Genomic DNA, 144179 nt, shown 5'->3' on the forward strand with positions numbered 1-144179 from the left:
TTTTATCTACACTCATTGAAATTTTAATCGTTTAATTAAAGATTGTAAAATTGTACCATACTGTATTTTATGCACAATTTATATAATCAGCTTACAATTTTGTTTCTCAAGATATATTTATGATATATTTTTTGCATTTGCCAAAAAACATCTGCTCAACTATTGGGCTTTTCAGTAAAAATGCATTATATAGTGGAAGAACGTAAATTTCTCTGCCAGCTTCTAATGACTACCTCTGTATAAAGGCATTTAGTAGAAATATAGTAAGCAGAACACAATCAACGATGTGTTGAAAGTACCATTAAAAACCAACCAACCAACCACTGTCCTTGCAATAATGTAATTGATAGAATAAGCTGATTAGGCTAGACTTTTCTGAAAATTCAACCCCCAAATGTGTAGATACTGATGGACTATTTGTAGATCTGATATCTCCTAAAAATTCAAAGGCACAGGAAACTATTTTATAACAGTTACATACAACCCTATTTGGACTACTGTAGTACAGTATGGGGTAATTCAAATGATAAAAACATAGCAAAGCTGGCACATCTTCAAAAAAGAGCATTTGGGCTAATATCAATCCAGAAAGAAAGCAAGGAAAGTTTAGCTGGTAGGTTAAAAATATTACCTATTAAAGACCGAATCTGTTTGAGAAAAGCCAAATTAATGTACAGGATATCTCAGAATAGTGCTCCTGAATATTTACAATCACTATTCCAGTATAGGCTACCTGGTAATACTCCCCACCTGCGATCCATGTCAACCAAACAGTATAAAATTCCCAAACCAAATAAGGAGTTATTTAAAAAAAGTTTCCAATACTCTGGAACTCTGCTCTGGAATAGTATTCCAGCTGAGATTAGAAATGCCCACTCTATTTCCTTCTTCCAAACCCAATATATACAGTGGCTTCAGAGATGCAGCTTAAATAAATGAATTCCTTTGTATGAGGGCCTCAAGGTAGATTAGTTTTTAGCTAATTGTGTTACCCTCTTTAAATAAGGAATAGTGATTGTAAATATTCTGGAGCACTATTATGAGATATCCTGTACATTAATTTGGCTTTTCTCAAACAGAGTCAGTCTTTAATAGGTAATATTTTTAACCTACCAGCTAAACTTTCCTTGCTTTCTTTCTGGATTGATATTAGCCCAAATGCTCTTTTTTCCAGATGTGCCAGCTTTGCTATGTTTTTATCATTTGAATTACCCCATACTGTACTACAGTAGTCCAAATAGGGTTGTATGTAACTGTTATAAAATAGTTTTTTGTGCCTTTCAGGGAGAAAATGTCTTATCCTACTGAGAAGCCATAAACTTGAATTAACTTTTTTACTGATATGTTTGATATGTTCAGTCCATGACAGGTTATTATCTACCAGAACACCAAGTAGTCTATCACGACAGACGATTTGCAGATTTGTATCCTTCCATGTCAGACATAGTTCATCACTATCAAGATTTGTCCTTCTTTGCCGTGTTGAGATAAGTAATATTTTAGTTTTACCAGTATTTACCACATTGCCATTACATGTGCACCAGTTTTCCAGTCTGTTTAGTGCATTCTGTAAAGAAATTTCAAGCTCATGCTTTGTGTTTTGGATGTCTGACAATGTTGTGTCATCTGCATAGAGATCTGAAGATGATATTGAGTCTCTTAGTAAAAGTGGATAGTCATTAATAAATAAAATGAATAGTAATGGACCTAGAATTGAGCCTTGTGGTACTCCATATCTAATTGTTTCAGGTTCAGACAGAGCATTATTTATGTAAACATGTTGTGTTCTCTCATTTAAGTAAGAAGTAAACCATCTACCATATATACTCGCGTATAAGCCGAAACATTTAGGAAAAAAATAAGGCCTGGAAGAATGGGGGTCAGCTTATCTGTGGGTCAAGGTCCAAGTCTGAAATTTTTAATGCTTTTTTCCCTCGATTTTTAGTATTTATTGTTTCTGTCGATCGCCAAAGATGAGATCACATGCCTAATGATGCCACATGGCTCATAAGATTTGTGCTGTCGTGAAGTGAAACAAATATTTTATTTCTAACTTAAGTGGTAGGATAATGAATGAAAAACATGTTTTAACGTATTGACGTCTATTTAACAGATGTCCATCCACCAGAAAATGCAGCCATATGTGTTATTTGAGCCACAGTGGTACCTGTATTTTCCAAAAGAACCGCCATATTAGTAATCTCCAGTCAAGTATTTAACCCTCACCTAATCAGTAATCATTGAACTCTACGGTATCGTACAAATGCACGCTAGCTTATTTCAGTGTAAATATGAAAAGAATCTACGTAAAAAAATAAAAGAATTACGACACTGAAGGTATATACGGCAAACATTTTGATCGAGAGTAGAAATACATGTATGATAGTCTTAAAGGAACAATATCGAGAGGCTCCATAGGGGATTGTTGCGCACGCGCTTAGGAAGGGTAAATAACAGGGCAATATACGAATCAGCGTGAATAATTGTAAAACAATATAATTTGTGGAATTTCTTTGACAGGTGTTTTAGAAGTAACCGGCAGCCACAGTTTATATACTACTGTTGTTTGGTTATTAGTAAAGCAAAGTGGTTTGTTAGCGGTTGAGTGTTGTATAATAGCTATCATATGCTTAATCTGTGGTAAATTCCTCGGGGATAATATGCAGAGATCTCGCTAGGATTTTAAAACTTGGAGTCCATGACTCCCATTTTGGTAAAAATAGGAATCCCACCATCAAAAGTTGCAGTCCCTTCTTTCCTACAGAATCAACATAAACGTACGTGCATCTATTTTTAGAAGGAGAGGTTTTCGTAATGTAATCACTCACTATAATATAGCTTCATTACAAATTGTCCATTGACATGATCACAATTTTTTTGGTTTATTTATTTGTCTACGTCCTTGGGGTAATTTTAGGCAATTATTAAATAGTATCTTATTTGCTGTTTTTTTCCCCCGTATTTTCGCAAATACGTGTCAGGTCGGAAAACAGATTAGACCTTAAAGCACATCTCGCGAATTCCACAACATAGCATTGTCCCATACGTTTTCTGACCTACATAATTTTCAATTTAAAGTTAAATCTTTAATAAAATAATACCTTGGCTTTGCTTTCAATCATCTGTATATTTTTCTGAAAATAGTTGCCCGATGGTTTAGAAAACAGACAATCTAATAAACTGGTACATCCCAGACTTAGCGAAGTCCGCCATTATTTCCCGTTAGGCCTAATGGTTCACTTAGAGTTTCAAACTAATTTTATGACGAAATAGTGTACACGAGGCAGTTAATAATCACCGATTCTGATCTTAAAACACAAGTTTGTATGTTTTATCATTAAAGGGTATCAGGCAGGAAATTGATAGTTGCTACTTTGCTCGGAAAAGGGTTAATGGTCGATCAGCTATCAAAACATATGCTTGTGAATGGGTAAGAATTTGATTGTCAACATAACTGATATCAAAACTAGGCCTAGCTACTGATGGTACTGATGAATACATTTTGCTACAACACTAGAACTAACCCGGCTAAGGCGAGCTGCATTTTTAAAAAAAAGTATGGCCAGTCAGTGTACCTCTTAAATAGCTCTTGTTCGTCCATCAGTGATACTGAATTTTGTCAATCCAAGTCAGGACTTATTCCAAACACTAAGCTAGGCATCACACACTTTCTTACAATTGGCTACTGTCCTATCCAAACTATCAATGCTAGCAGCTTTAGCACTCTTCTGAATCTCGTTATAATCTTCGTAAGTTTGCCGTTTAACCCCAAAATACTTATCCAAATTATGAATGGCATTTTGTCAAGGTCTCAACATGTCTTGATTCTCGTGCACTTCTTATTCCGATACATTCGGAAATGGACACAGTAACGAAAGCTAAAGTTGTTTATTTGATGCACTTTTATAAATAACCACATGTACATCTCTGGGTCTTTCTGATTCTGAATTCAATGACTGTAAATATCAGTACATTTTCGCATCCGGCCGCCAGTCAAACAAAGCCTTTGATCTTGCCGCACAGCTATTGCATCATGTTCTTTTTGATGTACACTTATAATGGCAACATGTATGTACATCAAGGGGTCTTTCAGTCACGGAATTCTGTCATTGTAAATATCAGTATAGCTAATTAATCATCACATTTTCCCACAAAGCAGGTGGCTGAAGCAGGACTGGCAAGTCTTTGAAATTTGCCGCACACCTATAACATGCGTACGAAGGACTCCCGCCTCAGGGATTTTCTGCATCCCAGATCAAAAATTGGCATCCAAATACGCGTAATTAAGCGTTTCCGAGATCTCTGATATGTTCGTTTTGTTGCGCAATGCCAATGACTTTACTAATCAGATGTATTGTTTAATGAGATATGGTTGTGGACATGGTTTCTGCTCAAAGGTATAAACTGTCACAATGCTTGAATAATGTCCACGCTGAAACCAATCATATTTTGATCAATTGAATCACACTATCGGATGATCATGATGACAATGACGACGTATATGATGAAAGCACACCCGTAACAGAAGCCGAGTTTCGTGGACTGTTTGGTGAGTCTGATACAGAGTCAGATTTTGAAGGATTCTAAAAGTGATAGAACTTTTATAATTCATGATTTTAGAATGAGGATTAATTAAATTTCCATTAAGACTTAACACTTTAGAATTGTTTTTATTTCAACATATAAATTAGCTTTCTTACTTTCATTTTATTAATAATGTGATTTGCTGAAATAAACGTATTCAGAACTCACTTTGTGCATCTTGTGATGTACCGGTAGTCTAGAAATTATGGGTCGGCATATACGCGGGGCATGCACTTTATAACAGTTTTACCACTTCAGTTTGGGGGGTCGGCTTATACACGAACGGGCTTATACGCGAGTATATACGGTAGTTGTTCTTTCATCACACTGGTAGATTTTCAGTTTCTTCAAAAGCATTTCATGATCCACCATGTCAAAAGCTTTCCTGAAATCTACAAATACAGTTCCTATTATTCTACCTTGGTCAAGTGCTTGAAACCATTTATCAGTTAGGGAGATCAATGCAGTCTCACAGGAATGGTTCTGTCTAAAGCCTGATTGATTAGGGTGTAACAGCAAGTGTTTGGTTAAATATGACATTAATGAGTCATGGACATGTTTTTCAATCAATTTTGACAAGTTTGGTAGTAATGAGATTGGTTGGTAGTTATCAGCATCATCCTTAGAACCAGATTTGTGAATAGGAATTACTTTTGCGGTTTTCCATATTTTGAGGACAGATGAGGTTGAAATACTTAAATTAATTATGAATGTTATGCTATTTACAATAGCAAAGGCAGAAGATTTAATGAGTCATGGACCAATCTGATCAAGTCCTGTAGATTTCTTTGTATCAAGTTCACTGAGACATTTTTTAACAAAGTTTTTTGACACTGGTGGGATAGAGAAACATACCTCCTTAGAGATTTTGCTGCTGTAGAACTTTTTCAGTTCATTAAAGTTGTTTTCTATCACTGGTTCTTTTAACTTTGTGGTAATGTTGGTGAAAAAATCATTGAAAACATTTGCAATGTCAGTTTCATCAGTAACTATGGTGTCATTTACATTGGCAACTTACTTTTTCCCATGCTTTTCCCAAATTATTAACACAAAAGTAGCCAAGAAATATTCATTTAATTAATACAAAATATGAATATGCTGCAATGATTCAATATCAGTAACCTTAAACCAGATGCTTCTGCATCTTTTTCCATATTAATTGTAAAGAACCTGTAAGATTTTCAAAAAGAACCTGATATGCATTATCAATATGAAATTATGAAGTAAATTTTCAAGCAATGTACAAATTTCTCTATCAAGGAGGGGCAGTCAAATTTCAGTAGAAAAAATCTATTTCAGTTTCTGGAGAACATTGTTGCCATACCTCTACCAACATCAGGTATATTTCCCCACCAACCATTCCCTGGTACTAAATTTCTTACTGAAAGTCTTGCATTATTTATATCAAAACCTACCTGTCATCATAATATCACAATCTGCCACAATGGAGGACACCATCAAACTGGTTTCTTGGTTTTTCTTTCTTCTGGCAGCTCAAATAAAAATGTAGAACCCCCATTAGGGACAGTAGGCCTTTCAAGACTTATAACCATGACTGAAAATGCTGTTGAGAAAAAATTAAAGAAATGAATAAATAGCAATAAAAGTCTAATCAAGGTTCAGGACAATTTCAGAATAATGAAACTACAATCCAAGTTTTTGTTAAATTATCAAAATGTTATATTAACAGTTTTCCAGACTGCAAGATTTAATTTCTACAAACTGCACATTAACAATCAGTCTACATGACATCACATCAGTAAGGAAACAAATATACTTTAGAATTTTATGTAAGCATTTGACTGATGTTTCTTATGAAAGGTAATGAACTAAAAACACATCAATTTTTAAAATATATTAAAAGTAAACAAACCAATTTAATTTAGAAAAGTTAACCTAAAGTGATGACATATTTCTCCTGCCAATGACTTTTGATGGTACATCTAGTCAATATAAACTTTGCAGCTGGGACAGCAGAGGCGTAGCTGGGGGGGGGGGGCAGGGGGGTACATATGTCCCCGGGCGCCAAGGTACAGGGGCGCCAAAATGAGGCTTACAACGTTACATTATAAGTAAACAACGGTAATATTCAAAAATGTGATTAAACGGGGAGGAGGCTGGGGCGCCAATTTTATAGTTTGTCCCTGGGCGCAAAATATCATAGCTACGCCTCTGTGGACAGGTCATTCATGTTCAGAGCATGTTTGAAATTAAAACTCATGTGGACCAAGCCACTGAAATTGCAACCATATAACCAATCTGATTAAAATCAAATCTCCACTGTTATGCATGAAGATCTGACAGTGACCACTTAGGGGTCATGTTCTGGTAACCTGTGTTATTACCATAACTGCCATTTTTATCAACCTATCAGATGAAGTATTACCGGGTATATCTTCACATTTGGAGACTGAGCTATGTGGATGAGAAGCATGAATGTGTACCAAACGATTTGATTTACTTTCAGATTTTTTAAAGCTACATTCCGATTGGCTAATTCCAAGGTCAAAAGAACATGACTCTTATGCAGTTGTCATCAGATCTTCACAAAGGACAGTGGAGATATGATTTTAATCAGACTGACCATATAACAATCAAATGAGTAAAACTAAGCATTTTCATGCCTATTCAAATTTTAGAAAACCTCAATTAGTTTCAAACTAGTGAGAACTAGAAAACCGATGATGGCATTTGTCTTTTAGAATAAGAGTAATTTTATTTAGGTTAATTCAAGAACAGATATTGTAAGGTCTCATTTCATATTTATTACATGTTTATTAGGTACTCCACTAGAAGCACAACGAGATTTTAGTTTACAGTAATAATCAAATGACAAACACATTGCAGCTGATTCTATCCTATCAAATAATTACAAGCTGATGATACATTCACTTCAACAACAGATGTATGTGTGGATGAAAAGACAAAAAAAGTAATATACTTGTATCAGCTTTTGTTCTATCAAGCAGGATCAGATATTTGTGAGATTTTATTATTACACTGAGGTTCAGTGATTCATGAGTAAAAGCCATTAAATAATTTACTTTCATTAATCTAGAATATGATGCCCAGCACAAAATGATTTTCTGACATCCAACTTTTCTTTTACCTTTGACCCCTGACCTAGTGAATCCAAAATCAGAGGAGAGAAATCAAGTCTGTGCTAAAGTGTTATATAAAAAAAATTTTGATTTGACACCCAATATAGTTTTGATCTGGAGGTCTTATTTTGTTTCAACTTGGTCAGCTCATGCCCTATTTAGTCTTTAAACTGCTGAGCATAAAAATTGAACCCAGACTCAAAACTCAAAACTGAAAACTTGTATATTTAGTCCCTTGATATATAAATCACTGCCAACATCAATAAAGATTACTGCATATTTTAGTCTTAATTACATACCCATTTAACCTTACGTGGCAGATCTGGTGTTTGATATAGATGTTCATTCTCTGATACCATATCATGCACCTAAAATGTCTGCATCACACACCCAACCTAGAGCTACTTTACAACTTGATAATAGTCCACTTTAGGTACATATTAAGATTTACTGCTAAAAATATTAAATTACTGAAAATGTCAACATGTTTGTAATTTGAGGAAATGCTATTATATTGGAAGAAAACAAAATGTCTGCTTTTGCTGCTGGCGATAATGAGGGAGTACAGTCTAAGATTAACATATCTGAACTTTAAAAATGAGGTCATTCTAGAGAATGAGTGTATCTGTAAATTAGAAATGTAAGGACCAAAAAGGAGGACATGTCTGGAAAAAAGTGTGTGTGTGTGTGTGATTTGGATTTTTAATATAGCTTTAACAATTTTTCAGTCATATCGCTACAATGTCTGCAGTGTGGCTAAAAGAAAGCAAAAATAAAAAGGTTGTTCATATATTCCATCTCTATTCATATCTCCCAATACAATGCACTTGGCACAGTATCTTTATTCACTTTATCCTGAATCCAATGGATCACTTCATTCCACACCTTGACTTTCACACTACATTCCCAAAATAAATGCAGTATCATTTCCAGGGCATTTTTACAAAAAAGTACATTTATCAGCACTGGACATTTTTATTTTATACAAACAAGATTTCATTGGTAAAATTCTTTGAGTAATGCAAACTTGAAACCACTTTAATTTTGAGTTGCTTGTTATTTTAAAAACTTTAGTATAAATATCTGGTTTTATATCCATATTCAGATTGAAAATTTCATTCCATTTATTTTCACTACATGGTTTAACACCTTTTTGAAAGTAAATCATAATAGTCTTTACATCCTTTATTGTTATGAAATACAATTTCTAAATGGAAAGGGATAAATGGTCTGACCAGTGTTGATTTACCTAACTGTAATGTTTTACACAAGGACTTTACACATTGAATGATGTCTTGAATTCGCATTGAGACCATATCTAGCTTTAAAGCTATCAAAGTCAATCATAGTTCCCTGATCTGTAAGTATATCACCAATATAGATTTCATTATGTTCAATCATTTTCTATAGAAAATGGGTACCTTGTTCACCCTTATATGGGAGTTCATCCATAAACTAATTTTCATAACATTTTCTCCTGTTTGCAATATATTTTTCTCTATTAACAGCTTTCATGTTAGTAAAACATCATGCCAAAAAGCATTGGTTCTATTTCTGGATAAAGTAATCAAATTTTCATCTCCTAGTAGGAACAGGTTTCTAATATCATATTTCATATTCAAATCAATTGACAAATTTTCTATGAGGCAGAAGAATTCTATGAATCCATGTTATTTTCAAAACCAATATAAATTTATCAATGTCTGTCATCGCCATGCCACCTTTAGAAAATCATATCCTCTCTTAACTTTTGATTTCCATATAGAGGTAAAATTAATTCATTTAATTCTGACAAAATTTTGTGGAGGATTTAGTAATGAGATGAACAAAAGATTAACCTTTGGAATAATTAAGGTTTTCAGAACTGTTATTTTAGCAATTGGTGTTAAGGATCGCTTATCCTAATGTTTTAAACAACTTTTAATCATTTGTTTTATTTTCAAAATTTATTTTTACCATTTTATTCAAATCCACCGAAAACTTTATGCCCAGTGATGTCAATTCAGTCACTCACTGTAACTTTAACCTGTGATGAAATGTTTCTGCACTGTACTTCCTGCTTCCTATCCGAACTGCTTTTGTTTTGGCAATGTTAAGTTTCAGTCCAGAAATCCTTGTAAAGAAGCTCAATACTTCAACAGAGGATTCCAAGGATTCTAAAGAGTGATGTGATGTGATTTGGATTTTTAAAGTAGCTTTAACAATTTTTCAGTCATATAGCTAAGATGTCTGCAATGTGGCAGTTTATAGTGATGTCTAGCACTGGGGCATCATGCCGCAGACATGTAACATGATGTCCCTCCCAGTCACATTATCCTGACACCAGGCCGACCAGTCCTAACAATAACCTCTAAATGCTGAGCACCAAGTGAGGCAGCTGTTAGTACCATTTTTGTAAGTCTTTGGTATGACTCGGCCAGGGATCGAACCCATGACCTCCCGCATCCAAGGCGGATGTTCTAACCAATTGGCCACCGGAGCTATCAATTCTAAATAGCCATCAAGAATTAAAGTAATGTCCTCTGCAAACTGTGATAGTTAATATTTGATACCTTTAATTCATTTATTATTATTTAATAGCATTGACAATATTTCTGCACATAAGAAGAGATATGGGGATATTGGATCACCCTGCCAACCCTTTAAATTTTAAAAAATTCTGAAAGAAAATCATTTTGTGAAACTGCAGATGAGATATTGCAATACTGCCTTATACTTGGTCCAAAATTTTAAAACTATTAAGAACATAATGAATAAATTTCCATGAAATAGAATCAAATGCTTTTTCAAAAGCGATTAATAATCATACACGCAGTATTTGTAACTCTTCTGTAATGTGCATAATATTATATACAATCTTTGTATTTTCACCAATGTATCTTTCTTTTACAAAACCAGTTTGATCATCAGATATTATTTCATTCAGTACCGATTTAATTCTTTTGCAATACATCCTGATGCTAGTTTGTATACAACATTAAATACATAAATTGGTTGCCAGTTCATCAGGTACTGCTTAGGTTTATCCTCTTTGGGAATGCAAGTACCTTGTCTCAAGCCAGTTCAAAATGAACCAGTTTCATACGCAACATTGATTATTTATTCTAAGTACAAATTACCCAATGTCAAACCAAAATTCTTTTAAACCATCTGATTTGCTATTTCTCACACTTTTAAACAACCCAATATTTCTGTTGGGTAACTTTGCTTTCTAATCTTAGAGATTGCTCTTTGTTAAGCCTAGGAATTTTTAGTTTTTGAGAAGGTCCTCTGTCTATATTCTAAGATCCTCTCTTTTTCCTCATCATACAGGGTATTATAATACTCTTTTACTGACCCTAGAATATGAAATTGACCACTAATAATTTCATTTTCATCTGTAATTAATTTTGTGATTGTTCTATTCACGATTTTTCGCCCTAATGCCAATCCATGTATATATTCTATGGATGGCAATTATGTCACTCTGATCTGTCTTTACCTGTAGCTTCCTTAACTAACTAAACCATTTTGGTCTTCAAATTTTCACTTTGTGCTTCCAGCATGTTACGAATTTTCACATTGTTTTTACAGAGTATTGTTCATTTTGATTTGATTTCTGCATTGCCTCGTTTGCCTGATGTGCTGTGGTTTTGAGTTCATCATTCAAATTCACATTCTCCATTTTTGTTTTTTCAAACTTTTCTTTCAATAGTTCATTTTCAAACACTAAAGATTCCATCTATTCTTGCATTTCTGTCTTTCTATCTTTTATTTCTTGCTCCAGTTCTCTTATAAACTCTCATTTCATTTTGGCAAATAGTTGAGACAGTGTCTGACAACACCCCACCTAATTCCTCTCTTGTAACCAATAAATTGGTGTCTTCCATTGTAACAGTCCCCTTCAAGGTTGATTTAATATCTTGCAAATCTCTCTGGATTTAGTAAACATCACTCAGTTCCTCAGTGTCCATAATTAATCCTGAGTATTGTGCTGCACTGGATTTAGTTATTGCTTGACCCGGTTTGGGGTTTTGAACTTTCTTTCCTTTGCTCTTGCAGACTTGAGTTGAGGGCAGTCTGAGCTGTTTTCTTATTACTCATGGTGCTAATATTAGAGCTGCAAGTACTTTAGTTTTTTTGTCATCAAATGTTAGTGGATTAGGCTATTAATAACCCTAATGTATGAATGTCTCTACAGCAAGCACACAATTACAATAAGGGGTCATCTCAAATAGTGTAGATCCTAATACATCATAGAAACAATGCCAAAAACTTTACATAGAATATAAAAAATAAGGTTTTCCTTCTAAATTGCATAGTTCTCTGGAATTCTAACCATCTGTGTCCTATGAGGAAACATTCAAACACTAATATTTCCAATCTAAGATACTCCATCACATTTGTAACTTACAGAAAAACACCAACACTTGAGAGACATTTACACCAGTTGCTAGCTCTGGTAGCCATCTTGAATCCCCACTCCGTAAGTCTAGAAACTTTTAATTTGCCAATTAATATTACTGTGGAATCAAATTTGTTTGCAAAATCTATGGATAAAAACTGACACAAATTAACATTAGCTGCTTTGACTGTGATATAAATTTAAAAGAATTACGTCTTATAACACTGTTGTTGGGACTTTTTCATCACTGTGGTACATGCAGGGAAATGGTTGTTTACATTTTAAATTCTTTTGACTGCTTAAGAAGAAAATAAAAAGAACAAAACAAAACAATATTGTATATAATTTTCTTGTTAAAAATATCCAAAATGAATATTAAATATCTAGTCCGCATCTTAAAAAGATACAGAATCTTTGTTTTCTTAAAAAATATTCCTATCTATCACTTTTAAGCTTGATGCATCAATGATTTCTTGTATTAAATGAAAACATAAAAATATAAAGAGTTTGAAAATATTGTAATCTATGGAGCTTTATATATATATGTGGAGCTATATGTAACAGTTATGAAGCCATTTCCACATTGTTGCATGATTCATGCATGTCATTTTTAGCAATTTTGGAATTTAAAAAAACATTCTGAAGGTTTTCAAGGTTTAAAGGGACTGTTATTACCACCCCATAAACAGCCATATTTGATTATTATGAAGGTCATGTGTAAGGTTTCGTATGCCACCTGCATGCCATTTATGGAAATTAGTCCTTAAATGACTCTTTTAAAGGTAGGAGGTCTTAAAGAGAGTTGTTTCATGAAAAGAATATTTTCAAGGTATTCAGGGTCTATGGGGATCTTTACTATCCCCTGCAGAGATATACTGCATAATTACAAAGGTTATTCCAAGCTGTTGCATGATACTATCATGTAATTTGGGGAAATTCAGTCATTTGAAGATAATTTACATACAGGAAAGGTGATCAAGTGAGTTGTTGCAGAAAAATAATGTTTGGAAGAAGTTAAAGGTCTAATGGGGCCATTACTACTGTGCCATAGAGTCATATTTCACAGTTATGGGAGCTGTTCCAACTTGGTACATGATCTTTTCATGCCATGTTTTAAAATTTTAGTAAATGAAAGACTTTTAAATGTAGGAAAGGTCTTAAAGAGACTTTCTGCATTCAAAGAATATTTGCATGATATCTGAGGTATAAAGGGTTTGGTAGCATTGCCTCTGACAGTCATATTTCACAGTTATGGGGTTATGTGAAATTGTTCCATGCTACCTGCAGTCCATGTTTTCAACAATTTTAGTCACAAAAAGACTATTTTAATGGTAGGAATGGTATTGCAGAGATATTTTGCCATGTAAGGAATGTATTTAGATAATAAATACTACTTTAAATTATTTTATAAAACTTGAAGTGTCCATGTACTTGATGCAATATACATGTATTTCAATATACATGCTAGGATGTACAGTGATTGATCTCTCTCTTCCTCCTCTATCCCCATTCCACAACACACAAAATACGATGCTTTTATAGATAATTTAAAGCACATGCAAATAGGTGAAGATGCTAAGACAATGTGAAAAACAATTATATCTTACACTGTTTTACACAAAGACAACTTTTATTTGGAGTCTGAACTGGATTACATAATAATACACATTGGCACATTGGAGTCGTCACACCAACTGTTTCAAAACAAATTTAAATAATGAGTAATTTTGGGTAGCATCTAGCTAGCAGCAGTCATCAAATAAGGGACTCCAATATATGTATTTAATTTGTATGTGTAATAAAAATAATATAACTTGCTTGCTTTTTTAATGATTTACCTCAGGAAATGCATGAGATGAATTAGTTTTGTGCACAGTGGATTTGGAAGCACTAATGGAACTGATGCAAAACTGGCCTATGTCTATTTATATGTCTCTGTACAGTCCAACAATTTCTCAAAACAGATCAACTCTGGATTCCAAGTTGTTCATTATTCCAAGTTGTTGTCCAAAACTGCCACTTTAGGACTCACCATACTAAAGGTATGACAGAATGGGAAACAGTCAATAAATGGGTCAAGCAGCAGAGGGGCTGTACAGACCGAAACTTTTTGCACAATAAACCCCTCCAGGAAACTATTCCTCGATAGAGGGCTTATTTCGACGAAATAAACCCTTCTATTCAGAATACAGGACAAAAAAAAAATGTCCCCCGAAAACTCAAAGAGTTTCCAGGGACAAACTCGTTGAGTTTGCACTGACAACTTGGGTTACTTCAATAAATCTGAAACAGTTTCCGTGGCGGGGTCGTTATTGAAAAATCCATGGGTCGGGTCCATCCCCTCTGCTGCTCTGGGAAATGAGTTTCCAAGGAAAAACATTTTTATGTTAGCGGAATTAAATCATTGACAAATAAATAATGGCAAATATTGGAGAAGCACATACGACTAGATTAGCTCGAGAACGTCTCGAAGCAATTCAGAAATTTCTTCCTGTCCGTGATAGTGTCAGACAAAAATTACAACTAAGACAGCAAGCACGGGAAGGCTTTGCAGAGACTACGGAGGAATTATTTAAACCCGTGACCAAAGCTACTGAAAAATCCGCAGCTGTTACCAAAGAGGCTTTAATAGAGCAAAGGAAAATTTTACAGGATATTTCAGCTGGACTTAAACCCCCGCCTCCACCCGATGAAGTTGTTGTGTCAGTACCTGCTGGTAAGCGAGTAACAGGGAGAATTACTGACCCCGCCAAAAGATTTACGCCGGATTATATTGAACTTCTTAAAAATGTACCAGAAGAGAAATTACCTGAGACAATACTGTTAGGATTGATTAGAAGAGATGTGTCTTTAAACCCAGAACACGGTTCTATGACAGATGATAATTTTATCAAATATTCGTATCGTATACGTGAAAATAAAAAACAAATCAGCAGGGACGATACAAAATACGATAGACTTGTAGATGCTATACGTAAACTTGAAATTCCACCATCGCAACCTCAAGAAGAAAAATCACCGTTGCAACACACAGAACGACAACAATATCCTTCACGGCGAAGAGCAATAGATCCTGACCTAACTCCGTTAAGTGAATACGAGGCTGCATCTGAAGGAAGTCCGCGGGGCCAAAAATTCAAACAAACTAGGTCGCCGATAATTAGCTTAACAACATCTTCTGAAAGTTTGCCTCAAGACATTTTATCCCCAAGAATTGTACCATCAACAGGGGAGGGTTTAGGATCCGGTTTTATTGCCTGCCCTAATAATATCATCGATGATGTATCACGGTTGGAAGTTCTCATCGGAGGAAGACGTGCCGGAAACAATTCTCCGGAAATTATAAATGAAGCCGCAGATATCTGTCAGAGACTATTTCAGCGTGGCATCATGGATATCAGCATCTACCGGGGGCTCATTGATGAACTCGCAGACGGTTACCACAGCGACTAATAATTAAATTTGCTAGCAAATTCAGTTAGATAAACAATAATTAAATAAAATGATACTACACGATTCTTTTCGCAGACCAAGAAGTGTCAGAGTAGTAAACTCACGATTACCAGTATACGAGGTTGTTTACGGAGATGGAGTCGGTGATGTTGTTAGGGATTTAGTCACAAGAATCGCTCCGAAAGCTGGACCGTTAGCAAAACAATTCGCGATGAAAGCCGCTGATGTTGTCAAGGATAAAGCCATTGGCACTGTTGGTAGTCTTGCCGGGAAAGCATTTCAATCAATCAAGGATCGACTAGCACAGCTGATACGAAAAAAAAACCCAGTCGAGAGGTTGGTGCCAGTAAAACTACCATCCACTGAAGCTATGCCGGCAAATGTTAGTAGCGTAGTAAATAAGGCCGTAAATCAGAAATTAGCTGAGATCGCAACAGCAGGAATTACCTCCAAAGCGTTGCAAGATAGTGTAACTGCTAATTTGATAGCTGGTAGTGGTTTCCGGTGACGATAACATTTTAATTAGATCATCACAAATAATAATAATGTTTGCACGAAAATCCAATGACGCGTTTGATATGTCCAAACCAGTACTTAAAGATGATTCTGTACGTGATTTTCAATATTATTCTTATGAGCCACGTGATCCTAACCAACGCGGAAGAATTGAACTACAGGTCCAGGATACAAGTAGATACTTCTTGCCCGCTGAGGCCTTCATCGAAGTTGAAGGTAGGCTTTTAAAGAATGATAACACTAACTACGGAATCGGCGACCGAGTTGGATTTGTTAACAACGGCATCATGGCGTTATTTAAATCCGCTATTTACATGATAGATGGAAAAGAAATTGAAACAATTCATGATAACGTCGACGTTGCCACAACAATTCTCGGGTTGGCGAGATACTCGGATGATTACACCAGATCAGCCGGACCATCAATGATGTTTGCAAAGGATATAACCGACAGCCCCGAGAACAGGAATGTAACAATGAATAATGCCGGTGACGCAGTTGCATCGATGAACGAAAATTTTAATTTGGGTTTTGCAACACGTAGATCGATGTTAAGTGGAGATGAAGAGTTCTCAGGTGTGATTCCATTGTCTCACATCTTTGGATTCTGCAGAGATGTCCACAAGGTCATATTCGGTGCCAAACACACAGTTGTACTTGTGCGAAAACCTGATGATAATGACGCTATCTGGCGAGATGCTGCTGTTGCCCCTGGTCAGGTAATACTAACTAAACTGTGGTTGTGGATGCCAGTGTTGTCTCCGTCAATCACCGAAGAACAACGACTGTTGTCTTTCATGGACACGGGCGGTAAATCACTGCTATCCTGGAAAACAACAACCACAGACGTTATTCAGGGTGATAATGGTGGGTTGTTTACATGGCATATATCATCGCAACAAGGAGTATCAGCACCACGACATATTTTCATTGCATTTCAATACCGTGCTAGAACAGATAGCCAGGAAAGAAATCCAATGGTATTTGATACACTTGGAGTTTCTGAAGTTTCGTTGAGAATAAATGGGCATCAGGAGCCATCTGAGGATATATTAATAGATTTCGAACATCATCGTGTCGCACGCGCGTATCATCGTCTGATGTCATTTATGGGGCGCGACCTTAATGTAGACACTGGCCTGCAAATATCACAGCGAGACTTTATGAGTTTATATCCGATTTATTACTTTTCGCTGGAACATCTTGATCTGGTTAAACAATCTGTTGTCGACCTACATTTCCGAGCTCGTGTAGGTGTTCCTGCTGGTGGTTACAGAGCGATTGCTGTCATACTCTCCGATAAAGCAATGCTGCTTGAAGGTGTTGGCGGACGAATGAGGGTCATCGACGCTCCAATCGAGAATATGTAACGCAATTAAAATCAAACTTAGGATATAATGTCATACAGTCATGTTAATGTCACCTTGACTTCCGGTCAAACGAAGAAATTGCAATCAAAGAACGCAAGCACGTGCGGGACATCAATAACACTAAAACGAGATCAGATTACTGGTGGTCCAAACAAATTGTCGTTGACTAATACTCAGCTTAAACATTTTAATAAGGCACTAACAGCAAAAACCGGTGTCCGACTTGATTTCTCTGCTGCAGCTATCAAGGACATGACTAAAACCGGTGGAATATTTCCTCTTCTCGCAGCAATACCGGCGTTGATTGCCGCGGCAGCACCAGCCGTAGCAAAAGCCGCAGCACTCGGTGCAGTTGGAACTGCAGCTGGAATGGCACTAAAAAAGGCAACGGGAAAAGGATACAAGAAAAAAAAGGGACGCGGTCTAAGACTACCAGGAACTCCACCATCATGGTATCCAAAAAAATTCTAACGCCGTTGAGCAATTTTGATTTACTCGATGCTGTTAAAAAATTGCGTGTAAAACATTTCAGAGGCGTATTTATGCGAGATCAATTACCGCAACGACCGAATAATCCAGAAACTGGCATTATCAATCTCGACAACAAAGATGGTCCGGGAACTCACTGGGTTGCTTACGCGATCGATCCACGTGGAATTATCTATTTTGATTCGTACGGTTTAGCACCGCCAGTTGAGTTTCTCAAGTATGTCAGCAGATTTTCTAATGTTCCAGTGTGGCAGTCGACGTTACCAACACAAACATTAATTGATCCGCCCATTTGTGGGAGGGAGGTTTTAAATGTTCTTGATGCAATCTCAAGAAATCCAGCAACTCCTCCTCATAAAGTAGTGTATGAATATACCGCATCGAGAAATGCTAGCATTTGAAAAACAGCAATAAGAATAATGGTGGATATTTACGGAAGACCTTTCACACGAGGAGGTAAACCAAGCACAGATGCTGATCTCTCAAAATATGCGACCAAAGATGAAGTCGATAATCTTTTGAATATAGCTGGAGTTGACCCAGATGAAGTTGCTATTTTCCAAGACAGGCAAGGAAAACTAAGAACGAGCAACATTAAGTGGAATGATATAATTCGCAGAGTTCTTGGAGCTACCAAGGATAACTTCGTTGCATTTAGTGATGGCGGCCGGATCAAGGACTCGAATATATCAATCGCAAGCATCAAAGACAGTATTGATAAAGGTGTTGATAAATGTGTGAAAAAAGCCGGTGACACGATGACAGGCGAACTCAGCATGAGCGGCAACAAAATAACCGCGTTAGCGAATCCCGAATCCGACCAGGATGCGTCAAACAAACAATACGTGGACATCGTCAACGGTAAACTAAATACGCTGCGTGCAGAGCATGATGTTCACGTGGGCGCGTTTACAAGATTTCGAAGAAACTTCGTAAAAACTGATGAGGTCGTGGATAAGTTCTTTGGGACTCCTCCAGTCGTCGATGTAAAACTCGCTGATGTAAAGACCGACATTAACACGATCAAACAAACACAGCAGGATATCGTATCGGGTATTCCTGATATCGTTAACAAAACCAGTTTGATTAAAGTTCCCACTGGAGTTACTCCGGGGCATATCACCAACATCGTATTCACGGTATCATCGGGATTCGCAACATGGTCACGACAAAATAACACTATCAAATATACAGCAACAGCCACCGGTGTTTACAGGTTGTCTGTGTTTTCAGCCGCTAAATTTGAAATCTTCACAACATATCCTTGGAGACATTCCACCGATAAGTATTCCGGGGTTTGCACTGTAATACTAAACAGCGGAACCGAGGAAACATTTATGCTTGAAGCCGAGGACGATAGTTTAACAGCAACATCTTACTGGTTTTGTTTGGAATTCGTCGCTGCAACGCCTCAATTGGTTACCGCGTAATTGAATAATGTCAACGACGCCAGATGCTCAACAATATCGATACAATCAAGTCCGTGAGTGGCAATCTGAGTTAAAAACTGTCATCGAAGTAACTAGTCAAAAAGTAAAAAAATACAAGCGCCGCATAACAGTGCTGGATATTATGGTTTATTCAGTATCTGCCGTTGTTGCATCTGCCGGAGCAATACTATCAGCGGTCACTCCGGTAACTGCAGCAGTCGCCGCCACGATCTGTGTTTCCGCGGCCACAACAACAGCTGGAGTTTTCGGCATCATAGCAAAAAAAATATCATCATGTGCTAACACAAAATTACACGATTACACGACAAAATTAAATACAGCCACGACCGCATATCAGAAATTATCATCGCTGATATCATCATCGTTAGACGTGCAAAGTAGCGACGCTAAGATATCAGATTCTGAATTCAAACTAATGTCAGATGCGTACAATGACTATTTGAAAACTAAACAAATAAATAATGTCAATAGAACTGCTTCAACAAATAGTCACAAACACAACACCGGTAAGGACCACAATGATCTCAGTGTCCTCGACGACACCAGAATTCGGTATTAATTTTCGAACTCCAATTCCAGTGAGTGAAATCGCGTTAGCAAAGCTCAGTGTGTATCACAGCTGGCCCAATGTTAGGTCGGCATCATTTGGTGGTCTGCAGCCAAATAATTCATTCGTGTTCGGGAAAAGCAAAGCCGACTCCGGCGAACAGGGTGAACTTGACTGGAATACAATTACACTTCCCACTGGGAGTTATCAGATCGAAGAAATCAATAATGAGATACAACGCCAAATAAAACGAATCACCGGCAAGGAAGCCAAAATATCTATAACAGCTCATGAACCAACGCTGTCTGCGGTCATTGAAATCTCAACGCCAGGATACGCCGTGGATATTTATAACAGCTCAATCCGAACATTATTAGGATGGCCAAAGGCCCCCGAGGTTAAACCTCGTCCACCAAAACCTGAAAAATCGGATTTTATGACCTATAAAGAAGCACTACACGACCTCGAGTACAATTATTATTTACTCCTTGCAGATCAATTACTAGCAAGAAAAAGTACTTTAATGCCCGATACTTGGAGTATAGAAGCTCCACGTGTTAAGGGGGGGCAGGAGCTCCGTGTTTACCGTCTAGATGATATAGAATCTGAATTATTTATTCCGATCAATCTAGTACATAAACAACAGCTACAACTCCTGCGAGTATATTTCCAAGATTATATTTCTGATTTAACAAGTCCGCGTGATAATATTATCACAACCATAGAAAAACTAAACAAACTCGCATCGGCCATGGAAACTATAAATCTAAGAATAATTCAGGCTTTACTGGATCTTAAAGACTATATCGATGATAATTATAGACAGATAGCCAGAGCAGATTTTGCAATTAAATATGGTATTCAAGTGAATGATATTTCAGATTTTAAATTTCCTGGATATAACGTGCCCGAGCTGAGAAAATCAGTCTCTGATCTCATCGATCAATCTTTCGAAGATATTCTTGCCACGTACGAACGAATAAAACCACAACCTGTTATTCTCAAGCACGACAACAGTACAGCATCCGATGGCAGACACATCTCACCCGGGATCGTAAATATCACAGATGTTATTGCGGTCAATCTTGTATGTGACGTCATCGATGGCAGTTACAGCGCATCAGATACTACGACGGCACAACAGGGGTTTATCCTGTATACGTTCACACCAAGAGACCCCCCTGGTTTTCTGATTGTGCAAGAACCAATCAATCCGGTCTATCTACGGTGTCATAACCCGTGGTTGTCAACGATAAATTTCAAACTCACCGACCAGAGGGGGAATTTGTTGGACCTGCGTGACGAGACTGTTAGTATAAACTTACTGGTGAAGTCCTAAGTCAAGGGATCCATAATATTTATAATAGTTTTTTTTTCTGCACTGATCCATTTTCGTCATTTTATCGTGCAAATACCCTATCAAAACCAGCATAAGTTATCGTTGAAAGTGCTAGCACGCATTTAAAAAAAAACGGTTGTGTATAATGTATCAACCCGAGTACATTCATGCACGAGTTCATATTCATGATAAGCAAATTCTTTACGAGGCAATAAAAACCGCATTTCAAATACAGACATTCCCAGAACAGTATTTCCCCGTTAAAATAGTTATTGACGTGTATGGTGACGAAGACTTCTTGTTAACTCCGTCACAATTAACAGAGCTACAGCAAAATCATATGATCATAGTTTGGTGTCAACGAGAACAGATTATGAACTATTCTCATTCCTGTATTGATGTTGAAACGCTTAAGCAAATCCTGAAAATCTGAAAGCGCCCTTCACTTGAGAAACTCTTTGAGTTTCCAAGGGCAAAAAAAATAATACACTTTTTTTTTTACCCGTGGAAATGTGCTTTACACTCCAAGCGGGAGGGGGGGGCGCTAGCGTTCTCAGGTTCTACTTTCACTTTGTGCTGTGAGTCACACGCTATGCGGTTTATACTTCCTTGTCGGCCTCGTAGTCAGAAACACTAGTATTTTTGTCAGAAATGCAAGGCATTTCCGTGTCTAGATTCTTTATATAACCTTTTAACCGTCTCACCCTGGTGCTAATTAATTTTCGAGTCTCATACTCTTGTGACAATCCAAGACGAATCTTCTCAACTGCACGGCACAGTGGAATAAATTCAGATACCTGATTTTCAGTTATCCCGGCAAGTGATCTGTAAACACGATCTTGCAAACCCTTAATGAACCTATAACGAGCAGGGAGATTGTTCTTCCCCAAGCGTGATAGCTCATTCAAGGATTCAAAATCTGACATAATTGTTTCAGTGTCTAGTAAAATATTAAAACCTCGCTGTTGTAATTCTTTAATTTCAACAAGTATGGTATTTATATTTTCGTGATTCATATTATTATATATTTTTATATTTTTAATAGAAACACTTTGCATGAGAAACGCTAGCTTTCCAAAACAAAACGAGACAGTCGGAAACATTTATCCCCTGCAAGGGCCTAGATCGTCAAATAACGTTCTAGAACCCCACGAGGACTGCTTCCGACATGACAATACAACATGTAACACGAAACACTTTATCCCCTGCAAGAGCCTCTAGATCGTCAAATAACGTTCTATAGGCTCAAGAGGACGTGTTTAGTGAATTGACAAGGACAAACATATAACACGTAACTTATCCTAAGGACGGACCCCTCTGACTGCCAAGTGACTCAGAGGCACATTTATTTACAAGACGAGACAGCCCTGGCTTCTAGGATCGAGTTCTCTAGCAGGCCCGGCAAACATTTATTTGACAACACAAACAACCTTTACCTCTGATTCGAGTATCACAGCAAGCAAAGGTACAATGAACATGTAATCTTATCCTAAGAGACGGTACAGAACAGACAACCTTTACCTCTGATTCGAGTATCACAGCAAGCAAAGGTACAATGAACATGTAATCTTATCCTAAGAGACGGTACAGAACAGACAACCTTTAACCTCTGATTCGAGTATGACAGCAAGTAAAGGCACAATGAACATGTAATCTTATCCTAACTTATCCTAAGACCTTATCCTATGACGACACAAACATACACAGGTGGGTCATTTTCTACGGTCAGCAGCAGAGCAAAACCATCCATTGAATCGACCATTGGATGGTGCACAAAAGACACCCGCCATTGGCGGATTAAATTTATGGTTTTGCTTGCGCGTGCTGACTTTCGATCGACCCAAAGGTCTTAGGGAGCGATTTCGTATATAACCCAACTGTTACTTGCGAGTTGGAAATTCGCTCTAGCAGTGGGCGGGACTTGTTTAAAATATTTTAATTGTATGTTTTCTTAAGCGCGGTCATATAACAAGCACAGAAGAGCAAAACAGTCGGATATATTCAGTAAAACGAGGATATTGTTTGTAAAAAAATATATATTCTACGGTAAATAAATGATTACATGTTATGAACTCGATAAAATATTTTATCAAGGTGGCTTTCTTAGGGGGAGCAAATCCTCTGACCAGCAACGACAACTCTGCAAAGCGTTACACACTCTCGGAGGAGTTATCGTCGTTTGTGTCAACGATAAGAGTTATATAACAGAATGAAATCTTCTGTTTGAGCTTCTTTGAAAATGCTGTTTTGTAGATCCCATCTGCGACATGCTGTACAGAAGGTGGACAAATACCGAAATACCTACCGGCTGCGCTCATTGATTGAAATATTATTTCTTCACGAGTCTCAACATTCACAGATTTCACTGCTCTTCTTATAGCTGTTTTACATTTAACTCTTCCTCGTATGGTATTCTTGCTCTGAGTGATCGCTTGAAGGTTTTCAATACTGTTATCAAGTCTGTTCCCGTTAATATGATCAATGACAAGGCCTTTAGGGATCTCTCCGTTAAAAACCTCATAGACGAAACGATGACATAAATACCTCCCTTTCCTAACAGTAAATCTTAAATAACCAGCATTATCAACTGTACCAACTTGTTTCCTCAGCCTGTAGTTTCTCACTATGCCATCTCGGTTTGCCTCATAATTTGGAATAGTTGGATGTCGGACGAATTCTTGATTCATTATACTATAAGCAAATCATTGTCTAATTCATAATTTGTCTGAAAACTTATTTATGTAATCACGCTCGCATTTGAGAGCGTTATCACAGTCTGGATTTTTTTTATCATAATACCGTTTTAGTTCTCGATAGCGTTTTCCACCACACGCTGAACATAATTGCGTTTTTCCTCGTACTCCAATGCCGCATCTGATACACGGTATCGGTCCTAGACTCCCACCGCGGACCTGTTGAGCATGTTGTCCACAGTATTCGCCTCTGCAGGGTTTGCTACACGGCGCTGATGAATTTAGTTTGATCCACTTGCATTGGTTCATCATATAATATATTTGTCTATTTAAATATTTGTCTTAATTATAATAATGGGTTTTGAAAGACTATCCAGAATAAAACCCATATCAGGTTCTAGATTCGATCTTGACCGGTTAACCGCTGATCCACGACGAAGAGAGTTAGCAGAGGTAATTGGTGTTATCAAGAATGCCAAAGAAGAGTTTCGTCGTGATGGTGCCGCACACACGTGGTCTTCGTATAAAATTATCCTCGGAAACGCGAGCGTTTCTCGGGAAATGCAAAGCATTTCTCGTGACCGTATCATTGATGCTACCATGAACGATACAATCGCGCGTAACATAATTGGGTATCTCGACGATAGAAGATATTTCGTACAGATAAAATTTATTGTTGGAGTCGGCGAGGGAACGTGGATTATCAGAGACAAACTAGACCCTGTTCTTGATGCCAGAGGCGTTCGTGGAAAAACCGTTCTGTTAAGTAAAGACTCAAAACCGGGAGTACTTGTTGGGATTGATATACCATATTATGCCAGAGCGTATCCTGTGACCGCAGTTGTTTATGGAATTTATCCGATGAAGAAACCACGCGTTGATAAACTCAAACCGATGAAGGTGTCGGTGTTGAATTGTGTAGCTGAGCGAGTAATGGAACATTTTAAAAATGCAATGCGAGGAAACGGCCTAACACCGCTAAGACAAACTAAAATAACAGCGTGGGCGACACGAGTAGCGGATAAAGGAGCGTCAATAAATGATGTTGCTGAGCTAGAGCGATTACTAAAATTTCCTATAACGGTTTCATCGTTAACCGGTGAGGTATTGTATGAGTGTAAATACAATTCCCGTGGAACACCAATAACTATTATCGATCATAACAGTCACGCCTGGACTGACTCGGTTAGGATATTTCCGCAAGACCGTGTTGTGAAGTATTATCCGGAATTGCAAAGCAATTCTGGGAGCATGTTTGATTTTATTTATCAGATAAGTAAAACCGATCCAGTGTCTGTGTGGTTATTCAGAAGTAGCGAAGATGGAGAATATGATCAGTTTGTGAGACCCAACGGGGAAATATACAGAACAATGGCGTTACAGCAGGAAATGAAAAAACTCGCAGAAAAATATCATGCTGGCAACACTGATACGTTACTGACACACTGTTTTACTGTCCCGGGTGTTGTCGCGCATGTAGCCCGGGAACGAAATTCATGGAGACCAACTCCGAAAAGTTTTCTTGCTGATATCCAGCAGAGCTGTGTCGAATACGGACACGGCGGTTTGTGGAATACTCAGTATGATCACCGCGGTATGATATCCGTGGACATGACGGCGTGTTATCCAGGAAGTTTCCTTGGGCGTGGAGAATGCAGCGAATATTTTAAACGGTTTGGCCACGCTGGCAATACCATGACAAGAGTAGCTGTCAACGGTGTTTTACCCGATTTTGACTTGACCGGATTTGCTTGTGTGTCGTCGTTTAAATTCGCTAAGGATTTACATCCTGTGTGTTATGTTTGGTTTGGCAGACATTTCGTTGAGAAGCGATGGGCACCGATAGTGTTATTGCGATACATGCTTGACAGTCGAATACTGTTGTCGCTGACGGTCAGCGAAGCGATTATATGTTATTGTCGTCAAACCGAAGTTTGGTTGCCAACTCCAACGCCGGTTACGTTAGAAGAAGTCATCGAAGATTGGTCACGAGAATATCCAGAAACTTCTATCGACGCTATCATCAAGAAAGCTCCTGAAGTACTTAAAAGCAAACTCAGAAATGATGAAAGCACAGCAAAAGATCTAGGACGAAGAATAATAGGGAAATTCACTCAAGGTGGAGCGTATGATCATAAACAACATCACAGTCGATTAATCATGGACAAGACTGAATTGGATCTTATTGTCGCTGATGCAGCCACGAACAACATGTTCTGTAACCGCAAAGATGTGTTTCTGTCAAACGGGGAAAAACTAGGGACTGTTTTTAGTTATATTGACGGAGAATCATCTCAGTACATACATTTGAGATCTTCGATGCTGGCTTATGTATCCATAAATTTGTTGTCGATGATCAATAGATTCCCTGTTGCCGCAGTGAGAGTTGCAACGGATTCATTTTATATTGATAAAAAACACTCAGCGCTGTTGGATAATGTTATATCGGATGATCCATCGTGGGGCTCGTGGAGAATAAAGAATGAAATGTTACACGGATATTGTAAATCGGCTGATGTTGAAATCGAGGATGAGTATCGCAGCGCAGAAATATCTTCGATGGTTTCGTCGGGGGCAACTTCGTTGTTGCCGCCGGTGCACGATCCTGTTACAAGACACAAAACAGTTTATCTGAACGGTCCTGGTGGTTCTGGTAAAACAACTCGAGCGATTGAATTATTTAGAAACTCTGACATGATTGTGCTAACACCCACACACAGACTTGCCAGGGAGATGAGACAACGGGATGTTAACGCGTGCACGTATCACAGTTTTTTCAAATACAGCGGCGGCACGTGGACACCTGAACGAATGGGAACGAAATATATTCCCGAGAAAATCATCTGGGATGAGATAGACACTGTGCCGTTGGATACATTAAAACAGTTTCTGGATTGGCTGCTAAAGAAAAATACCGCAGTGGTGATGTGCGGCGATCATGGTCAACCACCCCCATTTACAGGTGAATCTCCACACGAGTGGCTGAAAACTTTTGTAGATTATTATGAGGAAATAACTAACGATGTTAGAGCACTCGATGAAACGCTGAAAGAGTTTAAGGCACTGATCAGGCTACAAACCAATAAAGTCCAGTGTGAGATAATGCGTGAAATAATTCCAGAGACTTCGCTGAGCGACTTTTGGGAAACGTGGAAACCAGGTGATTTAATTGTGGCAAGTAGAAAGATAGTCAGGGACACACTTTAGCAGCAGTTATTTCAGTTACATCAGAAGAAATTTCCCATGTTGCCAGTGCCGTTGTGTTATAGACCAGCTGATACGCGATTGCAGAATATTGATGTTGATATTCCAGGGCGCCTGACTGCGTCGGGTCCGGAGAAACAGAATTTAGTATTAAATGATATTGTCACAGTTGATGTTGATGCTGTTGAACAGGCACTGAAAATGAGCAAATCCCCGTGGACGCTAGGATACGCTATGACCATCCACAGTTCGCAGGGACTAACTATTTCAGATACAACAGTTTGGATTGTTGATGATCGCATCGAGTGGTCAAATTTAGTTTATTTAGCCGTGTCAAGAGTAAGAAGGATAGGTCAGTTACGAAGAATTGTATTAGATGATGTTGTCAACGACAGCTCAATCGCTGACGACACAATAAGAAAGAAATTAGCCGGTTACAAACAGAGCGACAAAAAAAATGGTAGAGAGTTTGATCCCAAACAAAGTTTGGATGTTGAATTTGTAATACAATTACAACAACAGCAGAATAATCACTGTGCGAGTTGTAATTGTTTATTGCTGTGGCAGTATTCGAAAAACGACCCAAGGCAATTCACCGTAGATAGAATAGATAGCAGTCGCGGTCATACACGTGAAAATGTGATGTTGACCTGTCTTGAGTGTAACCGACGCAGAGGTGTTGCTGCAGTTATTTAAATGATTGAATCACTTCAGTGCGGATCACTTTAGTGATCGGGGTGGTAATTGTGTATCCTCGGGAATCACCTGAAGTTGCTCGCGTTTAAATCCGCGTTGAGGAGCAGTCGAATCTAATCTGTAGATTGCGTTTCTCCCAGTTGATCTGGTTATGCTGGATATCTTATGTGTAGTAACACTCCATGTGGGATCGGTTGCTCTTTTTTTTCCTCCTTCTAGTTCGCCTGGTTCGTATAAATACCTAACGGTGACATTACCCAGCAGTGGGGACGCTAGCGTCCCTGGCTGCGTTGAAACATTTTGTTGCTGTTGTCCGCGTTCACTGACGCGGGGTATATATTTTTTTGTGATTGCATTTACAGGTCTCATGTTTGTTGTTCTGGTAATTTCATTATTCAGTGCGGCTATCACGTTTGGCAGTCTTGCAACCCATTCACGAGATCTTGTATCGTAAATGAATTCCCTCGCGTACTGGTATCCGAATAATCTCTCAGCGAGTGTTCTATTAAATCGCTCAACAATTGCCTGATCCCGATGAATTTCAGTATGTCCTCGTCGTATGGTAACGTTATGCTGCTTTGTCAGTGATGACACCGCGCCCTGAAATTCCTTGCCAGGATCAACTTGTAATAATCGTGGCCAGTTTAGAGGTCCTCGTTGATAAATTCGTTTAAACGCAGAGGCGACTTCGGACGCTGTTTTAGTCGCTAACGGTTCTGCTTCTTTGTATCTACTGGCAACATCAACTACTGTTAGCGCGTATTTGTATATTTTTCTACGGACAGTATCATGAGGCAGGAATAGTATGTCAGCCTGATGAACTTCATTGGGCACACTAACATCAAAATGTGCAAAGTTGATTTGTCGAGGTGGTGGTAAGTAGATTTGCCATATTGCTTGTTTTGATAGCCAATTTTTGGCAACCTCGCGTGTTACTGATGCCGCGTTGGCGAGTTTATTAATTGCTGAGTTACCTCTCCAGTATCCGATTGGGGAATAATAAATCGCTTGCATTTTTATTTAATTATCCAGCGCCTAATACTAATTTAGATTTCATCGCTGATCTTACTAACCAATTAGCGAGTGACTCCTTAAATGATTTATTTTTTATGGCGCTTAGTGCATGAATTAATTTCACATCCGCGATATGCCTGTCTTGTAGATCTTTACTTCGATAAGCAACATCATGTATGTGACACGCTGCGTTGATAGCGTTTATCGGATACTCTCCCGGTTTTGGTTTAGATTGTTCATCAAGTCTGATATCTAGTCGGGTCCCTGGACCGCAGTAATTGTATCCTGGGAGATGTTTTTCTCCGGGATACTTTGCCCAGGGAGTTCCGGGGAGCTTTCCAAGTTTGGCTGCAATGTCACCTCCGCTAAATTCTCGCTTTTTTTTTTAAATCTAAATTTTTTTGTGCCACATCGCGTACACTTACCAGAAAGTGCTTGTCTGTTATTTTTTGTTGTAATGGTTGTTAGATCATTCGTAGGGGTTCGTGCCTTACACTTCACACAATATAGATCCATAATTATTATTCTTTATATACAAATGGAAATTACAGATTTTTCTGCGACAAAAAAGAAAGAGCCAGTTAAGCATAATTCAGTGCTACCAAACTCTATCCGCGCGATTATAATTGGGCCATCCGGTTCAGGTAAAACACAGCTGTTGCTGAACTTGATAATGAAGTGGATGAAATGGGATAAACTGTATTTGATAGCTCCATCTGTAGATGATCAACGATGCTATAACGTTATAAAAGATTTTAATGAGAGTGCAAGCGCGCTGAGTAAAGACGGTGAGGATGTTGTTGAATTTATCACTGATATCGAAGAAGCCCCCAGCGTCGAGGATCTTGATGAATCAATTAACAACCTAGTAGTGTATGATGATGTTATGTTGGACAAGCAAAAAAATCCCGCAAGAATATTTTCCCGGGGACGTCACAAAAACACTGATGTGATTTATGTTACTCAGCGTTATACACAAATTCCTAAAGTAATCAGGGATAATTGTAATCTTCTTGCGATATTCAATGGAGTTGATACACATACACTGAGAAATATTCATCAAACCTGGTGTGGTGGTGATATGGATTTAAATAAATTTAAAAATTTCTTCAGTCATGCTCAAAGAAAACCTCACGGATTTGTGACAATAAATTTACACGATCCCAGAACAAGATACCGTATTGGACTTGATACACTATTTGCAACATAAAAATGTTTTTCCTTGGAAACTCATTTCCCAGAGCAGCAGAGGGGATGGACCCGACCCATGGATTTTTCAATAACGACCCCGCCACGGAAACTGTTTCAGATTTATTGAAGTAACCCAAGTTGTCAGTGCAAACTCAACGAGTTTGTCCCTGGAAACTCTTCGAGTTTTCGGGGGACATTTTTTTTTGTCCTGTATTCTGAATAGAAGGGTTTATTTCGTCGAAATAAGCCCTCTATCGAGGAATAGTTTCCTGGAGGGGTTTATTGTGCAAAAAGTTTCGGTCTGTACAGCCCCTCTGCTGCTGGTCAACACACAGATGCAGATGTATGTATCCAGATATATGTATGTATATATATGTATATATATAATGCTGTCAGACATTTATGTGCACCTAAGGTTTCTGTCACCAATATTGAAGCAAAATGCATACCAAATTCATCTGATTGACAAAACTAAAATACTGCAGTCACAGCTTACCATCTGAAAGGAGGCAATTGTCACCAGAATATTCTGTTCAAAATAATATTAATTTTGGACACACTGGATACCACCCTTGTGTTTTCGTGATGTGCGATATGTCGGCCTATTCTGCACATAGCTATCGTAACGATGTAATGTTTATTAATCAGGCTATGGAAATGAAATACATTACTTGAGACTGTTTCTGTCAGCATTTTGGTAAAGTAATTAGGTCAGGTTAATAGCTGGTTTTACAAAATTCAATGCAAAAATGCCAATAAATGGCAAGAGATATTAAGCAAACTAAACCGATGTGTAAAACAGTTAGTAAAGTTCAGCATTTTATTAAAAAAATAAGCTATTATGTTCAAGTGATCCAACAATGAATAGGATGTAATGTGTTTACAACTTCTCGTTTATGGAAAAAAAATTACTAAAGAATTTAGAAACAATCTATACACCGAGGAATTTCTTGAGAATCCTGTTCTAGCAGCAAGCTGACATGTTGTATAGCAGACAATAAAACTTCATGTGGGACAACTTCTTGCAAAATTTGAAACTTGGATTAAAATGCTGTATTGTTTTAAGGTATACATTTCCATCTTTTATATAATGTATCTATTTTATGATTCTAAAAGGTACATAGTAAATTGGATTTTCTGGGTTACAAGTTCAAGACGGTCATGGAGTGGGTTATGTTGACATTTAGAAATCACATTTCCATATGCAATTAGGGTAGAAATGTGGGATATTTTTGCACACTTCATGAATATCACTTCCTTAATAAAAGGACAATCGTTATTTCTTGATACAAATTGGATATTCGACTAAAAAAAACACATGATCCAATGCTTGCAGGAATGTTTATCATTGCACAGAATTACCCGATGTGCAGAATTATCCAACACCATATAATGAAAGTAAGATCTTAGTAAAAAGAATCTTGAGAGTTTATCTTAGTTTCAGCCATAAAAAAAAAACAGACATTGTTTTATTGGTGGAAATGCAGTCCTTTTACAGACCTAAGTTTGGAAAACTCTTTACTGAAATTAGCAGAAAATCCTAGGCTCATACCATTTTCTCTACATGGAACCACCCATCAAAAATGTGTATATACTTATAAAATATTGGTTTAATCATTAGCATTCAGAAATATAAACTTACTGATTTAATATCATGGTGTGGGCATATGTTTACTACAAGAACTCAATCAGTACATGTCCTACAGAAAGCAACTGCACTACAGTTCATGTACAATTGTCAATTAACTCTAACTGCAAAATAATGGTTATATTACAGATAAAAAGCAAAATGAATATTTGTGTACATCTCAAAGTGATGTTGTTGGGTTTAGCGCCATTGTTCAGCACAAGATAGGCTATACATGGCGGCCAGTACAACTGGTAGAGGAAGAACCCGGGAAAAACCACCGACCCACGTGAAGCTACGGTCTGTAAATATGTAACTTATTTTCGAGGTACGGGTTCATTCGGCGAAACCTCCCCATCGTGTTTTTGGGAGTGTATAATACTGTTTTTGCTCACCTTTTACACACATTATGTTGTTACTAACAGTAAATTATGTAAAATACAAAAAAAAACAAAACAAAGTGAAGCATCCTTGCGTTGTCCATGTTAGGCTTACCACGATATCTGCCTTGAGTTTTGATGGGCATGGGAGTTTCGTATTCAGTGCATGCTTGATGCGATAAGTCGTCTGCACCACAGGGGTTCGTTACAGTGAAAATTAGGAGTATCCGTCAATGAATCAAGGGACGGAGGGTCTACCCTGTAACAATTGGATTCCATGTTGGGGATTCAAATTATCATCAATCAGTTTAGCTTCACATAAATTTGAGTTCATATGATGTTCATACTGTTTGTATCGACCAACCCTGCAATATTCCATTACTTATTACTTTTCTTAAAATGTCGTCTGTGTATACTGAATACATTGAAACTTGTTCGCTAGACAAGTGACTAGTACAGTCGGCGCCAAAATTCAAAATTACAAAAAGCAAAGTGTCAGGTTAGAACATTCTGAAAAAAAACTTTAGATATGGCACACTACTGTATCAAATAAACAAAAATGCTAGATTTATTACAAAATAGACTGGAACGGTTGTATCCTACCATACTTTACAGCTTCCCGTATTCACCAATCCAGTAATATACGTTAAGAGTTATAGAAAAGTAGTTAAAGACGATAATTCTAACTCTTATTTATTTATTCATTTGTTTATTTTACATATATTTCAGTCTCATGTTATTTATTTTTTAATATCATGATGTTTGCTTATGTTTACTATGGGAGCTCAGTTCATATCACAAGTCCTTTCAATGTTCAAATTTGCGATCAAAGTAAACACATACCATGTATTTCCAATCATGTTACCTGTATGATTCAAATTTTGGAATGAAAAAATAATAAAAGAAATATGTAACTGCTGAAACGATTTTTTAAAAAAATTTCAGTTAGACGTTAATAACGTGCATTTGTAAAGGATATGAACATGTACTATTCAACTGTGTATGCTAGTTAAAATGAACAATTGAAATAAAGGTGAATTTTTGGGGATTTATTTAATATTTTCCTTATCATTCAATGGCTTACTATTATGCAACCACTTTGCTTCTTTTGGAAACGTAATAAAGGAAAGATACCGATACAAAGTTCTTACAAAGGAATGAAAAACAGTGTAATAATATGACTTTCATAGTGATGCTTTTCACTTTAGCCAATTTTTCCCCCATTTTAAAATGGAGTAACAACTTTGAATTACAGATAATTTTAAAACCATTTAACTTTCATGGTGTAGATTTATGTTCAAACATACAATATTAAAAATATACTATGATTTACAGAATGGATTTAATAAATTTTGAACTATTTTTGCTTGATGTACTGCATTTTTATATCTGTTGTGTTATGAGTCTATGCTCTTAAAATAAGTAATAAAAAAGAGTAAAGACAAATAATTTTTTAGAATGCAAAGTGGAAAATGAAAAGAATTTATTTTACATTATTATGAATTAAATCCAAAAATAATCAAAGAATTAAAGAGACAAGTCCTAGTAATGAAAATTCCTGAATAAAACTCAGTTCAAGTCCTGATGAAATCCAAAACTGAAGGTGATGACGTGTCTGTTATGGTTTACAAAGTACTGATGTGTCAACAGTTTCTTGTTGAATCACAGAAATATTAGTCCAGGTTAGAATTAAGAATACATTTCAATGAATGTCTATATCGAATAATTTTATCAGAGCACTTTTGTATTTCCAGAGAAAATAATCACTTGATTTCAATAATTTGAAGAAAATAAAATTCAGCCCAAACTGGTCACAGAATAAGGCAACTTAAATTGCCAGATGTTAAAGCACAAGTGGTTAAGTCCTCAGTCACAAGATAATACAGTTCACTGCTTGATCTCAGGTCACATTAACATGTTCTAAAACCAACCATTACCTAATGAAAAAGAACTGTATAGAATGATCTAATGAGCTTTGTTTACTTACAGCACAATAGCCTATAAAATTCACATGGGAATCTCCAAAAACCCTGACCATGATCAACATATTTACCACTTCTTGTTTGCCTGAATAAAAATTTGGTTAATAAGCTCTTGCACATGTAGAATAATGAAGCTATTATTAGTTGTTTACATAAATGAAATAAAAAAAAACAAAGTCAATCAGGTCAAGTAGAAATGAATTCAATTTTGGACAAGGTCAAGTCCATTGACAATGCTACATTACAATAGCATACTCTCACCTGTCCGTGTGGGTTCAAGTCTCGGATTCGGTCAATGTGGGTATATGAGAAAACTTGCCAGTAGCTTCTTTGTGAGTCAGTGGTTCTTTCCGGTGTTTTCCTGGGTTCTTCCTCCCCTATTAATACTGGCCGCCATACATAGCCTACCGTGTGCTGAAAAATGGCATTAAACTCCACAACAACAATAGCATATAATGAAATAAATATTTTATAAAAAACTAAAAGACAAACAATTAAATTAAATATATATAACAGATGTCTTTGTTAGATCACCTGGTCATAAGACCAAAAAGTGAATTTGTGTTAATCTCTGTATTGTGCCTACCATGTCTCTCAAAATTTGCTGTTTTCAACTTCTAAAAATAAAAAGCATTTGACCAATTTAACAAAGACAACAACATGGCATAAAGAGGTTTTTCTATTGATATAAATTATGCCAATCTATAATCACATATGACCACCATGACTAACAATGGAAAATCCTTCAAACATATAGTTAAAAAAGAACTTGTAATAATTGTTTTCAAAATTCACAAAAACATTCCGACACTCAGAGCTTTGAATTTTGCACAGGTACTACCAATCTAAATTCAAATATAGACACAGTTACTAAGAGGAAAAAAACAACATGAAATGACTGTTACTCAAAAACTGCTCAGTAGAATCCAACCAAATCTAACAGAATGCATCCTGACATTAAAGGCTCATAGTTTTCTACAAATAATACTAATGTGCTTGAAGGCTTTTCAGATTATACAAATCATTCCCATCTGTTATCAAATATGGCAGCCATTACTAAAAACAGACTGCTCCGGTGGCTTAGTGGTTAGAGTGTCTGCCTCGGATGCGGAATGTCATGGGTTCAATCCCTAGCCGAGTCATACCAAAGACTTTTTGTTGTTGTTGTTGTTGATGTAGGGTTTAATGCCATTTTTCAGCACAAGATAGGTTATACATGGCAGCCAATATTAATGGTGGAGGAAGAACCCAGGAAAACCCCAGAAAGAACCACCGACCCACGAGCAGCTACCGGCAAGCTTTCTCACATACCCACATTTTACGAACCCGAGACTCGAACCCATGCAGACAGAGGTGAGATGGTAGTGATCCATAATGGTGAGTGCTTTAGACCACTCGGCCACTTGGGGCCCCATACCAAAGACTTCAAAAAATGGTACTAACAGCTGCCTCACTTGGCACTCAGCATTAAGAGGTTAGTGTTAGGACTGGTTGACCTGGTGTCAGGATAATGTGACTGGGAGGGACATCATGCTACATGTCTGTGGCATGATGCCCCAGTGCTAGACATCACTATAAACTGTCACACTGCAGACATCTTAGCGATATGACTGCAAAATTGTTAAAGGTATGTTAAAAATCCAAATCACACACACACACACACACACACACACTAAAAAGAGAAACATTGAAACAATTTTATCTCAAAGGTCTGCTGAACAGAATTTGACCCAGTTTGATAGAAATCATTGTGATACACAGGTCTTTTAATATTGAACATGCCATCATATATAGGCAAAGATACTAAAAGCCAAGAAATGCTTGTTTTCATACAGTAAACAGTAGTGTGTGGAATTTGTACAGAAAGCACCCTACTGATTCAGATTTCTTGACAAATTACTCTTGCAATTTGTTTACTGGTATTAGTCAGATATCAGACAGGTGCACGAAAATCATAGGTACACTTGGACCAATTGTTTTCATTGTCTTATATTAGCTTTGAAAGTTTTGAACCTGTTTGATTTGAAGCCATGTAGAAACTATCTGTAAAGTTTAAGAAAACTCCACAAATTATCATAAATATCAGTCCACTGTTGGCAGAGATATTAAAAACATTTTCAATGTGTACCTGACTATTTAATCCAATTGATCTTCTCATTATGCTGTACTGCTACCCACATTGTAAGAACTTCAAGACAGAATAGTAAGAGCAGCAGTTGCCTCCCCTATTTCATGTTCCTACAGATTTTCTCCTATCCTATTTTCATCTAATATTCAGTCAATACTTAACATAGAAAAACGTCAGGATAGTTATATAATTCAAGCCAATCACTTAGTTTAGGGCACATTCAGTGCTACCAAGGTGCTTCAACAGTACCTTATTAAACCCTATGGAGGCCCTTGGACAGTAAAAATCTTGGTGCCCCCTTGCAGATTATCTCATCTCCTAATACGTTTTGTCAATATTATTTTGATCCATTGTTGTGAGGTCCCTAGGCCAGTGCCTACTCTGCCTATTTGGTATCCGGCACTGTGCTTCGACATGGTGCATGTAAGAAATATTGAAAGGGAAGAAACTCCCATTCTTATTTCCCTATGTACACTGACCTAGTTGTGACAGTAGATTTAATTAAATCATTTATGAATATCGTTGGCAGTAGTTGCTATTCAGATGCTGCCATAGGCTTGTAGAATTATTTCCCTTGAAATTTCTATCCACTGTCATCCTCCCATGAATAGTGCATGTGAGAAATTGATTAAATGAAAGATTTTAAAAAGCCAATGCTATCTGCAGAAAAGAAAAGCCATCTTATTAATGTATGACCAATACAATGTGCAAGAAGTTCTGATATTGCTATATTATAAAACATATAACAGTAACAAATTACTATCCCATCAATATTAATACCATGAAATGTTGACCCAAAAAGCAGGTTTGCCCATTTCCATTTCATTATTATCCAAGTACAAGGTACATTGCATTCTAGCTGATTTCTGTAAAGATTCCAAACATCCAAATCTGAGATTACATGTACTTTAAAGCCAGAATATTATATATCTCTTGAAAAGTAACTGGTCAATTTGTTTAAAGTCTATTCTAAAATTAATTAAAGCTTTTATTGAAAAGAGACCATGTTCTGGCCGATTTATCTAATTTTCAGATCAAAAAGAAAATGCTGGAAATGCTTTACAGGTTTGAAACTAATACATTTAACGGACTGTACAAAATATTTTTTTATCTTAATATTTTTTAACACAGCATTTAATTGGCATTAAAACATTGTCTTATATGTAGTAAAGACATGTTCTACATGTTTTCCAAACTTGTGTATTGGATTAAAAAGAAACTCAACTACTTTCATTTTAATTAAGTTGCAAATAATATAAACCATGATGTGCCATCACATTGTACACCAGCAGATCAGGATCTATGTTATTTGTTCTACTGCCATGTTTCTGTCCACTGTCATCTTCCCGTGACAAGGGTATCCGAGAAATGGATTAAATGCAAACCTGATTGATGTTTAGAAGCCAGCATGATTTGCAAAGAGGACAGTCAGTTGTCTTTAATGTATGATGAATACATTATGCAGGAGATTTTGTTATGATTATATCATAAAATATGTAACAATTATTATTGTATCACCAACAATGGCAAGGAAGGTTGACCTAAGATGGGGATACATTTTTCCAAGGGGAGGTAAATTCAATTGGAATTGAATCTTGAGATAAGCAGGACCTTTGTTATGACATTTACTAAATAGAAATATAACACAGACCAGGAATTTCATATATTCATTGAGTAATTTTGCTATATTTAATCTGATCTAACATAGAGAATGAATCTATTTAGTAAATGTCATTTAATTCAGGAAAACAAATCAAAATATAGAAATTTTACCAATGTATAAATTGTATAGAGATTAAGTTAAAAAGATAAAAAAATAAATTTAAATAACTTGGTCATATTTACGGACTTGAAACATGGTCAGTCAAAGACTTGCCAGCTGGGTTTTGAGCCACCTGAAAATACCATGGCTGGCTGAGTTTTTAAGTTAAATTTTTGATCTTGCCAGGTCATGTTCCCCACCACACCACCCCTGTCTTCCTGGGTGCATGAACTTAATTTGTTTGTACAGAAAAAATAAAACCTTTTATGGTTGACAAAAGTGGGGGTGAGCAAGTGGGATGGAGAAACCGGACGAAATGGAAGTGGAGAAACCAAATCCAGTAAAAAAATAACTGGCCTGGTACATGGACTAGATACTCAGCAAAATTCTTATACAGTAGAACCTGTCTTGAATGACCACCCTTCTGCCAAATAATAATGGTCTCTCAAGACAGGTGGTCTCTCATAACAGGTTATAACACTATATAATGAATGAATCCATGCATTGAGAATTGGGTCTCCAAAGACAGGTGGTCTCTCATAGCAGTGGTCTTTCAAGACAGGTTTTACTGTAAGTCCATCCTTACTAAAACTTGCTCTAAACACAAACTTAATAATATTGAATGACTGTATGCAGAGATTGTGCATTATTATTGTACATAGTATCAGCTACATGTGCTTAGTGTATTAACATTGTATTCTTATGACTCTATCATCTTGCCATAAAATAAATAATAGAAAATTGTGAGAAGCAGCAAGGTTTGTAAAATTCAACAAATAATTTTCTTCTTTAGAATACAAGGTGAAAAATGTAAAAAGAACTTATGGCATTGCAAATAAAATCCCAATTTATCCTAGAATTACTGACAAATGTCCAAATGATTAAAGTTCTGAGTTAACTTTAGTGGTAAGCCAAAATATATCCAACGCTGAAAGTGTTGATATACCTGTGGAGGCCCATATTGTGTTGATGTACCAATAGTCATCACAATAATATAATCCAAGAATATATCCTTAATTGAAATTTCACATTGAACTAAAGTCTCTGTTTTCAAGAATGTTTTTTTTAATGAGCCCTTTGTATTTCCTGTGAATAGATAATCTGAATAAATAAATTCCAGCCCAAATGGAAGATTGGACACAACAATGATTCTGCATCTAGATCCTATTGCACAAATGAATAGTTTCTAGATGATTAAGTTTATATAGTCCTCAACTTGACCTCATGTCACTACAGTTGTATTAGCATTTTCTGTTTAAAAAATTACCTAGTGGAAAATTTAATTCTAGAAGGTTCCAAATGTTTACAAGATAAAATCTTAGTTTTAATTATAAAGTCTACTACTACAATTATGATGTAAATTGTGGTAAACATAATGTCCTTGACTCAGGCCAAGATAATAATCCTAATAGTTAACCCATACTCATAGGGAAAATATTTGTTACACGTTGTTTACAGAATTTTAAAAAATCAATGATTAAGGTCAGGCAGAAAATGAACTTGACTTTGGACAAGGTCAAGCCCAAAATACAATTTTCTGTTGTACACAATGAAATAAAACAATGAATTTTTTTAAAAACAAAAACAATGCAAATTAAATATACTGGTACATAATATTGAGTATCAATTATATGTGTTGAGTGTTTAAATATTTTATCAACTATCCTATGTTACTTTCATGTGCTGTGGCTGAAATTTCTTTGGATATTGTACTTGTGGAAATTGTGCATGATCAAGCACACAGGTAACCAAAACACCTGCTCCCATGTGCTGAAGTGCACTATTTTAGATGTTATTAAATAGGGAAATGAATTTTGACAGACTAGACAAAACCAGCTTTTGAAAGTGCAATGAATGAATTACCAAATATATGACATGTAAAAAAAGTGATCAGGTCATTGTATTAATAATTTACCTCTGATGTCCAGAGTGTGAAAATGACCTAACAGTTATAAAAATGTGTGCAAATATTTTTCTTATTTTCATATCATCATGCATGAAGTTCTCAACAAAACAGTACATTCAAATTGATGATATGCATGAAATTAAGATAATTATGAATATGTTACTCATGCTTACACAAAATGTCTTGCAGCAGTAATTCTTGTGCAATGACTATAATTATGAGGAAAATGTATTAGTTTTAGAACACAGAAAAGAAGTCAACTTAAATTTAAAATTGTTGCATTAAGTAAAAGAAATATGCATAGAGAATGCTTCTTTTCATTCATGATGAAATTTAGAAATAAATTAAGGCAAAGTATTCTAGTGTTAGAAGAATAAGCAAACATTTTAACATTTGACCTCCATGAACCTCATCTGTTCAGTCCCTTTCATACTGTATAATTTATTAGTAGCATCTCAGGAATAACTAGCAAGTTTCAATTTCCTGTCTTTCTACATAACGTTGTTTGCTATGTTTTAAAAATGTGATGTGCATTTTAAAATAACTCAATATTAATCATAATGGGGGGGTTCATGCGGGACTAATGAATACCATTTTCTGTTTTAAAAAAACATGAGAATTATTCAAAAGGATTGTAATGATGCTTGTGACTATAACATTTCAGATATGCAACCTAATTAAATCAAACAATTATAATAATATATATGTGGTCTTGATGGGGGGCACTCTACAGATATATGAACTTCTGATTAAAGTTGTCTGCATTTGCAATATGCACAGTGGACAGAAAGTTGGCATACTTTTATGCTACATTCATGTACTGAGGTTGAAATTTCTTTGGATATTGTACTTGTGGAAACTGTATGATCTAAGCATACAGCTAACCAAAATGACTGCTCCCATTAGCTCTAAAAATCAGCCTGAGTTAAATTACACTAACTTTAGCAGTTGTCAAGATTTAGGGAAAATTAATTTTGCCATTCTAGACAATGCAGCTTCTAAAAGTGCAATGAAAGTATTACCAAATATATAACATCTAAAGGTGCACATTAAAAAAGCTATCAGCTATTTTTTTGTACAATTTACCTCTTAAGTCCAGGAAGTGAAAATGACCAAGCGGAGTTAGCAGTTTTTTTAATGCTGCACATCTGAAGTAAGGCCAAGCTGTACACTCCATATTCCATACTACACCAATTTTACGCCAACATAAAGCGAATTAAAAGTTCTTTTAACAGTATATAAGACACTCAAGGTCATTTTTTAAATAATTAACTAATTGTTTTTCTTTTAAAATTTAACCCTATGCAAAGTGATGGGCACCATCTAAGTGCCTGGTCTAACACAAACTTAACTGAATGGAATGATTGTGTGCTTTAACATCATGTGATATGAGTGACAACTTTGTGTGCAGTGTGTCTTAATACTGTTTGTACCAAATATCAACCACATGTGGGTAAAGTGTGGATTAATAAGTATCAACCTTGTATGCACAGACTGCAGATTAATACCAAGTGCCAACTATATGTGCAAAGCTCAGTTGGTAGAATGTTTGACCCATAATCCATCAGTCTTCAGAGATGCAGCTAAAAAAAAAATTCCTTTGTATGAGGGCCTCAAGGTAGATTAGTTTTTAGCTAATTGTGTTACCCTCTTTAAATAAGGTTATTATTATTAGTAGTAATATTACTATTATTATTATTAGTCACAGATTTGACATCCACCAAGGCTTGTCTGGGTTGGTACTCACAATGTACTCACTAGGTGTACAAAGTGTATAAACATTCTACAGAGTATCAATTACTCTTTGTATGCAGAGATCTTCTGTACATGTTTGCATGGATGTTAAAGACTTTCAGCATAGCAGTATGATTAAAGAGTGTGTCCACAACTTACTCCTGGCTATTAATTCAAGACAACAATTATTTCATAAAATAAACAAATATATTTGTGTATGTAAATAGACTATTTTCAAAATAAAATGCTTCATAAATATACAGGTAAAGTCAATAAAATGATTTTTCACAAAAATCCTGAAAACATTTTATTAATGTCCAAGTATGATGCATTCTAGCTGATATTCATAAAGACTCTGGATTCTGGAATCTGAGATATTCATTAAAGCTTAAAAGAGCAATGTAAAATATAATTTATCATTCAAAAGTAATTGATCAGTTTGTTTTAAAATCTATTATATAAACAAAAGATTTTATTGAAAAGATTCCTAGCCATGACTGATTTTTCCTATTTTCTCTCTTTTAATATGTTAAAATTAAAACATTCAACAAACATTAGATAATTGTTTGAAACTAATAAAACTTGTGCATTTTACAAATTAATAATTTGAATCCAAACATTTTATGTTAACATGACATTTACATGGCTATAAAGTAACATTGTCTCTCACAAGTAGAAGAAACTACATTTTTCAAAATATGTGTATTGCGATGAAGAAAAGCAATCACTGATCATAAATAATTCCATACTTGCTAATTTGTTTGTTGACAAATAAATGGTGGAAGTTAAACTAGCACAAAATAAACATGGAACAAATGTAAAGTTGCAAGTTTGAAAATAGGGAACAATTATATAGACCATCTCCTGGTACAGAAAAGGACAATGGTAAAAAAAAATTACTTGTAACCAGCATGACTTAAGGTTTTCATGGAAAAAGACGCATTCTTTTACTGCACTTTGTCTTTTCTGTAACTACTAAAATTCAGCCCCAATGACCTCTTGGGTTAAGGGATTGATAATGATGATGAAAATTCAGCCCAAACGTTTTGTATTATTGTTAAAAACTAAACTATTGAATAATCTGCTTTAAAGTATCATTGCTTACTATTTTATTTTATATCACTGAGACTGCTTACAAAATGGCTGACAACATGCCAGTCCAATGCCAGCTAATTTCATGACAGACTATGGCAAAAAGTAAGTAACCAGTCCATCTGACCATGGATACATCAACTACATGGTAATAAGTGAATAAATAAATTGAAAATATAATGAATTTTTTGTTATGACCACATATCCAGGATGAAGATCAATAACTCACATGTAACAGGTAAGTGCATTCCATAACAGCGTGTAGCTTCGGTTAAAATCTCTTCTTCATCAATTCAATGTCTGATTATATATTCTACTTCCCATTCCCAAAATCCACATATGGGCTGATATCAGGATTCCTCCAGAGGTGACACAACCAAATAAAACAATGGAAAAGAAAACCAGTTAAACAGGAGTAAGATATTATGAACTGAAAATTATGTATTGAAAAGTTGGGTTGCAGATTTTGCTGGGAATATAGAACTAGGATGTATTATAATACCATGGGAATACTGTTAACTGTTCAGCTGCTGATGTCAGTGCATTTGACCCAATTCCAGGAATCCACCGCTTGCATTTGTCATTCTGAAGACCTAATTTCATGGGCAGCTGTACTTGAGATGCCAAAGCCTCATCTTTGGTGGCTGGCTCTAGTTCTGATTGGTGTAAAGTCATTCAGTAAGGATCCCAGTTCTATTTCTGATTTGGATTCCAACTGGTCGTCAATGGTAGCAACAGATTGTGATGTCCAGCCTCTAGATGAACATGGCATAGATCTGGATCAGCTGGACAGTAAGCATCATTTTCCAGTTCAGTCAACAGTGGCCCCACGTTATAAATTTGACATACAACATAAATATCTTAGTGTGTTTCTTTATTGTCTGTTATTGAATAATCTTACTTAGAGCAGATATTCACAAATACCTGCATTTATCATTCAGTTATTGACTACTTTTGTCTTCATGTATGATGAAATTTAGGACCAAGTGCTTATGCGCAAGATGACCAGCATATTCAGGCTAATGGTCATGTGGGCTTGTAGTTTGTTTTGGCAAGTTTCACACACTGTAACGAGATGTAAAATCTTTTTGCATCTTATTCTAAACAAAAGACAAAAATGAGCAGAATATGAAGAATATTTTCAATATTATTTGAAACATCAACATTTTGTTCTTTCCAAAAATATTCATTTTCAAGAATTAATACTAAATTTTCTGATAAATAAATTTTAGTTGAAAGAGAAATACAGACTTTTAAAATTACATTTACTAGCACCAGGGCATCAGGCCACAGATACATGAAGCGTCATGTCCCACCCAGTCAGACCATTCCTAGCACAAACCTCTTAATGCCGAGTGCCAAGTACGGCAGCTGCTAGGATGATTTTTCAAGTCTTTGGTTTGACTCAGCCGTGGTTCAAACCCATGACCTCCCTTATCCAAGGCAGACACTCTAACCGCTTAGGCCACCAGAGCAATTGATTCATTGTTTACTTTCATGCTTGTTTCAAAGAAAAAGTAGTCCTGGCAGACTTCTGCAGGTAATATTACAGAACAGAATTTTATGGAAATTCTTTATGATCTGCATTTTCCAACTTATTTTTTTATACCAATGTTGATTATTCTTGAAACTTGTGTATTTAGTTAGAAAATACATGAAATTGCCAAAAATATTACACATGTTTGATTATAAAGTAGAAAATTGTTCTACATTTACAGAGTTGGAAATGGTTGGAACAAAATACCTAAACAGCAGTATTTAATGCTGTTGAGCTGACCCTGGGAAGAACCAGTCTTGTGAGAAGCTGATGGCAAGCTTTCTCACATACCCACATTAGCCAAGCCTGAGACTTAAACCCAAACAGGTGAGATGGTAATGATCTGGAACAGTGAGCACTTTAGACCACTTGGCCACTCATGGCCCCCCCCCCCCCATCATAAGATGAACTGAATACAATCTTTGTCAATGATTAGGTAAAAGACCCTTTATAAATGAAAAACCTACTCCTTTTCCTTGTTCAAGGCCTGATACTAAAAGTATTATAAATATAAAAAACAGCGTCACGCAATAACGTCATTTCAAGAAAAATTCTGAGAATGAATAATCCAAAACTACAAATTGCATTGAATAAAATTGCCAACATTAAACTTCCGGTCTCAATATTAGGCTGCACTATTCAACTAATCCAATGTTCATTCAGATTTTTTCTTTTCACAGACCTGATCACAACCCCTAGAGGGGAGATGGCAGTGCTACTTTGCTTCTCAGGACCTCCAGGATTGACCGATTTAAGTGACAGCTTTAAACCCAATGACACATTTAAAGCTAACGGCAATGTAAATAATTTGATTTAATAATCATCTCAGTTCCTACATGATTAAAAAACTCTTGATCCACACTATGGGTTTTCTCCTAGCTATTTAAATTATGCATTGTTTTAAAACATGATAACTTTTCAGTCAGAATTTTTAATGCCAAGTGTTGACAATATCTTTTCTGATCGTTTTGGAAATGATTAGAAGCTACCAAAGTCATCAACTTTCTGCCAATATTTTTGGCACAATATCTGTTCAAGGCAGATGCATAAATGATGATACTGAGGTTAGAAAATATTCTTATTCCTTCTTCTAATTTGCATAAATTTTATTATTCATACCCTTGTTTTCAGTGGGAGCCAACATGTATAACAATCTAAGCCTCCTGAACAAAAGTGCCAGCATTAAATTTTCTACATACTGTATTATAATTATTAGGATGCATTATTCATATCCTCAAATATTTATTTGGCTTTTCTATTTTTTTACATGGCAAATAGGTATCAAAATGTAGTAAATGTGTCTTTACCAACTATTCTCTGTTCCATCCTTCACATTAGAAAATAACCAACTCTACAGCTGATCTAAACTGAATAAAATTAAACCAGTCTGTTTCCATGGTAAACCCTTCATTCATCATCTTTGTTTTTATGTGGCCTCAAAAAGTTTATCTGGAATATAGCCAATCAAACTTTGAAGATAACACACAAATCAATAAATATATTGTTCCAGCAATTTTATGAATTCTGTTCTTGTCATAACAGTAGCACGGTCCTCTTCTAAGCTTTTCCAAGTCCATTTCAGGTTTATTCTTTTTAATTCCCCAGTGATGGGCCACCTCATCAGGGTCTGAGAGCTTGAAATCCCATCCATCACCACCTGTACAAAATTTTCCATATGGACTGGATATGTAATTCATACATACCGGTACATTTACAAAAATTTCCGTATGGACTGGATATTTAATCCATACATACATTTACACAAATTTCCATATGGACTGGATATGCAATCCATACATACATTTACACAAATTTCCATATGGACTGGATATGTAATGATAAATCCATACATACATTTACACAAATTTCTATATGGACTGGATATGCAATCCATACATACATTTACACAAATTTCCATATGGACTGGATATGTAATCCATACATACATTTACACAAATTTCCATATGGACTGGATATGCAATCCATACATACATTTACACAAATTTCCATATGGACTGGATATGTAATGATAAATCCATACATACATTTACACAAATTTCTATATGGACTGGATATGCAATCCATACATACATTTACACAAATTTCCATATGGACTGGATATGTAATCCATACATACATTTACACAAATTTCCATATGGACTGGATATGCAATCCATACATACATTTACACAAATTTCCATATGGACTGGATATGTAATGATAAATCCATACATACATTTACACAAATTTCTATATGGACTGGATATGCAATCCATACATACATTTACACAAATTTCCATATGGACTGGATATGCAATCCATACATTTTTCCATATATACATTTATATTCTATAGCTGAGCCACTGTTATGGATTTCAGTGCATCTATATGGAAATGTTATGGATTCCTTGCATACTTATTATGGAAAATCTCATGGAATATGTAAATTAGTCCACAAGATCGATGGATTATATGCATGGAACAAAAATAAAAATTCTGTATGGCATTTGGCATTAGTGCATATGGAATCTGTAACTAGTCCATTTGGATTTTGGCAATAACAGTAGTCCATATGGAATAATGGGCAATATACCACATGGAATCTGTAAATTGTCAATATGGAATAATTAAAATTATTTGGCTTTTCTCAACTGGATTTGGTCTTTAATAGGCAATATTTTTAACTTGTCAGCTAAATTTTTCTTTCTTTCTGGATTGTTATTAGTCCAAATGCTCTTTTTTTTAAATACGACATGAGCGAGTCATGGACCCGTTTTTCAATCAATTTTGACAAGCTGGGTAGTATTGAGATTGGCCAGTAGTTGTCAGCATCATCCTTAGAACCAGATTTGTGAATAGGCATTACTTTTGGTGTGTTCCATATTTTAGGGACAGATGAGGTTGCAATACTTAAATTGATTAGGATTATTATGTTATGTGAAATAGCTGAGGCAAAGTTTTAATGAGTGGAGGACCAATCTGATCTGGTCCTGTAGCTTTCTTGGTACAGTATCAAGTACCAAAAGACATTTTTTAAAACATTTTTATACCCGTGAGATAGAGAACAATACCTCATTAGGGATTTTGCTGCTTCAGACCTTTTTCAGTTCATTGTTTTCTATCACTGGTTCCTTTATGTGGTAATGTTGGTGAAAAAAAATCATTGAAAATGTTTACAATTTGTTACGTATATCTGATTTAATTCATATTTATTTTAATTGTAAAGTTTTAAATTTTTTATTCTATTATATGCTATTATAATGTAAATTTATTCCTTGGGGATAATATTTTCTGGAAAATTGGTTGACCTGAATGATTCTTTTCATAAACACCAGGTGTTGGCCTTGATTCAAAATTAGTAAACAAAGTTCTATTTTTATTTTAAAATGATTGGTTGTCAAGGTCATGATGGGGCTTTGGGTTGTTTTTGGGCTTTTCACACTGATATCAAGTTGATTTATTGTAGCCAGATCTTGAGCTATAATTTTTTTCAGATCATTTGGATTTAAAAAATATTCTTTATTCTCTGGAAATATTTGAAGAGTGCTCACAGAGATTTTGGAAAAACATTGTGTACAATTTGGATTTCCAATACCAGAGTGCCATTATTTGTATTGCTACAAGGAACTGTAGATAAGCACAGTACTGACTACAGGATATGTCATCGTCATACATCTTGGATTTTCTATCAGGATTTGAACTTGAAATTATTAGAACATTTGTTACCAGGACTTTTGCAAAACAATTTTTGGATTATTCTTAGATTATTTGGGATTTTTTTATTTTTACAGAATCTTTCCAAGAAAACAACTTGTTAAATTTAAAAGCTTGTTGCTTTCACTCTTTTTGTGTTACTGTTTATTTGAGCCTAAACACGTAACAAATGTCAATGTCATCAGTGACTATGGTGTTATTGACCAGAAGTGAGTATTTGAGCTTTGTGTGTTCCCCCAGTGAGTTCACTGAAGACTTTCCAAATGCAGTTTGTGTTGCTTTTTTTGTTTTCAAGCATTGTTGTAGGGTTTAATGCCATTTTTTCAGCACAAGATAGGCTATATATGACAGCCAGTATAAATGGTGGAGGAAGAACCCGGGAAAACCCCGATAAGAACCACCAATCCATGAGAAGCTACTGGCAAGCTTTCTCACAATCCCACATTGGCCAAACCAGAGATTCAAACGCACATCAAATAGCTGGGATTTCATACTTTATTCAATGTGCTTTCAGTGGTGCATGCTTAGAGACTATATCCATAAATAAGTCAGTCCACACCCTATGAGCTTCATCTGTGTCATCCAAAGTTTGGATCACTTTCCATGGAACTTTATAAAGGTCACTGAGAAACTGTTCATTAAAATTTTTGAATGATCTGCGAGTGATAGTTTTCAGAATCTTGCATGATACTACTTTTATCATTCTGACATCCTATTTCCATATTTAAATATTCATATATATTAGCATCTTCAAAGTCACATAATGATCCTGAAAATAGTTCAAGTCCATAGTATCACTACATAAATTTAGCTTTGTTATAAACAAAGCAATGGCATTCATCTCTTTGCCAGCTTCCTAGTATGTATAATACATTGATTCACAGAGTTTTTGTTCGTGTCCAAACTTGTGGCATCTGAAGCACTCAGTCTGTTTACCCTGATGATATACCCATACAGTATCACATGCCCACTTTTTCCACAGTAGAGACAGTACTCTCATTATAGTGCCTGAACATGGGGCATACATGTTAATGTTTCTCAGTAGTTGAGAGGTTCCTTTTCTACTTAAATGGATTTTGTCTTGGGTAGAGGTTTCAGTTAACCTCCTGGTTCTGAAGAAAGAAAGATGTATATTGTGGAATGTACTTTTTAATCTAAGTCTTCACATAGGTCAATTATCAGATCAGTGATTTCTTTCACCCTGGAGTCCACATGATAAGGTAGTCTTGATATCATTATTTTATGTGTAATTTGGCTGAAATACCTAGCAGCATACAGTAAACTTTAAAAATCTGTCTTGATTTGATTTAGTGACCTTCCATCACTGGCATTTCCAACTAGTAAAATAAAAATTTAGGTGTATTTGTTAGGCAAGTATTCATTATTCTGTCAGTAACATTGTTGATTTTTGCACCTCTAAGAGTCTGTGGATTTTTGCACCTCTAAGAGTCTGTACATCTGTTTTAAGAAGTCTCCTTGGTATGATGCTTTTCAATATTGATGAGCCCATTATAAGAGTCCCAGTTCTTTTCTGGCTTATGATTTCCTGTGCTGGATTCTGGTTTGTATTTCAGACATCTCTTTGAGGAAGGGGTCTTGAAATTGGTGTCTTAGGTGTGTGAGTAAATTGAGCTGATGTCACATTTATGTGAGCATTGGGAAGTGCAGTTGCTGATGCAGGCAATGGACTTGTTTGAGATGAGGACCATGGGTATTCTCTTATTGCTGTAGCAAGTATGACACGACTAGAGGGGGTGGTACTGTTTTTTTGCATATATGCAGGATTACTTTGGGTATCAGTTGTTACGTGTACTTGTATGGTCATCTTATATTTAATTTTGGTTGGTAAATTGGGATTGCCTGTGTCTGAGCGTCAGACATTGTTGCTATTTGAGAGTCACTCAGGACTGCTGTTTCACATGAGGTTACTTGCTCATTAATCCTAATACCTGTGCTGACTTAATAGCATGTAACTGTACTTTTAATTCTCAAATTTAGGCCTCCAAGTTCCTAATTGCTTTCTGACGTGCATACATGGAGAAATTATGGTTTAAGCCATCACTGTAATGGTCTTGATTGATGGAGCATGTTATTGTCTGGTATTTAAATAAGTTTCCATGGTAATGATATTTTCAGCTTGTTCATAACAGTGATAGAAAGTAAAATATGAAATCTTTATGAATACTGCATATCCATAAACTTTTGAAAAAGAAACTTGCATTATGTGTTTGTGTGTGAGTTTGTATCATCTGAAGTTCAGATATGCTAAATGTAGTTCAATTTCAAATTAATTCACTTGGTCAGCCATCTTGGATAACCTAAAATCCCATTTTGAACAGGTCTCCAACATTCTTCTGAATAACTGAAAGCATGCATATTAAATTTCACTTAATTAAATTAATATTGTCATAAATCCACAATATCAATTATGGCAGTAGGTATTAGCTCATTTAACATGTTTTTACACCAAATTCATTGATTATTGAGTGGAGCTGTTTTCGATTCTGCAAGTGGACCACCGGAATGGTCCAACAGATATGGAATAATTGGCAATAGACAATGTGGAATACAAAGATTTACTCAATATGGAATAGTACAATATCTTTAAACTTCTTTTTGCACATTTAGCTTTAAATAATGAAATCCAAACAAAGACTAAAGTTTGCAAATGTTTCTGAAACATTTATTTCTTATATATAAATTTACAGTCAAATTAATGAGATTTATTGTTTTTAGTTTTCTTTTGAGCACAACTGATGAATTCAATTATGGCCACCATTTTCTCAGTTGATCCGAGTCTTTCATGACCAACTGCTTCAAGCGCCATCCATTTCAAAGTCTGAAATATAAGATAGAAGCAAACTTAATAAAATTATCAGGACTTACCAATGTTTTTCTTTTGCTTAACCTTGCATAGCTATTGTTTTGTCAACATGCAACCTAAACCACATTGTTTGTCCTTGACCTTTTCTTTAAGAATTTAATGCACAGATCTTAATTTATGTCAAAAAACTGCTTCCCAAAAAATTATATACACTTTATGAGCTTTTACAATTCTACCAGGTTTCTGACACATTTTTAATGTAGAAAAAATTTGGAAAAAGAGTAAGCAAACAATTGCTATAATTGACCATTTTCTGGTAATTTCCTCGAAAACACAAGTTGAACCAAAATCGATCAAAGATGGGATAATTATCTGGATCATCAGTAGTGAGTATGCTCAGTAGTGAGGTTCATCAATCATGAAAATCATTTGAAGAAGGAAATAATGTTGCCATTGTAGGATTTAATGCCAATTTTTAGCGCAGGATAAGCTATATTTGGCAGCCAGTATAAATCATGGAGGAAGAGCCCGGGAAAGCCCCGGAAAGCACCGACCCACCCATGAGAAGCTACTGGCAAACATTCTCATGTACCCACATTGGCCGAGCCCAAGACTCAAACCCACGCAAAGGTGAAATTGTAGTGATTCGTAATGGTGAGCACTTTAGACCACTTAGCCACTCAGGGGCCCCCATCATAAGAAGCTAATTCCTGATGGGAAATGTACTATAAACTAACTTCATTGTCAGTGTGTAGCCTGGCCCATTGCCATTTGCAGCTTTTTCACAGGCCATAATCTTAATCTTGTCTCATTTCTGAATAGTGATATCATGGGTCTCTATTAGTTTTACCATCTGAAAGCAAGTGAAGAGAGTTACTTTGAAAAATATATTTAAAAAATTATCTTTTACAGTGTCATCTGTTGAATTTGATGGTGATGCCTAAACAAATCAACAATCGTATTAGGCCAAACAAAAAATTATTCCCTATTGTACTGGTTTTAAAATTAGGGCAGGCAGGAAATTTTGTAAGTTTTTTTTAAACATTGTATATTTTTTTTCAATTATTGGGGAAAAAATGCTAGGAACAAGGACAGTCAGCAGACCTGAAACAATTTCTTTGTTTGGCCTAAAACACGTTTAATGATGTGTGGATATTCCATCAAATTCTTGCTTGCCTGGAAATTGCAATAACAAGCACATTTCTTAGAAATGCATGCAGAACATACTTTTCCTCAAACTGATAAAATGCTGACGTGTTATTTGTCAACTGCATCAGCAAAAGCTGCCACAGCTGATTCATCCACTGTGACCTGCCCCGATACCAAAAAAATCAAAATTTACAGCTTCACCTGGAACAAATGCCACTTACTCCTAATGATCTAATTTTAGCACTCCTGCACATCATATGGATTCTTCCACCTTAAAAGAATTGACTGCTCCAGTTGCTGCACAAAGTTATTATAGCATAATTGTTATTTAATCTGGACTTGGTGGTATATTTTGAACAAGATGAAAATAAAATTAAGACCACATATCAGAAATATTTGGAATTACATGTCTCTGAATTTAGTCTACACAAAATCAAGAATAAATGAGATTCAGGCAGTAACTGGTTACATGCAGCAACTGATGTAGACCATCAATTGAAATTGCAGCTTAATTGTCACTTATATTCAAGCCTCTGATAATTAATGCTGAAAACACTATTGTAACACTTTGTACAACTTGCCAAAATAGTTTGGCAGTCACATTTTGTCAAGTTATATTTGAAAGATAGCTTGTGCTGACAATAAGTTTCCATAATACATATATACTAAGAAGTTGTCAGAAAATGGAGAAAATCAAACTTAACCTAAGTTTTTTTCCATGTAAAGCCACATATACATTATGATTTTCAATCCAATCGATCCACCAAAAGTAGAGTGGAAAATTATTCTGCATTGCTCCAGTCGAATAGGGCATTATGGAATTGTCAAACACGGTAATACTGTGTCCCATGTTTTTATGTCAGAACATTAAAGGATTAACGGCTATTATTGTGGTCACTTTTATTTGGATATCATTGACAGGAACCCTTAAGATATCTAAATTGCTCTCATAATACATTACTTTTTGAGCATCCAGAGCACCACACATGAAATCTGACTTGGTTTATAAAGGTCTTTTAAACGAGTTAGCCTTCAGCACAGGTTAAGCATCATACATACCTTAAACCACTCTGGTGGCCTAGCGGTTAGAGCATCCATCTCAGAAGTGGGAGGCTGAGGGTTCGAACCCCAGCCCAGTCATACCAAATACTTGTGAAATGTTACTAACGACCGCATTGCTTGGCGCATGACATTAAGAGATTAGTGTTAGGTGTGGCATGATGCCCCAGTGCTAGACATCACTATAAACTGCCACACTGCAGACATCATGGCAATATCACTGAAAATTTTTTAAAGCTACATTAAAATCCAAGTCACATAACACACATTATCAAACATACCATATCCCAAAGCTTCAGTTGGAAACAAGCATTTTCCACCAGGCCCCTGTCCAGTCATGTCAGTGGGGCCATGGTTTGGTATGAAGCTTGTGGGTTGTGGAAGCAGTAGTTGATGTTGGAAATCAGTAAGTTGCTGCCAGTCTACCAATTCCAAGATTCATAATGAACCTGGTGAACTCCTTTATCATTGTCAGCACAGTCTGGAATGATTGCAGATCAAGGTAACCATCCAGTGCATGACAGGTTTGAGGGGGTATCAACTGACCTGTTAAGGATCAAATAAACTCTTTAAAATGTAGGTTTCTTTGTTAAACTGCATTCATATGTAAGAAAATCGTTTTATAAGTGACCCTTCATGAAAAAAGTAGCATGCAAAATAGACTGACCTGAATCTTTTCTTGGTCAGTCACTTCACCTATCATTAAACGGTGTAAAGACAAAAGTGATACTAATGTATATTATTACACTTAAGCTATTATTACATGGATCTGCATGCTGTTTATCTCACCTTAAATCCTTTCAATAAGGCAATAGATTAACAGATTTATTGAAATAATTCAAAATTAAAATTTAGATAACAATTTTATTTATTCTTTAGCATTTTAAAGCAAAAATTGGAGCAAGCATAATATAGATTGCTACAGCACATAGTGTCTTACCTGGACCATGTGTTATAATGTATCCCATCATATCAAATAAATTTTGCTTGAACCATGTCCTATGGTGTGCCAGATTGTATCTGATTTGCCATGAAAAATGTTCACACAGAATCTTCAAGTTTATGACACTCAATATCGGAACAGTGTTACCTATATGATAAAAAGGCATGTAGTAATATAGGAACTGTATAGATTTCATTCATGGACATTTTACTATTTTTATCTTGTAAAAATGACAAGTCAATGATGGGCCAAAAAGTCCTGCCTCTGGTACTCATTTTTGGGCATTTGTTTGTGGTATGGTGACTGTTGTTATTGTTATAGGGTTTGACGCCATTTTTCAGTGCAAGATAGGCTATACATGGTGGCCAGTATTAATGGTGGAGGAAGAACCCAGGAAAACCCCGGAAAGAACCACCGGCCCACGAGAAGCTACCGGCAAGCTTTCTCGCATATCCACATTGGCCGAGCCCAAGACTTGAACCCAAGCAGACAGAGGTGAGATGGCAGTGATCCATGATGGATAGTGCTTTAGACCACTCGGGGCCCCTGGTATGGTGACTGTAAATACATGTCTAACTCCCATAACTGCTTGTTGGCTTTCTGTTAAATCTGCATCCACAAAATCATAGTAACATCCTGATATTAGTCTCCTGTCAATGTGTTCCCAGGATTTAAAGTTTCTAACATAATTAATTTACACAGTTTTGTTGTTCTTTGTGATTTTCAAGTCTCTTGAAAAATATTAATTTCAAAATTTGTAAGATCATACCTAGACTGGACTCTACATGCAACTTCATGCAGACTGGTTCACTTGTGATTTATATTACTCATGGCTGCTTGTTCCTCAGCAGAATCTAAGAGTCAGTTCATGAATGAATTAATCCACCCATTAATTAATGAACAAAATAACTGGTCTGAGTAATTGGTAAAACTTGAGAAACAAATTTAGAACTTATGCTTATTTTCAATCAATCAATAGTTTAAGAATATGTCAATAAATACAAACTGAACATATCTGACTGATTATGCAAATTTCTAAAAATTTAATTCATCAACTACCATATTGAATCACTCTGTGGACAAAAAGTCAAAATTAAAATTATTCACATAATATTCAATATCGTATGATATAACCATTCTTGTGGTTTGGTCACACTGATCATATTTAAATGATTCTGCAAAATTCAGAAAATATAATTCACCAGCTAGAACTACCATATTTACTCACATTGACCACAAAGAAAATCCAAATTAAAATTTTCTATATAAAAATGGTCTTCCACTCTGACCATTTTTGTAGTTTGGTCATACAGTTCTGAATATGTTCCCATATTTATATTCTCATGCTTACCCGAGTGTGAAATTAGGGCCATTTCAATCCAAGCCTATCTTTTTCAGTAAGTGTGAAATTAGGAGCTTATTACTCCTAGTCCTAATTGATTTGATCCCTAAGTGACAAGGAGGAGTAAGCTTATACAACAATTAATTTTATCTGTTGTAAAAGAACAGATAACCTTTCAGAAATGGTTGAAGATTATGGTATCTGTATTGAAATGAACAATCCATTGATATCAACTTCCCTTTTGTATCAAGTTTAGATTTTGTGTCAGGAACCTGAGCTGCTGGCTGTTCATTGTGGGAATCTCCTTAAAGAAAAGTTGTTATTACTGAAATATTATTTATTGAAATACCAATGAATTGTGAAAATACACAAGACCACTCAGAGAAGACAAATTAACATTTGTGAACAGGTAATATACTGTGACAACACTTAAGCAATGATTGTAAAGTCAAAGACCATAAATCATATTAATGATGTAAACTGTTTGACTGCAAATCCTTCCTCGTCTAGGCTTTGTTAATAATGATTTCATTTTATTCACATACTTTTAATTTTGAATTCAAATACATGTCTAACTCCCATAACTGCTCCTTGTCTTCTTTCTCCATTAAATCTCCATTTATAGATCTAGTAAAGTCATGATATTAATCTCTTGTCAAAGTGTTCTCAGGATTTAAAGTTTCTAAAATAATTAATTTACACAATGTTGTTGTTCTTTACATGTAATATTTAAGTCACTTGAAAAATATTAAATTCAAAATTTATAAGATCTATAAAATTGTTTCTACCTTGACTGGATTCTCCATGCAGCTGCGTGCAGACTGGTTCACGTCTAGATGACACATTACTCACTGATGCTTGTTCCTCATCACGATATACAAGAATCATTTTATTAATTCACTGATTAATCCTTAACCAAAAAAACTGGTCTGAATAATTGGTCATACTTAAGAAAAACAGAACTGTTATGCTTATTTTCAATCAACAGTCAAAGGATTTGCAAATTAATTAAGAGCAACTGAGCATATTTTGATGATTTTTCAAAATTCTGAAAATATATACTTCACCAACTAGAACTACAATATTTATTCATGCATTTCTTTTGCTGACAAGTCCAAATTGAAATTATTAACATAATAATCCATGTCATCCATTCTAACCATCCTTGTACTCTGTTCACAAAGTTGTCTGTCTGTCTGTTGGATTTGAGTCTCTTTAGCTATTGTGTGCATATACAACTGATTAATGTTGATGGTGCCAACTACTTAGTTTCTCAACAAGTGGCATCCAAAATAATGCAGCCATCCATCACTTTAATGTACAATTAGCATACTATTTAGTTGATTGAGGGATGGGAAAAGAGCACACACCCAATGACACTCTGGTACATTCTTGTGGGGTATTAAGAGTTTTATGGTGAATGGGAATTGTGCCAGTCCGATTCATCCTATCAAACATGTCCGGTTGAGGCCCTGGAAAGAAATTGCCAACAAGGGTTGCACAGTCACTGTTTGGTTCCATTTTTCAGCCTGGGATTGTGGAGCCTAAAATTGTTGCTTTGCCTGAAATTATGAAAAGAATTGGAACTGTGTTGTTATTAGTAAAATAGTTCACTTGATGCGATGGTAATGCCTTCAGCCCCCTATATATACACTTTAACCTTAAATTCATTTAGATGCTATAATCTGTGTCACCTTTTGTGACAGGACCTATGTTTGGGGATTTAACCACTTTATACAAATTATTAATTTTTGGGAGGATTTGTTGTGATGTTAAATTGTTCCCCTTTGATTTCCCATTTATTTATTTTGGTTTCCTTGTTCAAAGGAGCTTTGTTATCCATCTTATATACTTAGGGATTTGAATTTTCTGTTAAGTTAAATGCTGAATGGTTGCCACCTTGTGCAGCTGGTCCTGATGGTCTGGGCATCTTATAATATAGTTTTGTGGGACCAAGTTTTTATCGACAGCCAAATTTGGGCTTTCTTCATTACCATCTCCTCTTAAAGCAGTTTGGTTACAGTTCTATTCTATTTAATACTAATTTTGTTTTTTTGATAACTGAGATGTCAGATTTATATGGATGATGTGTTTCTTTCTCAAATGAGGCGACACCATGTCCTAATGACATGATTGACTGTCACTCCATTCCTCAGCTGAATAGACTCCCCTTCCTGACTTTGGCTTGGGACTCAAAATTAAGATCCTACCCTACTCCTTAAGTTGTGTGTAATGTAGTCTTCTTGAGTATGCATATTTGGCTGTTTCTGTATATTACAGAAGATCAAAAATTTCTTCCATTTTCCCCATCTCTGAGATGAAACTGAATAGGTTCTGACATCATTTGGAAAGTTTGTATTTACTCAGTCTTAATATATCTGGATAAGTTGAGAGGGCTTTGAGCTTGGTTGGTTTGGCCTGGAATACCTTTGTTTACACTGCATAATGTAGGCAGTTATTTATCACATGTGAAGTTGCCTGTGGGATGGGACAGTGGTGACAGTCGATATATGTTGCATTATCCTCTACATTATTCTGTTTATAATTTGTATATCACTAGCATTGTGCGATTTGAGGTTACTAATCTTTCTACTGACCTCCTTAAAGATTCAGTAAAGTATTCAGCCCTTTTGGGTGTTATCCTACTCCCTTAATGCTTGAGGTTGACCTTTTTTGTGATTATACCATATTGTTTCTGGGTACTTTATGCAAACGGATGGGCTTCAGGTTTAATCAAGAGTAGTTTGGCTTCTTTATCTACCCTTCATTCCCCCGAATAGCTGTGTGTGATGGGTACCACATAATATCTACTAAGCAACTGTTTTGTTCCATGTTTTTTAGTAGTAGATCTATCTATACTTGATGAGTTATGTTCCAGCAAGCACAGCACATGTATCTAGAATAGTTGCTTCTTGGTTAAGCCTAAGGGGTGATTCTGCTGATTTAATCTGCAGTTCTTCCATTGAGGTACTGGTGCAAATTAACAATTTCTACTGTATTTGATCCAATAGTTTTATTAGTGATTGTCTGGCTAAGGAGAACATCTCACTTTCAGAGTCTATTTTTGACTGATTTAAAGATCTATACAGAATGAAAAGAGTGTCCTGCTTTGCTCCTCAGTTGGGTTTGTTTGAGGTTCCTGATGACATTGAGGTCCTGATCACATCTTCTCATAGTCTCCATTAAGTGGTCGTCCAATGTACTCATCATATACCATACCTAGGAATTTGGCAGACCTTTTAAATTTAATCAAGGTGTTGCTCAAGTATACCTTTGGTGGGTTAGGTTTGATTTTAAGTCTTGAGTAAACAGGACTATGGTAGTTGGAAACCCCACCTGTCTGTTCACATCCCAATATCATCTAGACCTCCCAACCAAAGTCTTACTGGACAGGTTTCCCACTTTCCAGACTCCACTGTCATTGATGAACTGTGACATTTCCAGATAGCCTTGGTCCATGGACTGCCCTGTGGAGTACCATTTTTGGACTCATGCACTTCAGGTAATCTGTTACCCACTCTATCCTCTGACTTGGATTTTTCAACCAATTAAGAAATATGTTACCCATCTATGTATGTGGCCTGGTATTTCATAATAGCTGAGATCCGTGATAACCCATCTATGTACGTGGCCTGGTATTCCATAATGGTTGAGATCAGTGATAACCCCTCTATGTATGTGGCCTGGTATTCCATAATGGTTGAGATCAGTGATAACCCATCTATGTATGTGGCCTGGTATTCCATAATGGTTAAGATCAGTGATAACCCCTCTATGTATGTGGCCTGGTATTTCATAATGGTTGAGATCAGTGATAACCCATCTATGTATGTGGCCTGGTATTCCATAATGGTTGAGATCAGTGATAACCCCTCTATGTATGGGGCCTGGTATTCCATAATGGTTGAGATCAGTGATAACCCCTCTATGTATGGGGCCTGGTATTCCATAATGGTTGATATCAGTGATAACCCATCTATGTATGTGGCCTGGTATTCCATAATGGTTGAGATCAGTGATAACCCCTCTATGTATGGGGCCTGGTATTCCATAATGGTTGAGATCAGTGATAACCCCTCTATGTATGGGGCCTGGTATTCCATAATTGTTGAGATCAGTGATTTTTGTCCATATCAGATCATATGCCTGTTTAAGTCAAGGAAAATTGCTACAATATTTTTATCACATTTGCTTTATGCATTGAATGCTAATTTTATACTCGACTCTAATCAAATCAGTTGATTTATTGTGGATTCTTATGATGGAAGCCACTTTGGATTTGTGACAGCAAATTCTTACTCAAGTTTCTAGGTGGTGTTTCAGCCTGTTGTTAATCATGGTTTCCATGATTTTATATATATGGCTGGTATGCAGGAGTTGGCATCCAAAGTTCTGTATCTGTCCCAAACATTTGTACTCCCCTGCTTACCCAAAGGTGAAATTAGGGCCCAATGAATCTAAGCCCATCTTTATCAGTTAATGTGAAATCAGCAGCCTCTTCCTCCTAGTCCTAATCAGGTTTATTTCAATGCAAAGTAAACTTGAGCAATGATAAGGAATTTCCTTGAATCTTTTTTATGCAAGAGAAATTCATATTCAGGAAAACTCATCTGAGTATTAGTTTAAAGTAATTTGACATCTTCAGTGAGAAGTGTGAACATTTCTCTAGGTACTGGGAAGTAAATATTAAAGACTGAATGAAAAGCACACAAGTACACATACATTACATTGATATACATAATATTGAGAGACCATTGTTTGTATATATGTATGTATATAAAGTGCATGCTCCTTCACTACAACACTGTTGATGTTAGCCATGAAAGTACACCATCTTGTAGGTGAGGTCACATGACATTGGGATACATATTAGTAACATTACCCATCTTATACTGAGATACATTATAGTGAGGGCCACTGCATGTGTGTGTTTGTGTGTGAGACAAAACTTGATATTTGTGACTTGGCAAAATATTTTAATACATTTTGGATCACTTTTGTCTGTATTATATCTCAATGAATAAATACTGGTTACCGTATTTACCGCATATGTTGGGACACCATATTTGTTGGGACACCATAAATTAATTTTAAAAGTAATTTTTTTGTGCACTGTATGTTCTGGGACACATCGTTTTTTTTGAGTCGTAAGTTGTGGGCCACCTTTTAAATCATTCGAAAATTACATGTCGGAAATTGCAATCCAACTGAAATTTTATTTTTTAAATATAAAACTGTACTTGAGATAAAACTCTTCAATCCACTGCAGCAGCATCTCATCAACACAACCCTTCTCTTGCACACGTGCGGTCTATTATTTTGGTACATGAATACTTTATTAACTTTCTCATACTGTGAAAAATTGTTGGAGGCAACACACCACCTGAAGTGGAAACTGCAAGAACAAAAGGAAGATTCTTTTTCAAATCTGCACTAGTCTTGCTAATTCTCACACTTCTGATGCCCATCTTAATCGTCAGTCCATCCAGGAATGCGATCAAAGTACACTAGAGTTTCATCCATGTTAATGATCATATTGTCGGCAAAATGATCTGTTTCTCTTCTGGCCATCACGAATTCATCACGTGATTTTATTTTCTCCAAATCTTTTGGATGATGCTGGGTCATCGATGTTCACGCACGAAGCACTATATTGTGCAACTTTAAAAACTGTTCCATTGTTTTACTTTATTGTAAAACTTTTTGTGAATACTGTTGAAAAGGAACCAAAGTTAGCTTCCATATCTCGGCCGTCTTTGTATATTCAAAGCTAAAAAAATAAATCGGCACACTTAAAAGAATCCAGTAGTCGGCATCTGAGGTCAGCTTGCTTTGCAATAAAATAACCTTTGTATTGATATCCTTTAAAAAAATAATTCGGCTTCCGAGTCCAAAGTTGGTTTCCAACTCTGCTTGCTTCGTAATAAAAATAACCTTTGTCTTTGATGTCCTGTCGGCAAATTCAAAGAAGTTTACTGCTGGCTGCCAGTTGTGTTTATTTACCACCAGGGCTTATATGTGCTTGGCATCTTTAGTAATAATTAATACAAAGGTGCACTGATGTCTGCGGGTAAATATTAATGATACTTATGTAACCCGCGCAGGCGAAAAGATTGTCACTTGCACTCAAGTGAATGTGTTTTAAAATAATGATTTTTATTTGCGAGATACTGGCATACAGTATAGTTCTCTTCTGGCCTTAACGAATTCATCACATGATTTTATTTTCTCCAAATATTCTGGGTGACACTGGGTCATCGACATCTGTGCACAAAGCACTATATTGTGTCACTTTAAAATTTGTTCCATTGTTTCAATTTATTTTCAAAATTCCCGTGAATACAGTTGAAAAGGAACCCAAGTATGCTTCCATATCTCGGCCGTCTTTGTATATTCAAAAAAAATAAATAAAAATCGGCTCACTTCACAGAATCCATAGTCAACTTCCGATGTCGGCTTGCTTTGCAATAAAATAACTTTTGTATTGATATCCTTTACAAAATAAAGTAACCGGGGTCGGCTTCTGAGATCGCCTGCTTTGTAATAAAAAATAACCTTTTGTCTTTGATGTCCTGTCGGTAGGTTCAAAGAAGGATTAAACTGCTTGCTGCCAGTCGTGTTTATTCACCACCAGGGCTTATATGTGCTTGGTATAGTAAGGACAATTATGTAACTCTAGCTGGCGTCAAGATATCAGTTGACTATTTCCCTCTTGTATGCGATTTTGTTGGATCCAGTTTTCAGTCGGATAACATGTTCAAACCTTTGAGCACAACCACACACAGAATGGCAAAGGAAATCCCAAGACAAGGGGAGATACTTGCAGCTCTAAACAACATAATTGATATTGGGAAAATAGATGTGCTGCAGAATGCGGGCTTCAATAGATTTTGCCTATATCCGAAAGAAAGTGGAAAGAAATTAATAGAAGCTGGCACCCTAGAAGTAAAGGGGATAGTGGCAACGATAGAAGATGCCGCCCCCCCCTTCACAAGACAAATAGAACAACGTGCAGTAGAAGTACACGCAATGGGACTCCCCATGGAAATAGAAACCAAGGAGATAACTAACAAAATCGCCAGAAAATTCAAGGCAAATGTTAAAGCACACAAGATGGCTACTATCTGGGGATTTGGACCCATAAAATCAGGCACTAGAATCCTAGTGATGGAAAGAGAAGAGGCAAAGAAGATACCACCATTTTTCTACGTCATGGGTTTCAGGATAAACACGCGGTATAGAGGGAGTGAGATGGACAGGGTATGCCCCATGTGCAAGCAAGTGGGACATGCACCCAAAAACTGCATAAATGGAAACGTAAGACCGGACAACACTGGCACATATGCAAGCAAAGTGGCCACAAATAAAATAATAACACCATTACCGACAGAAATAGAACAAATGATAGAAAAGGCAAGAGAGAATACGGAGGAACTACAAACAGAAAAAGAAAATGTCCAGAAACCGGAAACAGCGCAAATAGAAGAGACAAACCGCCAGTGGGACAAATTTTTAAGCCCCTATAAAACTGGACCAGCCATAATACCAACTAAGGAGGGGATAACTCTGAGCAATAAATATGGTGCTCTACAAGGAATAGAAGAGGGAGAAGAAGAAATAACAAGTGGGGAGGAAGAAGATACAAATATCTCTGGAATGACCCCCTTGGATTGCTCGACACCACTGACACACAAAAGAATTCACAAAAGGAAGGCAAGGACGCCCACACCGCCCTCACAAGAAGAGGGAACATTTATAGACACATCACCAGAAAAAACAGTGAAAATAAAAGAGGAACCAAATGGAACGAGGAAATGAGGAGAGCGATAGCGGAGGGGATAATGAAGACGAGGAGACAGAGACCGGGGACTCGACAAAGGGCACGAACACAGAGACAAATACGGATACATGGATATACCAGAACACGACGGAAAGCATGGAAACGGAAACGGAAAACACGACAGATGGGACAGAATTTACGGAAAAGTCACAAACAATAATTGAGGATAGTTCAGGGGGTACCCAGTTTCCCCCACAATACATTACTATAACTTAAAGAATTAATATAACTATTAATATTATCAATATTAAACGAACATACTTTGAATATTATTAAAAATTACAACCAGCGGCAACCTGGGGGAAAAAAAATGGAGGAAAAGAAATTCCGGATTCTGTCTATTAATACAAATGGGATTAACAAGGAAAAAATTACTAAATTAAGTACAATAACAAATTATGATATCTTGTTTATACAAGAAACACACAATGGGTTCACTAAAGAATTAACCAAATTATGTGAAGGACAAATGGATGGGATTTTAATTTTAAATAACTATGTAGAAAATGATATTAGAGGAGGAGTGGCAGTAATTATAAAAAATAAAAGGGGATACAATGGGAAAGGAAGGAGGAAGGGAATTTTTTTAAAGGCAGATTATTACATATTATGATTGGAGAATTACAACTAATAAACGTATATGCACCAGCAAATAAATATAAGAAACAAGAATTTTTTAATAATCTTAATAAATATATTGAAAAATATAACATGGAAAAACTTATAATAGGAGGGGATTTTAACTGGGTGGGAGATGTAATAGATAGAGTGGAATTCTAACAACTAATGATTTAAGATTCAAACCAGAAATAGAAACCTTCGGTTAATAACCATAAATTGGTAGATATTTATAGACATTTAAATATTTTAAAAACTGAATATACATATGAATACAAAATAAGTGAAGGCAGTAGGATAGATAAATTTTATGGAACAATTTTTAATAAAAACATGTACAAAGAAACAGGAATTGAGGATTTTAAAATATCAGATCACAAATTAATATATTTAGAAATAAAAATAAAAAATTCATCCAGATGGGGCACAGGAACATGGAAACTAAATTGTAAAATCCTGGACTCACAAGACCTAACAAAAGAAATTCAGGAAGAAATACTTAATTTTAAAGACAAGGGGAACAATGACATAATCAAGGAATGGGAAGAACTAAAAAAAAACCTTTAAAAATATATCGATAAGACATTCACAAATAAGGGCATACAGGAATAAAAAGGAAAAGGAAGCCATTTTATATACACTTAAAGATAAACAAAAAAACAATATCACGAAAGAAACAGAAGAAACTAACAAAAAAAAACTAAACAAAATAAAGGAAGAAGAAATTAAAGGGAGAGAAATACGGGCGGGTAAATATACAAATATATATAAAAAAGCGGAGGGACTATTCAAAAGAGAGAAAATCGGGGGGGGGGGGGAGAAAATTTTAGACAGAATTAAAATAGGGAATAAAATAACTACCGATAAAAACGAAATATTAGATCACATACATTATTATAGCGATCTATACAACTCACAAGCAATAGAAGGGAAAATCATTGAGGACTATTTGGAAGGAGTAAAATGCGAAACGATAACGCCACATCATAAAATCTTATGTGACGATTTCGTTTCGCTAAATGAAATTAAGACAGCAATACAAAATCTATCACTAGGCAAAGCACCAGGGAGAGATGGACTCACTGCAGAATTCTATCAGAAATTCAGTAGTGAGTTGTCGCCAATTTTAGAATGGTTGTATAACAATATACTATTAAGAAATGACAAAATGACTGAAAGTATGAGGGAAGGCACAATTACATTAATTTATAAGGGAAAGGGAGAAAGGGAAGATATCAAAAACTGGAGGCCCATCTCCCTCCTTAACACAGACTATAAAATTCTTAGTAGGATACTAGCCGAGCGGGTAAAACAAGATATGGGGAAAATAATAAATAAAAATCAAACATGCGGAACCAAAGGACGAGACATACAAAATAATATTCTAAATATCAGAACTATCATTGATTATATAAATACTTCGGGTCAGAGGGGTGTTATGGTACTACTCGACCAGGAGAAAGCCTTCGACAGATTAGAACAAAACTATATACAGAAAGTTTTAAAGAAATTTGGATTTGGGAAAAACTTCCGAAATTGGACTAAAATCCTGTATAATGGAATTACTTCAACAGTACAGGTTAACGGAGCCAGCACAGATAAAATTGACATAAAAAGATCGGTGAGGCAAGGATGCCCCCTGTCGATGCTATTATACGTGATAGCGATTGAAATACTAAGTATAAAAATACGTGAGAACAACCAAATTAAAGGAATTCAAGTCCCGAACATAAAAGAAGAAATTAAAATGCTTCAGCACGCAGATGATTGCACTAACTTTATAAGGGATGCCAATTCATTCAAGTACCTTATGAGTGAATATGATAAATTCGGTAAAGCATCAGGTTCCCAAATCAACCACGGAAAGACCGAAATTTTAAAAATAGGTAACTGGAGGGGAGATCACTTTAGGATAACCCCCAATCTAATAAAAGGTACAGTCAAAGCATTAGGAATATACTTTGGCAATAATGAAGATAAAGAAAATTATAACCTTATTAAGAACAAAATAAAAAGAAGTGTGAACATCTGGGCTCTAACGCCATTATGTCTCATGGAACGGGCACAAGTAGCAAAGACGTATATGTATTCAAATATCAACTATATAATTAAATCAATTGACTTTAAAAATGATAGGCTAAAAATAATAGATAACCAAATTATTGACTATACCTGGGATTTTAAAACTCACTATATTAAAAAAGAAATACTTTACAAAGCAAGGGAAAAGGGGGGTTTAGCACTTACTAGTCCAACTATACTAAAACAGTAAAATATAATAAATAGGTTTAAAGATTTAAAACCCATGCCAGATATGGCATGGGAAGGACTTTACATATATTGGTTTGGTTTTTTAATGAGGCATAGGAAAGACATATACAATAATAATAAACTAAGCAGACTACTGGAAACACCCAAAAAGTTCAGGGAAATTAGAGAAATACTTATGAAATATAGAGACAGAACAGAACAGTGGGGATTAGAAAAAGATAAGACATACAATTGGATTAGGGAAGATATAACCAGGAAAACTAAAAGTAAAGTACAGTTAGAAAATATATATGTAAACTGGGATAAAGCATGGGGAAACTGGGTGAAATTAGGGTCCTTAAAAATGCAAAGCCTCTGTTTCAAATACATGCATAATGCATGGTTGACCGGAGAAGTCGCAGTGAGGTGGCACATGATCAGAGTATCGCCGAAATGCCCACTGTGCAAAAAATACAATTTTACTAAAATACATACTATAATACAATGTGAAACAAGACAGACTCTAAGACAGAAGATAATTGATGAAATTAAAGACTACATTCAAGACGCAGAATCTACTATATCTCGATGGTAATTTTGACAAGAAAACCTTGTACACAGTGACAAATTACATAGACACCATGATGAAATGTGGACAAATTATAAAAATTGGAAGAGACTGACGGACAACCCTTTGCAAATCGCAAACCTCCCATTTAGGGGAAGTAGGGGGAGGGACAGGGCCCTTTATGGAGCAAGTACTATCAATGAACCACAGGGCTATATCACAAGGCGCCACACGAAGTGAGCAGGTCTGTGGAAGAGAATGGAAAAAGCCCATAAAGGGAATTACAATAATACAACATAACACAAAAACTGACTCTTAACATTTAGTCTTACATCTTTTTCCTTGCCTACTATATTCTCACTTTTCTATTTCTATACAAAATTTAGAACAAAAATAAACTTTAGAAATTTTGGAAATAAATAACTAGAAGACAACCTGCTCAAGAGGGGAGAAGTACAATAAATAAATAAAATACTGAACCCACCTCGAGCACAGTTGTCTTAATTGAAAAATACGAGAGCGACACCATATAGCAAACATATAAACCACTAGGGTTTTAATTTCACAACAACGCAAAGCTATCTCGTCCAAAATCAAAATTATATAGCCTCCGAGAGAGGTGATAGGACAACTGGGCTGAGATTTGAACACGGCTGAAGTCCCTTAATAGAAACAATATATAGCAAACACAACACATAGCACCAACATATAACACACACGGGACGTAAGAGACCACTAGCAAGGTCACCAAAAGAACAAAGGGAAGCAAAACCGAAATTTGGTGATGGAAATCTATTTCGGAAAACAACCCTTTAAACACACTAGGGTCATTTGGAATACCCCGACAAAATTCTAAATAAAACTTGCTTTGTAAAATTCTTTTAATAAAAACAACAGATACAACAAATCATTGGGGGAAACATAAACACATAAAACTACTTTCTCTTTGATTAAGTAGGGGTGGAGGGGCATCTGTCTGGTGCCTCCCCAAAGAAGAATAAAAAAAATTAAAAAAACACACACACACAATTGTTTCTCAGTGTTCATGTCAGTGAACAACATGGTGTGTGGTATCGGACATAATTGATACACGCTACAGTATGGAAGCCTACGCTACTTATACAGATTTCGTGGAAATATTTTATTCTTTAATGCTCATGTTGAAAAAAGGAATAAATGATAACAACACAAGGTTAGTTTCTTTCTTTTTATTATCAATTAAGCGTTTTATTTATCTATTTTATTGCGACGTGCAGTTGGGGGAGGGGGAGCACAAATGCAAAACAAATTTATTTCGTTTCTTAAGTCTTGGGACATATGACCAAAGTGAAAAAATGTTTCACCATAAGTTCTGGGACAGGAAAAAAAAATTATTTTATCGTGTCCCAACATATGTGATAAGTACGGTATATCACAAAATTAGTCTTTTGTGAAAACGTTCCCAGGATTTAAATATTCAACAAAAATTCAGTATTTGTAAGATTTAGAAAATGGGTTTTCTACCTTGACTGGGACTCGGTAAAGAGCTGCATGCAGACTGGTTTACTATATGTAGATGGTATATTATTCACCGATGTTTTCTCCTCTGCACAATCTAAAAGAGAAATTCATTAATTAGTTAATCCACCCATTCATATTTCTTCATCTGTTTAGTTTGTAATTGCAGTGAAGTGAAATTTCTTTGGGTAATGGCTTATTTCATTAATCCATACATTAATCAACAGAAGAAAACTTATATTGCAAGTTTAGTTTAGTTTCATAAAAAGTTAGATTTGTGATGAGATACTAACATTTTTAATTCTTTGCTACATGGATGTATAGAGCACACACCCCACCCCACACCCCTGGCTGCTGAAGATGTGTTACTGCTTTAACCTTTGACTTCTTGATCTTGACATTTGGTATTAACATAAAGGCCCATAAGGTTAAATTCTACAACGTTCTCTGATCGTCTAAATCTGGAAATTTCCTTTAGGATTGAGTTAAATCTATACCATACCATCATAAAACTCCATGGAAAATTCACCAGTTATTTCCTGGAACATTTGAACCATTATGTATGGGATAAAGAGCTTATTTATTTTGACTATTACCTCTGCATGGAAGTTATGAAAGCTTGACTCGTTAATTGATATAGCTGTTGTGAGTAAATGGTCACATTACCTGGTGGTTAGAGTGTTTGCCTCGGATGTAGTAGGTCACAGGTTTGAGAGTGTGTTTGTGATTTGGATTTTTAATGTAGCTTTAACAATTGTTCAGTCATATCGCTACAATGTTTGCAGTGTGACAGTTTATAGTGATGTCTAGCACTGGGGCATCATGCTGCAGATGTGTAGCACAATGTCCCACCCAGTCACATCATCCTAACACCAGACGACCAGTCCTAACACTAACCTCTTCATGCTGAGCATAAAGCGAGGCAGCTGTTGTAAGTCTTTGGTATGACCTCCTGCATCCAAGGTGGACACTAACCACTAGGCCACCGGAGCAGTCATCAAGGGTTTGAACCCCTGCCAAGTTTTGTAGTTTTTCAATTTTTATACCAACCTTTCAGATTACTTATCTTTTTACATCTTTCAAATTTGTGAAAGATAAATTATGAAAAAATGAGAAGAAAAAAAACATTTTGGTGAAATTAGGCTGAATTTCATGTCGCCAAATGGAAGATAATGTTGCAACCTAAAAAAGAAAATGTGTTGTTTTTGGCAGGGATCTCTAGCTGGAATGATAAATCAGCCCCATATCTGTAATGAGATTCAACTCGTGATTATGGGGCTGATATTCCTGTTAATCAAAACCTGAAAAACTCTGCAGACAATTTTGTTTTCACACATCAGTGCATATTTTATAAGTTTAGCAGTATTATCACATGACTGTTGAGCTACCATCAGCTGATGGATCCTTTTGGGGATATGTACATAATATTTCCAATCAAATCCTATGTTTGCTGACTTGTAAATCCATATGGAATAGCACAGCATATAGCCATTTTGAATTTCATGCTAAATGTGGCAATTACCATATACCAGTAAGTGTCAACTATACTTGATGTGTTCTGGAAAGGTCTGCATGCAGTAAAGCTGCACCTTTTAATAATAAACAGGAAGGACAAACAGACAATCAACACACTGTGGGTGTGTGGGGATGATTTATAGGACCACTCTTTAGCCTATTCAGTTTTTGCTGTCAACTGCAGTAAATGCAAGGACATTAGTTGGTTGGCTGGTTGGTTTTTATTGGCACTTTCAACAGTTTTCCTGTTTATTAAATTACTGCCAAGTGCCTTCATAAAGATTCAACGAAATTCTGAAAAGATAAATAACCAACTAGAAGTACCTCACATAAGTTAGGTCCAACTGCTAACAATACAGATTTTGATCTGCCCTGCATAATGCAATGTTAGATTGGGGTCAATGCAGTTTACAGGTGGCTTTGATTTCACAATGCTATACATTGTAGCAATTTATATTTTTCCATGGACTAATGGATCGTTCATTTAAATGTGCTACAATTGTACTTTTCTCAGTTAACATTAACTCAATGTGTTCTTAATATTTTCTTTTTGATAACCTGAACTCTAATAATAACAAACATATTGTAAAATAAAAAGAAAATTCCAGCTTGAAATTAAAATTTCCAAAATAGTAATTAATTTTGCTGCTAACATGCAAGTGTAATGGCTCACTAAGCAAGCTTCTTTTAATTAAATCCTACCCTTAGGATAAGTATTTAAGACAGGACATTTTTTCTTCTTCCGTTAATGACAAAAATTGACACTGAGAATGATAGGAAACAATACCACATATATAAAGCACACAAAATTCTCAAAAAAACTTCTGTAAAAAAAATATGAAGCAAACTGTCTTAACTATTGTGCCACTTGTTGCCCTCTCTTTCTTTATAAATTGTTTTGCAATTTTTATACGAAACTTTCTGACTCTAATGATCAAACTTGATCAAGCTTTCAGCAAGTTCTTCATAAATTTCCTGATCAATGCTGAAAAAATTGGTGGTGGACACTTGTAAAGAAACAAAAGAGAATTCATAATCATAAAAGATAAATTAAGAAGCTATAAAACATTAATGAAAATATTTGGCAAAATTAGGTTGAATTTCAGGTCACCAATTGTGAGGTAATGTCAGAACATAAAGAAGAAAACATCGTATTGTTTTTGGCAGGGATCACTAACTGGTTTGATAAATCAGCCCCACACATGTAATGATATTAACTAGTGCTTTAGAGGCTGATATCACCTGTTCATTAAAACTTGCAAAAAATCTGCAAATTATTTTAACTTTACACAGCAACCATCAGCTGAAGGGTTCTTTTGGTGATATGTGCATAACATTTTCAGATGGAATAGCACAACCCTTCATCCTGTGGCCATGTTGAATTTCATGCTAGATATGGCTATTACCAAATCACAGTAGGTGTGTAAGCTGGACAGAGGTGTGTTGTGGAAAGATTGGCATGAAGCAAAATTGAGCATTTTAATAACCAGGAGACATCATTCCTACAGTCAGTCATTCAGTATCAACACATTTGAGGGTTGATTTTTCAGACAACTCTAGCCTAGTCAGCTTTTTCTGTCAATTGCAGTAAATGCCTTCATACAGAGGTAGTCATTAGAAGCTAGCAGAGAAATGTGCGTTCTACCATTACATAATGCATTTTTAGGGAAAGCACCAATAGTTTATCAATTTTTGTTATGGTAAATGCCAAAACTATAACATAAAAATATTTTAAGAAAATTGTAAGCTAAATAGAGAAAGTTCCATATATACGATATTGCTGAAAAGCACATTTTGTTTTAATAATTTATTCTTTTTCTTTTTTTATTCCAACCTTTTGGAATGACAAATTTTTGTAGATCCTATCAATTTATGAAGCTTTAAATAAAATCTTCAAAATATATTCATACTTGCTATAGCGTGCCATGTCACATGAACAACACGATTTTGGATCCCCACATCCCCTGACAAGGTCATGTTTGAATCATCATCATTTTCAGGAATCTTTGCTGCAAAGTTTCTTCAGTGGCCTAAAAAAAAAAACATTTCTTGACTACCGTGATATAAATATGCCTATAATCAGTACATATTAACAGTAAACTCCTGTTCAAAGCTCAGTTCTATTCTTACAACTGATATAGACAATTAAACAGTAAATCATTCCGAGATGAATGAACACCTTTCATAAGACTATTTAATTGACTGACAATAGTTAAGCCTGCTAGGGTTATGTGTCCAGACCTTTTCTGCTTTAGTAGAGTCCATTTTGCTAATTTGCATAGGTAAAGGAAACAAAATAGAACAACCCAAGTTGTCTGAAACACATCAAAGATGCACAACACTGAATGTTGAAGCTAACTTGAATAAAGTTTGATCAGCAGCAATGTTTGTTTAAAGTAATTTTTTCTCCATATATAGAATGTAAAACATAATTCAGTTGCCTGAATAGTGTTCAAGTGTTCAGGTGTTCAAGTGTGCAGGGGTCAAGCTAGACATGAATTTTAGGGAGAAGTGACTTCTTTTGGACCGAACAGGGAGAAATGAGAGCTAAACAGGTAGAAGTGTGAACAAAACAATAGATACATGCGTGTGTGTGTGTGTGTTGTTTTCATTCTCTTATTTGAATTATGCCCTGTTTCCCTGTATGTATATTTGCATTTAACATTGGTTTTAAGCAATAATTTATTTTCAAGTAGAAAATATTCTGAGTTCTTTCTATATTATAAACACATATGGTGCATGTTTAATTACTTTCATTGATATGCATTGTATCTTTGGTAGTATGACTTAAAAAGAGAACAACAGAAACTATAAATTGGGAGTGAATTTTAACTGAGTAAGTAGATCACAGTATTGTAATTGCAAGTTAGTACAAATGTTTAATCAACTATCCTTAATCAAGAATTTTTCTTTTACTTTCTGAAAGTTGACCATAAAATGGCTATTGAAAATATTTTTAGACTTGTTTGAAACAATCCCTGGTACCATGTAGAAGAGAACAATTGCACGTCTTTCAGGTCATACTGTTTGTCCTAATTTCTTTGTTGCCAATAAAACTTTACCATAGTTGCTAACAGACAACACAATGAAGAATTAAAGTCAGTATATGAATTAATTAACCCCCTTCTTTCAACAGAATCAACACAGCCAACATGCAAGTGTAACTATTTTTAGAAAGAGGGGTTTTCTTAATGTAACCACTCACTTTATAGCTTCGTTAAAACAATCCATTGACAGGACTGCAAATATAAGGTTTTTTTATTTGTCTACATACTTGTAGCAATGTTAGGCATTGCTTAAGTATTATTTACTTGCTTATTTTCTTCATATTTTCAAAAAAATGAGTGAACTCAGAATCCAACCCTGGTTGTATTGTGTCTCTAATTCCACAACATGGCACTGTCCTGTATGTTTCTGACCTACATAATTGCATTTAAAGCTAAAGTTTCAATAACGTAATATTTAGACTCTGCTTTTTATAAATGTATATTTTCCTGAATATATTTGCCCAATGGGTTATGAAAAGAGACATCTAATTAAGTGGTACTTTCCAGACACAGCGATGTCTGCCATTCTTTCCCCATTAGAGGTTCATTTATGGCTCCAAACCGACTTTTATGAAGAAAATGTACATGTGGCAGTTAAAATATTCATGTTACTAATTATATTCTTAAAACACATTGTTATTTACGTAAGTTTAAATATTGTAACACAAGTTTGTATGCTTTTATCATCAAATGATAACTTGCAGAAATCAGACAGTGATAGTTGCAAAGTAACTCGGGGAAAGGGTTAATGGTCAAATCGGTTATCGAAGCACATGCTTGTGAATGCACAAAATAATAATAACAATAATAATAATAATAATAATAATTATATGTGGATAAAAATTATAAGCTGTATAAAAGATGCAATTAGTAAGAAATATAAGTATGTTAAATTGGTACTGTATACCAAATTGTTTTTGTTATTTTGTTTTAAATTTCCACGAGTTTTCATCTATTAAGATGAAGGTGCAAAAGCACCAAAAAATTGCTTACATGGACATAGAAGGCACACTGATCATAAAGTACCATAATTGTATTTTGGTCAGAAAGATGTAATTTATAACCACACAAAGGTCTAGCTCATTTATATTGCACTGATTATCCAAATATGAAATTTATGGGCCCATCACTCCAAGCCCTCAGGAGGTTCATTTGATCCCTAAGTGAGAATAGATTAAAGTTTGTGCACCAGGTAACAACAATAGGGATTTCTCTTTAATTGGTTATTATGTAAATGAACCCCATATTCAGGATAAGTCATATGAGTATTACTATAAAGCAGTGTGACATCTTCAGTGAGAAGTTCAAATAACAGTACCCCACATCATCCATTTGAACCATCCTTGTAGTTTGGTCACAATGTTATGAAATATGAAAATCATTAATATTTCAATCAAACGATAAATAAATAAATGAATAAATTTGATCCCTAAGTGACAATATATTAATGTTTGCATGAAGTACAGTCAAATGTTGTCAACTTTATTAATAATTGTCTTTATATAACTTTTATTAATATTATCAAAGAAAGAAAGAAAGGAAACATATGCAACAAAATTACAAAGATGTACAGAACTATAACTGGTAAATACCATAGTTAATGTAAGGCCAGTTGAATTGTATATCTGGGTTTTGTCACTGTTCTGAATAAGACTGAAAAAAATCAAGATTAAAATATTGTAGACAGAAATCAGTTATGTGGCAGAACTATGATGGCTGTTTGGTCACAAGGTTTCTGAATGTACTTGCCATATTTATACTCCCCTCCTTATTTGAGTGTGAAATTAGGGCTCTGTCAGTCCAAGTCTGTTGTTTTCAGTAGGTGTGCAATTATTAGCCTATCACTCTAAACCCTCATCCGATTCATTTGATTCCAATATGACGAGGAGGAGAATGTGTGTGTGATTTGGATTTTTAACGTAGCTTTAAAATAATTTCAGTCATATTGCTACGATGTCTGCAGTGTGGCAGTTTATAGTGATGTCCAGCACTGGGGCCTCAAGCTGCAGACATGTAGCATGATGTCCCACCCAGTCACATTATCCTGACCACTAGGCCACCGGAGCGGTGATGAGAAGAAAAATTTAACAATAGATTAAAGGCTGAATATGCACCAGGTAACAATAATTGGGAATTTCCTTTCATCTACTAATTTGCAAGAGAAGCTAATATTTAAGAAACCTCATCTGAGTATTACTTTCAAGCAGTGTGACATCTTGAGTGAGAATGTGTGAACATTTCTCAAATAACAGTACTCCACATCATCCATTTAAACCATCCTTGTAGTTTGGTCTCAAAGTTATGAAAATCAATATTTTAATCAAATGAAAAATATATAAATAAATAAATAAATAAATAAATAAATAAATGCAAAAAACATTACAGATATGTATAAGAATGACATACCAGGTTTATTTGACTCTTCTAGGTTCACCATCCTTGTAGTCTGGTTAAAAAATTCAGAATGCATTATTATGCATATTCTGAAATGAGGGCTGTCAATCCAAGCTAAGCCTATCATTTTCAATGTGTCAAATTTGGACACAATTGATTTGATCCCTAAGCTGCAAGGATAAGAAAGACTGAATGTGCACCATGTAACAAGAATAGGGAATTTTTTAAAAACAATCAGTGAGAAGTGAGAAAATCTGTCCAGGTACAGTAAGTAAATATTAAAGATTGATTAAGAAGTACACAATAGGTAAATGGTAGAATTCAGCATCTTAAAAGAAACTATTAATAGTAGGGAGTACATCTATTAATAAAGAGAAATTTCTTTAGGTAATGGCATAATTCACTATTGTTTCGTATGTATAAATTACTAGAGTTGTTAAATTATTGATTTATCATATTCAGATATTTAAGTTTGTTCAAAAGCCTTCTGTGTATCTATGTTATAATAAGTAATTTTGTTTACTTTAATGTTTTAATTCAGAGAGAAAAGGCTGATTCTCTCTCTCTCTCTCTCTCTCTCTCTCTCTCTCTATATATATATATATATATATATATATATATATATATGTGTGTGTGTGTGTGTGTGTGTGTGTGTGTGTGTGTGTGTATATAAATATGTGTATATATTAGAGAAAAGAAATACACCTGAAATGAAATTTTACAACTAACAGTTACAAACTAAATAGATGAAGGAATATGAATATTTTATACCTATGTTCTATTTATGCCGTGTTTTTATCTTGTGGATTGTTTTAGTTTTAAACCATATTTTTTGAAACAATTTGTCAAATGCAATTACAAACATGAATTGGGGGGATTCGGTAGAATGCATAAGCTTATTAGCACTGTCTCCCCCATAAAGAAAGAAAATACATGTACATCAAGGATCTCAATGATGGTAGAAACGGTTACCCAGAAAATATGCATACATATAAATCATAACAATCAATAAAAACTAATTAAGTGCAATTCAATGGTTGTGAGTCTAGTCAATTATATCTTTTAGGCATTCTAATTCAAGTTTGCAGTTAGAAATATTTGTATGTTGTTTTTTGCAGTTAACATTGGGTTGCCAAATAATATTGTTTCAATCATAAGAGTGAAAGGGAATGTGTATAGGATTTGGTCTCAAAAATATTGAGTATTTGGAACAACTGAGAAAAAAGTGTTTTGCTTTTTCAATTTTACTGCAGGAGCAATACTTATTATTAGATACATGATTCATATATAAATCATAATTTAAAATAATACATCTAAATATGATTTGTTTTTTGTTTTAATCTTTATAATACATGTGATAATGTTAGCCATGAAAGTATGACATATGCTGAAATCACATTAGAATGTATTAAATTAAATGTTGTTGTTGTTGTTGTGAGGTTTAACGCCATTTTTCAGCACACGATAGGCTATACATGGCGGCCAGTATTAATGGTGGAGGAAGAACCCGGGAAAAACCCCAGAAAGAACCACCGACCCACGAGAAGCTACTGGCAAGCTTTCTCACATACCCACATTGGCTGAATTTTAGACTCGAACCGCCGCAGACAGAGGTGAGATGGCAGTGATCCGTAACGAAGAGTGCTTTAGACCACATTAAATTAAATGTTTTAGTTATATAAAGTTATGGAATTCATGTTAAAACCCAGGCTTTAATCAATTAGGCCACCGGAGCAGTCACATTATAGTGCATTATAATGAAATACATCATACAGAGCCCCCTCTTTATAATGCTTTCCATAGGAGCCATTACAACACATTCTAATGAGACAGCCTTCTAAAGAAATACATTCTTTATACTGTATACAAATTTGCAACAATATAATAAAATGGGATCCATACTTACTTATAACGAAGTTTTACAAAGAAGGGCATTAGAGGGAGTGAGTGTTATAACAATGCACAATTGTTTATGATCAAAATTATGGACAAAATATTGGCTCTATATAATTACTTTGTAATGAGATGGAGAATTATGGAGACATCCTAGCCACAAAGTAAGAGTACATACAGGCAGTAATCAGCACTTTCTTATAATTATGTCAACAGATAAGCCAAAAATCAAAACCTTTGTAAATCTGAACATCTGTGATGGACTACTTACTAACTCCATGTTAAATGGGACTTGAGTGATGGACTATAAAGACTGGCAAGAATGAAGATTATCGTAAATACTTTATCCATGTCACCCATGTAAGCCTAAATTGTGTACTTTAAATGTATTAGCCAAAGTTAGGATCAGAGTGTTTGCCCACCTGTTGTACCAATGACACTGAAATAAATTAGAGAGTGCAATGGTTTTGACTGAACCTTTCTAAAACTGCTTATGAAGAAATTTCAAACTGAACCCACAGGATAACAGAGCAAATACTATGATTCCTTGCCAATCCCCTTTCCAAGAATTCCTGATGATCCTTTTGAAAACAATACATCTAAAAATGTTTACTTTATGAACTTTAATATAATTTTCATTAAATATTTTATTTTATATGTTTTTGATATTTTTTACACAATCTTTATGCATTTAAGTTTATCATGCAAGCTACCATTTGTTTGGTTTCAGTTCTGCTATACCTGTGAATTGAAGAAAGTTTCTTGCTAGTGATATATTTTGTATTCAAAATATGAAATACAATAATGGGCATTGAAAATCACCCAATTTTTACTAGCTGAAAATATTTCTACCATCAGAATGCTGCTAGTTCTGATAAAAGTCGGTTATTAACACTGCTTTGATGTGTCATTAATAGTTATCATTCAATCAATCAATAAGGTAATAGACAAAAGTCAGTCATCCTTAAATCCAGATGAAAGTTGTTCAGGAATGTCAAAAATTGTCAATCAGCAACTTTTGGATTTATGTGAAAGTTTATGTAAAGGACTATGTTGAATAAGGGTCATTTTCTGCCCCCTCTACAAATGTCCTTATGTTGTGTATAATGTACATATGAGGTGGTTAATATTTATTTATGATATTTAGTCCTTTACAATTATTTTCAAGCAGCAATCTCAATGTACAAAAGGACTTTTTACAGATGTAATAAAACTAAAACCTAAAATGAAAATAAAACGTCTTTCATTGCATCAAAAACTTTGTGTAAATTACTTGTTGGAAATTAACTGTCATCAACCTCTACTATAGTACTTAGGTGATGTGTGTGTGTGTATGATTTAGTTTTTTTATGTAGCTTTAACAATTTGTCAGTCATATGACTATGATGTCTGCAGTGTGACAGCTTATAGTGATGTCTAGCACTGAGCCAGATGCTAATACAATTTTTATAAGTCATTGGTATGACTTGGCTGGGGTTCAGACACATGACCTCCTGTATCCAGTGCAGACTATCTAACCACTAAGCCACTGGCTTGGTAATGAGATGTGAAAAATTTACACTTTTTTCTGGACTTAAAGTGAATGGAAATAGTGAAAGCATGATTAAATGAGGCACAGTCAGAGTGATGTAAACAAAACCAGAAGATGTAGCCATTAAAACAGAAGATGTAGCCATTAAACAAGAAGATGTAGCCATTAAAACAAATGATCTTACTTTGTATCTGCTTATGAAGCAGTGTGTGTGTGTGTGTGATTTGGATTATTAACATAGCTTTAGCAATTTTTCAGTCATATCACAGTGTGGCAGTTTATAGTGATGTCTAGCACTGAGGCATCATGCCACAGACATGTAGCATGATGTCCCACCCAGTCACATTATCCTGACACCAGACTGACCAGTCCTAACACTAACCACTTAATGCTGAGCGCCAAGTGAGGCAACTGTTAGTACCATTTTTATCAAGCAGATTGTGCTACCTATTTATATATATATAATGATGCATTGTGCTAAGGCAGATATGGGTCTGTGTAGTTTGCAGCTGGATCCCACTTGTATACGAGCATATAATGTAATCTTAACCATTTGTGTACAAACCATAACCTTCTAAATTTCACTGATAGAGAACATAGCATGCATATTGCCCATAACATACAGGTTACTAGTACTATACATTACCTGTATTATAGAGGTATATCCTCAACCCAGGTGTTCTCAGTACTGCACATGCCGATTGCCTCCATGCTTTCATCAAGATTTACATTCTGCCTGAATAACATAACAAAATGCAAATCACCTTTTTCACCGACTATATACCAGTAGTTAAATGGGGTCTAGGGATTGTTTTTGAGAAAAAAAAAAAAACTCTCAAAATGGCTTTAAAAAAATCTTGCTTTGATTTATACAGAGAAAAAGAACTAAATCCATTGTATTAGTTAAAAAGTTGTATCAAGATAAAAGAAATTCCCTGGCACACAATGCCTGGAAAGCTGAACTGTCCCTAAGCAAATCAACCACATTTCTAAAGTGTTGTCTTCTCAAAACCAGATGCACTCCACAACATTCTAACTGACAGAAGTTCATACCTTATTAATTTAAAATTTAAATTTATTTAAAGCTAACATGTATCATAAAAATAAATATAACATTCTCTGCATCACAATATTGCAAGACAATCCGAGATCCAAAAATGGCTGGAAGAAATGAATATTCTCCAAAATGTTTTCTTACTTGCATATACTAAAACAAAATGTTTTATCAAGGTTTGATATTCTAGGAAAAAGAAAGTTGGAATTGGTTGGCGCTTTCAGCACTTTTGTTTTTTTTGGCTATATGTATCATGCCAAGGAAATGGGAGCTAACTTACTGTGATTGGCTAAACTCAGTGGTTGCAATTTAATGAGTTTACCAGAGTTAGGTCCCTTTTGTCATGAAAATATTGTCAGCAAGTGCACACCAAGGCAGCTGACCCATGCATGATCATTGTATCACACGTTCAGTGCTATCATGGTCTTTAAATCTACACAACTAAGATGTATAATCCAAAACCACCAAGATACAGATACATATTCCAAACAAGTAGTGTGTGTGATACATCTGGAGCATCAGTGAGATCTGACTAATAAGTTGCAGACCATGTAGAATATGTACTGAAGCAATGATGCCTGCCAAGTTTGTTCAATATCCAAGGTAGATTAAGTATAGGTTAAAAAACTACTAGTTCCCTGAGACTTTGGTGGTAAAAAAATTTAGTACCTTGAAGTTCATGTTATGTTCAAGCTGCTGCTCCATTGTGGCACAGGAATCCGATGTTCTATTCTTAAAGTGGGCCTAGAATAAAAATAATTCAATAAATACCAGTTGGTTTTGGATATTTATCTGGGTAAATTTGAATTCTGACGTGAGATTAATCACAGTCAGATGCATGTGATTTGCAGTCACAACATGTAAAACATGTGGTATCCTGTAAGGGCAGCCATTTGCAATATTTAATAGCTGAACCCATTTCATGTATGTGATGTGATGTGATTTGGATTTTTAATGTAGCTTTTTAAAAAATTCAGTCATACTGCTACAATGTCTGCAATGTGGCACTTTATAGTTATGTCATGCATGTAGCATCATGTCCCAGGCTGGCCAGTCCTAACACTAATCTCTTAATGCTGAATGCCAAGCGAGAGCGAGGCAGCTGTTAGTACCATTTTTGTAATTCTTTGGTTTGACTCAGCCAGGGATTGAACCCATGACCTCCCACATCTGAGGTGGATGCTCTAACCACTAGGCCAGTGGAGCAGTCATGTAATCTAGTCCTGCCCATTAATATGCTTGATCATTATGCATGGTCATAAAAAGTAAAAACATCTTGATGTCTAGCAACATGGCTAGTTATACCCTTCAATACATCTTAAAGTTTTTAGAAAAACTTAATTTTACACTTTTTTTGTGATTTTATAAACCAAACAGTTTGCATTTCTTTCTTATGTGGTTCTTTGTTTTAATTGTTCATTTTTTATCAAGTCAATTTTACTAGCCATGGCCAACAGGACTAGCGTACATGATCATAACTGAAATGATCAATACATTCAGATATGTAACTGAGTATCTTACAATCAAAAAGTCTTTTGATTTCAAAACACTACCTAAAAAAAGGCAATGTATGTGTGTGATTTGTGTGTGTGTGATTTGGATTTTTAATGTAGCTTTTAACAATTTTTCAGTCATATCGCTATGATGTCTGCAGTGTGGCAGTTTATAGTGATGTCTAGCACTGGGGCATCATGCCACAGACATGTGGCATGATGTCCCACCCAATCACAATATCCTGACACCGGGCTGACCAGTTCTAACACTAACCTCTTAATGCTGAGCATCAAGCGAGGTAGCTGTTGGTACCATTTTTGTAAGCCTTTCGTATGACTCGGCCGGGGATCAAACCCACGACCTCCCGCATCTGAGGTGGACACTGTAACCACTAAGCCACAAGTCAAAGTATAATAAATCAATTATCCTGTGAGAAATGGATCTCAAGATGTCTGAGAAATTTCCTCATACTGTCAGATATCACAGATATATGAACAGACATACCAATCCAAATGTAATTAGTATCAACTGTGCTGTATCAGTGTATGCCACGGAGATCATCTGTCCAATCATGGTATACAGGATGGTCATGGCAGCTGATGTGCAGACAGCAGTGGTGAGATTCATATTGATGATGACACTTAAACTGGTTACTGTTGAAAGAAAACTTGAAATGTGCCTACATGATACAAATCTAATGTTCGAGTTAATATTTTCAAAGGATAACAGTAGAACTAAATAATTGTCAACTAATGTGTTATCAAAATAAACCAGTAAAATTACTTCCAAACTTGTCAGAAAGTCCAAAAGTTGTCTAGGGCACTTGCCTTTACATCCCACTCGCATCTCCCCCGTTGTGGGTTTGATTCTTGACACAAGTTGATGGTTCTTCATGGTGTCTTCCTACTTTCTCCACCAAATATACTGGCTGCCATGTCTATCATCTGCTTCTGCTAATAACCTGTGTTGGCTTGGAACAATGGGTGCATCTTAAAGCAGAAGCTCGTCATCTGAGAAACATGGTACACATTTACCTAAGTGACCAATGCAAGGGCAGGTAATCCTAATTGCCCAATATGCCATGTCAGCAAATAACAATCCCCATTATGCCCAACTGTATGCAACCACTTGCAGCATAGTTTATCCTGATGGTTTCAAGGGAAACTATTGGCCAACATATAACATGGACTCTATTTGAGCACATCAGGCCCACCCAATTAGCAAAAACCAGTCTTTAATATCTACATTTGTCCAACACAGGGCATCATAATGGTGACATGTAGCAAGCACTTGTAGTTATTGCTTTGTTAGCACAAATCACATCATTCAAACGTGACCCAATCCTAGAATGTTCATGTGAGAGACTGACAAAAAGCAGATTTACTGGTATAAAATCATTACAACAGTTATTTCCAAATTTCATGTAATTCATGTGGAAAATGTAGAGTGAGACTAGTTAATCATGTCACTCGACATGTTCTGTCAATGAAATATGTTGTGACATGTGGTTTAACATGTTAGATCATTTGATTTGATGTTTGATCATGTGATTTAATATATCTGATCATGCAATTTAACATATTTGATCGTAGGCTACTTATACTAACTGGTAACAGAAAGAAACATCAATAACAGTAACATATTCTCATTTAATAATTAACTTGCATGTTTAAAAAAAAATTTTTTTTTAAATTAGTCACAGACAGAAACAATATTTCAACTTCAAAAAGCAATTCCTGCATGGACACTGTGCAAAATTAAGTGAGAAATGATTTACCACCAATACAGTTTGTAATTCTTTTTCATATTTGTTGAAATAAATATCAAGCTTAATAAATAGAATTCAAAAGTTTTATAAGTACACAGATACACAAGAAAGCCACCTCAAATAAAAACATGCACGTACCTATTATTTTCACTAGAGATGTCAGGATGGGACATCACCAGAATTGAAAAGGAGCATTTCAGATTAAGTTCATCTCTAACATCCAACCTCTTGTATCACTGTGGTAATTAATTTTCAGCACATATTTTAATCATATGACATAAAATAACTTTTTCATTTTTGTACAAAAGTTAGAATTTGATGAGAATTAATATCATGGCAGCAAGTTTGAAGGCTGCATTTTCCCTTTAAATCTTATTCAAAGATCAAAGTACCAGTAGTGCTGGCAGTCAGAGATTTTCATTTAGTTTTACATTGAAATAAAAAGGTACAATTGCTCGAAAAACTGTCTTGTATAAAAAGGATTATTGTCTATATAAGACAATTTCATTCTGTTCCTTACCTGTATATGTAAGACAATTTCATCTTTTCCCTTACTTCCTGCAAATGATTCCAAAGAATAAGATTTGGCGGGGGAGAAAAGTTTCTTAATATTAGTTGTTGCGGGGTTTAATGCCAGTTTTCAGCACACAATAGGCTATGCATGGCGGCCAGTATGAATGGTGGAGGAAGAACCCTGAAAAACCCTGGAAAGAACCACCGACCCACGAGAAGCTACTGGCAAGTTTTCTCGCATACCCATGTCAGCCGAGCCAGAGACATGTATGATGATACTGATAGCACTCAAATGTCCTAAATATACACTTTAATGTCACTTTTATCTTGACACATTTTGGTGGTGGATTGAGTGACTGACCAGGAAAAAAGTGACTTTTGGCAAAATACTGTCTTCAACTAATTTCACATAAAGACACAATTGTAGTTTGACAAAGAAAACTACATTTTAAAGTTTGTTATTTGATTCTTAACAGGTCAGTTCATGCCCCCTGAACTTCAAACACAAGATGGCTGCTTTGAGCAGCAACCATTCTAGACTGTGCTGACAAGGAGGAAAAGAGTGCTCCTTGTTCCCACAGAATTATGGAGGTGGTAACCCCCAGCAAGACTGGCAACAACCAACTTATCTCCAACATGAACTACTGCAGCCACAACCCACCCACTTCCTACCATTACACAGCCCCAATAACATAACCGGACAGGGAAACATGGTGGAAAATGCTTGTCTCAAACTGAAGCTTTGGAATTCTCAGGTATATATCAAGTACTGATTGCCAACTCTTCAAAAATATGCAAACCACAAATCAAATTTCATGTCTCATACACTGGATGCTCAAAATATCCTGTAACATAAGAAAACACATTATTTTCAGGGCTCCCACAGATGATATCAAAAGAATGTGACCACAATAATAACACTAACCACTTTCTTATATGCCCTGCTCTATAAATGAGATATAAAATTATCCATGTCTGTACATCGCATCCTGCTCTATTTCATTGTGCCTGTTGCATGATTTGCATAAATGATTTCCAAACTGCTTTTGAAGGACAAACAGATTAAAATCATTCTTGATATTAGGCTTTACATTAAGAAGAGCTAGGTTAACCAGATAATGAAAAAAGAAATTCCTAAACATCTAATCAAAACAACCTTGAGATGGAAAGTGAAAACTTTAGAAAAGTGGAGAAGGAGGCTTTCCAACCTGGGATAGCAAGGAGAAAGATCAGAAAAGGGGCACTAGAAAGTAGAATGCCCAGTCTCTTAGAGAAAAACAAAAGTTTACATGCTCCAAGGAATGTTGGAAGAAAGCTCATCAGATGATGAGTTGGGAGAAGATAACACTCTGGATGACATGGAGAATCAGATGAAAGAAATGGTAACATTAATTCCCATGCCAGTCAAATGGAAAAAATTAAGCACCCCCACCCCTCAGATAAGGGAGTGCAGGACAAAAAAAATCTGATTCCTATAAGGAAAAGACCCTTGTAAGAGTAATCCCAAGGCAGAGGATTACACTATATGAATACTGTACAAGACAACAATTGAAACTGCCAAAGATAGAACAGAACACACAAAAGACCAATGAGCATGGACATGTACAGACAAAAAAGATGGAAAATGAGGGGAAAAGGAAACCAAATTATAAATGAAGACTTAGAGGACAATGATTGAGAGAAGGGGAATGGTGATGATGATGGCAAAATGGTTATAGATGACAATAGACATAGATGATGACAGTGATGGAGAAATGGACAATGAAATTGATTGAGATGATACAAAGAATGAAACAAACAATATTACAAGTGATGAGACAAAGGAGAATGACAATAAGGACACTGAACATGGAAATGACAGGACAGAGGGAAACCAACAGCATACACTTTAGGTCAATACGAGTTTTGGTTTAGTAAATGAAATATCTTGGTATTTCGAATAATAATCAATTAAAACAATATCATGGGGAGGGGTTGAACCTCAGATTGATGACTAAATATAAATGGAGAAAAAGTAGATCTTGCGAAGGAAAATTTAAGAATATAATAAATATACAAGAGATAAATGACAAAAAAGAGGACATAACAAAATATATGGAAGAACAATTGAATGCCATTGTAATAAGTAATGAAAATATGATGTACATGTAGGTGTAGCAAGCATAATCAAACTGAAAAATAAATACCAATATGGAAAACTTGACACTGGGGATTTTTTAAGCAGAGGATTTTTCACTTGAAAATATTTGGATGGCTATAATAAATGTACATGTACCATACAAATCCAAACTTTTAAGGTAGAACTATGAACAAACTGAAAATATTATAAATTATTCTATGAAGGAACTTACTTTGGTAGGGATTTTAATTGGACAGAAGTAGAGGACCATCAGATAAGGATAAATTACTCAGGGAGACTAATATAAAATTTATAACTAGAAATATACTTTTAGATATTCATAGGATAAATAATATTTTGAATTGTAATATTATAAATTATTATAATATAAATAATATTTTATAACATGATATAAATAATATTTTTAATTAAAATTTACTTTTAGGTATGGTAATGAAGGAAGTAGGATTGATAGAATGTATGCTGTTGACTGGGAATAGTAAGTTGGATATACAATTTTGGATCATTAAGCAATTGATGTATACATAAAAACCAAGTGTGAAACTAAATGGGGAAATGGATTTTGGAAATTAATCAAATATATGGGGAAGGGGAATATAAGAAAATGATGGAGGATATTTTAGGTACATTTTTAAATGAAGAACAATATGATGTAATAGATCAATGGGAGGGACCAAAACAAACCATTAAGACAGTGATGAAAACCTATTGTAGAGTACGAAGAAAAAAGCAGTTAATTAGGAAAAATATTTGAATGGATATAGACAGATTACATATTAAATGTGATAGAAATGTAGAAATGACAGATATGCAAAATTCAGAAATCAATTAGATTAAATTAAAAGTGAGGAAATGTGAAGATCTAGACAAGGGTCTTTAGGGGACTTTAAAGGAGAGGGAAATAAAAGGGGCTGAAAAAACTTTAAAGAACTCTGGATAAATGATATTACTAACACGGATAAGGCTGACATTTTAGAACAGATATAGATATATTATGGATAGCTATTTACATCACAAAGCATACCAGATAAACAATGTGAATGTTATTTAGGGAGTGGGATTTTAATCAAATTAATAGTAGGCGTGTGTGAAGAGAGAATTAAAGGTAAGGAAATTGAAGATGCTACAGTTTTAGATGGATTAACTTCCTAGTTTTATACAACTTGGTTAAATACTATTACCTATATTGGAATTACTTTACAAAAACATAAAATTACAAGTGCAAATGCGCATGAGGGAGGGGTTAATAACTTGAATATATAAGGGAAAGGGGGAACCAACATACCTTTAAGCTGGAGCCGATTTCATTCTTAAATACAGATAAAATATTAAGCCATATTTTGGCAGGAAGATTGAAAATTGCATGCAATATTAATAAATATGAAACAGAGCTGTGAGAAAAAAGGAAAAGACATCGAAAATAATATTTTAACTATACAATCTATTAAAGGGAAATAAATGGGCATTAACACTTTTTGACCAATAAAAGTCATTTGATAGATTGGAATTTATGCAGGAAAGACTGTATAAAAATTTGGTTTCAGACAAATTTATAAATTGGATAGGAATCTTATTCAGGAATATTTCTTCAAAAGTACAGGTAAATGGAGCTTTAATGTGAACTTTTGACTGCTAGATCAGTCAGGCAGGAATGTCCACTGTCAGTGCTATTATAAGTAATAGTGATTGAAGTACTTTGTAAAAATATAAAAGAGATGATAAAGTGTGTTAAGATACCCAACTTGAAAGAAGAGAAAGATGTTGCAGCACGCAGTTGACTACTCTAACTCAGAACTGAACATAATAAAAACAAATTCAACAACATAAAGCATCATGATCTAGGAACCTTAAGGGACCCATTATAAAACCCAGATTTAACTGATAAGGAAACTGGTGAAGAAACCACCCTGCATTACCTGCTCACTTGATTAACAGAGTAAAAAGCATTGGGAAAGGTTTTGGGAAGAATGCAAAAGATAGGAAACTACAAAAAGATATAAGAGACAGTGGAAAGAAATATACAGAGTTGAAATTTAATGTCATTAGACAATGGAAAAAGTGCTGACCACTAAGATCTAAATACATGTATATGGTAATATAAATTACATTTTAAAGATAAATGATTTTGAAAATGAGCGACTAGAAAAACTAAACCAAAACAATTAATATTCATTGTATGGAAAGGAAAGCTACAATACTTACCAAGAGAATACCTGTACAAAAGCAAAAAAAGAGGGGTGAATCAATCTCCCCTCATTAAACTTCAGAACAAATTGCTAATATTATTAATAGAATAAAAAACTGAAGTGTAAAACCAAAGTTTGCATGGAAAGCATTACCAGTAGGTATATATATATATATATATATATATATATATATATATATATATATATATATATATATATATACTGGTTTGGTTTTATGTTAAAATACAAAACCTTCTATTTATAGAAATAGCTTAACAAAAGCAATAGATTGTCCTAGGAAGTTACTGAATGCTATTTTTTATTATAGGGATAAACAAAATGGATGATTCCAAAAGATAAAGATATATATGACCTGATTAGTCAAGACTTTGTTGTTAACTACAGTTTTCAAAGTTCAAAAAAGGAATAGAGATGTGAATTGGAAATTAGCTTGGAATATTTGGGCTTCTATAAAATCAACAAAAAATCAAGTCATCTTATTAAAATATCTGCACGACATGTGGCTAACTGGTGAGGTGGCCATGCATTGATGCATTTTAAGAATTATGCCAAAATGTCCATTGTGTAAAAGGGACGATTTAGAAAAGAAAAAACGTGATTTTATGCTGTGAAAAGATAATAGAAGGAAAAGGGATTCTTTATAACAGAAAATCCTGGAAGGGAGAATTTATTGTGAGAAAACACTTATATAATGATAAAATAACAAATAAGGTTATGTGTGTGTGTGTATGACTTGGATTTTTAATGTAGCTTTACAAATTTGTCAGTCATATTGCTACAATGTCTGCAGTCTGGCATTTCATAGTGATGCCTAACATTGGGGCAACATGCCATAGCATATGTCCCACCCAATCACGCTGTCCTGACACCAGGCCAACCAGTCCTGACATTATCCTCTTAATTGCTGAGCACCATGTGAGGGAGCTGTTAATAACATTTTTATAAGTCTTTGGTATGACTCAGACGGAGTTTGAACCCATGACCTCCTGCATCTGGGGCAGATGCTCTAACCACTAGACCAGTGGAGTGGTGCGAATAAGGTAATAGACTTTATTATAACCGTTATGGTGAAATGTGGTCAAGTGACCACTGTTGAATGCAGAGTGAGGATTGAAAGTGTAGTCTTATAAATTATAAAAAGGTATTTTTCCTTAAGTAAAACAAAAATGTGACATACCTTTATGGGTATGTCCCTTCATGAGGATACCTGAAAAGGAACCTAACATCACGTTTTATGGATGGAAAATTAAGAAACAAAATATTAATGTACATTGTCATACTTAGCTTTTCTTCCAGTGGTCACCGCTACATGTATACATCTGGATTTATATATGCAGTCAAACCCGGTTATCTCGATTACGTCGGGGGTGTAAAAAAATCGTCGACATAACCGGGTCCCGAGATATCCGGGTTCATAAAAACCGGTAATTTTAAAAATGTCCTTGAGCATTACTCCTGTCTCTTGCTGGTGTTTACTGGAATCCCCTCCCACTGCATGTTACAATAAAATAAACAAAACGCTTAATTGATAATAAAATGAAATGAACTAACCTGGTGTTGTTATCATTTATTCCTTTTTTATCATCATAAGTAATTTATTAAAGAAAAAATATATCTATGAACTCCTTATATCACATGTAGCGTATGCATCCATTACTGTAGTGTGCATCACTTATGTCAGATAACACACGACGCATTTTTATAATTGATGTGAATATTGAAAAACAAATCATGTTTGGTTGTACTCAGAGGTTTGAATATGTTATCAGATTGAAAAATGGATCAAAGAAAATCACAAACGAGAGAGTGAGAGAGAAACATCCACCGATTGCTTTCTTTTTTTGGGGGGGGGGGGGGGGCACCAGCCAGATGCCCCCCCTTTCCTAATTACATAAATTGTTTGTGTGTTTTGGTATTCCCCCAGATGTGTTGTAGTGTTTTATTCCATCTTTTTTGGAAAGTGAATTTAGGAATTCGGGTATTTGTTCGGTCCTTAGTGTGTCTATAGAGGGGTTTATCCGAGAGTGATTTAGATTATCCTCTCGGTTTAACTTCCTCTTTTCGTTTTCTCAGTGACCTTGCTAGGGTCTCCTACGTCCCATGTATGCTATATGTTTGTGCTATTTGTTATGTATGTTATAATATCTTTCTGTTGGGATAGCTGTTAATCAAATTCTTGTAGTGTATAAGTTTTCCTACTATATTCCGTGTTTAAATACCACGGAAGATCTTGTTTGTACTTTTTGAATTTGGAAGAAAGGTGATTTCCCCTTAATTTTGAATCTTAATGATTCTTATGTATATGCTGTATCACCTTTCTTAATAAGATTAGACTGAGCTCCAGGGAGGGTTCACATTTTTTTTTATTTATTATGCTTCTCCCCCATGGAGCGGTCTATCTTGTAGTTATAATTGTATCTAAATATGTTTCAAAATAATATTTGAGAAATAGGTGAAAAAAAAAAAAAAAAAAAAAATTTTTTTAAAGGGTGTTAGTGATAGAGTAGAAGGAATTTAATCTTTAAAATTTATTTTCCAAGAGGGGTTCTGTTCCAGATTCTGCCATGGGCCTGTTCACTTCGCGTAGCGCCATGTGACATAGCCCCATGGCCTCATCATCTGTACTTTCCCTCTTGAAATCTAATCTAATCTAATCTATTTTAAAATTTAATAGGTCCACATATTTTAATTGTGTTTACTATAAAGCTAGAAATTTTGTATAACGTTTCTTTATTAAAATCGCCGTCTAAGTATAGTAGACTCTGCGGCTTAAAAGAGCTATTTTTATTTATTTCATTTATTATTATTGTTCTTTCATTTAATGTTTCTCTACAATGTAGAATAATATGTCTTTTGCTATAAGACCCTATTTTGCACAGCGGACAATTTGGCGGTACTCTGACCATACGCCGTCTCGCTGCCACCTCTCCTGTCAACCACGCATCATGCATGTATTTGAAGGCGAGGCTTTGTACTTTCAGGGACCCTAATCTAGACCAGTGCCCCCATGCTTTCTTCCAGTTCACATATAAGTTTTCTTTTTCTGCTTTAGGTATTATATTTTTGGTCAAGTCATTTCTAATCCAATCGTATGAAAGTTTTTCGTCTAAGTCCCAAAATTCTTTTTTATCTCTATACTTCATTAATAAATCTTTTATACTTCTATATTTTCTTGGTGAGTAGTGAAGGGGGGCACTTTAGCGACAATGGAAATTAGCATTACAAGACCCCTTGGGGCACTTTAGCGACAAGGGAAATTTAACATGGAGAAAAATCGTGGGGCACTTTACCGACAAGGGGAATTAACATGGCGATAAATCGTGGGGCACTTTACCGACAAGGGGAATTAACATGGCGATAAATCGTGGGGTACTTTACCGACAAGGGGAATTTAACATGGGAATAGAGTTTGGGCTTGTTTAGGGACAAGGGGATGGGAACATGGGATTTTTTTCTTTTTTTTTTTAAAAAAAAATTTTTTTTTAAAAAAGGGTAGGCAATTCAAAGACTATCTCTTTTCGAGATATATGGCTGGCCCTGAAAAGGGCCTTTGGGTTTTCTTCTTCTTCTGCTTCTAATTTCTTCTTTTCCTCCACCAACTTATTATTTTCTCACCTACACTCTTTTTCTTCTTTTTTTTCTCCTCCTCTTCTTTCTTCTCTTCCTCCTCTTCTTCTTTCTTCCTCTTCTCATTTTCTTCTTCTTTTTCAATTTTTTCATTCCATGCTCTCATCCTTGTCCTTTCCTCTTCATCCTCCTTCTCCTCCTTTATTTCCTTCATCACACCACTTATCATATCCTTTGCTTTTCTTAAATTATTAATTTCCATTTTTACTCTATGCGGACTATAAGAATAGTGATCTTCAACTAGTCGTACGAGCATTTGTTCTATCATTCCCAAATTGTCAAGGACGTCTTGCAATGATTGAAATTTATCCAGGTGGTTTGAAGCCATCTTCTATGAAGAATGGTTTGAACGACGAATACTGTGGGTTCTTATACTTAAAGCGCGTACGTGAAGGAAAACATCCCCCTAAAAACATAAAATGGATCTTACCTAGATCATGACCCAACAACGCGCGAACGTGAAGGAAAACATCCCCCTACTTTTTCATTTCATATAATATAACCCAAACTATACTCTCCACATACGCTAAGAAACCCATAATCTACTATTCACACAAACATACCTGAGCTCTTACAAACACTCAAACACACAAACACATACCCTCACATCTTTTAAAAAGAGTTAGTGTTTATATTCACACTACTCTACCTACACACATTGGCAAATCGATCGTTATTTCTTTTCTAGAGTATTGGGTAGCCCTGAAAAGGGCTGTTTTGTTTGAAACTTCATGGACACCTGGTTAATGGTGGCACCTTCCAGGCCTGGCACCACATACGCATCTTATCCCCCAGTTACTTTTTACCTTTTGGGGGGAGAGAGCAGAGGCAGGATATGTCGCTTCAGAATCCCAATTTTCGCTCTCTGGGATTCTGAAATTTTTTCTTCTCTCCTTTTCCTCCTCCTCTTCTTTGTATCTTCTCTCCTCCTCTTTGTATCTTCTTTCCTCTTCTTCTTCTTTATATCTTCTCTCCTCCTCTTCTTTGTTTCTTCTTTCCTCCTCTCTTATCCTTCCCTCCTCGACAATGGCTTCCGCGGCCAGTTCATTTAATATGCGCCTGGCATATTCCAGATGCACATGAAGCTCCAACAGTTTCTCAAGTCTCGTGTTCATTTTTTGGTGTTGATCAATCAACAAGGGTAGCTGGACTGCCGAACGACTTTCAATTTATACTGAAAGCGCGGACGTGAAGGAAAACATCCCCTAATAACATAAAATTCATCTTACCTAGATCATGAACCAAAAAAAAAACAACAACGCGCGGACCTAAAAGAAACACTTACTCACTTTTTATGCTACCCATCACTATTGTAAAATTTTTTTATAAATCACTTCAATAGACTATCCACATACTCAAAGCAATCCAATCTAATCCCAAATATACACCTCAAACACTAAGATAAGATATCATTTTAATCTACTATCCACACCAACTTACTTTTAGCTCTTACTAACACTAACACACAAACACACAAACACATACCCTCACATTTTTCTAAGAGAGAGTTAGTGTTTATTTTCACACTACTCTACTTACACACATTGGCAAATTAATAGTTATTTCTTTTCTAGAGTATTGGGTAGCCCTGAAAAGGGCTGTTTTTTTGTTTTGCTATGGCATTCTTTTTTAGTTTCTAAGAATGCGATGTCCTCTGAGGATAGACTTTCTGGCGATAGGTCTGCTTCTTCGGAAAGAGAAGAAGAACTCTTTGGTGTCGATACGGCAATCGACAAAGCCTCTGTCAGCTTCAGGTTGCTGCTGCTGTTGTTGTTGTTGTTGCTGTTGTTGCTGCTGTTGCTGCTGTCTCTGAAGTCTGTACTTCTCTGTCCATTCTTCTTTTTCCCTGTTCACTTCTTCTCTGAAGAGCTCTTCTATTAGGTCTTCAGTGATTTTTAACATTCTCACATTCTCTATTTCTTCTGGCTTCGGTATCAGACTGTGTCTGACCCTATGCAAATTCACGTAGGCTTCGTTGAGCTTAGCTAGTTTGGAGCACATCTTCGTAGGAGGATGAGTCGACAATGGATGGTTAGACTGGGAACAACCTGGTTCTTAAAGTCAAAGCGCGGACGTGAAGGAAAACATCCCCCACACGGTTTTCGAGTCGCAACGTTCAGTGAGTGTCATGAGAGGGATAGTAAGAAATGAAAGAGCATCAATCCAACATTCTTCTAGCTAAACAAAAGACAAAGACATTTTTTCAAAACACAACATTTTTTATTCAAAAATCACTTAACACTAAACAACAACATTTCTAACAATAATCCAACACTATAACATCAAACAATTTTCTTCAAATCACAAACATTTTTTCTCAATAGACAATCTACTTTGAACAAGGCTGACAACGTTGTGAATGAAATTGTGATTTCCACTGTTGGAAATCATTAGGCCATTGATGGACACTACGTTTCCTAGCTTGAGACAAAAGATAAGCATAATCGTCACAAAACCATCGATCTACTTTCACATCGTTTCTAGCAGAAGAACGAGGATCGAAATGAGTCACTAAATGTTCTAAGGAATAGCCTAGGCTTCGATGATGCAGAAAATACACACAGTACTGTCCACACACCAAGGAATCTGTGCCTTGTAATTTCACATTATTGAATCGAGTGGTTTGAGCATTTCTTCTCATAAAGTCAATGATATCGTCTTCCAAAGGGGGCAATCCATACGAATCGAAATATTCCACACATCCTTCTTGAGGAAAGTAGACGGCTACCCAGTGGGTTCCTGGGAGATGACTGTCGTCCGTGTTGATCACGTAAGCTTGATGGTCTTTAGGTTTGCGATGAGGGAGTTCATCTTTAGCACAGACGACAGGATTCCAAGAAGCCGTATACGAACTGTGGTTCAAAAGGTAATAAAGTTCCCAGGTATCCATTGTTTTGTGTTTTTTTCTTCTTCACAGGTAATAATAAGTCGTCAATTCGATCCTGACTTTTTGCTTGAAAATGTCTGACGAATAAACGGTTATTCGTTCTGTTTCCTCACTCTGATTCAGGAGAGCTTCGATACGATGGATCTCTTGAGTGGTTAATGCTGGACAAGAATGTTCACGCAAGTCTTTATACCACTGGTGCAACACGTCTTTGTTCGAGATGAGACTCCAAGCTTCGTCCAGATACTCGTCCAATTTTTCTTCTTGACTTAACATTAGGCATTTATCGTGTTGAATTTGACTGGGATGATCGTTTTGACATCCATAACAATTTTTCTTGATCAATTCCGTCATTTTGTCGACCAAGTGTTTGGCAAAACAGGAGACTAAATGGGCTTCTTGTTCTGGCCATCTCGATTTCATCATGATCACTTCTTCTTTTTCCACGGTCTCCTTACATTCCATCTCCATAGCTTCTCCACTAGGTAAAGAGGGATAACAGTCTTCCATGGCTTCTAGTAATCTAGGATGACTTCTCTTAAACTGTTGATTTCTATCGTATTATCAAATTCTGCATACAGGATGACGTTCACTGTGTTCCCTGCTTCCAGTGCACTCGCAAACTGAATTTCCACTCGAATCTGGCCAGATTTTATAGGGTGGAAATGTCCCTCGTCGCTGCCTTGGTCTGGAGTGAAATCGAAAGCCCACAAAGCATAGCCTCCGTCATAATCGTCGTACGTAATGCCGTGACTGGTGTTGGTTCCTAACTGACCGGTGGCTTCGTACAGGGACAAGTACGATCTCAAGTAATTCTTCTGGGCAAAGTTAGGCTCGAAAGGTCGGGTACACAAGGTCTTGCCATCGCGACTGACTTCGATCTTGGACACATTGTAATGCTTAAACTCAAAAGGATTTTCGTTGTGGACTCCGTTGAAGGCTGTATTCTTGACGATACCAACAATCAAACGCTTGGGTAACTGTCCTTGGAACAGATGATCTTCGATCATGGATCGCTGTCCAGCAGGAATGGTGAACGTTTTCACTTCTACGCGTCGTATGGGATACTTGGCAGTTGTTCTGCTTAACGTTTGACTGATATCGTTTCCCACTTTAGGTAACACTTCTACGCGACGCACGTAGAGCTTGGCTTCTTGGATAACAGTTTTGTATTCATTGGCATGGGTCATCAAATGGAAAGCGGCACTGCTACGATTCAGTCTCAGGCGGATATCCACACCGTTCAGCAAATACTTTTCTTGTAACCACATGTCCAAATGCAAACGATCCATCAGTTCTAAACTTCGCCCTTGCAGAATTTTAGTTCTACGTGTGTTAAACCCCACATTGTGAAGATTGTCATCTGCTGTCAGGGCTGTATCGCTAAACGTGTTCTCACCTGCCGTGTCAGGTTTCCATACCACGCAAGCATCCAGATGAGTGTTCTTGGCTTCTTTTCCGTACGTCAAGAGATTTTCCAAGTAGGCGCGATACGGGTAAGTATCCATGCTGCTACTGACCAGTTTGTTATTCAAGTACAAGTCCACTTCGCTGAACAAGGAATGCATGAAATTGTTGACGGGCGCTACCCTATCATTGGCTCCAGGATTGGTGTTGTCAGTTTTGATCACTTTGACTTTCAAATACAGGTAACTGCTATTCAGATCGATGTAATCTTCGGGCTGTCCTTTGATTTCAAACTCGATGGGAGCGGAATCGGTCAATGAGGAGACCGGGTGAAATTCCACCCACTGGGATTCTTGCATCGTCATCATGGTGGGGGGCATGGCAAACATATCCAGTTCCGTCTTGGAACAAGCACAAGACTCTCGGTGCATCATTTTTTTGTTCTTCCTCAATAATCGAAAACGTCTAAGTCTCGAACGGTTCTTCTTTTCTTGGCCTTTCTCGCTTGAAGTCTGGTGAAAGGGTGTTTTCTGCGTCGTCTCTTTCTGCCTTGTCCTTGCTGAATGCCTGATTCGGTAGCGTGCAGGGCATTTATAGGTGTGTCTCGTCGGCCTAAAATGTCTTTACCCGTTTGCAGCAAGACATTTTTGCCTGCCCTCATGAAGGCTTCTTTAGGGTTTTGTTTGTCGATGATGACATTTTGGAGAAATTCTTTGCCTTGTGTCAGTGCCGCATCTTTCAAGGCGTGCAATCCTCGTGTTACCATCGGTTTCAACACCGGGGCCACCGAACGAAAGGCCGATTTTAACATGTCTCCTAAACCGTGTCCTCGCTGTCGAGCCACCCCTTGGTACACTGGATACATGACTTACGAGTCGTGAGAGAACCGTTTTCGAAAATGGAGTTTCACCGTGACTTTTCCTTTGGTGAATGGAATATTTTGTCCCAAATCTCCTTTTATAGTAATGTTGACCGTGTCCAAATACGACTTGCTGACCGGCAAATAGTGAGGATGGACAAATTCGCGGTGAACGTGATAAGTGTTTCCACCTTCCTCGTCAGCGTTTGTGGCAGAATCCACTTTGAAAGGAATGACACGCAGTAACGGCACGGAGGTGTGTCCCACCACGTTGTATTCCACCACATCGGAATACACAAAGATCAAATTCAGTCCTTGGTTCAGTTCTACCGGGAAACGAAAATACCTCGCAAAAATATCGTTGTCGGAAATGACTGGCAATTCGTTTTTCTTCATCATGACCATTCTCATCTCCGTGTCACCGCCCAATATGTCAAACAATTCAGGACAAAATAAGAAAGACATGAATTTTTTGGACCCCTCAGAAAATTTCATCAGAAAGCGACGAGCTATTTTGTGGTATTCCAGGGTGACACTTTTTTGGACATTACTCAAAGCTTTATGGAACACGCCATTAAACCTGGAGGCTATGGCGCTGACCAAATGATGACCACTGAAATAATAGCCTGGGAGAATGAACAAGTTGTAGGTGGTCGTTTTAGTTTTGTCATCATAGGTTTTATTGGTAGATGTGCCAATCTTATCCAACTCCTCTTGCAATTGTTTGTCATGAACTTCCACCTTAAACCAATTTTGCTGGGCAGTGATATTGTGGACTTGGGTCGGGTGAATCATTTCTACTAAAGCCACTTCCCAATGGGCTTCGTGATCTAACTGGATGGCTTGAGGTAATTTGGCCGTGTAACAGCACAACGTGTTGTGGGGAAACACCTCCATGGAACTGTCACTGGGTAAGGTTAAGTAAAATTGGTTTTGGTGACTCATAATTCCAGAGTTCTGTGGCTGTCCGAGGGGATATTACTGGATGTCAGAGGCGTGTCTCCGCCCAAAATGGGGTTCTGGTTGTGGTTGTTGGAGTGGTGACTGGCACTGACACTGGCACTGGACACAACGTTCCCGTTTGAGGAGAATTTCAGGGAGGGATTGGGAAGCAGGTAACCGATGCAACTGCTCAATAAAATGGTCCACAATTGTTTGTCTCCTTGTTGCAAACTCAAATTGGCGATGGCTGCCCCGATGACACAATACACCACGAAGATTTGGCAGAAAAAGACGATTTGCGTTTTAGGCACACGTTCTCCACACCACACCCACAAGGGTTGTTTTTGTAAATCTTGCACAGAAGAACTAGGGGAAGAAGGACTGGTCGACGTAGCTGCGTCTGATGTGTGAAAGGGCATGATGGTCACTTCTTCTTTTTATAGTCGATGACTTGCGAAGCGTCGATCCAAGAATCGAAACTGGGTGGATATCCTTTCCAACGTACTTTGACTTCTTTGACACGTCGTTTGCCCACTTTACGGGTTCTGCGTTCGAGAATGCTTTCGATGTCGTACACGTCGTCTTCTTTTTTGGTGACACGTTGTAACTCGGGCAAATAAAACGTTCCTTTGAGTACTTCTCCGTTCATGTCTTCCAATTTATAGACGGCAGGATGACGGCCATGTACTCGTCCAGTGACGCGAAACAGTTCGGTCGTCCAGTTAGGTAAGTAACCTTTGTCGAAAGTGCGTTTGGTTTTGCCAATGCGCACCCAATCTCCTACGGTCAACTCTCCACTTTTCTTGGGGACAGCCCTCGTCGGGGACGTACCGAACAGGCGCTCGAACACCAGCACTTCGTTGTCGGGAGTCACGTCTTGCGGGGCACGTCCGATGCTTCGATGGTAAGATTGGTTGTACGCTTGCACCAGGTGCGGTAAGATGTCGATGTACTTCAGAGTGTGGTGATGCGTAAAATATTTCCACATGCGTTCATTCAAAGTGCGTTGAAAACGTTCCACGATGCTGGCTTTGGTTTCGGGATTCTCGGTGGTAAAAAAATGAATGTCACGTTTCTTTAATTCTTTTTGGAAAGCTTGGTTCAGAAATTCGGTGCCTTTGTCCGTTTGCCATCGAAGAGGGTGACGACCGCTTTGTTTCAACACCCGTTGCAGGGCTCGCACTAACTCGCTGCTCGATTTGGAAGTCAAGGGCACGACCCAGGCAAATTTGGAAAAGACGTCGATGACACAGAACAAATATTTGTAGCCACGATTGTAGCTGGCCAAATGAGAGACATCGGCTAAATCGGCTTGCCATTGATGATCGATGCCTTCCACTCGGGTGCGACTTCTGGCAAACTTGCGTCGAATGGGTTTGTGTAAAGTGTAGGTAGCTTGTTCTTGTAACCATCGTTGCACTTGAGGTAAACGGAGACTTTTCAGTCGAGTTTTGGCAGCACGATACAATTTTTGAACTCCTGCGTAACCTGCAGGATGCGAGGGATCGTAGTAAATGCTGGCTAAGAGTTTTTCCATTTTTGTGTTAATAAGTCACCCACTCTTCGGTGATGCTACTTTGGGTGGGTCGAAAGGGTGGTTTGGAAACAGATTTACGTGTCCGATGGGCTACGGGAGTAGAAGTCGAAGGTAGTGGTGGAGGTGGCAATGGAATGGCTTTGGTTTTCTTTTCTTTTTTCGCTTCTGGTTTCCCTTCTTTCTTTTTCACTTCTGTCGAAGGAGGCGTGGACATCATCTTTTTAACCCAAGCTTTCATTTCTTCTCGTTGGGGTGTGGGGGACGGGGTCAATAAGGATGCTGCAATCTTACTCGAAATGGGAGCTGCTGACGGTGTTTGAAACACTTCGCGCGTCTCTTCTTCCTCAGGTCTTTGTGGGGTAGCATCTCTGGTGACGGTTGGGGATGACAGTAGTGGTGGTGGTAATGATGATGATGGTGCTGGACTTTTCATTAAGGTCTTAAAATCTTTCAGAGTGGGTAGAGCTGTTTCGTCTAAAGCTTTCTGGTGAAAGAGTTGCAGTCGTTGCAAGAGTTGACCGTACTTTTGCGATTTTTCTGTTTCGGACAAATCTTGGCGATCCATCAAGGATTGCAATTCGTGTTGTAACTGGGACATCTCGCTCAAATTGGGATTGGGAGGTAAATGCGGGGTGCGTTGTTCTTGCCACCGATGGTATTCCATCCATCGTTTGTAAGGCACTAAAGCTAGTTTTCGTCCTTCCATGGGGTTGTCAGGGGTGAATTCTGAGATCTTGGGACTTCCGAAGGCCTTTTTATCTTGCTCCCACCAGTCCTCCCAACATGGTTCCCAAGACTCCTTTCAGTATGGGGCCTAACAAGAGAGGTAAAATGCCTCCACGTTGGACCAACATCTTCTTTTTCTGACGAATGGGAACTTTCTTTTGAACCATTTTCCGAAGAACGTGACGATGTTTGCCTAAGCATTGTTTTTGGTGTTTGGACAAAGGGATCGTGCCTTTCAAAACGTTCAAACAACATTCGCACACGGTATCGATGACCTCTTTGGAGGCCGTTTGAATGAGTTTTTTTCGTAGGGGTGGAGAAGCTTTGGACAGGACAGATAACATGTCCCCATGTTTGGCTAAACGTGGTGGCACTCCTTTCCTTTTCTTTCCTTGGGGTTTTCTGGAGGGTGACATCTTTGAGTCTTTAGGAGCACCTAAAAACACTGATACCCTACTCGGTCACAGGCCTTTTTTATACTGGAACGCGTCGCCACTGATTGTCTTTACGGCGTATCAGTTTGAGGACAGGCATGACACGTCGTGCAGGGGTACGCAACGGACTAAATCGAGCCAGTTCTTGCTTGGACAAATCCAGTAAACTTTGTAACATGCCCGATCTTTCATGGACTTTGATTTTGGGAGAAGGTACTTTGTGAGCAGCAGCCACTGCCGCTAAATGGGAAGGTCCTGCCACTGGGGAAGTTCTTTTGGGGGTCATCAACGGAGAAGTTCTTGGTGTAATCAACGTCTCCAAGTACTCTTCAGTTCCTGGTGACATCAACGGAGAAGTGGACAAACGTGAGGCTGCCGGAGACGCTGTGGCAGGTCGTGGTTTGCGAGTGTAAGGTTGCGTCCTGGCCGAAGTGCCTCTCTTGCGACTAGTTTTCTTCTTCTGTGGACTTTTCTTTTTCTGGGGACTTTTTCTCTGTTTCTTTTTCTGGGGACTTCTTTTCTTTTTCCGGGGTGGTGGTGTCTGGTCAGAGGAGGGTCCTGCCACTGGAGAAGTTATTCTTCTTGGGGACTTGGTCTTTTTCTTTTTCTTCTTGGGGCTTCGTTGAACTTTTGTCTTGGGGATAACTTTGGGGGCATTAGGATCCCATCTTAAGAGTGAGCGAATGATGACCCCTCCTAGAGTACCGCTCCCTCCAGGTTTCAAAATGATTTGTTTTTTGGTTTGAGTGTCGATGCGGGGATCAGCCAGTTGGACCAAAGCGACTTTGTTTCGATCGAAAAAGCGTTGGGTTTGATGAGGAATCTGAATGATTCCTTGGAGTAATTGACGTGCCGTCACCGTGAACCATCGTAAGACTTCTTTGAGACTAGCTTCTAAGACACGGGCTCGTGTTTGTGGATCTTTTTCTCGACTGATGCCATACAAGGCACGAATCAATTTGACGGGAAGATGCGACTGAAGGGACGTCATGTTCACACTGTGTGAGACAGACGAAAAAGGGTCTGAGGTTTTTATAGATTTTTTTCATGGGAGGAGTGAAATGAAGTCGAGGACGGAGACGTGTACAGGACAGGCCCTCCGTCTTGGCACCAGTGGTGAAACAAGTGGGTACGAAATCGCAAATCCTCGGGGGTCGTAGGTTTCAAATCGACGAGTAAATAGGCGTGTGGCGTTTGAGTGGCATCGTCGTACGCCTGAGTCAGCCAAGGCGTTCCTAACTGTTTGGCTAAGACTTGCACTTGCGATTTATCTCGAGGGCTTTTAAACAAGACCACGTAATGCGCATTGAGACTGATGGTGCGATGGGCTTTACTTTGTTGAAACAAATTTTGGGTGATGTAAACGACACTGGCATTACGGTGATGCCCTTTGCGCGTGAACCACAATTTAATTTCTTCTTCGTCTTCTCCTAACATGTCGTCGAAAATGACCAAATGGGTTTGACGGGAGTCAGAGACGATGCCGTCGTCTTCTTTAGGAATGCCTTCCACAAACACGATGGAATCGCCTTGACTTTCTCGCAAGAGGCTGTACACCGATTGCCACTCTTTGTAACACCACACGATCCGTTGAGGTGACCGATCGATCAAATGATGTTTATGTTCGATCAAACGTTTGACGAATTCGGTTTTGCCTGAACCGCTAGGTCCAGCAATGAGCATGTTAAAGGGATGGCGAAGATACAAAGCCTCCCAACTGGCACGATCTAAGTGTTCGTCGATGACTTTGACAGTAGAGGAAGAGGGAGCAGAGACAGCAGAGGTAGCCATGGTGTGAGAAATGTCACTTGTGACACGAAAACAAACAAGACAAGAGTTTATATACTTTTTTCAGAACACGTTTATTGAATGTTTCAAATATGAACACGAAAGACAAAAATACATACAACCCAAATAGTGATGTACAGGAATATAAAACACAGCAAAGCGATCAAAGTGGAATATAAACAAGTGTCTGTACAACATGTTTTGGGTAACCAAGATGTCCTAGGGACAGTGTGTAATGTTCTTACAGTCTCTACATGAGGTATTGTCACACAAGTGTCCTCCCGGAATGACCTTTCAGGAATGTCCATGACAGTCCTGTCCTGAAGCGAGTGGTTGTTCTCGGTGACGGGTTCTTCTGGCACCGTCACTAACACAGGTTGAAAAGTAACTTTTTTCCTTGAACAACTCTTGTGCATACTGGGCCACTTCTTGGGTCCAAGCCTCAAAACCCCCCTTTTTCCAGTCACGAACATCTGTCCAATGAGGGTGTAAGTCACAAGCTACACACACATCGTCATACACGTCTTGGGTAGCTAAAAGTTGACGAATCTTTTTTTCCTGTTGAGGTCGAGAAGTATCCAGATGAAACCGCAAGGCTTTGAGCAAAAGGAGTTTTTCGTGACCATTTAAGGCCATGGAGGTGGTAAGTACTGATCGTAAAGAGTCCACAAAGAATCGGCTGGTAAACGAAATCCCAGAAAACAAGTCACTAAGACACACACCACTTGTCGTCCCAAATTGAATGGATACAGTTCTTGTAATAATCGATGGTAATGATCCACGGTTTGAATATGGTCATTGAGTTCCTTCCACGGAATCTGTTGGATTACATACGACATAAGTCGTGGCATAGCTGCCTGTTTTTATAGTCTCTTTGTTTCGAAAAGAATACACGTACTTTCTAGCCAGTGATGTTCGTTTTCCAGTGGGGAATGTAAATCTTGCATACTGTAACCGAAACGTCAGAGTTCGATTAGAAGTTTCCTCTTCCGCTAAGTAGATTCCACGTAAAATATGTTGGTAATCCTTTACCTCGTCTTCCTCAATGGGTTGCTCTAGGTGAATCTCGAAGTAACCAAAATGATCAACACGTGAATCATCGGGGGCCTGGAAGTATTGAACAAGGTCTGACCACTGAAACAATTTCTGACGAATCAGTTCTCTTATACCCTTCAGGTACCAGTGGTTAAAGATCTGGTGACGTAACGGATGCAATTGTTCTTTACGTTTCACTTGTATTTTGACCAGCTCTCGGTAAATGCGTTCTCTCAACTCCACAGGCAAAGCACGAATGTTCTCTTGTAAAGTATCCATGAATAGGTCATACTAAATCCTCTTTGGTCTGACACAAGAAATGTACTCTTTGCACAAACATGGTTTCACTTCAGTGTCGAATTTAAATCGTTGAGTCACTAATCTACACATTACAATTCGTTCAGAAGTTTCCTCTTTCACTAAGTTGACATTGTGTTTAAGATGTTGGTAATTCGTTAACTCTTCCTCTGGAATTCGATGCAGTACGTTTACAATGATGTAGGTAGAATCGTCCATAACAAACCAATCCTTTTGAAAACTAGAGGATCGTTGATCAATGTCTGTCCGATGGAACACTTTCAATTGAATCAATCCTTGTATAGCCTTCAGGTACCAGTGGTTCAAACACCGGTGACGTAACGGATGCAATTGTTCTTTACGTTTCACTTGTATTTTGACCAGTTCTCGATAAATGCGTTCTCTCAACTCCACGGGCAAAGCACAAATGTTCTCTTGTAAAGTATCCATGAACAGATTATTATGGTAAGAAGTTACTTCAATGTCTCGGTCCCACTAAGGGTAAGTAATGACAATTCGGTGACCATCGAGCATGTTCAACGAAGGCCGAATCTTGCGGTTCCCAGTGGTGAAGTGACACACCGCAACTGAAGCACTTGACTTTATCTCCTTCGCCCAAGTAGAAAAATCCGGCTCTGGCTAATTCTTCGGGGGTCGGTCCTCCCAGATACTTTGGCCATTTTCCTTTGAACGATTGAAGACGATTTTCAAAGTCGCAGTATTCCGACAAACGCACAGGAAACGAATATTCGTTTTTCACAGGTTCGTTTCGATGAGGGTTGGGTGACAGGAACAGGAGTTTGCTCAGGGCTGGATGACATCCGTAGGGGGGTAGACGTGAAGGTGAACATTCCCCTTTAAACCCGGTAAAATGTCTAAGAGGACGAGCGGCATCGCTTTCGCATCCCTCAGGTTTGACACGCACAGCATCACTTTCCATGACAGGGGCAGTGAGAACAAAGTTCCCATGATGCTTTACGGCATCGCTCAGGTCACAACGTGCAGCATCGGTCCCATCGCAAGGCTCACAATCGCACTCGTCTGCAAACTCCGTTACGCAATTACAATGGTAACCACATGGACAATCGCAGTTTCCTTCCGGACATTTTCCGTCGCAATGCATGGGTCTTATCCATCCAATATTAGTCACACTAGAGGAAGATACAACTTTTTTACAATCCCCAAACTGAAACGATGTCTCTTTCAAAGTATTCATCTTGTTCGCTCGGTCTTGGTAGTCACAATGAACTATCGATCTTGACCATAGCCCCCTTTTTATACTAGTCTCAATGCAGTCTCCAGCTTGTACATCTTTCCTTTTTTACGTTTTTTATGTCTTGTTTCGGAAGGTACCGTCTCTAAGGTACCGTCAACATTGTACCGTAGTGTAATGGGTGGAAAGGCCATAGAAAGGTAAGGGCAGTGCGGAGACCATCGAGTATGTTCCAGAATAGCTGAATCTTTATAGATACATAGATCCATTCGTAACTTCAGTCCGCAAGCGAAACACTGTACCTCGTATCCCAATCCTGACTCAGGTCCCAAGTAGACAAATCCTGTTCTAGCTAAAACATGCGAAGAAGGTAATCCTTCCCTATCCGTAGGCCATTTCTGAAATGTGTCCAATCGACGGGCACAATCACAATAGTCAGGTAAGAAGACTGGAAAATGGTAGGGTTTGAACTTGGAGTTCTCATCGGGTTTCTCACTCGATTCTTGCTGTGGCGAAGTCATCTTTCTGGTGGGTGGCTATCCTCTTACAACCAATGTTTTATACCAACGTGTCCATACGGTAAGGTGAAATGATTGGGAAGTCGCACTCGCTTCTGGTACACGATTTGATAGACTTTTTCCAAAGGTCGACTGACGATGTGGTGAGTGGGTAAACGTACAATCTTGTTCGGCTGGTAGGTGGTCACTTTAAAGTTTCCATCCTCTCCCGATTGCAAGGCTTCTTTCAATACCCCAAAGTTGACCACTCGACTGGTACGATAATTCAGAGTCAGTCCTTTCACTTTGCACGTCGTGTGCACTTCTCCTTGTTTGTCCCGGTATTCGTAGCCGTAATTTTTGGGACCACCACTGACGAAACTTAGAATCTTGTCGTCGGGATGCTCGTCTGTCCAGGCTCCTAAACGGTCTCCTTCGATGTCAGGGTGATGTTGAATCGGGTGATGGATGTAAATGCAGCTGTCCGTGTCAAAGTACAGGACGCGTTCCCCTAAAAGTTCTAAAGCTTCGTACAATTTTAAGCGAGCATGGGCTGTCACGTAAGCCACAATGATGACGTTTCCAAAAGGGTCGTCTTGTACAAAGTCCAGATCTTCTTCGTAATTGACCAAGATCAAATTCTCTCGAACGACGTCCACGTGTTTCATGTATTTGGTTTTGTCGTGAATCATCTGGAAGTAGCGGGAAGGTTCTGTCAAATATTCCGTCTTGGGTAAACACGGTCGTTGTGCCATTTTACCCCACAAGCAATTTAACATCACTTTGGCAAACGATCGCCTGCCTTCGTTTTTCTCGATGTGGTCTAAAGTGATGCCTTCTTGTTCGTAGTATTTCTCTTTGAATTGTATTTGGTCTTCGGGAGTGTGACACCAGGAAGGATAGCCGCTGGCTTCTTGCTTCAGTTTCAAAAAGGCATCCACGTAGTCGGCGAAAATGCCTTTCTGACTGGGGTCACCCTTGCGGTATTGTTGTGTCTTGGGAAAGTGGCAAATTTCGTACACTTCTAACAGTTGGTATCCCATGTCCAAAGCTTTGAACAATTCTACGCTGACCCAGGTTCCCGTCAAGGCCCGTTCTTCCTGGGTGTGCTGACAAGGTTGGTCTTGGTTGCACGTTTCGGCACAAGTACGGCACAAGGGAAACATCAGTTTGCCTGGACAATGGTGAGGTAAGACGGGATGGTATAGATTCGTGGGAGGCAAAACTTTACACTTGATCAAGCCTTCGTATTGTCGAATGTTTTTCAGGTCGATGTGTTCCGTCAGCAATTGTGGGTGCCCTACGGGAAAACGACAATATTTGCACACGTAGGGATACAGCGAACACACGTCCAAGTATTTGATTTCTTCTCCTTTCTCTTCGTCGACTTGGTACAGCAAACAGGTGGCATTGGTCCTTCCTCCGTACAAACTATCCCTCGGGTTCAGCGGGTCCATGAACTGGTAACTTTCCACGGCACGTTTAAACTCGGGATCGGTTTTCATACGGTGATCGTACTCGTGTTCCCACATTTCCACCACTTGGTATCCTTGCTGTTCTAACTTTAGGCGTCGCTGACAAGTGTCCTGGTACAAGTCTTCCATGGTTCGTTGCAAAAACTGATTTTTAGTGCCACGGTCAGGGTAACAGACGGGACATCCGTGAAATAAGCAACCGTTAAACTCGTACACGATCTTGGGGTTTTCTAAGTCCCAGCCATCGACCGAATACGTTCCGATGGTCTTTTCGCCCCCTCCGTTGCGGGCATGCTGAATCCACTTGTCTTCCTTGTCGCACAAGTAATGTAACCAACGTAGGGCTTTGACCGAGTATTGACGTTTGACATAGTGGGTCGTTTGAGGGCTAATGACAGCCACGGTGTTTTCAGGCATGAATCGTTGTCGATACACTAAGGAACACGCTTTGGCAATGGTGCAAGCTTCTTTCAAAGGATCGACCCCTCCGTGTTCCATGAACAGTTCTCGAAATTTTCCACAGCAACGCCGTAAAATGTCCACGTCGGAACGACAATACTTTAGCATTTCTTCCTGAAAGTCGAAAGGGTCCGAGGCGTGAGCCTGGTACCAAGCGTAGAAAGCTTCTCGTTGTTCGGTACGCATGTTGTCGGGGTCGTAATAGTGAGCCTCAGGCAAATGGGGTAGAACGGCGTGTTGATTGGCTTCCGTATTGAAAAAGTGTGGAAAGTACCCTTTAGCCATTTCTGTCATTCCAAACGTTTTAGGCATTCGACTCAAAGGCATGGCCAAATAGCTCATCGAATCTTTAAACTGTACTTGTCCCACTTGCATGAAAATGATTTTGGCTCCGTTCAAAGTCACTTTAGGACGCTCGGTGCCTTGTTCCGTATAGTACCTCAAAAGAAACTGTCCATCGTATCCGGAGAAATTGTGAGCCATCACCGTGGCATGACGATGACAATCTCCGTAACGTTCGATGTCCTCTTGGCTCCACGTCTTGTCAACGGGGTCTAAGACCCATTGGGCAAAATCGGCTAACGTGTTTGGTCCCCGAAAGATTTTTTCACGCCCTCCGGGTATCTTGCTGCAGTGATGGCAATGACTGAAGATAGGTTCTTGAATGCACTTCTCGCACGCTCGATGAGCCACGCAGAAATTAGGAATGTGAATGCCGGTTTCTTGCATGCATTCGAAATCGAAAAAGATGAAATTGCCTTTCTTCTTGTGACCGTCCTCTTTCTCTGGTGGGGGTTGGTATTTTTGCACGTAACATTGGTGTTCCAAGTCCACGATGTGGTGACAAATGTGACATTTTTTCTTTCCTGAACATACGTGTGCCTTGGTATTATTGGTACGTATGACTTGTTCACACGTAGAGCACAATCTCAGCAGTTGACAAGCGCATTTCTTCTGTGAACCTTGCGTTTTCAGATGTTGTTGGTAACAGGTAGGGCTGACAAACGTGCGCAGACAAGTTGAACAAGACACTGGTTCTTCGCTCAGACAGGGTGAAGAGGCCAAACATCCTGTGCATTTCGATCCACAATGCTTGTGTTGCTCTCGATTGTTATAACCATGGTCACATTTCTCACAGTAATAACTGTATTTCAGGAATCCGGTGATACTGGTAATGGTATCGAAATGTTCATCGTGATAATAGACATGAATGTATTTTCCGTCCTTAAAGTCTTGGCCTCGAAACAACAGAGGTCCGCGCACTTCTTGAGGATGCACTTTCAAGGTGTAGCGTGGAGCTAGGGCATCTTGCAATTTTTGCATCTCAGGAATGCCACAGGGTGTGTCTTTGGACAGTCCGGCTTGTTGTAACAGGAGTTCTGCTTCGTTTTGTTGTTTGGCTCGATCGGATCGTTGAATAGTTTTCCAGGTTCTTTTCCATTCTACCGTGTCGTTTTTGTTGGCATAGGTTCGTCCCACCACGATGGCACGGGCTAAACACATCTGGTCATGAGAGTTGTTAATTCGGACGAGACTCTTTTTGGTGTTGCGAAGGTCGTCCACCAATAACATCTTTTTGCGTCCAGTTCCTTGAGGAGGAGAGACGTGGGTCATGTCCAATGTGGCTTTTCCATCGGTGATGTCAAACTGGTCATTAGATTGTTGCACGTGTTGAATCTTGTCCATGACTTTGGAAGCGTTCAATTCTGCAGGGGTGCTAAACTCGATCCAAACAGGGGATTTCAAACCGTCGTGTTGTATGGAAAGTCTCAAGCGATCGTCTTCTTTGGGTTGACATTGTCGCTTGAGTGCAGTGAGCAAAGAATCCCACACCTCGGTGATGAACACTTCTGCTTTCTCTAACGGCACTTCAGCCTTGAAATCTTTAAACTTCACTGTGTATTTGTAAGCCGTGGTTCTAAATTTTCTAGAGGAGCGCTTTTCCGTCTCTCGAATGGAATAGTACTTTTCAGGGTTGACTAAGGGTGGTGAACTTGGTTTAGAGGTTTCAAATTCTGGTTCACTCATGTCCTCTTCAAAATCACTGGCATGAATTTGTGCCAAGATTTCAGCCCTGGTACGAGGCGATAGATCACGTTTCTGCCTCTTACTTTCTTCTTCTTTCTTCTCGAATGAATTAGATCGTTTCATCTTGAAAGCAAAAAGTCAAATGACTCAAGTTCAAACACCATGAGCTACTTTATAGTCATAGCAGACCAGCATATATAAAAGGGTGTGTGTCTTGTCCTTTCACTATTCATTTCACTCTCAAGCCGAGCACAACGATGGAAGAGACTAACCAGATGGAACGTTTCGTCAGAGCTTTGCGAGGGGTCATTAGAAAATTCTCTTCAGACCAGCCTACGGACTACTCTCCTTCCTTTAGAGATAAAAGTCAAGATACTTGCTATATCTGTCAGAAGAAAGGGCATTGGTCTTCAGAGTGTCCAGACCGTCAAAAAAGAAAAAAAACAGGGGATAAAAAAGACAAAAGTCAAGATACCTGTTATTATTGTCAAGAAAAAGGACATTGGTCTCCAGATTGCCCAAAAAAGAAACAAGAGGAGTCAGAAGAAAAGAGGAATTCTTCAGAAGAAGAGAGGGATTCTTCTGAGGAAGAAAGAAGACAGGTGAAGAAAAAGAAAGAGGAGAAAAAAAGAAGAAGGGAAGAAAGCGAGGAGGAAGAAGAGGAAAAGAGTGTGACGGTGAAGAAATTCAAAAAACAGAGAGACTAAACAAGGAGAAAGAAGAAGTCAATGAACTTTTTATTAAAGTGTTGTGTTGTGAATTGTGAATTGGATTGTAAAAAATGGATAAAAGAATAAATGAATGATATAAGGTAAGAGTCTTTTAGTTATGATTTTAAAATAAGAACGTACACTCACGCACTCATACACAGACACGTACTATAAGGGTAAAATGGGTGGGTTTTTTTTGAGTTATTGGCAAATTGAAATTGTATTTCTTTTCGAGAAATGTGGGTGGCCCTGAAAAGGGCCTTTTTCTCTTTATGGTGAAGGGGTGAGTTTAACCAATCAACTTTAACTGCCTTATGCCTTTGCCACGGCCAAGGCCTACTTCTGAACTGCGTAATGCTGATGATGATTGGGTTGAAATCACTAAGGGTGGTACGGTAGGCTTAGTCACAGGGTTGACGTGTTTAGCTCGGGAAGGTCGTATTCTCTTCGGTCGTGATAATGAAGTCTGATACATTTGTTTCAGACTTCTTAACTCCGCTAAAATGTCCAACAGTACCGTGACCGTTTGATTTTCACCCTCTTGTTTCTTTGCTGCTACTACTTCTTCTTGCTGTTGCTGCTGTTGTTTTTTTCTTACCTCTTCTTCTTGCTGCTGTTGCTGTAGGAGAAAAACTTGTTCGGCTTCCTTTTGTCGTTGTATAAATTTCTCCAATTCTTCTTTCTGTCTCTGTCTAAAATTCTCCATTTGCGGTAATGAAGAAGGTAACGAAGGTTCCGGAACAAATTCTTGCGAGGAGAGAAAATCCACAAAATCCCAATTCACCTCTTCTGAAAGTAAGTCCGAGTTCCCTTGGGCAGTCTCTCCTGCTGGTGCACCCCAATGGATCGTTTTCTGAGTTTCCGTCATGTTGAATCACTGTCGCATAGATTGACTGCACACAAGCGCTAGCGAATCTATATAGACTACGTGACGTCACAGACTGCACTCTTACGATTGGATGCGGGCTGACTGAATTTTGTAACGCGTGTTTGGATTGGTGAATGAACTCAATCCGTTTCAATCCTTCCTGTCCCTATAAATAAGCGCCGTTCACTGCATTGATTCACCTATTCTCGGAGCCTCAACATGTGGACAGACGTTGAATCTTCAACCCTTGTGTCAACAATGATGTTCAGGACGGACATGCTCATGTATGTCCGATCCAAGTGGACCGTTGTCCACAGGACCAACAGCAGCCTGTGGATAAGAAGAGTCTATATAGAGAGACAAGGTTGCCTCAAGAGGACTCTGATGTATGGCCCTGCTGTAAGACGAAGTTTGAGGAAAAGAAGATGTCGCAAATGCCCTCTATGTTAAGGGCATATTAACATAAACCAAAGGCCCTTTTCAGGGCCAGCCATATTTCTCGAAAAGAGATAGTCTTTGAATTGCCTACCCTTTTTTAAAAAATTTTTTTAAAAAAAGAAAAAAATCCCATGTTCCATTCCCCTTGTCCCTAAACAAGCCCAAACTCTATTCCCATGTTAAATTCCCCTTGACGCTAGAGTGGCCCACGATTTATCGCCATGTTAATTCCCCTTGTCGGTAAAGTGCCCCACGATTTTTCTCCATGTTAAATTTCCCTTGTCGCTAAAGTGCCCCAAGGGGTCTTGTAATGCTAATTTCCATTGTCGCTAAAGTGCCCCCCTTCACTACTTTGGTGCTTCTAGTAATTTCATGACATTATTATTTTTGTATATCCCCTCCCTATTTCTTAATACAAACCCAAACCAATGTATATATATCCCTTCCCATGGTAGTTTTGGAGTGTCGCTCAGTCTTTTAAATCTATTTAGTATATTAGTCGTTTTTAGAATTAATGGGCTTGGTAATCCTAATCCCCCCAATTCTCTTGTTTTATACAAAACTTCTTTTATTACGTAGTGTAATTTAAAATCCCATATATAATTCATTATCGGTTTGTCTATATTATTCAATATTACATTATTTATGTTGGTTGATTTCATTATATAATTAAGGTTACTATACATATAGGTTCTGGCCACTTGTGCTCGTTCCATTAAGCATAACGGCGTAAGCGCCCAGATATCAATATTCCGTTTAATCTCCCTTTCCATTTTTTTACAGTTGTCTTTCTCTTCGTTTTTGCCAAAGCACACTCCGAGTGCTTTAACGGTATCTTTGAATATATAGGCAGGTATGCTTGAGTGCATGCCCCGCCAGTTACCTATCTCTAATATTTCTGTTTTGTCATGATTTATTTTTGATCCGGATGCTTGTCCAAATTTCTCATATTCCTTTATTAGATGTTCAAAGGATTTTGGATCATCTATAAAGTTTGTGCAATCATCTGCATGTTGCAGCATTTTCACTTCATCTGTAATATTTGGAACTTTTATACCTTTAATTTTTTTGTTTAGTTTTATACTAATGCTCAGCATTTCAATCGCTATTACGTATAATAGCATCGATAGTGGGCACCCTTGCCGCACTGATCGTTTTATGTCGAATTTATCTGTCATGGCTCCGTTATTTTGTACTCTAGACGTTATGTTATCATATAGTATCTTTGTCCAATTTCGGAAAGGCTCTCCGAATCCAAATTTTTCTAGGACTTTTTGTATGTAATTATGCTCTATTCTATCAAAGGCTTTTTCTTGGTCAAAAAGTACCATAGCAGCTTTTTGTTTCCTATTTTGTAGATAGTCTATTCTTGTGCTTATGTTTAGGATATTATGTTGTATGTCTCTATTTTTTGGCCCGCAGGTTTGATTTATGTTTATAATGTCCCCTATCCCCTTTTTTATTCTATTACCTAGTATTCTACTCAATATCTTGTAGTCTGTATTGAGGAGGGAGATGGGCCTCAGTTTTTTAAATCTTCCCTATCCCCCTTCCCCTTATATATTAAAATAATGATCCCCTCCTTCATTGTTTCTGTCATTCCTTTATTCCGTAAGTAAATGTTATATAACCATTCAAGAATGGGCAACAACTCTCCGCAGAATGTCATGTAAAACTCTGCAGAGAGTCCATCTCCTCCTGGTGATTTCCCCTTGTTCATTGAGTTTATACTCTCTAAAATTTCCTCTTGCGAGATAAACCCATCACATAGTTTTTTAAATTCAGGTTTGATTTTATCACAAGGTATTTGGCTTAAGTATTTATCTATTTCATTATCTGCTATTTGCTGGGATTCGTAGAGTTTAGTATAATAGTTTTTAATTTGTTCCATTACTTCTTCTTTCCCCGTAAATGTTGTTGTTGTTGTTGTATTAATTTTAATTTTATTCATAGTTTTATCTCCCCCCATTCTTTTTTCCTCCCTTTTATATAAACCTTCCGCCTTTTTGTAAATTCCCGTGTATTTCCCTGCCCCTGTTTTCTAGTTTGTTTATTTCTTCCAATCTGTTTTTTAGTCTAGTTTCGGTATCATAGGTGTTATTCAGTTTTTGCATTTGATATCTAATCGCTTCTCTTTCCATTTTTAGTTTCCTACTTTTTGTGCTACAGTATTCAATCGCAATTTCTTTAATTTTTCTTTTAAGTTTCTCCCACTCTATAATTATATCTGCATTTTCTGTACTTTTAAGTTTATTTATTTCAATTTTTATAATTTGTATAAATTCTTCATCTTTTAAAATTGAGTTATTTAACATCCATCTACCTTTTCCCCATGTTTCTCTAACTTTATATATTATTGTCATATTAATGAGTTTATGATCTGATATTTTAAAGTCAATAATATTAGTTTCTTTATACATATCTTTATCATAGTTATTGCAATAAAATTTGTCTATACGGCTCCCTTTGTTTGTTTTGTATTCATACGTGTATTGTTTTCTTAATAAATTTTGTATTCTATACACATCTTTCAATTTATATTTTTCAATAAAGTAATCCATATCCGGTTTTATTCTGATATCATTAGGTGCTAAGTTCCCTTCCCTATCTATATTATCACCTACCCAGTTAAAATCACCCCCTATAATCATGTTTTCTGTGGAAAATTTCGCTATATATGTATTCAAATGTTCTAAAAATATTTTCTTTTGATCCCTATTTGCTGGCATGTAAATATTAATTATATGTATTTCATCAATTACAACATGTATCATCCTTCCCTTGAAAAAATTCCCTACTTCCATTCTATCCCATACTAGTCCCTTTTTGTTTTTAAATAAAATTGCCACCCCACCCCCTTACATCAGTGTGTACATAATCACTAGTTATCAAAACTCCATTCAGCCTACCCTCTATTAGTGCTTTCATGTTACCTTTAAAACCGTTATGAGTTTCTTGTATAAATAACACATATTTAAGATCTTCTGGAAATTTTAATATTTTTTCTTTACTTATACCATTTACATTTATTGACAGGAGCTGCAAGTTTTTTCCCTCCATTCCTGTCATATACCAGGGTGTTGCTTTCCATTTCTTGCTGATTATTTATCTATTATGATTTATTTATGTTATTGAGAAAATTCACTGGAGGGGGCACTGGTTTCCCCACCCCCCTGTATTGAGACCATAGTGCTGCCACTCTCGGCCGTACTGTTGCTTGTATTTTGTATTGTGCTATTCGTGGTAGTCATTTGAGTTGATTGAGTTGATTCTTGTTTTCCTGTATCCGTGTCCGTGTCCGTTTCCATATCTTTTGTCTTCTCTCCACTATCCCCCGTCTCATTTCCTTCTGGTTTCATTGTCTCCTTTTCTTCATCTTCACTGTCCAGGTCTGTTTTTTCCTCCCCTGACTCCGTTTCTACCGTTTCCACCTGTTTTCTCTCTTTATTTTGTTTCCTCTTTGAGCTTGATCTTTCCTGCGGTGAAATTGTGTCCGTCTTCCTTTTTCGCCTCCCTCTCTTCGGCATCGGCGTTGAAGTTAGTTGCGGTGGGGTATCTTCTTGCTGGGTATGCTCTACCTCCAGGGTTTCAAACCTATTGATTATAGGTATTCCTTCCTCGGCTTGCATTTCTGCTTTTCCGGTTTTGTTGGGGCTTAGGTATCCCTCCCAATCCAGGGTCTTATGAGCCTCAATTTTTGTGATGTCCAAATCAGGGAGTGTATGGATAGTTCCCTCTCTCTCTCTAACCGCTCTTATGAGATTCAATATCTCCTCTTGGTGTTGTTGTTGTTGTTGTTGTTGTTTTGGTGGTTGTTGTTGTGGTTGCTTTCCTGCTGCTTCTCCTTGCGGTCTTCTTTCTTCCTGTGCCCCAGGGCAGTCTCTAGGGCCATGCCCTGTGTAGTGGCATAGGGGGCACGCTCTGTCGTGTTCGGACCCCTTGTACCAGGTTTTCACTCTAAACCCTAATACATAGAAGAAGATTGGTATTTTTTTTGCGTCAGCTTTACTAACATATATTAGTCTGTTGCCCGACTTAATTGGGGCAAATCCCCAAATAGTAGCCATTTTATGGGTGATGACCTTGACTCCCATCTTCTTTTGTAGTTTTTCAATCAACTCGTCGGTACTCACTTCCAAAGGCAGTCTCATCACGTGAACCTCAGTCGCTCTTGGTTCGATATTTCTGATGAAGGGCACTGTTTTGTATATTCTCGCCTTCATTCCCTTTATGGTTATTTCATCTCCTTCCAGTAGTGGTTCGTGCTTTTTGGGGTATATCACATATTTATTCAATCCCCCGTTTTGCCAGGCCTCTATTTTGCCTATATCAATTCCAGCGGTGTGCAATGCCGTGAGTACTTCGCTTTGTCTAGGTGCGCTCTCCGCCCCATCGAAGTCAATAGTCTGGCACCCGGCCGGGTGATTGACTATCATTCTACTTTCCTCTATGACTGTCTGGAAGTATTTCTTAATTTTGGATCCGCCTGGTCCGTCCTGTCCCTCTCGATCTATTTCCATTTTGGTTGGTTTGTGTGCAGCCGAGAATGGGTCGCACTCTACTATTAATCCTATGTAGTTATTCCTAATGGGGTTTCAACGTTTGCGAGCTGGTCAATGCTCAAAACAAATTATACTAATCTATTGGGTATCCTATTTAACAAATATGTAAGCATATACAAGAGCAAAAGTTTGCCACTATTTGTGTATATGTTGAGTATCACTCACTCCGTTCTGCTGCTCCTAATCCCAGCCGGGATTTTTGTGGGCAGCAATACAGAATAAGTTAAGATGTTATGGACAACTATTTAAACACAAATAATCTCAAAGTTGTTAGTGTGAACCTTTTACCTCTCTTTGCTACTCTCCACTATTGCTTTGTACGCGCCATTGCTATAACTGACTGTACTTCTCAACAAGGAGTGTAAGAATGGCGCGTTGATATTCAAAGCGACCGATTGCTTTCAGGCACCCGCCATTCACGCATAACGCGGTGTTAGGTGCAAAATAACCAAGATTGTATTATATCCAGGTTAATATATGACAGTATCTCGCAGATAAAGATCAATAAATGTTTTTGAAAATACATGTACATGTACATGTACATTGACTGTGAGTGCAAATGACACTCCTTTCGCTAGCATGGGTTACAAAGAGTATTTATTAAAGCAAGTTAATGTTGAGTAGACTACTTACCCCGCAGGCATCAATGCGAGTTTGTATCAATTATGATTCCAGATGGCAAATAAATAGATGCGCGGGTGGTGAATAAACACATCCGGTAGCGAGCAGTAAACTAATTCTTTGAACTTACCGGCAGGATATCAAATACAAAGGTTATTTTATTGCAAAGCAAACCGGAAACTGGAAATTGACTTTTGATTCTTTCAAGTGTGCCGATTCTTATTTTCTTTTCTGTTTTTCTTTTTGCCGACTTGGGTTCCCCTTTACTGGTATTCACAGGAATTTTGAAAATAAATTAAAACAATGGAAGCCAATTTTTCTGCCAGACCTAAATAAGATATATTACAAATAAGAAAACAAAACAAAATTAAGAAGACCTCAAGCATGAGAACTAAATTATGGGGCCTCGACTGCCATTGTATAGAAGCCAAGTGCCTGAGATTATCCATTCGCGTGCATATATACGAGCATATATATAGGGTGATATTCTGCCTAGAAATATATCTGTTCTGTTTATTTTCTGTTGACAAGTACATGTACAGTATATGCTGTTTCATGAGAGAGAAAAAAATGTTCCAAAAGAGAAAGCTTTCAAACCAAAACTTTGAACTGAAGTATGAAATTTTGCTACAACTTGAAAAAGGCGAAAAGTGTGCTGATTTGGCAAACAAGTACAACATTCCATCAAACACTATTTCAGGCTGGAAGAAAAATGCTGATAAAATCAAAACTACTTATGAACTTGGACAATTTGGTCCCGATAGAAAGAAAATGCGTTCCGCAAAGTTCGATGATGTCGACGAGGCAACACTAAAATGGTTTAAAAACGTCCGTGCCGAAAATATCCCAGTAGATGGCCCTCGTATCCAGCAACAGGCTGAGAAATTTGCAAAAGACTTGGGACACGAAACATGGAAAGCATCACATGGCTGGTTAGATCGTTTCAAACAGCGCAATAATATATGTTTTAAAACCGTGTGTGGAGAGAGTGCATCTGTTTCAGATGTGGCTGTTAAGGAATGGCATAAAGAAGTTTTGCCAAAAATCTTCGACAAGTTCAAGCCATGCGATATATACAATGCTGATGAAACGGGGCTATTTTGGCAATGTCTGCCTAACAAGACGATGGATTTCAAAGGAAACAAATGCCATGGAGGAAAAAAATCCAAAGAGAGAGTAACTTTGCTTTTGGCCGGAAATATGGATGGAAGTGACAAGATCAAGCCATTAATAATAGGAAAATCAGAAAATCCAAGATGCTTCAAAAACCTGAATAGGTCTTCTCTCCCCGTTGACTATAAAAGCCAGTCAAATAGCTGGATGACAGGTGATATCTTTACCAGCTGGTTACGCAAGTTAGATCGCCACTTACAGTTTGAAAAACGAAAGATCGCATTGATAATAGACAAATGCCGTGCTCACCCACGTGTAGAAGGGTTACAAGCAATCACAGTGTATTTTCTTCCTCCCAATGCTACCAGTAAGCTTCAGCCACTCGACCAAGGAATAATTCAGGCTTTTAAAATCCATTATCGGAAAGCTTTAGTTTGCAATTATTTGCTTGCAGTTGAGGAAAAGCGATCCTATAAACCAACTCTGCTAGACGCCATCATGTATGCCCGTGCAGCTTGGAACAGTGTATCGCCGAAAACCATTCAAAACTGCTGGTTCCATTGTATTTTTCCGGAAATTTCTGATGAAGAATTTCACCAGCAGTGTTTAATTGCACAAGAAATTAAAGAGCCTCAATCAGAAATAGGTCTTGAAGCGATGGCTGATGAGATTGCGGACTCCATTGGCATTGCTCGGGATGAATTTTCTAATTATGTTCACGTGGATGATGATGCCAATGCCTATGGTGAACTTACTGATGAGGAAATAATCCAATCGGTGACAACGAAGCAGATACAATCATGCAAGCAAGATGATGATGATGATGATGATGATCAGCCTATCACTATCCCAAGCTACAGTGAAATGGCTGAATGCATTAAAAAAATGAAATTGTTTGTGGCAAGTGTCGACGGTGCCGAGCATATGTATGAAAACGTAAGTGCTTTTGAATCGTTCGTTACAAATCAGCACCGGAGTAAACAAAAGCAGACTGATATTACTTCATATTTTCTACAGAAATAATGTAGTGCACATTATGATGTTTATGTACTTGTGTGTTTTATAGATGTATAGATTCAAAATGAAAAAGTATTCATTTTTTTATTCATATATAGTATGCGTTTATTGTACATGTACGTGTAGGTAATTTTACCGTATATTTTTGTATTTCCACTACATTATGTTCAGTTTATAATTCCTAGATATTTTGAAAATATTGCTGACATGTTTGGCTATTTTGTCATAAAATGCTATACAATAAATCGTCATGATATTACGTGCATATGGAGCAATTTCATGACCTGAATATTCAGCCGATCAGCACTTTTCCGTCTGCACATTGATTATTAATGTGTACATGTACATAATATTTCATTACTTGTATCTCCTTGATTGTTGTTTCTTGTATACATGTACTTCGGAACATAATTCATATCTGAAATGTACCTTAAGAAATAAAAGGGAAATGATAAAATACACATGTAGCTGACATCTAAGATTCTGCGTTTTCGTAAAATAAAGTTACATTGTAATTTGTACACACTCTTGTCTTTGTGAATCCTTGAATATTTTATGTAGTGAACATGATATATTCTTAATAAACTAATCGATTAAGCTACTCTTACGAACCAAAAATAGAAAGAATATGAAATAAACATGTGACTACTGCCGTAACGGACCAAAATTGTGCCTGAAAATCGATCGCTTTTGCTGACTATTTCTTGTACAATTTCTGTGAGATTGACGTTAAAAAGTTGCATTTCGTCGAATTAAGCGGGTCCACATGTTACTTCGGACCGAAACTTATGCCCGACATAACCGGGTTATCGACTTAACAGAGGTCGAGATAAGCGGGTAAAAAATAGCATAACAAAGAAGAATTTTTTCGGGACCGGACCAAAACGCTCGACATAAGCGGGTTGTCGAGATAACCGAGGTCGAGATAAGTGGGTTTGACTGTGTATATTAAATAAGATTGGATAGTATATATATGTACATGCATACATGCGTGTATTTTCAATAGAAATGGTGAGAGAAAAAAATTGAGAGTCTTCTTGGAGGTATTTCTTTCCTTGGTGGTAGAAAGACCCTGGAAAATAAAAAAAGATAAATTATGCTCAAGAATATGGCTTTAGCTTTATGCATTTCTTGCAAGTATAAATACAGTGCCCATATGGGCACTGAAAAACAAGGAAAGAAAAGGAAAAAGCTAATAATGATAAAGAAACATATTACTAACATATAGAGGAGCTTTTCCTCCCCCATAGAAGACTAATATTTATGTAATTCTAACATCACACTAGGTAACAAAAGCAAAATTATGGGGACAGGTCTTCTGGTGGAAAGTTAGAGGCATGGATCTCATAAGGGTATACAATGCATCTCCAAGTGAGGTAGGCAGGCTTATGAGGGGGTCATTGAAAACAACATACTGTACATGGAATCATGGGCATACACAACACAAATATATTGGGAACATAAACACAATCTATTATCTTTACAGGAGGCTAACTACTGTGCCTTTCTTTTAAATGTTTTTGCTTTTTTAATTTCTTATTACTCTTGCATAACTTTGGTAGAAATTTTATTGTTGGCGATGTAAGATATAAGCAATAGAGCAAATACAACAGGTTTTATTTTACTAGTTATTTTTTAATTTTTGCACACACAATAACAAATACAAGTCTTTTCTGAATTCCGAATCAATATGAGATGAAATGGTTGAGGAAATGACCAGATATACACATGCATCAAAGGATAAAGTCAAAGGCAACGATCCATGTACATGGACCAAGTAGTATCCAGTACAATGTGACGATCCTGTACATGGACCAAGTAGTATCCAGTACAATGTGACAATCTATGTACATGGACCAAGTAGTATCCAGTACAATGTGACGATCCATGTACATGTACCAAGTAGTATCCAGTACAATGTGGGGTTATACAAAATAATGGTATATGGGTTCTTTTTTCATTTTTGGAAATAAATACAAAAAACGTAAAAATGAAATAATTCGACTAAACAAAGGCTGGTCCCAATACAATAATATAAAGCAAACAAAACACTATAGCATATACATAACAAACATGGACAGTAGGAAGATCACTAGCCATGATCATTGAAATAGGGACCATGTTGTCGGAAACTATCCCTAGACGTAAATGTCATCAATGGGTGGAAGTAGGTAACATGTAACAAGATATTTAGTTTTAACAAAAAAAGTGTATAATTTTGTTTTAGAAAAGGAAACGGGTAATGTGAATGCAAGAACCTTGAGTATGACTCTGGATTAACCCTGACAAACAAAAAATATTTAATAACAAAATTGTCTTACAAAATTCTCTTCAATTTTGTACTGGATTAAAAACACATATCATCAGGAGTGGTACAAAAATACATAAAAGCTATTGAAGAAAAAGCCATCTGGATGGGAGGAGGGCACAACCAGGGCTGTTAGGTAAAGGTTGAGGGCATGCCCAAAAATAAAATTTGCTATCAATATTCAAATAGCAGTGGCAATTGTTACTTGAGCTTTCTGGCTATCTTAAATCCAATTTACATTTTAGGCAGGTAAGAAAATCACTACTGTTAACTTGGTGGGAAAGCCTGCCAGTAGCTTCTCATGGGTCGGTGGTTCTTCCCCGGGTTTTCCAGGGTTCTTCCTCCACCAGTTATACTGGCCACCATGTATAGCCTATCTTGTGTTGAAAAATGGCGTTAAACCCTTGAACAACAACAACAATTTAACTTGAACAACCTTTGGTTCAGTTCCTGTATGCAGAAATTATGAGAAAATAGAATTTTTCCATCATTATGGCCACGGTTTTAACTTAGTTGCTGGCTAAGGGTAACATAAGGTTTATGACAGACAGCTAAAGGCGTGTGGAGCCAACAAATGGCTACATGTTTATTCATTAATTAGGCAGTCGAGTTGGCTAATAGCTACAAAGGGATTAAGATCGTCACTAAGAAGGCCAGATTTTTATGCTCACAGTTACATGCCAAAAGCACCACGACAATCAAATCAGGCAACCAGTCAATTGGAATTAGAGAAATTTAAAAATCTATCAGTAGGAGGAGCTAGTGTCTCAGACAGATGGACAATGAAATATCTAGCCAAATTGGTGTAAAATTAATCAGTGGTTTCCTTGATGCTTGCGATGATTGTAGGCTACAAAGAATTATCAAAAAGAATTCTGAGGGAAAGGACAAATCTGAGCAAGAGATTCGATAAAAAAAGGGATGAGGAATTGAACTGGCAAAGAATTTGGTGAGTTGTGTATTATAATGCATATCTATTTTATTAGGACATAGAATATATCGTAAAAATTACTAGATTGTCTTACCTCACAGTGTATTGTTGAATCTATTAAAAAATTGAATTGGTGTGTGTATTTGCATTAATCAGTATGTAGACTAAGAAATGTGTGAAGTAGAGTGGATTTGTATGCATATGTATTTGATATATTTCTATATATCATTCTATAATTTGAAGACACAGGCGATGTGAATGATTATCATAACAATGGTAGACTACTGTGTCTGAATATAAATATTAGTGTAGGTGTGTTACAAACTTCCTAAGTAATATTATTTGTATGTAGAGCAAGCAAGGCATGTATGGAATTAGAGAGAGTGTATGACAAGTGTTTGCCATTTGTCTGAAGAGAAGTTGAGTGGTAGATTATGAAAATGTGTATATGGAGGCCAGGATTATGTCCCTTATATTTTCTCCAGGAAGCTCCCAGGGTGCATGTAAGAGAAGATGAAATAGTACAAGAAGTGGCACAAGGAATGCAGGAGGGAAGAAGTGACAATAGAAGGAGAGAAAAATGAATACCGATGAGTACAAGGGACTACTCACTGAAAGACACTCACATTAGGACAAACTCTCACATGATGAAATATAGAAGGCATTTGTTAACAAGCCAAATTCCTGTATTAATTTAGGAGTGAGGTGTAATTGAAGATTTTTGTCCAGAAATTACACGAATAGTTAATCTATTATCAATATTGATTAAATTGTTATATTTTTGGTTGCATCGTTCATGCATTTAGACTGTCGGCATTGCTGACTGGGGGCTTGCACATCATTCAAAATTTAAATATCCACCTTTCTGCCATATTAGTAATAATATTGTAGAGGGGTTGTAACATAAATTTTGACATACTTTTTACTTAGTCTGGAATGGCAAATTTGTACTTAATTCATTTAATATATCAAAAAAATTTATCCCACAAAAGATTGGCTAAGGCAATGGAGTTGGCTGAAATGGACTTAAACAGGGAACTCATAATAATAACATTTGTCAAGTAAATTAATATTCCACAAAAAATTATGTTTTCATTTCATTTTAGCTGTGGATTTTGAGGTGTGAAAGTCTTCATCTGATCATGAATATTTTTTTTCTTCAAAATAAAAATCTGAATTTATTTTCTTGAGGAGATAATAATAATAATAAGATTAATAAGAATAATGAGAATAATACCTTATGTACAGAGGGTGATTCATTCGTCAGGGACTATTCTCCCTTGAGGCCCTCGTATGGGGAGTAAAACTACGCACCTTGTATGAAGATAGCAATAATTACTGGCTATTTTAACATGTTTAATATTAAAATATTAAATAACATTATCCATTAGAAGCATATATATGCTCATGATATCTCTTCTTAAATACTCTATTATTTTCAGCAGATTTTACATGTAGTGGAATCTTGTTTCACACAACTGTACCAAGAGTATTGAAGCTTTTTTTAAATTGCGCTGTTCTTGGTTTTGGTGCTAGAAGGTTTCCTTGTGATATTGATCTCAACTGGTATTGTGTTGAAAAAGGCCGGAATATGTCCTGAAGATACTCTTGGTGCAGTTCCATGTAGACATTTCTATAAAAGAACTGCCATGTGAAAATCTATCCTGTCAGTCTATTTTTCTGCCTATACCGCCCTCCTCCTAGCAGAAAAAGCAAGCTGGCTGACTCTCTTTTTGGAACAGTTTCCAAATCTCCTGGACTATGGAAATTCGATAGGTGGCAACCTGACTATTCTTGGAGATTTCAACTTTCACTTTGACTGTCCTGGAAACCCAAATACATCAAAAATCATAGATTCCATTAATGTTTTCAACCTGAAACAGTCAGTTAACCAACCCACCCATAAACATGGTCACATTTTAGACTGGATTCTTCATAGACCTGATGATAACATTCTACGGTCCTCCCTGGTATCCCATGGCCTTTCGTCAGATCATCTCTGCATTATACGCCATCTTAACGTATCAGTCCCTAACCCTCCACCTGTATCTGCTACTAAGAGAAACCTCCGTATGATAAATAGAACCAAACTAATGCATGACATCCAAGCTAACCTAACAACTTGCTTACCTCCTACAGCAGGACAACTCGATAACTGCCTGCGTTCATGCTTGACAAACATGCCCCAGCTACCAAGTGCAGAGTATCAATTCAAAAGTGTTCTCCATGGTATGGCAGTGTTAGGGACCAGCTTCGCACTCCTAAAAGAGACCGCCATAAAGCTGAGAGGCTTTGGCTTTCTACCAGACTCACTGTCCATAAGCATATCTATCAAGCCACTAAGAAGAATGTCACAGATATAGTCCATGCAGTGAAATCAGCCCACTACACTACTAAGATCATGGAAAGTTCCAGCTGCAAAGACCTCTTCGAGATTACTAACAAGCTAATGTCAAGGAACAAATCTACACCACTTCCAACTACCTTCTCTCCAGTCGACCTTCCAGATATGTTTGCAAATTTCTTCTGTGACACAAAGTACAAACCATTAGAGATATGCTTGACACCACAATTTCAATTGACTCGTCGTCACCATATAGTTGTGATACAGAATTTGAGCGGCAACCATTTGCAGCATTTGAACCGGTCTCTAAGGATTTCGTACGTACAATCCTGATGAAGAGTGCACCAAAGTCATGTGAACTTGATCCAATTCCAACATCACTGCTGCTTGAGTGCTTAGATCCAGTATTGCCTTCACTAACTGATGTTATTAATACCCCTCTCTCATCCGGGGAATTCCCATCATTTTTCAAAACTGCCATTGTAAAGCCTCTGCTTTAGAAACCAACACTAGACCATAATGATTTAAAGAACTACTGCCCAGTTTCTAATCTCCCATTCATATCAAAAATCTTAGAAAAGGTTGTTCTATCCCAGCTTGTAGCTCATCTAAATTCAAACAGTCTTTTTAGCAATGTACAATCTGCATATCGCCCTTGCCACAGTACTGAAACTACTCTTCTAAATGTAGTTAATGACATTCTCTCTGCATTGGATAGCGTAAAGAGTACAGTCCTCACCCTCCTTGATTTGTATGCAGCATTTGACACAATAGACCATTATATATTACTTCACCGTCTCCAGCATGTATTTGGCATTCATGATACAGCCTTACTGTGGTTCAAGTCCTACTTGGTCAACAGGACACAGATTGTATCTGCAAATGGAATACACGCCAGCCCAGATGATCTATGTTGTGGTGTTCCACAGTTGTCTGTTCTTGGACATGTTCTCATTATGTACACTCAGTCGCTCTCAAGTGTCATAGATCATCATCCAGTCTCACCAATTGTACGCTGATGACACCCAAATATACAAATCTTGCCACCCAACTGAAGTTGATGCTACACATCCAAGGTGTAGAGAGGTGCATTTATGATGTGAAATCGTGGATGACATGTAACAAGCTGCAGATGAATGATGATAAAACTGAGGCCATTCTGATCACAACACAAAGACTTTCTCATTCACATCCTTTACCTCAAACAATAAATATCAGCAACACCAACATTAAACTCACACAATCAGTATGAAACCTAGGTGTTACTCTGGACAGTTCTCTCACATTGCACCAACATGTCATGAACACATGCAAGGCTGCATATCTTGAGCTGAGACGCATCAGCTCAATTTGCAAATATCTTTCAGTTGATGCCACTAAAACTCTTGTGTGTTCATTAGTACTTTCAAGACTGGACTATTGTAACTCAATTATGTCTGGTTCATCTCAATATCTACTCCAGAAACTTCAAAAAGTTCAAAACACAGCTGCTCGGATCATACTTAGAGTACCATGATCAGAGCACACCTCCCTGCTGCTCTGTACCCTACACTGGCTATCCATTCGATCCAGAATCAAACACAAAATTTGTTCTCTGTGCTACGTTTCACTGTCGGACTCTAGTCCAACATACCTATCCGACCACACCCATGTGTACACACCATCATGATACTTATGTTCCTCTTCTGATAATCATATACTCATTATTCCCACTATGAAAACAAAGTCATATGGACAGCCTTCTGTTGCATACCAGGGTCCAGCAACGTGGAATGAATTGCCCACTGAACTTAGACACAAAGACACAGTGATCACATTCAAGAGGGCTCTCAAAACTCACTTATTTCGACTGCAAGAACAAACTTAAAGACTGAATAAAGTTTCCTACCTTAAATATTCTCAGCGTGTTTTTTTGTTTTTTTTTTAATTTCACGGTGTTTGTTTTTGTAATCATATCATTATATGTTTTTTATCTTTTAGGTGTTGTCTAATGTTGTAAAGTGCTTAGAGCTTCTAAAGATTAGGCACTATACAAAGTCCTCATTATTATTATTATTATTATCATATATTGTGAACCATTTGCGTCTGTAAATAATGCTTTTGAGGGATGATCAATAGATGCATCGAAAATTATGCGTGCTGCTCATTTCTGAAGTTTATAAATCCTGTCAAGCTCAAATTTAGCAGTTTCCCCATATATTTGAACGATAATTCATTGTTTGACTTGTACTATAGATTGCAAGTTTCCATAGGTAAATATTTCTTGATTCTGCTGAGTAGGGCAATTTTGGATGACAGTGTTTCACAAAGCTGATCAATATGGTCATTCCATAATACATTATTATCTACGGACACACCTACAAGCTTTTTCATGTTTGACATTTTCTAACAGATGATTATTTATTGCAAGAGATAGTTCTGGGTTCAATGATGTGTAGCTTATGTGATGTCCCCAAAATCATTTTGTTGTACCTTCATTAATTACCATCCAATTTGTTGTGCCCAGTTTTGGACTCTATTAAGTCTATTAAGTTGGAGTTTAATCTCATTTGGATAACTTCAGTATCAGAACTAGATGTGTATAAGGTTGTACCATCTGCAAACAAATCTATTTGTGGATTCCTTATTTAATGATAGAATATTGATATAGATATGGAAGAGAGGGCCTAAAACAGCCTTGAGGGACCCCAGAATGAATAATGCAAGTTTTAGAGCTAATATTGCCAATGCTTTCTTGTTGAGATATGATCTAAACCAGGTTAAAGAAGGATTGTCAAACCTGTAACAGTTCAACTTTTGCAGCAGAATTTCATGATCAACAAGCCTTTCTTGAAGTCAAGGAAAACAATCCCAGTTATATGTCCATTATCCATTTCCTTCAGCCAAAGATCAATTTAATTTGGTAAGTTCTGTTTGGCATGAGTGGTACTTTCTAAATCCTGATTGTGCTTTATGAAATAGAGAGTATGTTTCAAAAAATATATAGTCCTGAATGGCTACATGCTTTTCAAATAATTTGTACAATACACGTAGAATTGATATTGGTCTGTAATGCCATGGATCCTCATTTTCTAATTTCTTAAAGATAGGTGTAAGCTTAGCACATTTCAGAGATTCTATAAATATTACCACTCATTTTACTTAAGTTTCTGATATGCATTAATGACTTTGTTATTACCGATGCAGCAATTTTAAGAATTCATGGACCAATACCATCCAGAGGATTTATTAATATTCACCTTAATATCAAAAACATCACTAACATTAGCTATGGAAAAAAAATTATCAGGAATTTTAGCTCTTATAAATGACAGAAGAGCATCAAATTCAATTGAAATGTTAGTCTGGTTCTGAATACTGTTACTGGAGATGCTTATGAAGAAATTGTGGAACATTTCCACAATGTTTTGTACAGATGTTGCTATATTCCTCATTTTGCTTAAGTCTAGGGGGAAAACAACTGTTCTTGGGTGGGTTCAGCTCTTTTAGATGCTTCAACAATGTCTTGGTACTCTTACTTTCACCAATAGCCTGCTTATAGAAGTTCATTTTTGCCTTACTAGGTGCTTAGTTTTATTCCTCCACTTTCTATAGCTTTTTCATGTCATTTTTCTTGTGGAAATTATCTCTAGGTGCCTAGCCTCATTAATCTCAGGGGTAATCCATTTGGGTGTAATTTGGTATTCAACCCATTTTGTTTCCATTGTGGCATGCTCGTCTAAGATTGCATTGAACATCCGATACCATTTGTCTAAGGCAGTTGCTGACATCAGCTATATTGCATACTGATTGGAAGGGTTGGCAAACTAAATCTTTTAAGAATATTTCCTCATCACACGGTTTCAAGTCCCTGTATTGTATTTCAATGTGTTGATTATTTTTAAATGATTTCAGAACATGTCTATTTATACAGACTGGGTAGTGGTCACTCAGAGCATACACTGGCACATTAATTTCACACATATTAGAAAATGTAACAAACTTGCCTCGATTCTTGGAACTTTACATTATGTTAGCAACAAACCATGAATATTCAGTCAGAAAGTAATGATGAAATGCAAATTTGACAAAAGGAAAAAGAGAGGCAGTGCAAATGCAGAGAGACAATACAAATACCAAGATAGACTTGGATTGATAGGGCTTTAATATGAAACACTGAAAAAGATAGGCACAGATTGAGTGTGTGTGTGTGATTTGGATTTGTAATGTTGCTTTAACAGTTTTTCAGTCATATTGCTATGATGTCTGCAGTGTGACAGTTTATAGTGATGTCTAGTACTGGGGTATCATGCCACAGACATGTAGTATGATGTCCCACCCAGTCACATTATCCTGATACCAGGCTGACCAGTCCTAACACTAACCTCTTAATGCTGAGTGCCTAGCGAGACAGCTGTTAGTACCATTTTTGTAAGTCTTTGGTAGGACTCGGCCAGGGATCGAACCCACGGGATTGAGCGAGTCCTAAAATCATTCACCCATAAGGATGGGAATATCAATATGGGTGATGCATTCAAAACTCATGTGACCAAACTACAATCATGGTCCTACCAAACGATAGTGATTTCTATCTCATAACGTTTGAGATCAAATTTCTTGATGGTGCAAAACCAGAAGTGGAATCTGCACAGGAATATAGCCCTGGACCATATGCAAATAAACTTAGCATGGCATTTTTTGTTTCATATTGATAATACTGTTGCATTTATTTATTTTTGATTTGATGACTATAGTCATGATAATATTAATACTTGCAAATATTTAAGTTAAATGGAATTCTTTATTCAAGTGACCAGATTCACAATCAACATTTCTTATTCTTATCCCTCAGGGCTACAATCAGCCTAATTAGGGAGTTTGCTTGATTTAAATTCAAAGCCCGACTGTTTTCCAGTCTAGTATTTCTGGAAGTGAGCACGTTTACAAATTTGATGGGGGAAAAAAATAAGCCACATTTCGTTGTGTCATAGGTCAGGTGACAGTTTGTATATATGGGACTGGGTGATCATTTATTCCTTTTTAATATCAGTCTATTGTAATCACTATTAGTTGTCCTTAATTATAACTGGCAAATTAGAAAGTATTCACTTTAATTATTCAATGTAACTGCAAAAATGCTTGTTAACCTTTGGAACTGAACACAGTTTTGAGATTACTGAGGACTCCATATATTATGGATTATATCATTGTGACACTTCAAGACTAATGGTAGATCAACACATTCAAAATTGGAATTCATTTGGAACACTATACTTTTGGACTTGTGATAGAACATTTAGGATTATTTTGGATTTACTTTATAATACTTTTTAAGTTCCTGTTAAATGTAAACTTTGTATTAGAGGGAAATAAAGGTTCATTTTACAAAACTTGCTGGTGTAGCTTCTGTCTGTTACTTATTTCAAGATCACAGTGTTGTAAAAGAAATTGGTAGAAGCACCTCTCTGCGATACAAATTCCTTTAAAATATTTCGCAGAAATTAAAACTGCTTTTGAAATTTTAATAGGTTGTTTTCGACAAGTTTAGTTGCTCTGATGAAGATTTTAATTTCGAATATTTGAGAAATCTTTTGAAACCAACAAACGTTCAGAGTGACCTAATGCAGTGAACTGTGCTTCGTGTCCAACCCAGGAAGGGTTAGAATCTTTGAGAAAGTAGTTGTTAATGTAGGGTTTAACGCCATTTTCAGCACAAGATATTCTTTACATGATGGCCAGTATAAATGGTGCAGGAAGGACCAGGGAAAACCCCCGGAAAGAAAAACCTACCCACAAGAATATCCTGGCAAGCTTTCTCACGTACCCACATTGGCCAAGTCCGAGAATCGAACCCACACAGAGGTGAGATGGCAGTGATCGGTAACGGTGAGAGCTTTAGACCAATCGGCCAAACGGGGCCCCTATTTTAGAAAGGACGAGTTGCTTGAGCTTGCCAGACATTATATAAAGGCACCGTTAACAAAGACAGAATTAACAAATATTTTGTTCAGTATTTGGTTGAAAAGTATATTTTGGATAAAACTGCTTTTGATTTGACAAGTATGTACATGGCTTTGATAGGGCATTTAAGGAATTACAGTTAAAGGACCAGATGAAATTGAAATTATGAAAACTCAGCTTCAAAAAATGATGGAATTGCCAATTCAGAAAGCGGAAAAGGAGAGGCAAAATCAGATGCAGAGAGAATACAAATACAAAAATAGGATTGGAATTATAAAGTCCTAACGTCACACTAGAGAAAGCAGGGGATCGTAAATACGGGTGATGCTTTTGGAACCTTTATCAAACTATTTACTGGCCAAATGATAGTGATTTCGATCGCACACATTTTGAGTTTCGCTTTCCTTGATGTTGCAAAAGCAGAAGTGGAAGCTGTACAGGAATATAGTCCTGGTAGGGAGTCAAATACACCTGGTATGACATTTTTTATACATATTAATAACATTGCTGTATTTATGTATATATGTATTAATTTATTTCCGATATGATGATAATAATGATAATAATTGGAAATAATAGATTCAAGGGAATTCCTTATTTAAGTGACCTGGTGCACAATATCCATTTATCCATTTATGTTTGTCCCTTGGGGCTCCAATCAGTCTAAATGGTTCTTGGAGCAATCTGGTCCAAATTTCATTCAGTGAAAAGATGGGATTGGAGTGGAAAGGCCTTAATTTGACACTGAAAAAGATAGGCTTGGATTGACAGATTCCTAACTTCAGACGTGCTGAAAAAGATGGGCTTGGACTATTAAAGCCCGAATTTCGCTCATCTATGTAGGACTCTAAATGTATGTGATAGATTTAGAACTTTGTGACCAAACCACAAGGATGGTTATACCGGACGGCTTGGAATACTATGTGAAGAATCTTCATCTTGATATTTTTACATGATACACACTTTTAGCACTTTGTGACCAAAGTACACTCACACAGTCAATAAATGTTAAAAATTACAAGGTGGAACAAACCTTGTCTGACCCTCTAGCAATATGTACAAGGACACATCAAGGCATTCAAGGAAAATGTTTACACACTGGGCAAATAAATCTGCAAGATATGCGTAAGTTGGGCAAACTGAATTTAGTATCATCACCTAAGGTCAACATTAAAGAATAATAAAAATACAAAAGGTATCAAGCTAAATGAAACAGAATATATACTCTCAGAGTTGCAGATGACACTAATTTAATTCTTGATGAATCGTTTGAATATGAAATTCTGTTTTAGTATTAAGCATCTTTGCAAGTCTTTCCAGGACTGAAACTTGACATTGCAAAATCAAGGATAGTTTGCATAAGAAGCAGAAGTAAGTATGGTGCAAAAACATTTCAATAGGTTAAAATTACAGTTGATGAATGCATTTACATCATTGGGCATAACATTTTCGGTAGAATTGGATAAAGTGGGGGAAATATTTTGAAAATAAAATAGAGGTTATCAAAAACTTTTTGAAATATTGAGACTTGCGACCCTTAACATCAATTGTTAAAATAACAGTTCTGAAAACTTTAATTTTTCCAAAGGCATCTGTTCATCTTGCTCCCAAGCCTCCTGCAAAGTTTTATCTGGGAATTAAATGATTTTTCAACTTTATATGGAAGTCAAACGTAGATAAAGATACAAGAGATGGTGTGCATCAAGCACTTTCCAAAGGTGGCCTGGCAATGATAGACATTGATAAATGTATAAGAGCTCTGAAAATAACAGATTCGTAGAATTCTTCCATCTAATAGAAAAATTGTGAATTTGTTCTAGAAAAAATCCGTGACGTTAAATATCTACTCTTATTAGCAGATGCAAATATAACAACAATTTCCAAAAAAGACAAACGGGCATTTTGGCATGACGATTTATTAGCTTAGAACTGTTAATAGAGAAAAAATATATCCAGACAAGAGAAGATCTTATGAAAGCAAATTTATGTATAAACTTACTTATAAATGTCAAAAACAGAATCAGTTTTATGTATTATTGATTTTGATAGTTATCAAGTAAAATATGGTCTCGACACGATTTCCTCCTTTTCAAGGTACATGTATAATGCAATAAGTCAGTGTGTAAAAATTGCAGCTAGATAAAATAGCACTGGTTAGACCATTTATCCCTTTCCATTGGGAAATTGTCCTTCATAATAATAAAAGGTGTAAAGACCTTTACAAACCACTCTTGAATTCGGATGTTAAACCAACGATGTCTGCAGTGTGACAGTTTATAGCGATGTCTAGCACTGGGGCATCATGCCGCAGACATGTAGCATGATGTCCCACCCAGTCACATTATCTTGACACCAGGCCGACCAGTCCTAAGACTAACCTCTTAATGCTGAGCGCCTAGCGATGCAGCTGTTAGTACCATTTTTGTTAAGTCTTTGGTATGACTCGGCCGGGTATCGAGCCCACGACCTCCCGCTTGCTTCCGAGGCGGACGCTCTAACCACTAGGCCACCGGAGCGGTTAATCTTAAAAGCAAGAAATATTTTTGTGATATGGGAACACTGGGACCCATTATTCAACTGTTAACTTAGATAAAATTTCGCTTTTATAACTAAAATGTACGTTTTATAGCATAATGCATATTATAATGTATAATGTGTTTGTGATACATAATGTCCCTTCAAGCTTGATCAATTGTTATCTGAAAATTCTCTAGTTTTCTTTTCTCTTTTTCTTCTTTCATCTTACAATGAGGAAAATCATTGTTTCGAACTGCTGTACCAATATGTATTACAAGTATCATCTTGTTATGTCAATAAAACGTTTTTCGTGATATTTACTTGTGTCATAGGTCAGGTGACAGTCTCTGTACGAGGAACTGTCTGTACAATTCTGTATTCCTCTTTGAATAGCAGTTTAGTGGAATCAATTTTATTTCTCTTTGCTTGTAATTGGACAGAAATTAACATTTATTATTCGATGGAATTGCAAAAGTGATCGTTAACTTTTGGAATTCAACATTGCTTTGAGATTACTGAGGACTCGAGACATTCTGGATTACATCATTGTGATACTTCAAGACTATTGGTACAGCAACACATTCAACACTGGAATTCATTCGGAGCACTATACTTTTGGGCGTGGGATAAAGCATTTAGGATTATTTGGTATTTTAATCACAATAGTCATGTTCCTCTTAAATTATTACTTTGTATTCTAAGGAAATAAAATACTTGTCACTTTTACAAAACTTGTTGGTTTATCTTCTTTCTGGTACTTATTTCAAGATACAGTTGTCGTAACAGAAGGGGGGGGGGGCTTGCCTGCGATGATGATTTGTTTAAAATATTTGACAGATTAAATATTGCTTTTGAAATTTAAATAGACTTTCTTTCGGAACTTTCAATGACCCTGGAAAAGATTGTAATTTCAAATATTTGATAAATCTTTAGTCAAACCAACAATTATTCAGAGTGTCAGCTAATGTAGTCAACTTTGTTTCAAATCCTACCCAGGAAGAGAGAGATTGTTTGAGAAAGGAGGAGTTGCTTGAGATCGCCGACAGTATGCCACTTCGGAAGTTACGGCATTGCTTGAGCTTGCCAGACATTATACCACTTAGGAAGTAAAGGCCCTTTAAACAAAGGCAGAATTAACAAATATTTTTGTCTTGTATTTGGTGGAAAAGAATTTTTGGATAAAGCTGCTTTTGGTTTGATAAGTCTGTACATGGTTTTTATAAGAAATTACAGAATTACAGAAAAAAGAAAAACCAGATGAAATTGGGATTATCAAATCTTCAGTTTCAGAACATGATGGAATTGCCAATTCAGAAAGAGGAAAAGGAGAGCCAAATTCAAGAGAGAGAATACAAATAAAAGATAGGCTTCGAGTGATAAGGTCCAAATTTCACACTCGTAAAAAAAAATATCGGCTTGGATTTATAGGGCTCTAATTCCACATATATAAGCAGGGATTTTAAATATGTGTGATACTTTCAGAACTCTGTGACCAACATATAATTATTGTCCGATCAAGTGATAGGGAATTCTATCACAAATTTCGAGATAGATTTTCCTGGCTGTGCAAAACCAGAAGTGGAAGTTGTAAAGGATGAGAATCTTGCAACAGAGTCAAATAAGCCTGATATGACAATTTTTTCATGCATATTGATACCGTTGTTCCTTTATTTATCTTTTTATCAGTTTAATTAGGATTGATGATAATAGTAACAGTTAGGATTGATGATAATAGTAATGATATATGAATAATTCCAAAACGATAGATCAAAGGAAACTTCTTATTGAAGTGATATTTTGCACATTCAACATTTATTTTCGTCTGAAGTTTATAACCAAACTAAATAATTAGTCCAATAAACCAGCTATGACATAACTTATATGTATCTGTAATGATGTTGCATTTATTTATTTATTTGATTACAATATTAATGATTTCCGTAACTTTGTAACCAACTACAAGGATGAATCAAATGGATGACGTGGAGTATCGTTGTTGTATTTATCAATTTGGTGATGTCCCACCGATACTCAGACGAGTTTTCCTGAATATGGACTTCTCTTGCATAACAATAGATTTTAATCCAGCATTTAATATATTGTTCTTCACCTCTGTCTGCGTGGGTTCGAGTCTCAGATTCAGCCAATGTGGGTATGTGAGAAAGCTTGCCAGTAGCTTCTCGTGGGTCTGTTGTTCTTTCCGGGGTTTTCCCGGGTTTGACCTCCACCAATAATACTGGCCGCCATTTATAGGCTATATTGTGCTGAAAAATGGCGTTTAACTCTACAACAAAAACAACAACAATAATCTATTGTTCAATCTTTCTCCTCATCGTCACGTTGGGATTAAATAAACATAACGAGAGCTTGAAGTGATAGGCTTCTAATTTTAGACCTACTGAAAAGATTGACTTGGACGGATGGGGTCCAAATTTTACACCTACCAAAATGATTAACTTGGACTGATGGGGTCCTAATTTCACACCTAGCAAAAAGATTGACTTGGACTGATGGGGTCCTAATTTTACACCTACCGAAAAGATTGACTTGGACTGATGGGGTCCTAATTTCACACGTACCGAAAAGATTGACTTGGATTGATGGAGTCCTAATTTCACACTCAAGTAAGCAGGGGAGCAAAAATATGGGGAGTATCTTTAAACAGAAATCATGGCTTACCACATAACTGATTTTTATCTACAAAAATTTAATCTTGATTATTTTAAATTCTCCTCATTCAGGACAAATAACTGAACAGAATGGAACACAACCCTGATATACAATTCTACTTGCCTTACATTTACTATAGTTTTTGCCAATTATATTTTCATCTATCCTTACAATGTTTATTGCACATAGTTCTCTCTTTCCCTCTTTCTTTGATGCTAATATGAGCAAAGTAAATGTGTGAGTCATTTCATTCCATCTATAGTGGTCCCTTCTCTTTACAATAGCGAATTAAATATTGTAAAATTGTATATTTGCGTATTTCATGCAAAGTTCAATATATTGTCACATAGGGATTAAAAAAAAAACGAATTAGGGCTTGGAGTGACAAGCTCCTAATGAGACACTTACTGAAAAAGATAGGCTTGGTTTGATAGGACCCTAATTTCATGCTCAGGTAAGCACAGGAGTACAAATATGAGAACATATTCAGAACTGTATGACCAAACTACAAGAATGGTCAGAGTGGAAGACCATTTTTATATAGAAAATTTTAATTTGGATTTCCTTTTGGGTCAATGTGAGTAAATATGGTAGCTCTAGCTGGTGAATTATATTTTCTGAATTTTGCAGAATCATTCAAATATGATCATTTTTATTTCTTTACAAGGTCTTAAACTATTAATTATTTGAAAATAAGCATAATATAGTTCTCATTTGACGAGTTTGATTTCTATGTGACAAATTTTACAACAAAGTGTAAAAATCCAGGTATAAAATGCAACTAGCCTTATATTTACTAAAGTTGTTACCAATTATATTTTTATAAATACTTTTAATTTTGTTGCATAGATTTTTCTTTCTTTCCTTCTTTCTTTCTTTCTTTCTTTGATGAAATTAGTAATAAAATGTATATAAAACAAACATTACTAAGGTTTACAACATTGGACAAAGTCTGAGAGATGGTCCATCCAATCTGTCTTCGTCCCTTCCGTTTACCATAGAGAATGAAAGCCTTTAAAATTGTACATTTGTGTATTTCGTGCAAAGTTTAATCTATGTTCACTTAGGTATCAAATAAACCTCATTAGGGATTGGAGTAATAAGCTCCTCATTTCACACTTACTGAAAAAGATAGGTTTGAATTGATCGGACCCTATTTCATACTCATGCAAGCAGGGGAGTATAAATATGGGAAGTACATTCAGAATTTTGTAACGAAACAGAAACTATGGTTCTGCAACATAACTGCGACTTTTACGTTTAAATCTCAACCTTGATTTTTTAACAGAGTGCAAAAGTCACGATATCAAATTAGACTGGCCGTATATTTACTATAGTATTTATCAATTAAATTTGTATACCTCATTTTGTTCTGTCGCATAGATGTATTTCGTTCTTTCTTTCTCTTTCTCTCTTTATTTCTAAGATGAAACTATTAATAAAATCTTTAACAAAACAATTATGAATCAATTTTACAACATGAGATTGAGTGCAAAAATCACGATATCAAATTAGACTGGCCTTACATTTACTATAGTATTTATCAATTAAATTTGTATACATCTTTTTTATTTTGTCGCACAGATTTCTTTTTCTTTCGTTCTTTCTTTATATACCTTTCTTTTTTTCATTCTTAGATGATAATATTAATAAAATGGATAAGAAAACAATTATGAATCAAGTTTACAACATGAGATTGAAAATGTGTGAGATGGTTCTTTCTATCTGTTGTGGTCAATTCCTTTTGCAATAGGGAATTGAAGCCTGTAAAATTGTATTTTTGTGCATTTCATGCAAATTTTAATATGTTGTCCCTTAGGGATCAACTCAACCTCATTACGGCTTCAAGAGATAACCTTTTAATTTCACACTTACTGAAAAAGGTAGGCTTGGACTGATAGGACCCTAATTTCACTCTCCAGTAAAAGGGGGTGTATAAATATGGGAAGTACAATCAGAAGTTTCCAACCAAACAGAAAATATAGTTCTGCAACATAACCGACTTCTACGCACAAAATTTCAACCTTGAATTTGTTCTACAACAAAGTGTAAAAATCCAGGTATAAAATTCAACTAGCCTTACATTTACTATAGCTGTTACCCAATATATGTTTATAAATATTTTTAATTTTGTTGCATAGACTTTTCTTTCTTTCTTTGATGATATTAGCAACAAAATGTATATAAAACAAACATTAATAAGGTTCACAACATTGGACAAAGTTTGAGAGATGGTTCATCCAATCTATTTTCGTCCCTTCCATTTACCATAGAGAATGAAAGCCACTAAAATTGTACATTTGTGTATTTCGTGCGAAGTTTAATCTATTTTCACTTAGGGATAAAATACCTCATTAAGGATTGGAGTAATAAGCTCCTCATTTCACACTTACCAAAAATGATAGGCTTGGATTGATCGGACCCTATTTCACCCTCAAGTAAGCGGGGGAGTATAAATATGGGAAGTACATTCAGAATTTTGAAACGAAACAGAAACTATGGTTCTGCAACATAACTGCGACTTCTACGTTTAAAATTTCAATTCTCGATTTTTTGACAGAGTACAAAAGTCACGATATCAAATTAGGCTGGCCTTGCATTTACTAAAGTATTTATCAATTAAATTTTTATACATCTTTTTGATTTTGTCGCATAGATTTCTTTTTCTTTCTTTCTTTCTTTCTTAGATGATAATATTAATAAAATGGATAAGAAAACAATTATGAATCAAGTTTACAACATGAGATTGAAAATGTGCGAGATGGTTCATTTCATCTGTTGTGGTCAATCCCGTTTGCAATAGGGAGTTGAAGCCTGTAAAATTGTATTTTTGTGCATTTCGTGCAAATTTTAATACATTGTCCCTTAGGGATCAACTCAACCTCATTACGGTTTGAAGTGATAAGCTTTTAATTTCACACTTACTGAAAAAGGTAGGCTTGGATTGATAGGACCCTAATTTTACACTCCAGTAAAAGGGGGTGTTTAAATATGGGCAGTACAATCAGAAGTTTGCGACCAAACAAGTAATATAGTTCTGCAACATAACCGACTTCTACGCACAAACTTTCAACCTTGAATTAGTTCTACAACAAAGTGTAAAAATCCAGGTGCAAAATTAAACTAGCCCTACATTTACTATAGCTGTTACCAATTATATTTTTATAAATACTTTTAATTTTGTTGCATAGACTTTTCTTTCTTTCTTTGATGATATTAGTAACAAAATGTATATAAAACAAACATTAATAAGGTTTACAACATTGGACAAAGTCTGAGAGATGGTCCATCCAATCTGTCTTCGTCCCTTCCGTTTACCATAGAGAACGAAAGCCTTTAAAATTGTACATTTATGCATTTCGTGCAAAGTTTAATCTATTTTCACTTAGGGATCAAATAAACCTCATTAGGGATTGGAGTAATAAGCTCCCTATTTTCCCACTCACAGAAACAAATGGCCTTGGATTCTTAAGGGATTTAATTCACACTCACCGAAAACAATGGAATTGAATTTACAGTTCACAACTTCACACACAATTAAACAGGGAAGTGAAAGTATGGACAAAACATTGACAACTTTGTAACCAAACTACAATCATGGTTTTACAAGACGAGTTTGATTTCTCTGTGACAAATTTTAATCTTCATGGTTCTTGTTTGTTATATGGTAGTTTGCCTCTGCACATTCAGAAAACAGGTGCCAAATCTTTGGTAAACTAATGACATTTTGTATAAACCTTTACGACTTTTCGTACACTTTTGTAATTTTATTGGACACATTATATATCTATCGTTTATCTATTTATAAAACGAGTAATAATACGCAGCTAACAATAGTGAATTAAACCATTACCTTAAGAAAGAAAGGTCTGTTCATCAATATGTGTACTTCTTAATGTAAATGTTTAACTCGATTAAGCTGATTAATTCTACAATTTTCTTTATTCTACCATTCAGCCTCCTTGTCACTAATGAATTCACTAATTAATTAATTAGGGCTTGGAGTGATAATCTTATTTCACACTTCCTGATAAAGATAGACTTGGATAGACAGGACCCTAATTTCATGTTCAGGTAAGCAGTGGAGTATAAATATGGGGACATATTCAGAACTGTATGAGCAAACTACAATAATGGTCAGAGTGAAAGACCATTTTTATATAGAAAATTTTAATTTGGATTTCCTTTTGGGTCAATGTGAGTAAATATGTTAGTTTTAGCTGGTGAATTATATTTTCCGACTTTTGCAGAATCATTCAAATATGTTCAGTTTCTATTTATTTACAAGTTCTTAAACTATGTATTGATTGACAAAAGTACAAAAGTTCTGATTTTTCTTAATTTTTACTAGTTACTCCAATCACTTTTTCATTCATTCTCACTGAAGACATCACATTGCTTTCAAGTAACTCGCATGTTAATTTTCCTGAAAATGGGGTTCTCTTGCAAAACAATAGATTCAGGGGAACTCATTGTTGTTCCTCAAGCTTTCTCCCCCCCGTCACTAATTGGGGCTATGAGTGATAAGCTTATTTCACACTTACTGAAAAAGATAGACCTCGATTAATAGGGCGCTACTTTCACACTCAGAGGCAGTGGTGTATAAATATTAGGAGACATTCAGAATTTTGTGACCAAAGTACAAGACTGATAAGGATAGACGACATCAACTAGTACGTTGACAATTTAAATGTCTTATCCAAATTGTGAAGCATTTGGAAAAGATTGGAGGAGGAAGTGTGCAACATCACCCACATGCTTGTGTATGCTTGCAAGCAAGTACACAGATATAGTATGAAAATGTTGTGTGCTGTGTAATGTAGTAGCGTTTTTAACGTACTTTTAACAATTTTTCAGTTATGATTGTAAAATTGTGCATTCTGTATTTCATGCAAACTTTAATCTATTGTCACATAGGGATCAGATCCAACTCATTCGGGCTTGAATTTGAGGACTCTAATTTCACACTTACTGAAAACGATAGGCTTGGATTGATAGGACCCTAGTTTCACACTCCAGTAAAAGGGGCTGTATAAATATGGTGAGTACAATCAGAAGTTTGCGACCAAACAGAAAATATAGTTCTGCAACATAACCGACTTCTACGCACAAAATTTCAACTTTGAATTTATTCTACAACAAGTGTAAAAATCCAGGTATAAAATGCAACTAGCCTTATATTTACTATAATTCTTACCAATAATATTTTTATAACTACTTCTAATTTTGTTGCATAGATTTTTCTTTCTTTCTTTCTTTCTTTGATGATATTAGTAATACAATGTATATAAATCAATTATTAATAAGGTTTACAACATTGGACAAAGTCAGAGATGTTCCATCCATTCTGTCTTCGTCCCTTCCGTTTACCATAGAGAATGAAAGCCTTTAAAATTGTACATTTGTGTATTTCGTGCAAAGTTTAATCTATTTTCACTTAGGGATCAAATCAACCTCATCAGGGATTGGAGTAATATGCTCCTCATTTCACACTTGCTGAAAAAGATAGACTTGGATTGATCGGACCCTATTTCATACTCATGCAAGCAGGGGAGTATAAATATGGGAAGTACATTCAGAATTTTGTAACGAAACAGAAACTATGGTTCTGCAACATAACTGCGACTTCTACGTTTAAATTTCAACCTTAATTTTTTGACAGAGTGCAAAAATCACGATATCAAATTAGACTGGCCTTACATTTACTATAGTATTTATCAATTAAATTTGTATACATCTTTTTGATTTTGTCGCATAGATTTCTTTTTCTTTCTTTCTTTCTTTCTTAGATGATAATATTAATAAATTGTATAGGAAAACAATTATGAATCAAGTTTACAACATGAGATTGAAATGTGTGAGATGGTTCATTCCATCTGTTGTGGTCAATTCCGTTTGCAATAGGGAATTGAAGCCTGTAAAATTGTATTTTTGTGCATTTCATGCAAATTTTAATATATTGTCCCTTAGGGATCAACTCAACTTCATTACGGTTTGAAGAGATAAGCTCTTAATTTCACACTTACTGAGAAAGGTAGGCTTGGATTGAAAGGACCCTAATTGTACCGTCAGGTAAGCAGAGTACAACAACTATGACGACATATTTAAAAACAAAATAAACCAAACTTCAAGAATGGTCATATTAGACGATACTGAATATTATGTGAATAATTTTAATTTGGACTTTCTTCCACAGAGTGAGTCAATATGGTAGTTCTAGCTGGTGAATTATACTTTCCGACTTTTGCAGAATCATTCAAATATGTTCAGTTTCTATTTATTTACAAGTTCTTAAACTATGAATTGATTGAGAAAAGTACAACAGTTCTGATTTTTCTTAAGTTTTACTAGTTACTCCAACTACTTTTTCATTCATTCTCACTGAAGATATTGCATTGCTTTAAAGTAATTCTCTGTTAATTTTCCTGAAATTGGGGTTCTCTTGCAGAACAATAGATTCAAGGGAACTCACTTGTTCCTCAAGCTTACTCCTTCCCGTCACTAATTGGGGTTAGGAGTGATAAACTTCTTATTTCACACTTACTGAAAAATATAGACCTCGATTAATAGGGCCCTAATTTCACACTCAGAAACAGTGGTATATAAATATTAGGAGACATTCAGAATTTTGTGACCAAAGTACAAGACTGATAAGGACAGACGACATCAACTAGTACGTTAACAATTTAAATGTCTTATCCAAATTTTGAAGCATTTGGAAAATATTGGAGGAGGAAGTGTGCAACATCACCCACATACTTGTGTATGCTTGCAAGCAAGTACACAGATATAGTATGAAAATGTGTGCTGTGTAATGTAGTAGCGTTTTTAATTGACTGAGCTTAAGCATAACACTTCCAATCTTTTTTGCTGAGACCAAATGTGTCTATTGATTAATTGGCAGATTAATTCATTAAGCATTTCCTTGATTAAGCTGTTGAATTCTACCATTTACCTATTGTGTTCTTTTCATTCAACCTTCTTTATATTTACTTGCCATTACCTGGAGACAGTTTCATACTTCTCACCGAAGACGTTACACTGCGTTAGTGTGCATGTTTGGGATTTTTAACGTATCTTTAACATTTTTTCAGTCATTTCATTACAATGTCTGTTCTGTGGGATCATGTCGCAGACATGTAGCATGATGTCCCACCCAACCACATTATCCTGACACCTGGCAGAGAAGTCCTAACACTAACCTCTTAATGTCGAGTGGCTAGCGAGGCCGCTATTAATAAAAATTTTACAAGATTTTGGAACCCGCGACCTCCCACACCCGAGGGGGACTCTCTAACCATTATGTCAACGGATCGATCCACTTGGTTAAAAGTGATACCCGTACGACTTTTCCTGAATAGGGTCTTCTCTCGGATAATAATAGATTAAATGGACTTCCCTTCTAGTTTAGCATGGGGTACATTTAACCGTACATCTCATTGTTTTTCAGGTATCAAATCAACCAAATTGTATCATAGATTGATATAACCAATTTCACACTCGAGTAAGCAGGAGGGTATAAATATGGGGACACCTAATCTTTTCATCAGACTACAATCATGGTGCGAGTGGCAATATTATCAAAGAAATTATAATTTTTTTTTTCTTGCTGGTGCAAAATCACAAGAGACAGTATACAACAAGAAACTGTTGGAATAGTTATAACAAATCGTATTGAAATTCATTGACCTCACTTTTCCTGACACTTTACCAATTGCATTCTTTCCACCTCTGTGTAACATTTTGCATACGATATTTTATTTATTTATTTATTTGCGAAAATTGTATAAAACAGTTATGAAATCTGCAGCATTATATTGAAAACGTGTAAAATCTTGTAATATTGTATATTAATGTACTTCATGAATAGTTTGTACCATGTGTCCAATTTCTCTTTCTCTTTCAACCTTTCGTATTTACTTTCCAGTGCATATCATGTTGCTTTAAAGCAATATTCTGTTGTTTTTTTTTTCTGAACAAGAGCTTTTTGTACTTAACAACAGATTAAAGGTAACTCCCTACTGTCCTTCAAGCTTACTCCTCTTTTAGGATTTAAAAAAACAGTAAGGGTACAGGTTCCTTATTTCACGCTTGCTGGGACAGATAAGCTTAGAATGATAGGGCCCTAATACCACTCACTGAAAAATAAATCCTTTGGTTCTTAGGACCTTATTTTCTTACTCACCAAAAAATACAGAATTGAAATTAAGTTCATAAGTTCACAGTTAAATATAACAGGAAAACGTTAATAAATATAGTAGTTTTAATCGGTAAAGTATATTTCAAAATGTGCAGAATCATTCAAGTATGTTTAGCTATCAATTGATTGAAAATAAGCTGTTCTAACTTGTTTGCTAAGTTCTACCATTTACTTAGAACAGTTCTTTTGTTAATTGATTAAAGGATGGAGTAATTCATTAATTTTCTAATTGATTAAATGTTGAAATCTACCATTTGCCTATTGCGTACCTCATTCAACCTTTAACATTGATTTGCCAGTACCTGCAAAACTGTTCAACCTTTTCATTGAAGATGTCACATTGCTTTAAAGTAATACTCAGATTACCTCTGCTGAAATTGGACTTTTATTGCATAACAATAGATTAAAATGAATTTCCCGAACACAGTGTATTGTTTAGACACTTATTGGAATTTGACAATGGCCATATCTAGTGTGAAATTCAAAATGGCCACATGACAATGCGTTCTTCTAATCTTTGTGGATTTACGAGCCACAAAACACAAGATTTGGTCTGGAAATAGTATGTAAATATCGCCAAAAGCATCACTCAGTTGACGGTAACTCAACAGCCATGAGAAATTCTGCCAAGTGTATACAGTGTACACTGATGCGTGAAGACAATTGTTTGTAGAATCATTCAAATATGTTTAGCTACCAATTGATTGAAAAAAATTGCAGGTCATAATGAACTGGCGATATTAGCCCCTAATTCACGAGTCAATATCAAGACAGGCGTGAGGCTGGATTATCAGCCCATCTAGAGAGATCCATGTCGAAAACAATACAATGTTTTCTTCTTTATGTTGCAACATTGTCATGGCAACATGAAATTCAGCCTAATTTCACCAAAATATTTCATTTAATTTTCATATATTCATATTTTATCTGGACTAATTTTGAATTCTTGGTTTCTTAAAAAGTGCCCACCAACACTCTCCACCTTGACAAAGAAATATATGAGGAACTCATAAGTTTAATGATGTATTCGAAAAGGCTGTTATAAAAAAAATATATTTTTTTTACAAAAAAACAAAACAATGAAATGTGAAGTGCGGCAACGTTCACCATTGTGTAAAAACTAGCGAGCATCGCTCTTGTAAAAGAAAGAAAGGGAAAAAAGTGGCACATAGTTTAGACAGTGTGCCGA

General features: G+C 36.5%; 1 protein-coding gene across 9 annotated transcripts; it reads right to left on the bottom strand.

Annotated features, from left to right (window-relative positions):
* Positions 1–50563: 50563 nt before the first annotated feature.
* LOC149794318 (uncharacterized) lies at positions 50564–87642 on the bottom strand. Of its 9 annotated transcripts, XR_016422996.1 has the most exons (12): positions 82819–87642; positions 81740–81922; positions 80088–80162; positions 79011–79100; positions 74953–75110; positions 71410–71529; positions 67991–68081; positions 56000–56773; positions 55384–55515; positions 53867–54016; positions 53208–53472; positions 50564–50733 (listed from the first exon to the last, which is right to left on the bottom strand). XR_016422996.1 is itself a non-coding variant. In XM_089968474.1 (10 exons), exons 7-10 carry the CDS (start codon positions 56097–56099, stop codon positions 50711–50713), a joined length of 405 nt encoding a protein of 134 aa, XP_089824600.1. In that variant the 5' UTR covers positions 56100–56773; positions 67991–68081; positions 71410–71529; positions 74953–75110; positions 79011–79100; positions 80088–80162; positions 81740–87642; the 3' UTR covers positions 50564–50710. The 9 variants fall into 9 exon arrangements, 1 of the variants encoding a protein (XP_089824600.1); XR_016422999.1 differs by lacking the exon at positions 74953–75110 and adding an exon at positions 74139–74199 and having other exon boundaries at positions 81740–87642; XR_016422998.1 differs by having other exon boundaries at positions 74953–74992; positions 81740–87642.
* Between the last annotated feature and the right edge of the window lie 56537 nt (positions 87643–144179).

Source organism: Sinohyriopsis cumingii, chromosome 8, assembly GCF_028554795.1.
Source record: "Sinohyriopsis cumingii isolate HCF-2022 chromosome 8, ASM2855479v2, whole genome shotgun sequence".
NCBI lineage: Eukaryota > Metazoa > Mollusca > Bivalvia > Unionida > Unionidae > Sinohyriopsis > Sinohyriopsis cumingii.

Coding starts and splice junctions, on each gene's coding strand:
- LOC149794318 (XM_089968474.1), bottom strand. CDS start 56,099: ATGATTCTTGTATATCGTGATGAGGAACAAGCATCAGTGAGTAATGTG. Junction 55,516..55,999: donor GCATGGAGAATCCAGTCAAG/GTAGAAACAATT, acceptor CTTTTCTTTAAG/GAGATTCCCACAATGAACAG. Junction 50,734..53,866: donor CATTATAACACATGGTCCAG/GTAAGACACTAT, acceptor CTTATATTTCAG/ACTTTGAAATGGATGGCGCT.